Source organism: Mercenaria mercenaria, chromosome 17 (assembly GCF_021730395.1).
Source record: "Mercenaria mercenaria strain notata chromosome 17, MADL_Memer_1, whole genome shotgun sequence".
Lineage (NCBI taxonomy): Eukaryota > Metazoa > Mollusca > Bivalvia > Venerida > Veneridae > Mercenaria > Mercenaria mercenaria.
In genome coordinates, this window is record NC_069377.1 from 59,109,536 (window position 1) to 59,253,714 (window position 144,179).

The 144,179-nt window shown below is 33.5% G+C and overlaps 7 protein-coding genes across 8 annotated transcripts; 4 read left to right on the forward strand and 3 right to left on the reverse strand.

The window, feature by feature from the left end:
• Positions 1–3,663: 3,663 nt before the first annotated feature.
• Positions 3,664–21,859, forward strand: LOC123536929 (putative ammonium transporter sll0108). 2 transcript variants are annotated; one of them, XM_045320437.2, is made up of 15 exons: positions 3,664–3,812; positions 6,683–6,840; positions 8,752–8,871; positions 9,258–9,347; positions 9,682–9,909; positions 10,521–10,609; positions 11,913–12,056; positions 14,912–15,103; positions 15,958–16,020; positions 17,352–17,490; positions 17,880–17,977; positions 19,242–19,368; positions 19,720–19,800; positions 20,491–20,601; positions 21,518–21,859. In XM_045320437.2, the coding sequence occupies exons 2-15, from the start codon at positions 6,717–6,719 to the stop codon at positions 21,703–21,705; spliced, it is 1,794 nt and encodes a 597-aa protein (XP_045176372.2). In that variant the 5' UTR covers positions 3,664–3,812; positions 6,683–6,716; the 3' UTR covers positions 21,706–21,859. The 2 variants fall into 2 exon arrangements, with proteins under 2 accessions (XP_045176372.2, XP_045176371.2); XM_045320436.2 differs by lacking the exon at positions 3,664–3,812 and adding an exon at positions 4,989–5,093.
• An 8,487-nt stretch (positions 21,860–30,346) lies between these two features.
• Positions 30,347–31,742, reverse strand: LOC123537604 (neuronal acetylcholine receptor subunit alpha-2-like). The gene has a single exon (XM_045321427.2). It carries the CDS (start codon positions 31,736–31,738, stop codon positions 30,440–30,442), a length of 1,299 nt encoding a protein of 432 aa, XP_045177362.2. The 5' UTR covers positions 31,739–31,742; the 3' UTR covers positions 30,347–30,439.
• Positions 31,743–38,559: 6,817 nt separating this feature from the next.
• Positions 38,560–39,825, reverse strand: LOC123535683 (neuronal acetylcholine receptor subunit alpha-6-like). Its single transcript, XM_045318429.2, has one exon. It carries the CDS (start codon positions 39,823–39,825, stop codon positions 38,560–38,562), a length of 1,266 nt encoding a protein of 421 aa, XP_045174364.2.
• Positions 39,826–45,282: 5,457 nt separating this feature from the next.
• LOC123535682 (neuronal acetylcholine receptor subunit alpha-6-like) lies at positions 45,283–46,116 on the reverse strand. Its single transcript, XM_045318428.2, has one exon. The coding sequence runs from the start codon at positions 46,114–46,116 to the stop codon at positions 45,283–45,285; it is 834 nt and encodes a 277-aa protein (XP_045174363.2).
• A 1,305-nt stretch (positions 46,117–47,421) lies between these two features.
• Positions 47,422–81,095, forward strand: LOC128550025 (neuronal acetylcholine receptor subunit alpha-6-like). Its single transcript, XM_053527868.1, has 5 exons — positions 47,422–47,593; positions 48,162–48,248; positions 48,531–48,776; positions 78,592–78,755; positions 79,054–81,095. Exons 1-5 carry the CDS (start codon positions 47,422–47,424, stop codon positions 80,164–80,166), a joined length of 1,782 nt encoding a protein of 593 aa, XP_053383843.1. The 3' UTR covers positions 80,167–81,095.
• A 5,607-nt stretch (positions 81,096–86,702) lies between these two features.
• On the forward strand, positions 86,703–88,138 carry LOC123535612 (neuronal acetylcholine receptor subunit alpha-6-like). The gene has a single exon (XM_045318328.2). It carries the CDS (start codon positions 86,709–86,711, stop codon positions 87,801–87,803), a length of 1,095 nt encoding a protein of 364 aa, XP_045174263.2. The 5' UTR covers positions 86,703–86,708; the 3' UTR covers positions 87,804–88,138.
• A 40,538-nt stretch (positions 88,139–128,676) lies between these two features.
• LOC128550113 (kelch-like protein 28) lies at positions 128,677–135,108 on the forward strand. Its single transcript, XM_053528299.1, has 2 exons — positions 128,677–131,504; positions 131,948–135,108. The coding sequence occupies exon 1, from the start codon at positions 128,877–128,879 to the stop codon at positions 129,945–129,947; it is 1,071 nt and encodes a 356-aa protein (XP_053384274.1). The 5' UTR covers positions 128,677–128,876; the 3' UTR covers positions 129,948–131,504; positions 131,948–135,108.
• Positions 135,109–144,179: the final 9,071 nt, after the last annotated feature.

The following is a 144,179-nucleotide window of genomic DNA, read 5'->3' on the forward strand; positions in this document are numbered from 1 at the left end:
ATACTGTTTGAGCCATCATTTCTGTGGCAAAGATTTTTTCTTGATTCGTTTTAATACAAGGCAATACCATTTAATTCGGTGTTTGATAACGAAAAAGGGCATATCTGAGGAAACTAGAGCTATCACTGGAGTGTTAATGTACACCCAATGTGGATGAGGGCTATCACTAGAGTAGTTAATACTCCTGATGTGGATGACGATGCCTGGTAAACAGTTTGTAACGATTTTAAGACTTTGTTCCTAGTCCCAGTATAGATTTCAGCCCCCTATGCCCATAGAAGAATTCTATAAGTCTTGTCTTCCGCCATTATCCCTTCCAGCGCGTATGTCCAGTACTTTGGGAATAAATTTGTTTAAACTAAATATAAGTATTAATACAGACAGTGTGAAAGTGCAAAAACATATACCATTTAAAGATAGCGGATGATCCGAAAGAAAATGGCACCATTGTGATTAAACAACGTAGACATTCCCGCGCATTTCATGGACATTTAACGACGTTGATGAACAAAATATCATTGTTTTAGTTGTTACCCGTTTTATGCTAGAATAGTTTTGTCTGGTGTTCTCACTCTACTGGGCTTGGAAACCAACCAATCGCTCGCAGACGTTAGAAATGAAGAAACACGCATTATCCCTACATTCTTGTATAAGAACTACTTATTTCACTGGATCCGCCCATGTGTTAACGGGAGAAAAATTGTGTGCTAACAAGGCAATTCACGTGCTGTTAATACATATTTTCATTTTTGAAATGTTTTGTCAGAGACGTATATGTATTACTGCTCAAATTATGACAGATGGACATCTGGTATCTGCGTTTTGTTTCTTCCATAATAACCCCTTTTTGTAGTATAAAAGATGCAATCTAATCCATTGTATGTTTTATTGTATCAGTTACCAACCCCAAACACACTACCATCTCCCCTACAGAGTCAACAATGTGCTTAATAGCTTCTCCCGCGGTTTACTCTTTCTCGATAACCGTGAATGTATTCAATCGCGTGTAACTTGTGCGATTGTTTGTTTTTAGGAATCTTAGCAATGATTTTGGGAAGTATCAGTCGGTGTGTGTTACTTAATTTCTCACAGAATTCATTTAAATCTTGAAAGCTTGTCGTACTAATCCGTACACTAAATAAGTGTTCGTACTCTAAATAACTCGAATGTAAAATTTATCATTCTTCAAATTGTGTTCCTGTTTACAGAATTTTTAATAAAAGATGCAAAATTATGGGTAATGTCATGTTTGTGATAATGAGAAATGAAAACAAAATCGTTTGAAAACCCTTGGTAGTGTTGTTGATTTGTAGGCCCCAGTTATGGATATCTAAAACATTTCCAAAAACAACAGAATGGGAACTGAAAATTGTACAGGAATCGTAAGGTCATCACATATGAAAACGTTACATTTAGTCATGTTTTTTTTTGCAAGAATAGCGACAATACACGTTTGTTTTGTGCATTACCGTCTGCAGAAACCCTTCGGATATAAACATTCCCACGGGTTTCTGCAGACGTTAATACACAAGAAAACTTGTATTATCCCTACGTTGTAGACTAAGGCTGTATTTATCGCAATGAAAATTAAACTTAGGCCGTACTTACCAACGTTTTGAGTATGATATTTGGACTTTGGTCTATGACTTATTCTTTAACGATCTGATTGTGAATTTCAGATCGTATTTTTAGTTAGACAGTAATGAAATTTAGACTTTTGTCGTATTCACGAATGCACAAACGTTGAGAGTACGATTGTATTCATAAACGTTCTGGGCATAAATTTCAGACTTACACCATATTCATTCATTAACGTTGTGGGAATGAAATTTACGCTTTGGTGTCCGTCAGTGCGTTCGTTCGTCCGTAACACGTTTGCCCGGAGCATGTCTCCAAAACTGTTAAGGGGATTTTGTTAGAACTATATACAAGTATACAAGAAAAATAAATCTATCAAGCTTACTTTTTTGAATTATCTGTTGTCTGGGGCTACAGTACTTTGAGACTATTCAAGGGATTTTATTAAAACTTCACATAATGACAGAGGTCATTTACGAAAAAGAAAAAAGATCATTTTGAAGTCTAGAATATAACCAAGCAAATTAATAGCAGACTTGGTTTGATTGAGACTGTAACTCTGCCTTTCTTTCTTACTTTTTGAAAGATCTTCTGTTTTCTTGATTTACCTGGAACTCCTTTGTCCGCATCATAACTCCAAAACTACTGGAGGGATTTTGTTAAAATTTTACACAATGACATAAGCCATTTTGGGAGAAAGTACAGTGTTCAAAGAACTATAACTCTACCTTGCTTACGTTTTGAATTATCTCCCTTTCTTTGATTTATTCATAACATTTTGTCATAAGCATAACTCAAAAGCTTTTAAAGAAATGTTGTTCAATTTTCATGTAATGGCAGGACATTTTAAAAGGTGCAATATACAAAAACTATAACAGTACCTCGCTCCTTTTTGAAATATGTCCCTTTATTAAATTTGCTTATCTGCGACATTCTGTGCCTAAAGTGTTGAATGGTTTTTATTCAAATCGGGCACAAAGCGTGACGACATTGAGTGAGAGGAGTCTTTGTTTGTTTGTTTGTTTTGGGTTTAACGCCGTTTTTCAACAGTATTTCAGTCATGTAACGGCGGGCAGTTAACCTAACCAGTGTTCCTGGATTCTGTACCAGTACAAACCTGTTCTCCGCAAGTAACTGCCAACTTCCCCACATGAATTATCAGAGGTGGAGGACTAATGATTTCAGACACAATGTCGTTTATCAAATAGTCACGGAGAACATGCGCCCCGCCCGAGGATCGAACTCGCGACCCCGCGATCCGTAGACCAACGCTCATGAGAGGAGTCATGTACAAGAGCTATAAGGTTTAGGAGTATATCACCAAAACACAGAAATATTTTATAAACGAACAACATCGTTACCAATATTTTACATGACCGTTACATGTTCTGCCGTACTGTCCCGTACTGAAAATATTCTGAAAAAATTGTCCCCCTTTGAAAATGAATGCCATTTGTAAAGAAATAAAAATAAACAATCGCTGAAAAACTGTGTTCCGCCTAGTTATGTGAAATTTCAACTACGCACGCTATTACAAATGCATCAAAACAAACATGTGTAACAGTTCCATGAAAATGGTGAGATTCTAAAAGCGCTTGACTGTCTGGAAGTGGGACCTGTTTAAACAGTTCTTTTTTCGGAATTCAATGCTTATATCAGTATACTGACACTTGTTTTGTAGAGTAATATAAGTAATATACACGCTATCATTACAAAAACAACAAAACAAGTGTCAGTATACTAATATAAACATTGAATTCCGAAAAAAAAGACTGCCTAAATGGGACCCACTTTCGGACAGTCAAACGCCTTCAAAAAGTCACCATTTTCAAAGAACTGTTACACATGTTAGTTTTGATTCATTTGCAATCGCATGCGAGTGTTGAAATTTCACATAATTAAGTGGAACACAGTTTTCAGCAATTGTTTATTTTTATTTCTTTACAAATTACATTCATTTTCAAAGGGGGACAACTTTTTCAGAATATTTTCAGTACGGGACAGTACGGCAGAACATGTAATGGTTAAGTAAAATATTGGTAACAATGTTATTCGTTTATAACATATTTCTGTGTTTTGGTGATATACTCCTAAACCATAAATATATTTTGCTTTTTTTTACTTATCTTCCTTTATTTGTCGGGAACATAGCTCAAAATGTCATAAAAATGTATCTTGTCAAAAGTTTGCACAATGAAAAAGGACACTGAGAGGAAGTACTGTCTGTAAGAATCGTAAGTAAACTTTTCTAACTTTTATAATTATCTTGTGTTTTGGCATATATGGACACGTGATGTGTACTTGCTGCTGTTTGAGTCATTGGCTGTACGTTGTCTGTAGAATGCCCTCGAGTAATGTGATCTTATACATAAGGCTTTGTCCTTTGTATACTTCACGAAATAGGCCCCTGACCATTGTATAAGTCAAATAATATATATTTAATATATTGAGAGAAAATTGCAACAATGTCCACAGAAAACTTAAGAACTTTGTTTTACTGCGCTGGTGAGACCACTAATGGAATACACTACGGTCATCTAGGACCCCTAGGCACAGGAAAATACAGAGAAGCCGGAGATGATGCATAGGAGGTCAGCACGAATGATTTTCTGACTGCAAACGAACCAGCAGCGTAACACCTATGCTCCATGACCGTCAGTGACCTTCACTCATGGAACGGATAGCACAGGCAAAGGTCACGATGATGAACAGGGTTGTCCATCGATTAGTGGATGCGCCAACTACACACTTCTTCCCGTTGACCACAGTCAGAGGTCATGACCAGAAATTCCTGCAGGTGTCTTTTGCCCGGACTCTCAACTACCAGAAACCATTTTTTTTTTCACAGACACTATCAGGTTATGGAACACTCTTCCCAGAAAGTGGTAAGCTGCGTATCTTTTAACAAGTTATGCACCTGAAATTTTTGTTTACATCACGTAAGTGTATGTACGAGTATATGCCAGATGATTGGCGTCTGTACTAAGGAAGAAGAAGAAGAAGAAGAAAATAATAATTAAAGTATTTTCGTGAAACAAATTTCACCTAGGGTCTAACTTTTTCTGACTATTACATCAAGTCTTAGATATATTTCTGTCAGCAGAAACCTAAATTTTTTCAAATACATTTCATGACAATTTTCTGTCAGCAGAAACCATTTAACGGTAAAGAGAATCAACAAAACAAACATTTCTCATGCTATGCATTGATTTTCATCGATATATTTGACCATTCATCATTTTTTCGCATGCTGTTTAGAATTACACTAATTAAACAATTTTCTTAGGGGAAAAGGCCAATACACTTCAGATGAACAGAAGCATCACACCCTATTACATGCAATTCAATGTCATAATCAGATAATTGTTTAAATAATCTCATAATATCCGCGAAAATCCCGTGCATTTATCCAACCAGAAATAACGGTGTATCACATATACTACGGAAAGTGGTTTGATATTTTTACATATTTATGTGAAACGGGCATTAATTCACATTTGTAATTCATGAAAGAGGTATGTTTGTGTTTCTTTTGATAATGAAAATCTCTACAAACTAGCTTTGCGAACAGAATAAGCTTTCAATAGCTAAATACTGTATGACTATATGGTCACCATGATGTGACTGGGTGAATCATGAGTGTCAAGGACAGAACTGTTTAAGGATCGTGTAAATTGATTGGAAAACACCTCTCATGTGATTTTATATTTAAAAAATTATACCTCATAGAATATTAGTTTTCATACTGTATGAACTGAATTGTTTGGAAGAAGTAGAAAATACCTTATACAAAGGTGGTAGACTTGTTTGGGAATATATATTTTGTCTTATATCACATGTACTTCGTTTGTCCGCGTTCTATCTTTTAGAAAATGTCAACTTCTTTCAAATGAACTTCTTCTTTTACTTTGTTTTGGTTGTGTTTAAAACATGCTAGTCTAGGTTCTCCCAGTAACAAATGAGTAACGACTGTAAATTTTATTGAAACAAAGCGTTATTTTGTCATTTCAACAGCTTTTAATACTTTCACATTCGTTTTTCATTTGTTTTGCATTTGATTTAAATAGACATGTTTTGTAATATTTTGAACACTCTTAGTATCTGGAAAAACACGCACGACACACGATAGCTATAGCTAAAATGACAAAGTAATTGTGAAGAAGAAGTTTGATATTTTCTACAACGATGGACTTGTATTGAAAGCCTCTTCGACTTATTCTGGACAGTTTGGTATTTTTTTATGAAAAACAAAGACCTATGAAGCTTAAAAACTTGATCGGCACCGGCGTTGGGGTCTCAGTCGGCGTCGGCGTTGCCTGGTTAATTTTTATGTTTAGGTCAGCTTTTCTTCTAAACTATCAAAACTATTGCTTTAAAACTTGCAACACTTGTTCACCATCATAAGCTGACTGTACAGCAAGAAACATAACTCCACCCGGCTTTTTGCAAGAATTATGGCCCTTTTTGGACTTAGAAAATATTAGATTTTTTAGCTAAGCTTTGCATTTAGGTCAACTTTTCTCCTTAACGGTCAAAGCTATTGCTTTAAAACTTGGAGCATTCATTTGCCATTAAAAGCTGACTCTGCACAGCAAGTACCGTAACTCTACTTTGCGTTTTGCAAGAATTATGGCCTCTTTAACACTTAAAATATAATGGGTAGGACAATATTTCTTTTTATACAGAAACAAAAAAAGAATCAGATAAGCGTCTGCACCCGCAAGGCGGTGCTCTTGTTAACCTTTAAATCAGTGAAAGGTTTCAAATTGTTTTTTAATCGAACAATGTTTCCTGATACTGTTTTCGTAAGATACAAGTCGATGCAATTTTGTATTGCTCCCAACTGATACAAAAAAAAAGTTTTGAAAATATGATAAATAATGAAATTTCCCTATCATATGGTATGCTTATCATATATAGAACATATATAGATCGAGTTTAGTGCCATACCTAATTGTTGAAACGAAAATAACTTTTGAGCTTTTAAGAGTTTGTTTTTCTCATAAAAATTGTATTATTTTAAGTTTCACTCTGCCTTCCGGAAACGTTTAACTTTGTTGAAAATAGAATTTATTGTTTATCAAAACGTACTTTTATTTTGTAGGAAAGTTTAGGCCATAGAAATAACGATATAAATCATGACATCACTGTTTGGACTTCCGAGAGATATTTTGGGCAACCTGACGGACTCGAGGGAGCTGGTGGCAGACGGTGAACGAATGGTGGAGAAGCTAAAGGTTGTCGGTGGAAAAGACTTAGGAGGTAAGTTATTTTCTGATTGAAACCGTGTGTATAATAATGGCGGCTGGTTTAGCTCTTTAGACGGAATGAGGAGAAATAAGTAAGCTCCCTAGAGGAGTTTAAATGTTCTTCGTAAAGGCACCACTGACACATTTTCAAAGTCACCGATCTCCGCATCTGATCTCTGTGGAGCAGATGTCAGTTACCAGCCTATTCAGTAGCCTTGCAGACAAACCGCCGTAAGCATAACATATATACTGTTGATTTTAAATACAAACATGTCGAGTAAAAGTGTATTTATTGAGATATGACTCTTTTCCTTAAGTATATATACAGTATAAGAAATTTAAACAACTCATTTTCAGATCATTCAGATATCCGCGTATGAATTCAGTTTTACATAAAAGTGCATACAAAAAGGACGTAATAAATGAAACCCGATAATAAGTACAAGAATAGACGTAAAACCCTGCTTAACACATTCGGAAAAGTAAACTTTGATCATTTGTTTTAGAACAGTAATTCAGATACGTAACCGTTAGCCTATCCAGTGTTCCTACATGTAGAAAAAAGTGGCATGTTCGCTGCAGGTGACTGCCAACTTCTCCACATGAGTCAGTTGTGGAGAACAAAATGCTTACAAACACAGTGATCGTCAAGGACAACATACGTCTCACTCGTGGATCGAACTCACAATCCCCATATCTGTGCTGTCCTTACTGAGCTAAACGGATGGCCTAAAAGTCAATTTTGAAATTTACTTTTATATTATATATATTATGATTTTATAGAAAATAATTCTCATTTTATGTCTAGATAGGAATAATGCCAACATCGCTGCTACACTTATTCCGGTCGAACTTGTGACATTATCAGTTTCATTTCATGGCAACGCGAAGGGATCTAGAGTCACAGATTTAGACTGTATAGACAAAATGATAAGTTGTCTGTATTTTAAAAGTTTTAAGATACCTAATACCTTTAGTTTATTTTTTATGACTTCTTTAACTTTGAATTAGCGGTTGCTCCTCAATATGAGTTGATGTAAATTATTTTTGATAATAATTCTCTTATAATTCTAAAATTGCATAGGATTGTACTTTAACTGTATATATTACTAAGCTTAGTTGAGCCCGAGGGCCATTATGAAACAAGGCATGTCATTATGGAAGGAAGGCACTCATCATCCGTTTATTTATCTCTTCTCTTCATAATTCTCTTGGTATTTTCATTATTAATTTAATATTTCCACAAACTTATAAGTATCATTTGTATTGTTTTTCGCGTCAACAGTGCCACCATTATTTGAAAATGAATAAAAGAACCGTCAGGGCACTTTCACCCGCCATTATGACGTTGCTACATGACGGGTAAACGTCAGAATGTGCAGACGTTCTGGTTACCCGGGACCATGAGGAATTTTGCGCGATTATGGGTCCGTCAGTGGCGGCCGTAATGACCGTTTTCAATTACTTTTTCTTTATACTATTTATATAAAGTATACTCGTACAATAATGTAGTATGTTATTTAACAAATAATCAAGGCCTTCGAGTGGTTTATCGTCTGATTTACCACGGTTCAGAGTTCAGATGCGTAGGAATTGAACCACGAGGGCGTCATTCTCATCCATCAGAGGTTCGTCAAAATCCGGGGAACCACGGTAGACCTCTGGTATGCGAGAATGCGAGGGCGTTAGCCCGAGTGGTTAAATACTGAAGCATCTGAACAATGAACCGTGGTAAATTAGACGATAAATCACAAGAAGGCCTTGATTATTTTCATTCTGACATGGTCATTGATATATTTTAATAAATATTATGCTGGGCTTCATTTACGCGAGGAGTAATGTATCGGACGTCATGTGGCAATTTGTTAGAATAGTAGGTTACGTATTTGGTTAACAATGACGCGACAAAAATGTTTTATTTCAGAAGAGACAGGGAGAGTTCTAGATATTTTTGGCCAGACTGTCTCGGATTCATCACATGATGCAGTCTTGTTTACCATGGTAACCCAGCTCTATACCATAGTCCCTGTCATTCTTATTGTATGTAAGTACTGTGCTTAGTCATTTATACAGTTGAACCCTGATAATGAGTCTTCCTATTTCTTTTGTAAGCGGTCTTTATTCAATGACAAATCACTGTTTAGGATATATAATTTCTTAGTTAAAATGTAAGATTTTAAAGGGTTTTTTTGTTGTTTTTTTTTCAAACTATTTTTTCTCTTCTTTGCAATATTCAAGCTGTTTGATACGAAAGACCCGTGGTGACATTTCAACTTCATTATTTCACGATTTCTGCTTCATGATTTCACGATTTCCACTTCATGAATTCACGAATAATTGAATAAATGTAACATTTAGAAGTGGTTAATGAAATTGCGTTTTTTTTTTTGGTTTTTTCTTCTTTTTTTTAAATCCATTTTATCATTGCAGTTTGTCAGATTGGATTTGCTATGTTACAAAGTGGAGCTTCAAGAGTAGAAAGTGCTGCTGTACCTTTTATCACTAACATTCTTGTTCTAGGTATGATATGAATTTATAACTGCATTCCTCATAAAATATAATATCAGACTGTTTGAGATGATATATAATTAAACCAGATATGTATACATATCATAAAATATGTGTCAGTGATCTCACTGAAAATATTTCAGTTATGATAAAACTATATATACAGTAAATTTTCCATGCAACGTATATTTGTTAGACAATACACCACTATAATTGAGTTGTAGTTTATCATGACATAATTTAGATATAATCATTTTGTTCTTGACTAATTTATATCGGTAATGCAAGAAATGATTTTGTATTATATAATGTTTACATAGTTTAATTTTTGTTATCTTTTATATAGTTACATCATGCCTGTCATTCTGGGCGGTTGGATACGCACTGGCAAGATCAGATGGACTGACAATGTTAGGCTACCATCAATGGTTTAGCCATGAGTTCGAGCCAAAACTATCTATTGACTGGCTGTTACACTTTAGCCTCGTTCTGACGACCGCCAACATAGCGACATCTGGCGGGCTGGAAAGATGTCCAATCTACGTTAACTGTCTTCTGTCACCTATTATTGCAGGTAACATACCGAATACTAAATTAGATATATATATTATATCAATATGACTAAACCAAAGGTTGACGTGCATAGCTAACCTGGTAATTGACTTTTACTGAAATAGTACACTAGGTCAATCGATTGAAGAAACTAGGTCACTAGGTTACGGATCATCATTCGTGTCTCTAGTAACAACATTAATCGAAGCATTTCTGTATGACTTTGATAAGTATATCATGAAAGTGATCTTTATGTAAGCATTCCGAAAAGCACCGAAAACAGCTGACTGACATAAAGAGTCTGAGTGTCAAATACAATTGTGTTTTAGCAGCATTTTCCTGGAAATTATTTAACATTATACAGGAACGGTACCACGAACCGATAAAATGCAGAAATGATTTAGTTTTATGTAGAAAAGATATAGCACAGACCGATCAAATTCTAAATGAACATTCTTACACTTTTCTTCTTCAGACATTTTATGGACATGCTGTTTGATCAGAACATTTAAGTTTTACGTGCAAGATTTCCGTAGATCTTGAGCACAAGGTGAAATAAAACTGTTGTCTTAAGTTAGTGAGTGGATAGTTTCTTTGGCTTTATATAATAAGAACCTTTGTGCATGATAACAGGGGTGGTTGCCGCATTATCTGATCGTTGGGCGTGGCATCGCGACAGCTGGACAATGGTTTATTCTCCCTTCCAAGGTGTCGCCTATAAGGCAAGTATCATTGAAATGGACTCATCAGTTATTCTAATACGACCCGATTTGATTTCCTATTAAACAAATAAGGCTGAAAAGTATGTGTTATTATGTAACAATTCATTTTAGCTCATCTGATTTAAAAAAAAAATGATGAGTTATTGTCATCACTCGGTCGGTGTCGGCGTTGGCGTTGTCTGTTTAAGTTTTATATTTAGGTCAGCTTTTCTCCTAAACTATCAAAGCTATTGCTTTAAAACTTGCAGCACTTGTTCACCATCAATAGCTGACTCTGTACAGCAAGGAACATAACTCTATCCTGCTTTTTGCAAGAATTATGGCACCTTTTGGACTTAGAAAATATTACATATTTTTTTTGTTAAGTTTTGCGTTTAGGTCAACTTTTCTCCTTAATGGTCAAAGCTATTGCTTTAAAACTTGGAACAGTTATTTGCCATTAAAAGCTGACTGCACAGCAAGTACCGTAACTCTGCATTGTTTGTGCAAGAATTATGGCCCCTTTTCAGATCTCTTGGTTAAATTTCGTGTTTAGGTCAGCTTTTCTCCTAAACTATCAAAGCTATTGCTTTAAAACTTGCAACACTTGTTCACCATCAAAAGTTGACTCTGTACAGGAAGAAACATAATTCCGTCGTGCTTTTAGCAAGAATTATGGCCCTTTTGTATCATAAAAACACAAGGGTAGGACAATATTTCCGGATATGCAGAGACAAAAAAATCAGATGAGCGTCTGCACCCACAAGGCGGTGCTCTTGTTCTGGCGTCACAATTATTACGTCATAGCGTCAAACGGCCTAGTGGCGCGCTAGAAAAGAAACCAATAGAACACGGGCAAATATTTAATGGATGTCGTCAATGATATACATTATAATCCTTGATAACGTGTTAGAATCGAAATAATATATCTCAAACAGTGTTGTTTAGATGCGTATTATTATATCTTTCGCATCTTAACTCCAAACAATGATTTTATTCAACGACAAATCACAGTTTCTTAAATAAAGCATGCATTTGATAATTTAAATGTTGTAATGACAATATTTGTATAGATTTCTTTGGAAGTTTTGAATAGCCATGTTGATTTTCGACAAAAGCTCAAATACGTCATAGTACTTTGAGGGTGTTAATTCAAACTAAGAGCTGAAATGTATTTCTGTAAGTAAATATATGCCTAAATAACTACTTCAGTAACAAGTTTTGCGAACAGTTTTAGACAATAAATTGTTTTATTTTGAAGAAAATTTATTTTGTAGCTTTCCGTAAGGAATTGTTTACACAACGGTCTACCATTAACTTTTAGGACCAGGGTGGTAGTGGTGTGATTCACATGGTTGGTGGTTCATCTGCCTTGGTCCTGTCCTTGCTGCTGGGCCCACGGTACAGTAGGATCAGGGATTCTAGATCTAGAATCTTATTCAACGATTTAGACGGCCACTCACTTCCGGTATGTGTGTTTCTGATTTGACACAAGGCACTATTTAGCCAACACTTGATATCGTGTAACCATAACTAGACTGTGTAGACTATATCATGTATAATAGTTTAAACTTATTGAATAGCTTTCCAGTCAATAGTTCTGACTATTGACCTGCAACCATTCAATAAGTGTTTTATTAAATGAGATCATAAATCAATTTTCACACTTTCCTTCTTATTTTTTTGACTAACTAGTCCATTAAGCATTTGTTGAATATAGATCGGTCATATAATTACAAACTATGGACCGGCGATTTGTTTGAAGAGTCATGTAATAGTGATATTTGCCAAATCTTCAACACCTGCGTAGCAAAGTAATATTCTAGAATCCACATGGCTTTGAAAACGTTAGTTTTATTTACATTCTAAACATTTGCAACTTGTATTTGTAGTTGTAAATGAAGTCCACAGGCAAATACAAACGCCTTCGGTTCGCACAATCCTAGTCTTTACAAATCGGATTGACTGCACTAACATTGGATACAGACATATTAAAGCTCTTCTGCCTTCTTCTGCCGTCAGATATATCGACTGACTGTTTCAGTCTACTAGAAGAGCTAGACTATGTTTTTCATTTATGTTTGATTTGGAATCAAACGGATATGCCAAGTGCCTAAGAGAAAAACGGAAAAATAGACGAGCAGTGATATCTATTTACAAAAACTTTCATCAAAAAGCAAAATGAATCAATTTTGTTAATTCTTTTGGAAATCAAACAATGCGAATATCATATCTGACAGCTGAGTCTTTGTACTGCAGCTTTGAAAACCGATACGTTATTGAGGAAACTTTTTTTAAGTCCCCCGCATGCCCACAAATGCACCATTTATGTTACTGCATTTATCACTCAGCAATCCAAACTAAACTGCATATTCAACAAATAAATAATATTTAATGGATACAATTTCATGTTTTCACTCCGGATATTGATATGAATTCATAATTACCTGGATTGAAATATAATGGACTCTGATGTTGTAGCTGCATGCATTTTATGAAAACATGATCAATTAACTTCTACCTGTGGGAAACTCATTCAAGAAAAGTGGGTTTCATATTTATCAATTCTCTTTCATACTAAGTTACAGTCCACGTATAAAAAAAAACAACAACAGGTATTGGGTTCTGCCAATAAAAATCCAGATAATCAATACATTCTTATGTAAAGTTTTTTTTCTAGGCGACTTTACCTGGGTCTTTACTTAAAACCCCAAAAGTGATTTGCTGTAAAAGTGTTACCATATAAGATTCTTTCACTGGTTGTAGGTGCAGATGGGAATTTCCGGCCTCGAGGGTAACTGTTTAGGTGGTAACGACGCTCTGCCGAGAGCCGGATATTCCCATCTGTAGCTACAGCAAGTGAAAGAATCTTTTTCTTGCATACCATATTCAAGAAATAATAATAAAAATAAAATCAATCGGACGGCTTTCTTTTTAGAACTATTTCTTTTAGCAGCGTATTTAACAAAGCGCGGGAAACCAACGTCCGTAAACAGGAAAGACGTAATGACGTTTCAAATACAAATATCAATGTTTAGTTCCGGTTTTCTTTTATCAGTTGCAGTGTAACATTATGAATTAAGAAATAATTTCTAGTAAAAGAGTGTTTTAACACTATTTATGCACGATGGGCGGTTATACGTCGGGCGTAATAAATTATTTGTACGACGTATTACCGCCCGAGTGTATACATAGTGTTAAAAGACGGTTTTGCTATAGATTATTTCGATTCTAATATGCCCTTAATCTAAAACAGTAGATAAAACATAGAAGCGCTCTTTCTTTGTCGCAACAAAAACTTTGACGTCACCGCACGTTAACGTGACGTCATTCTAGCGTAAGGGTGTTTTAACAGAGACAAGCATATTAGAAGTTTTGATAAAATAACGTTTTTTGAATCGAGAAATATACTACCAGGAACAAAGAGGAACTGTCAAGGTATTGGATTTTTATTCCGTTTTAAGAAATAAGATATAAATTCCTACATAAATCGTCTACACATATGTAGTTCGTAATACGTCATTTACAGCACGAGAGTAACCATACACTCCGGGGTGTAAGATGGATTTTTCCAGCACTGGTAAAAAACGGAAATCTCCGTCTAATATGTAAAAAAAGCATCTATGTTATTTTTGTTATGCCATTTGTTGAGCAGTTCGTGTTGTTGCAAATGATAAAGTGAGGACTTGAATAAATATATGTGCAGCTCTGGTATTTGAAAGAAATACAAAATTCCCGACTGGTCAATTTTATGTTTCAAAAACTCGTTTCAAATGGTACAGTTTGTCGTATGTGTATTCCATAAGTGCTTGTGGTATTTTTCATATCGTTTGCATGTTTAAATCAATTTTCTTGTTAGAGTTATCGCCTGTTGTATTAAAACTGGAAATAGTCGATGCAACAAAATAGCTGGTGTATAACTATGCAGATTTCCATTATTACATTAAAAATGTAAAAGGTTAGATTGGTAAAAGCATTACATTTTACTAAAACAATAGTAAGGCATTTGTAAGACTATTTCCAGTTTTAGTACAACAGGCGATAACTCTTACAAGAAAATGCATTTAAATGCTAAACTTTCAATTTACTTCCATTTTATAATTTTTTTTTGAAACTACAGTTGCTGTACTAAAGAAGCTGCCTTTTAAAATGCATTTTTTATTTTTCTAAAGAAAAATATCAAGTGTTTTATAATGATCTAAATATGAGATTAAACTTGCAAAATTGTTTAAGATAAAATACTTCAAAATCATTTAAAGTTTGAAACCATACTACGTTCTCTTGATAAAAACTAAATACATTAAGATTTTCATTACATTTCAGCTCGAGTTGATAGGATGGTATTTTTGTGTCGTCTGTTTCTTTTGTTGTAACTGTGTTCGTCTGACAACCACGTGCATCACGTGTCACTCCATTAGCAACACTGTGGCACGTGCTGTGGTAAACAGCGTGATATCGGCTGCTTCAGCGTCCCTGAGCACGGTTGTATTCGTATATCTCATGAAGACTTTGATGGTAAGAAATTGTTTGCGTTTAACTCAATGACTAAGATATTCTATTATATTCAAATTTATAGAAGATACCTACAATTATTAACCCTTAGCCTGCTGGCGGCAAAGGATTCTGCCTTTGCGACCAGTGCAGACCAAGATCAGCCTGCACATCCGTGCAGTCTGATCATGGTCTGCACTGTTCGCTATTCAGTCAGTAAATTTTCAGTAAACACCTCTTCAAATGATAAATGGTACTGCCCAAATTAGAAGATGGACCAGTCCATTATAGAAATTTAGCATTGTAAGGGTTAACACAGTTTATGGATATAACACACTCAATAGCTGTTCCTCGTTTTCTATATAAAATTGACATACTTCCAATGGTCGCAGCACACATCAGGGCCCATTTTAAATGTCTGTAACTTATATTTTCTTGAAGAATATTGTCAGTGCTGAATAAAAATCAAAAGAAAGGTATTTGCAAAATAAAGGTTGTTTAAATGCATTTTGTAACATAACAATTAGAATTAATTTTTAGATTAAAGATAATTATTCAAATAATACCGTTAAGGGGAGTGATGGAGTGATTATAAGGTCAGTCACTCAACCCTGAGGTCGTAGGTTTGATTCCCACTGGGACACCTGACCGGTAATTCTAGGAAGCAGAATCGAGTGTGATTCAATTCGAGCTAAAACAGGCTAGTATAAACTAAATAAAACCACATTAACACAACAACCACATTAACCCTTGCGGTAAATGACTTTTTTAAACTTTATACAAACCGTGTTGTCTTTCTGTTTAGCTCTACGGAAATTAAGAAGCTCTTACTTAAGATATCTAAGTAAATGTGACTGAAAATTTCAACGTATTTTTAGGGAAGGAAGCGGTTTCATTACCTCATCTCAAGGCAGCTAGCAAATGGTGCTGTCATTGGAATCGTAAGTTTTCTGCGCTTTTTTTCTTTAAAATTCTTTTGATAGGATTTGCTTAAAAAACAGACGCGAATATCAAAATTTAATCAACATCTTATGTGATTTATAATTGTCTGTCTCGTCTCTTATGAAAAAGAAAAACAAGGGTGGTATTTTGTTATGAAAGTCCGTAATGACACCATTTGAGCCGCACCATGAGAAAATCAACATAGTGCGTTTGCGACCAGCATGGATCCAGACCAGCCTGTGCATCCGCGCAGTCTGGTCAGGATCCATGCTGTTCGCTTCCAAAGCCTATTGCAATTAGAGAAACCGTTAGCGAACATCATGGATTCTGACCGGACTGCGCGGATGCACAGGCTGGTATGGATCCATGCTGGTCGCAAACGCACTATGTTGGTTTTCTCATGGTGCGGCTCATTTATTATGTTGTTGTGCTTAGGCAGTTTTGTCATATGTTCTGGCACCAGACCAGAAAAATGGTACAAAGGGGAAATCCAGGTTTAAACACAAAGCCGTCAAATGGGTGCTATGCATATCGAAAGTTTAGTTGTTTACTGAAAATCGTGCCCAAAGTATCTTTTCCAAAAAATACTTGTTGCAAAGAAATTACATGTGTTTTATGTTTCCGTCATGGTATGTATTCGTCTGGCACAAACTACCCGATTTAGATGACAAGAGATATTCTGACAGGTTTGTCTAGTGTTGGTACATTTATATGTGCACATGCAACGTGAATATGCAGTGTGAAATTTCTAAATTAAATAAAAACAAAAGTATAACTTTGTATAATTCCACATTCAGAATAATTTTATTCAACTTTTCATGTTTTATTGTTTTAGTGTGGATACTTCTCGGCGTGACGAAAGTCACCAGAACAATTTCAATACCCCGGCGTTAGCGTCATGTATAAAGAAGCTTATATCTTAGCTACTACTCGTCATGCATACAGTCGGGTTTTAGACTCACAAAAAATTCACCGAATTTATTTCAGTGTTTTTATGCCCCCGGCATCTACTGATACGGGAGGCATATAGTGATTGTCCTGTCCGTCCGTCCGTTCGTTCGTCCGTCCGTCCGTCCTTCCGTTCGTCCGTCCGTACGAGGTTAATCAAATGGGACCGTTTCGTCTAGCATCAATACCCCTAACTAGAATGACTTGATACTAATGCAGATGTAACCTGTGACCATTCCTCATCTTCAGACATCACCTGACCTCAGTTTGACCTTGACCTTGAACTTGACCTCGTTTTGGACTTAGGTTGCTTTGTATCGCCAAGGATGCCACCGGGGGGCATCAAGCGTTTATTGAACGCAGCTCCTTGTTTTTACTTCAGATTTCAGTTGCTGCCGGATGTGATTCCTATCCGCATTGGGCTGCATTTGTTGTCGGTCTGACGTCGGCTGTCGGTTATGTGGTCTGGTGTCAAGTTTTGTATTTCCTTAGAATAGACGATCCAATAGGTGTGATATCGGGTATGTATAGATCTAATGTCCAAGGAAATTACAGGTAATGGTGAGTCAGGTACGGTATACAGAAAAAGTAATAAATTTCTTCTTTAGATAATCGAGGGGTTCCCAAGAGCCAGATATTTCCATCCGCATCTTCTACCAGTGATATATTTTTTTCTTGTTTATCGTATACTTCGAATAATGAAAGAAATAAAATAAAACAAAATACTCATTCGCAGTAAACGCTGTACACTAATATTTCCAGATACTATATCTAGAGGAGAAAACTTAATACTTGTCTATTGTGCTTCCACCTTGAATTGGTTGTAAAACAGAAGTACATGTATAATTGTTTGTACATGTAATAATATATTTGTATTCTCTCTTTGTATGTTAAAAGTTTTGTTTTTCAGTACATTTAGGTGGAGGATTATGGGGTGTTATATGTGTCACTTTGTTCAGGGAGAAGACTGGTCTAGTATTTGCTGATCAAACATCAGTTGCGGGACTGGTATGTTTTAATGGTTTTCTTTATTTTTTATTTATTCTTTAGGACATAGTAATATGTATATAAGTATAATGCATGATATCTTATCAAATTTAAGCAATTGCAATTAACAGACGTATATCCATAGAAAATCATAAGTGTAAAATTACAAGAGTGAGAAATACTTTAAAGACTACAAAGTGACCAATTCGTACTTCGCTTACAGCGGTTAAAGTGAAGGCATCTATCTATCTGTCCGTCCATCTTTAAAAACAATAATGATAATAAACGTATACAAATTTTATATCACACCATGAGCCTTTGGAAAACCCATTGTAGCACTGTTTTAATTAGCCTTCAAATAAATACATTTAAAAACAATATATCTCGCATTCCACCACTGTCTCTGGTATAAAATTGTATATATTGTAACAGGTAAAGATAAGATCTTGATATTTATGTTATTCGAATTTTGCTGAACAATAATCATCAGACGGAATACTTAATGAGGAAGGCCATTTTTAAGATTAATAAAGCACATTAGGATATTGATTTTAAAGTCAATATCTAGATAACATCAATTAAAATTCATGATCATTGCCAAGTCTCCTACAGTAAACAGTTTTTATAAGTGTTCTTTATAGGATATTTCAACACAGTTAACTTTTACTGTCAGAGTCCTCCCGCTTTTATTTAGGGATTGGGTTGGGCGAGGTTTAAGCGTCATATCGACACAATTTATTCCAGCATTTTTGCAGGTGGAGGAAGACACTAGGTGTCCAACTAGGCACTGTTTCATGCATGTTCCCACCTGGGTAGAACCACTGACTTTCCTTATACAAGCAGGGTGTCTTTCTTACATGAAGATTTCTGCACCCATAGCGATATTTCAAACCCACATGGGTGATTGGCAAGTGATTTCAAAGTCCGACCGGATCTCATTTTGTAACGTTTATGAAGTTTTTTTTTTACCTGTACTTAATGAAGCTTTAGGTCTTTACAATGTTGTTTGCCTGTATTCATGCCTATTTATTAAAATTCCCAGGTTATGGTTAGACTGCCACGGCTGCTTTATGTGCCCTGGCTGTATACTAGTATTTTGTCTGTACCTTTTACAGACAAAAACATCTATATCATGCAGCTGAACATGAACTTTCAACTCTTTCAAAGTTGACTATATACAAATGACACAGATAATATTTAAAGTCCATCATTTCGCACATGGTCTTTTACTTTCTATGAAACAAATTAAAATTACTATAACCGTTTTTGACAATTATTCAACTAGGCTATTGTATGGAACGTCACTATAGCGGTAACCATGGCAACTCTCTCGGCCGTGCTGACGGGTGCTGTGCTGCTGATACCAAGAATATTGGATATGGTGCCAATCCAGCACGGAAAGGAGCTCCAGGGTAGGTAGTGATGGAGATACTACTGACTTGTAAACATCTCACTGAACTTACTGTCATTATCAGAAAAGCTGTTGCCTAGTACCATTACATTGGCTTTAGATCCGTGTTGGACGAGAAATATATGGTTTTGGCCATACTTATGGACTCAAACGAGACCATTGTTATGTTCATAGGTAGACTGACGATCACAATCATGAACTAAGCTATAAATTATAACCAAAAATTAACATGTTGTTGTATGGAGATGACACAAGTTTAATATTTGACTGATGCTCACTAAGACATTAACAGGTCATAATTACTTATAATCAGATTAAATTAAATTTTGAATTTAAACAATTTATGTTTTAGGTGTTGATGTGGCATTTCTCGGACAACAAGCATATCCAAGTGGGAACACTGTTTCACCATTTACAACAGACATTATAGAAGGTAAATAACTCTTAAATAACTAAAGTACTTTTGACTATGTTCAGTTCGTCACCCTCGGGGTTTAGTCTAACAGTGACGAATTATTAATGGTACCATTTCTTATAGTTTAATGATGTTTTCACACACAGGAACGGTAATTTAAGACGTTATCAAGATTGCCTCTTTTTCAACAAAATAACCTACTAGAAAACATACCCAGTATACTGAGAAGTATGTCTGATCCAGTTAATGGCCTTTGTAAAAAATCTATTTTTCTGCTAAACATTTTGCTCAGTGGCGAAGACACGAATTAAAGGTCCAATACTAAGGAAAGTGAACATTTTAATTTCTTTTAAAAAGCACAGAAACTATTTCATTTTATTGGAAAATGAAAGTTGGTATGTAGAAATTCGAAATAAATCGCAGTGTATGTACAATTATTTTTCTATGAAGTATGAAGAAAGTTAAAAAGACCTGGGGGTCATTCTGTCGATTCATTGAAATTTCAACATAAAACACATACATTTCTTTGAGTTCCAAAGACCTTCTGTAAATTTTGACCTGCCAATCTTCATTATTTAGTGTCTTGCAGAAGTCTATGCACTGGCTATGAAAAAAATTGCCAACTCACTTTCCCTTAGTAATGGACCTTTAAAACTTATCTTCAAAGTTTAGAATGTTTATTATCATTGATGTGATTTTGTATTTTAGATCGTGAGGAATTTATAGATTCAAATCCTGCTTCACCGCAGACGACAGTGACGTCACCGTTATCATATACCTTTTCAGGCTTTCGTCCAGACAACCTGCCTGCTATTTATGGTTTAGTATCTTCAATTTTAAGGGGCCTCAATGACGTAGTAGTTAAGAGCCCTGGCTTCAACTCACGTAGCCTTTGCCGATTTCGGTTCGAAACCTGACTTGGGTTTTAGAATTTTTCATGTTAAGAAGCCTTCCATCTGGCTTACGGAAAGTCGGTGTTTCTACCCAGGTAACCATATGTGCCTTACACAATGTCTGGAAGGGTACGTGCCATTTGGGTCTTTCGCCACCACGAAAAGCTATAAAATTGCAATATAGCCTAAATTGTGTTGGTGCGCTCCAACAAAAAGCTATTAAATAAAGTACTTCATAGCGTTCAAAGATTGAGAAGTAAAGTTGGAGGTGTGTTCTGTGAAAATTTGCGATCCATTGTCACTTTATTATATGCATTTTTGTATGCCATTTGAGTAAAACTAACATCTGTCTAAGGTTTGTCCTTCATTGGATTAAACATTGTAATTACTACTTGGTAATATGTGGAATTATGGACACAAAGGTGGGGAACGCTCGAACAGCCTAAATGTTCACTTATTTGAATTGGTAGAATTCCTCTGACGGAGATATTAATCACTCCAGTGATAGTTCAAGTTTCCTCATGCATCGAAATAGTCGAGCGCGCTGTCTCCTCTGACAGCTCTTGTTTTTGTCTGCTTGCATGTAAAATACAAGTCTTACATTTATTCTTTGTAAGTCTTATCATCACTTGCTATTCAATCGCTAAAATAAAGAGTGAAGTAATTTCTCCTAATACTCTTCACAGTCTTATGTATTTGGCCATAGGATGTCTTTCATACAAGGGAGATAGTCCTTCAGCATGTTAAATAGAAACTTTTACGATCATCAAATTCAGTCTGAATGCACGCTCAATGATCAGTCAATAATTATTCATCTATAATGTCTATTTGTGTATTTTCAGACATGAAAAATCCATACGAGAAATTGGAAATTGATTTGAAATCATTGCCTTCCTTTACTCGATCTCCCGGAGATACAGATCGCCGTGTTTGGTTCAGCGGAGAGAGCCTGCGGGACCAGGTGGCCCCTATGACCCCTATCATAGACTATAGCATAGATAGTGATAGATGGGAAGATATTGAATTTTAATGGGATGTTGTTTGACACTATCGGGAGGAAAAAATCCCTTAATAAAGAACATTTATTTTACTTTAAATTTGTATTCAGTAAAATCAGCTGATTTGTACATACATGTGACTTGTATAAACTGTATAGTGTAAATAAACCATTTAAGCCAACATTATGACAATTTATGTTCTTATTGTCAACTTCATGTGCACATATCAGTTCTCCATTCTCTCGAGATCGTGAAATGGATCCCGGGGTTTGGTGATCGAGGTTGGGGCACAGGTGGCAGTAACGTACCTAGGATACAGTATGGGTCCATGGGCCATATGCACTTACATTTATTACAATTATAATGTTTTCTCAGGAAAAAATTGACAAAAAGCCATTTTGAAAAAAATTTTGCTCCTGTGACAATGAGCCATCTACAAGGTAGATATGAACAGTTTCACACGTGCATTGCTAGCAGGTCATTTTTTTTTTCAAAACAATATTTCCTTATCAGTGATTGGCCGCCTTTTCGGCAAAAGATTTATCTTTCAGAAAAACCTTACTTCAAAACCCAGTTCCAAACCGTTTACGCATCACGAGCGACCAACGGCGTACAAAACGATAGTGATTTCTCCACCCGAAAAAATCCCACACATTTCTCGCACCGAAGTCTCCCCCCTAAAACAAATCAAGTGCACCTTGTCAGTAAAAAGTTGCGCTACAAGCAGTCAGAATATGCTAAATGTAAACTAACAAGACTAAAAATAAGGTTCAATTCTACTTTATTACTTACCAGTTGTTATTTATTTGAATTTGGTATATAATCTTCGTGAGCCATCGCTGCTTGTTTATATTCGGGTACTCTTTGGATTTTATCGCTACGTTTGAAATACGTAAACTGTCTCCGCCAATGAAAACGTTCTTTACAACCACCGTTTTGTCAACGGTAATCATGGCAGGCGAAGGTAATTTTCGAAAGCGAAAAAGTTAAATTGCAAATTTGTAAGTAATTACGAAGAGTTAAACCTGATGTTCGGTCTAGTTAGTTTGTATTTGGCCACTTCTGACCGGTTGTAACGTTATTTTTAACTGGGACGGAGTACTTGATGTGTTTTAGGGGGGGGGGGAGACTTCGGTGCGAAAAATGTGTGGGATTTTTTCGGGTGGAGAAATCACTATCGTTTTGTACGCCGTTGGTCGCTCGTGATGCGTAAACGGTTTGGAACTGGGTTTTGAAGTAAGGTTTTTCTGAAAGATTAATCTCTTGCCGAAAAGGCGGCCAATCATTGATAAGGAAATATTGTTTTGAAAAAAAAAATACGGACCTGGTAGCAATGCACGTGTGAAACTGTTCATATCTACCTTGTAAATGGCTCATTGTCACGGGAGCAAATTTTTTTTCAAAATGGCTTTTTGTCATTTTTTTCCTAAGAAAACATTATAATTGTAATAAATTTAAGTGCATATGGCCAATGGACCCATACTGTATCCTAGGTGCATTACTGCCACCTGTGGGTTGGGGCTCTTAATCAAAGAGAAGAAATTTTAAGTCAGGAAATTTGATAAAACAATATGCTATTTGTCCTCTACCTTTCATTTTTATGATGGAGTTGTCGATTAAGACCTAAAGTACTTATACATTATTGAAAACCCTGGTAAATTTAACAGACACATGCTTAAGCCAACAAACAAACAACCTTCGGAACAGTTACTAACAAAGATTTTGACGTCAGAAATTTTGTTTCGAATTTATTTCAAACAGGCTTAATTTTAAGGGACCATACAAGTTTGCTTGGGTTACAGAAAGCATTCCTTGCTGTAAATAATTCACCAACCCAAGGACAGTTGCAGAAAATATTAAAATGTTGCAGTTTTAAATTATTCATTAATTGAAGTTAAAACAAACAACTTATTTATAAGCTTATTTGAAAATTGACATTTACATATATTTGGAAAACAAACATCAGTTATGTAGGTCTATTAAATGATAATTTAAGAATAATGAAGTTTGAAATTACATTGTAGAGACAGTGCCTAATTTTTCAAATTAAAAAGCTTTGAATTGCAGGCATATTTCTTTATTTCTCAAAATTTCTGTCATTGAAATACATCATTGACACACATAGTGTCGTTGCTTTAAAGAAGACCGAAGTTCAAAGAGATCCAATTCAATAAAAAAGCATTGACAAACATTGCAATGGTTCACTTGTCCTTGGGTTGGTGAATTATTTACAGCAAAGAATGCTTTCTGTAACCAAAGCAAACTTGTCCCTTTATTTCTTAAAATAAACATATACATAATATTTTAACAGTAAGTGCATAGTTGTGAGCATTTAATATTTCTATATAAAAGCAAATTCTGTGACATGCATATCAGAATTATCAAAGGGGCATAACATACTGAATATTTTGTATTGGGATGTTCAACAGTGATCTGGATTGCTAAACATTGGGCAAACTATTCGCGAAAAATAAAGTACAGTGGAACAATTCTATTAAAATCAAAGTACGCGAAGAATCTTCGGTACAGTTGCTATACTTAGTAAGGAATTATAAACTCTTTTAAACATATGCAAAGTTTCACCAGTCTTTTATTTTAAAACGTACATCTGTGTACATCAGTAATTTTAATTTCTTTAAAATTAATTATTTTTGCAAAAAATACAGTGTCTTCTTTCGTCTGCATGCATAAATAAAGCACCCCGTTTCTATTGTTGCTCATATTTACACTAATGTTTTTATGCAAGTGTCGTTGCTTTAAAGAGGACGGAAGTTCAAATAGATCAAATTCAATAAAAAAGCATTGACAAACATTGCAACGGTTCACTGTTTTTATTTTCCCTGATGAGATGCAAGGTCATTGCTTACTTTAGTCAATGGCATGACACTAAACGTTGTCAGCGGGTAGCCGACGAATTTGTTTCAAACTGAACTCCAGCTGACCGGTTTCTTTTGCTTATACACATTGAATTATTAATTGTTCTGTATTGAGTATTTGCAAATAAAATTAGCGATAGTACGCAAATGTCTTTAGTAAATAATTGAAATCGAATTCTTAGACCACAACCTAGATTCTAAGACGAATCCTTTGTCTAGCCTTTAGTTGTTCAATGCTAAGGGTTTAAGACACCACTTTGACGTCATTCATTGCAAAAGGTATTTTTAAACAGGTAAGCTCTGTTGAACGAGATGTTAGTCCGCTTTCTTAAAATGTAGTCTATGGAAAAGATATTTGACTTTTTCTGCAATATAAAAGTCTTTTTGCTAATATTGTTTAGTGGCTACGAACTATTTAAATATCTTATAAAAAAAAGAGAAGCACTAATTTGATAACCTTTACTCGGTTTAACAATAAATAAAAGTATCACGTAAATTCCGTTTGTTTGACATGTACTTAAAAGTACATTAATTAATTATTAACCAAGATAATAGCAGACAAGAATAAATTCAGTATTTGAAGCTAATGTACTTTTACAATATACTTGTACGTTGACATTTACAGTGGACACAGTTAATAATCAATATTGTAAAATGATAATATTCACATGGGATGATCTATAATACTGAGTCTTTTATTATCACTTAAAAGCGAAAGAACATACTATAATGAACTTCTGCAATATGCAAGATCTTGACGGTGACGATTACGGTTATGGTGTCTTGTTTAATTAAAGTTGGTAGTCGACGAAAGTCCCCATCTGGAATGGATGAGACAACTTCTTTCCAGCCGAGCCTACGGCAAGTGTCATATTTACCTCCCAAGCATCAAGCCTAGGCCGATACTGCTGGGAACAATATCAAGTATGTTTGTATGTACGTAAACGTATTTATAGTCGCCACCGGTAACCTCTATGGGAGGACTCCTCCAGTGTCAGTAAGAGGATACAGAAGACGCTCCAATTCCAGAAGCTTCCGGGACTCTTATCTAGAACACACTTTGTAGCAAAAATTTGAATAACACACTTATAAGCCTTTTTACAATATGCAAAAGCTGAAAACAATTATTCTGCTTTTTTGTAAATGTAGAGATAATTTCTGGGGAGTCAGCCGGCTCCTGTGATACGTTCGTGTTTTGTTTTCCCCGTTCATTTTACTGATCTGTAAGATATTCCAAATTAATGTTTATCTCATTTTGATTTTTCGTAATTATCTTAATGTCTTACATGTTGTAAATATCATATTGCCTAATTTCGTCTGCATACATAAATAATGCAGGTATATCGTACATTTGCTTTTTATAGGTGCTGGTGTTAGTAAAACGACTGAAAACGGATTTCTCAATTGTTAAATACAAAGTGCTTGAACAATTATATCTCCTAGCACGCGGAGCAGTAGAAATCATTATTGTTCTGTATATACAGTGCAAAGCATACATAACTTGAAAGTTCACTTGGACATTGGAAAAATATTGACAACCATTGAAACATTTACTGTTTTCATATTTCCTGTTGTAAAGTAAGGTCAAGACCTATTTAACTCCGTGACGCCACATCACACGACCAGCATTTAGGCGACGAATTTGTTTTAACATGAATATCCAGCTGACCAATTTCTTTTGTTTACGTATTTTAGATGCCTTGTAACATGAACTGTTCTTTATCAATTATTTGCTAATAAAGGTAGCGTAAATACGTGAAATTCTTGTGTCAATAATTAATTAATTAAATAATTAAATCGAATTATTTGATCTCATCTCTATAGTTCTGCCACGAGGTCAAGCTTACGGCTCTAGTTGGCACACAGTGGATTCGAGAAGATAATGTTGGTATCCTTACTGAGAAATATTCATTAGGAAAACTCCGCCATACACAGAGGTTGAAGATGACTCTCCCCTACCTAGCTAGCGGACGGACTAGCTAAGTTAATTATGATTTTTGTTTCATTTGCTGATTATCATTTGATATCAAAATTGTTGTGACTATTTTTTTCAGCAGTTTAAGGCCAATATGAGTGATCTAATGAAGAAATAAAACGGAAAATAAGAAAATAATATTTGAATTTCTTGCAATGGTCATGTGGGTTTCATGGTCACGTGATAGTTTTGACGGAAATGATTTGTTCGAGGCTGTACGCCTAACGCACTACATTTTGTAGAATATCCATGCATTATGTTTTTAATGTTTCATGTAAAACAGGATAAAAATCAAATACTGTGAGAGCTCTTTTTTCCCCTAATAGTATATTTCTTGATTCAAAAAAGTTATTTCAAGAAAAACATTATACTGCAGTAAATAGGACTGTTTACGCCAAATAGGAAGTGACTACTCAGTAAAGTAGTTCCATGTTATTGATTACAATATTTTTAAAATCTTAACAACAATTTTTTGTAGCTTCAAATACGTTTTTCCATTATCAAAAGTGGGTGGGTTAACTATACCAACATGTAAAAATGAAAGAGATTTGTTAGTGACATTTATGCTTATATAATACCGATATCACCTTGTATTCATAGTAACCTGCAATATCTTAAATCCCTATAACATTAAGTGCGATATTATATGTTTTAAAAAAAGTACTTACTTTCAGAAATGCTTAAACAGTGGGTGAAGAAAATGCCTTATAAAATAAAAACGAGTGCGATGATCTATGCTTTTTCTGCCCTTACTTGTCTTTGAAACTAATGTTAATCTACATAAAGCTCATAGAGTATGAAAAAAGTTTAAACTGTTAAAAAATGATCCTACATCCTTATACGTCTTCACGTCATTTCTATTTACGGACGTCAATTTCTTGCACACCTGACTGGCGTTTTTGATGAGTTTACCCATGCAGGTGTAATGAAGTATTTCGACCCCCATAGAATAATGATCCCCCGGTCATTATTCTATAGAAAAAGTGACCCCCCGGTCATAGTATTATGACCTCCAGATCATAGTACTATGACTCCCCCACGTGAAGTAAACTGAACCTCACGAAGAATATTGACTCCCATAAAAAAACGACCCCTGTCATTTGGTCAAATTTAGTGATAACTCATGTATCTAAGGCTTAATTGCTGCATTTTATGCCCCCACTCGGGGGAGGGGGCATATAGATTTGCCCTTGTCCGTCCGTCCTTCCGTTTGACCATTAGCCCCAGATACCATCACTTGACACAGAAATCAGAGCATTCCGCAACGGGAAAAGGGATTCTATTTCTAGACGCTGTGTCTTGGTGTATACATTTTTTCAGGAAAATAACAATTCACAATACGTTCACAAAACACACCAGTGTCAATAATCCCTGCAATAATTCTTCAGAAGAAAACTGCACAAGAAACTGCTAGCATAGAACTTAGTATTAATAGAAGTTGCAATACTTAGCAGTGGCAGTAAAGTACGGTAGCGGCAACAATAGAAAGTAGTAGTAGTAATAGTAGTAGTAGTAGTAGTAATAGTAGTGGCAATGGTAGTGGCAGTTGCAGTAGCAGCAGAGGAATAAGTGACAGCAACAACAGCAGCAGGAGAAGAAGAGGTAGATGTACAAGACGTATTAGTGGAAGTAGGTAAAGTAGCATCAGTAGTAGCAGTTGTAGTAGTAGTAGTAGTAATAGAAGAAGAAGAAGAAGTACATGTAGTAATAGCAATAGAAGTAGCGGCACCAGTAGTAGTAGTACAATCAAAATGTTAACTATTGGCAATGGAGGATATTAGAGTTGTAGATCTAGTAAAATTGTCCGTTAGGTTTGGTGGGGATCACTTTTTAATAGATATTATCGTCGAAAGTCTTTTTAGGAGCCAGTGTTTTACACGGAAAGGGTAACTTTTTTAAATAGAATAATGTCCGGGAATCGATATTGTATGAGAGTTCGAATGTAGTAATTTCGGCAGTGAGTATTTTACATGGAAGGAGTCACTTTTTCTATAGAATAATAACCGGGGTCGTTATTCTATGAGATTCGAAGGGAGTCATCTTTAGGTAGTCAGTATTTTACTTGGAGGGGTCAGTTTTTCTATAGAATAATGACCGGGGGTCGTTATTCTATAGTGTTTTCAAAGGGAGTCAGTTTTTTATAAGGGGAGTCAATATTTTACAGGAAAGGAGTCACATTTTCTATAGAATAATGACCGGGGGTCGTTATTCTATGGGGGTCGAAATACTTCATTACACCGGCAAAACCCATCTGGCACCCTCAATGCCAGATGATGCTCGTGATGTTAATGGCAACCGACGATTCGTGCAATGATAATATATTATTTATGTAAATGCGATAAAATAATATACCAATCCTAGTTGCTCTCCGTTCCTTATAGTATATTTCTCGATTCAAAATAAGTTTGTTTACTGGAAAAACATAACGTTACGCTACAAACGATAAAACTAAACCATGTGAGGAAGCCATCCAGCTGGCTTACGGAAGGTCGGTGGTTCTACCCAGGTGCCCGCTCGTGATAAAATAATGCACGGAGGGGCACCTGGGGTCTTCCTCCACCACCAAAGCTGGAAAGTCGCCATAATTATGACCTATATTTGTGTCGGTGCGACGTTAACCCCCCCCCCCCCCCAAAAAAAAAAAAACTAAACCGGAACTTTATTGTTATCTGTATCACCTGAATTGTTACCCTCGAGTGTGCTCGAATCGGATATTCCCATCCGCAATCACAACCTGTGAACTATTATCTAATCTTTTATTAGAGGGGTAGCAAAATCGAAAAAATCGATAGGTAAATTCTTTATTTTGCCGTTTTCAGTGGTTTGACTTAATTTTGCAAACCTTTCTAGGAAACGGTACGGAATTTAAAAAGAAGGATACATCCAACAATTTTGTAATGAAGCTATCTGTCACTGCTTTCATCGCCAATGTGAAATCATCTAAATACGTTGGCAACTACTTTATCGTATTTCGCGAATGAGTAAATCTACTTATTTTAATCCCAGCGAACAACTAAACTTTTTTTTTAAATTTGAAATCTATGAATTAACGTCCCAACAAAAAAGCTGATTAGATTAGAAACAAGACGTTTTATGCCAACGGAATTTAATTGTTTAAAAGTTATATTGTAAGAACGGATTATGTTCTTTAGACAACAGGTTTTTCATTTTATCATATGTTACTATATAACTTCTCATGAGAAGCAATAAATTATGTTGTAGTTTACAAGAAAAGTTCCGTGCAGAAAAGGCATGTCAACCATTAACTTCTTAAAATGTAGTCCTATGGAAAAAATAGGCTTTTGGTATATATTTGATAAACACCCTTACCTTTTGATTTGTTCGAATGAAAATTGACAAAATGGCTTGTTAAGAAATACTTACACTGTTGATTTTTAAGCTTTCGTTTCTGTTGATATAGATTGATTTAAAACACTAAGAACATATTACACATTTATTTTTTTAACATGCGCCAATCCTATGCTATTATTTGGAGACACGTTTTGTTGTGTAGAAGTACGTTCTAGGCATATTTACGTTATTAATTAATAAAGAGCAACGCTTTCGTGAATCTTTGATGTTTTAAGTAACATGAACTGAGAAAAAAAGTTTTGCTACATTTCGATGTTGTCGCATTTTTTAAATTTGGACTTGTACCATAGTGAAAGATACAATATACGAGTGCGTGTACATCAGAAACTTGTTTACGAAATTGAAAGTTCTGAAAATTATTAATGGATGATACGTATTTCTATAATAAAGCTTAGTTAATATAAATTATAAATGTAATAATTCAATTCAGTTCAATATTTTTATCTCCGCCAAAAATGATTGCTTCATTTATATTCCCAAACATGCACCATTTAACGTCTTGAAATCCTTACTGTCAATGTAATTATTACGTATGTTCAAAGTTTATTTTCTTGCCCCAGGCACGTTCTGTGTAGCAACCATGATGAAAAACGCCGCCGCCGTGATAAGTAGCCACAGAACGGCAGCTCCACCAAATACAATGTCAATGACTTTGCTAACTTCACGCCACGTTATACGATCTTCGTAAGCCGGCAATGCCCATCTAACTGCATCCACAGTTTCCAACTTTTCCTTTTTGTCTGTCTCCACGTTCTCCAAAGTTCCTTTTTTGTTTTCATCTTCAGCTTTCTTGAGGTTTTCAACTTTTGTACGTCTTGGTAGTCGTTTACATTTTAGTAAACGTACCACGTTCGCCAACCATTCTGGCACGACAAGGTTGTCGTCTCTGTGGTAGAGATTCAGATTAAAAATCGTTACGACCATTATCAGGGAGCTCAGAACAAGATTTGTCAGCAGAAAGTAGCATATTGTCGACATAGGCTGCGATGTTTTCGGCATGTTGTCACCGACAAGTGTTAGAAATACAGCTAATGCAAGCAAAACTGTCATGGCGAAGGAAACACGCTCTCCAGAACTTGCTGGTAAGAAGAAAACGAGCACATTTAAGAGTCCCATAAATAGAATCGGTAAAATAACGTTGACGATTACAAAGGTTGGTCTCCTTCTCAACTCGAGCTTAACAATATAAGTTGGATACTTTCCATCGATGAGACCAGTGTTTGTAGTGGCCTTGTCAAGAGCCCACTCTCCATTTTCTGTGAAGAATCGTCTTGAAACCATTTCTTGGGCGGCATACAAGTACAACTCGCTAACTAAAGACCCCCATGGAATAAATGTTACTTCACAAGTTTGTGTATCAAAAGGGTAATACGTTACGTCTATGTTGCACGTTGTGGTCATCACGTCCCCCGGAGTCCATATGGCCACTCCGTTATAGTAATAGCGAACTGGATACCAATGGTGATCGAAACCAACTGCTTTTGTTGAATCAACGGGATGGGCTATTACCAAATCGGGTTTCCACACTTCTTTCATTGGAAGTCTTGCTGTAAATGTTTGGTTATATGCAAAGGGATTCCATGTCATTCTTGGTTCCTCCCAGAACAACCACAGCATTCCAACGATCGAGAGTTTCCCCATGATCTCATCAAGTTCTCTTATTGACACAAGCTCAAACGTAAGGTTGACAACAACAGGCTTGGATTGGTCAACAGATGGCCTGACGTATTTGTTGTAGCCAGACATCAGTGTATCGTGTAACAGAGATGCGTCATCGATTGTTTGTCCGCCGACAGAAATGACACAGACGAGCAGTAAAACAATCAAATATTCTTTTGCCATCTTGTTATACCTGAAAATACAGATATATACATACACAGACAAGAGAACTCATCAAGTTGTTATCTGTCAGTCGTTCTATAACAGCTATACATATACACATCGAATACTAAGTAGTCTAAAATATTGTTGTATGTAACAATAAGAAACATGGATTTGGAATTTTAATATTTTTCTTTTCTTTACTTTACGTATTTACAAATATATTTTAACTACATAAACTAACACAATTGTTTTCTAACTTAGTATGTGAAATAATCGTAAATATCACAATTCTGAAATATGATAGTTCTTAACACAAACTAAACATAGACAGGGTTAAGAAAATACATACTATTTGTAAATTAAAATCAGCGTTATTTTCCAGTATTATTAATGCCAATTAATATCTAATTAATGTGTTGTTTTTCCTAAATAATAGACAAAAACAACATTACAGATTTTATAGAACGAATATACCATAACGTAATGTGCGGCGAAGCAATAGTAGAGAAAAAAAGGATACAAATAAAAAATAAATTCCAGTCATATATTACTTACATAGCGGCAGCTTCGATCCCACTTTAAGAATGTCTGCGGGTAGAACAAACAAGAGATTTATATACTACGCTGAACTGGTCAATAATCATATGGGTTCAATAAAATTCACTGTGCTTCTTTATTTGCATTCATATGAACAAAAAGGCGACCGATTTTTTTTTCTTCTTTTTACTTCAGATATATCTTGGAGAATGGTTGGTTTTGACAACCGAAATGCAATGCCATGTTTGTTTTCTCATACTTTTTCAAGGATATTTGAAAACTTATTTATGATCTTATTCAAAATGATTGTGAAATATTCTAGATAATTTACACAAGTATTTAAGATAATGTCAAACTGAAATACAAAAAGCGATGCTTAGGAGATATTTTTCTAAAGTTATTGTTTAGAAAAAGGGGAAAACGTTTTGATCTATTTTTTGGCGCTCCTAACCATTTTATATAACGAATTTCCTAATTTTGATTAAAAAGAAAATAGACGATTTATCTGCATAGTATTATGGGTGGACGGATAGCTCAGTGGTTTGCACACTGGCCTTCCAATCCCGAGGTCGGGGTTCGATCCCTGGCAGCTCCTCGGGAATTTTCAGAAACGCTTTTCAGTGTTTCCCACCCAACTAGAGGTGTACTGGTCAGGAACCCAGGCAATCCTTGCGTGTATCAGTGCTATACACTGGGCACGTTAAAGAACCAGGCTGTCTATCCGAAACGAGCTAGGCTAAGTTAGCCGGATAAGCCTGTATCTGATTTCTGATCTCTCTGTCGTGGGGGCTTTGTCTCACTCTGTCCCTCTGGTCAGATCGCTCTGTGTCTGTAAAGCGCCTTGGGCTTATAAATCTGGTATAATTTAATGTACAACGCCAGTGAATATACTATGTGACAAAATTATACAGATGCTTGTTATTTGTTCAACAGTGTTACTTTTTCATGATACATGTATGTTATTACAAGTCCAGTTTCTATAATACTAGCGACGAGGAGAGAGTCTATGAAAAAACCTTATTACCATTTAAACAATAAAAAATACCTTTAGACAAGACACTAAATTAGCAGTAAGTTATATAATCCTTAATATTTAAAAAAAAAATAGGCGTTTGAGCAGCTGCATTTGTAAATAAAAAACTGCTTTACTTTTTTCTGTGTTTAATAAATTCATACATGTGCCCTTACAGGGTTCTGGTGCCGGAAGTCTTTTTTAATGATGTTATAGTTTTATTTGTGTCTCATTCTTCAAATATTTTAAAGTGGCGGCATACTGATAAAATTGTTATGTAATGTGAAATAATTTACAGTTTCAATATTTTTACGTTGTAAATTGTATATGTGTGTTTATAGAATATGTATATTAAAAATCACTTTCAGTATGCGGGGGAGTGAATTGTTTCAACATGAAGATCCTGAACTGTGACCATGCAAGTTGCGTGGCTGATAATCGAGATGTGGCGGGTTTGATCATGACCGTGGCTATTTTTCTTTATAACGATATGTCTGAAGTCATTCAAATTCAATTTCTTCAGCTTGATAAACATGGATAGTTACATTTACTTGCGGATAACAAGTTAGCTATTGACGTGTATGTAACCAAAGACCACATGTTTGGCTAACTAACTATCGTTTATTAACTGAAAGCGAGATAATAAACGCGCAAGTAGGTACGTTCTATGTATAATAAATATGTCTCTGTTAGGGACTACTAATCCACCGAGAATTTTTGACAGTAACGTCATTTTGTCAACAAACTATAAATAAGCATGGTATATCCCCAACGGATGCATACTTATAATAGATAAAAATATGTTCTTATCAACTTAGATATTCCAAGTAAGGTATAGCCCAGTGGATGTGTTGGCTGCTTGTCACGCAGGCGATGCTAGTTCAAAACTGGTGGTAGACGAGGTATATTTATGTATTTTTTAGCAATAATTATAATACAGTTGGAAATTATAGTCCCTACTATACACAACTAGGCCCTGTTATGAAAACATATCCCTGATACAATTTCAGTACATGTTTTATACTCCCAATACAATATCATATCAACTTATTTGAGTTTCTTTCAAATTACAAAACAAATTGTATGACTGCATAAATAATTTTGACATAGAACAATAGTCTAACGGTACAATATCTGTCATCAATACTGAATAAATTTACAGTCTGAGACAAATAGTGTCATATTAAGTTCATAATACATTCTTTTTTATCCAGGTATAGAATTTGCAAACAAATACACAATAAAGAAAATCCCCAGATAATATATCACTGGCTAAATTCCCATACAAATTGATCAAGGTCAAAATGGTATGAAGGTGCTTAACTGACTGGATGTCTTTGGTAAAATGACAGACTTACAAAGTCTGTTGAGATCAAATAATCTGTAATAATATTAATTTCTTCATACTGACGCTGATATTTTCTCAGAAAAAAATATTCTCTCTAGGCTCATCTCAACGTTAGAGACAGAAGCAAGAGATATTGTAAATGTTTTCAGAAAGTGGTATCAGAGAGGATTGATTTTATGGCCAAGTGCATTACATTTAATGACTCTAACGACTGATGCCAGTCTAGTAAAATGACAACACCAGGTGTTTATTGAGTAACAGATAATGATTATATGTGTGTTAACTGTTACAGATGAACGTGTATGTTTCATGCGTGTGTGTACCTTGTACTTCCTATTATTAGTGAATATCTATTTTTCATGCTGGTACTGATAAATGGAGTTACACATATCTTAATTCATGACTTTTCTGCTTTCTTCTTAGAAAGAACATATTTGTTACTGTGTATTTTTGCCTCACGGAGGGTTATAGAAGAAAACCCTACAGATATATCCTTAATTTAATAGTTAGCACAAATAATGATCTCGTGAACGAACATTTCATATATTAGCTACAATCATTATTGAAAGTGTTAACACAGGCGTTTCGAATGAAGTGAATTTGCATGTACGGTGCGGTTAAGGCGAATGTGGGGGAGGTTAACCATACAATGAAGGGTATTCGAAATATTTCATTGCTTGAGAGACAAGCAAAATTTTAATGAACGACCAAAGAAAAATACCAGTATCTTATAGAATTATCAGAAATACAACTGTGCTACACGCGCTCTTCTTTAATTAGATTCTCCATTTCAATTCTTCAGGGATTTTTCCCCACAACAAATAAATTACTTTTTTCTGCGACCTCGAATAACCTGACGTAATTCACTGTATATTCGAGGAAAATGTTTTTCATTCATTACCAAACCTATTTTACTAAAAAAAGAAAAAATATCTAATAACTAATATTTTTGACACATCTTTTCACATGTCTTATTGAGATACATTGTAATTTCTTAGACCAAGCTATATAGTAGAACCATACATTGTAATTAGGGAGTAAAGATTCTGTCATATTTTTTTCAATATTAGATATGGCAAAATTGAGATTTTGGTGTCATTAGGTATGTCTCTATGACTTCTGTATGATGGTGAATTTGTGGCCTTGTAGAACTAACATATAAACAGGCTGAATTTTAGTTCAACATGGTTGTAAGTATTGTAAAGTCATTGACACTCGAATCCCCAAAATTATTAATCAGCTAGAAACGGCATTATGGAAATAAGTCAACGAATAATTGTTCGGAATAAGAAGAATCAACGTTACTTTTAGTTATTTTTTTCAGTAAAGAGAAATTAAGCTGAAATTAAGAGAGTACAGTTCGATAAATCACTCGCATGAATACAATTTGTATTACTAGTGACACATTCGGTCTTCTATTTTTCTGTTCTAGGATGGACTGTTTCTATTCAGCATAATGTTTCATCTTTATTTTTTCATTCAGCTAGTAGACCCGTAATTTCAATCGGCACATTACGTATATCCTATATACGAGTTCGGCATTTTCCGGTAACTACGGAAAGCCATGTGCTCGGTGAGCTACCTTTCACCCGAAGAATGCATATTGCCTAACAAGAACACGTAATATCACGGAAAATTGTCGAGTGTCGCTACAGGTCTACTACATAAATTTTAGTCAAATTATTCACAAAATATTACTGCGTGTCTGACAATATTTGCTTCGTAGCATCAGAAATATGAGATTAAAAGTAATTTGAATAAATGCTATATTGAACTCAATCTGCAAATCAACAGGATGTATGCTCTCCGGCTTTCTGCATAATTATCAAATAGGAAAACAACTTGACGTATCATTAATATGCATAACGTCACCCATTGACTGGGTGCGTCTGTTAATGAGGCGTAAGTACAAAACAACAACAAGTGATTGAAGGAAATTGTGGTGGCATTGGTAGGGGAGAAGGATGCTAAACTTTGCTTTATTGTAAACCTTGTACTTCTACAGAACAATAAACTTGCATGACCCATTTGTATACAATTTCTGATAAGTTCTCATGACTGACTTCACACTCGCTTACAAACGTCATGTCGTAAGTACATGATAGATACCTTCAGACAGTGTTCTGCCAATTGGCCATTGAAATCATTCGCATAGGGACCTTTTTATTTATTGTACGTTTTACGGTTTGTTTTTGCGCTTTATATATGTATACGAATTTAATTATATGTTTATGTGTTGTAGTGACTTTGGAAAATGAGATGTTGTGGGAAAATGAGAAAAACATATCAACGACTTAAATTTATTATGTCGGAATTTCTGCATGACATTTATAAACGTGCACCAATTTTCAGAAATGTATGTCAGATATATCACTTAAGTAAAACTTACTGAATAAAAACATATTGTCGCAATCCGTTTTGAAAATGTCGAAAATGTAAAGAACGCCCAAAGTATGCTTCTTTTGAATTATAATATGTTTAATTTGTTAGGTTTTGTTAGTTTGTTTTGGGTTAAACGCCAATTTTCAACAGTTTTTCAGTTAAGTAAACCTAACCAGTGTTCCTGGATTATGTACCAGTACAAACCTGTTGTCCGCAAGTAACTGCTAACTTCCCCGTATGAATCAGAGGCGAAGGACGAGTGGACTCAGACACAGTGTCTTTTATAAAATCGTCAGGGAAAACATACGCCTCGCAGGAGGATAGAACTCACGACCCCGCGATTAGTAGATATGTATATCTGTGCTCTCCCTGTTGCGCTAAGCGGGCGGACCAATTTGTTAGGATCAACACAGTTTGTTCGTATTTGCTTTAACACATGCAGTTATTTAACTGTCTCTTGAATTTGTTTACTGTAGTAACATGCGAAAATATCTGAAAGAGTACCCTCACGAAGCGGTTGGATAAACAATCACAAAGCACAAGTACCGGCCGATCAACTTGAATGTTAATGGTTCGAGCCCTACTGATATTTCGATCACACCTTCTCATTTGACACTAGTTCTGTGGTTTTTTTCCAAGAAGCGGACTCGAGATTGATTCGAATAAGCTTCAAGCTTTCATCACTATCGGACTAAAATAAATACGTACATATATAGCTTAACTAAAACTAATTCACACAATGCTAATCTGTTGATTATTAAAACACTGGCATTGACTGTTAACTGAGCTACTTTTAAAATGCATGTATTAAGTTAACTTTATTCTTTTTTGATTTGTGTCCAAATTGTTTCTTTTTCTAAGGAAATGCCCGTCTAATCGTTTGACCTATTATGATTTCAATACTTTGTTTAATACTATTTTGCATAGGGGCATGCTTGCTTTAAACTAACTCATAAATCCTAAAAATGTTAAAAGAATCCAACATCATGCAGCCAAAATTGCAATTTTAAAAATCTGATGTCCAAACCAAGAAATTATTTTTTTTTTCTATTTTTATCCTTTTATGTTAATAATAATAAAATAAGTAAACTTTCTCTACGGCAAGCAGTCCAATACACAGCCTTAAAACCAGGTTTAAGTTGTTATATTTGTACGTACGTACTATTTTATACTTTAAAGAGTTAAGGGAGGCAGCGACGCACTAATTATTGCCCACGTCGTAGAATGGTTTGAGCAGGGCAATCTACCTTTAAGTTAGTATCACAAGTTTTCGGAACTCGACTGCCTTTGGCACTGTCAGGTGCCTCATTCATTCTCCCATTGCAAAATTGATAGAATTTTAAAATAACAACGGTGTAAATATATTTTGTGTGGTGAAAACAAGCATACATTATAATTTCTTTTACAAATTTTACGCAGTAGAGAGCGCAAGCTTATTTACGATAAATATAACATACATTCCCAATGCATACATACTGTGCACATTCAATACAATAACGTTTCTTTTTTAATTTCATATATAGTTGTCTGAAATTTAAACCAATGCATTTACATAAATATTCATTTATTTGCTCCAGGAACTCTTTGTGTAGATACCATTATGAAAAATGCCAATGTCGTCATCAACAACCATAATATGGCAGCTCCACCAAATACCATGTCCACGGCTTTGCTAACATCACGCCATGTTATACGTTCCGTATAAGCTGGCAATGCCCATTTAACTGTATCCACATTCTCCAGATGTTCTTTTTTGTTCCCGTCATCATCTTCCTTGAGGTTTTCAACTTTTGTACGTCTGGGTAGTCGATTGCACTTTAATATACGTACCACGTTCTCCAACCATTCTGGCACTACAAGGTTGTCGTCTCTGTGGTACAGATTCAAATTTAAAATCGTTACGATCATTATCAGGGAGCTCAGGACAAGATTTGTCAGCAGAAAGTAGCAAATTGTCGACATAGGCTGCGATGTTTTCGGCATGTTGTCACCGACAAGTGTAAGGAATACGGCAATTGCAAGCAAAACTGTCATGGCGAACGAAACACGCTCTCCGGACTTTGTTGGTAAGAAGAAAACAAGCACATTTAAGAGTCCCATAAAGAGAATTGGTAAAATAACATTGACGATAACAAAAGTTGGTCTCCTTGTCAACTCGAGCTCAACAATGTATGTCGGATATATCCCCTCATGTAGTCCGGTGGTTGTTGTTGCCTTCTCAAGAGCCCATTCCCCATTTTCAGTAAAGTATTTTCTAGAAACCTCTCTTTGAACAACGTGCAGGTTCATTTCTGTAATGACAGATCCCCAAGGAATGAAACTTATCTCACATTTTTGTTTATCGAAAGGGTAATACGTTACGTCTATGTTACACGTTGTTGTCATCACATCACTTGGTGCCCATACGGCCATCCCATTGTACTGATATCTTACCGAATACCAGCTGTGATCGGAACCAACCGCCTTTGTAGAGCCAATGGGGTGGGCTATTACCATATCTGGTTTCCAAACTTCCTGCATAGAAATTCTTGTCATGAAAGTGTTGTTGTAGTCTATGGGATTCCAGTTCATTCTTGGTTCTTCCCAGAACATCCATAGTATTCCAACGATCGATAGTTTTTCCATGATCTCGTCGAGGTCTCTTATTGACACGAGATCAAACGTGAAGTTAACGTCGACATGTTTGAATTGGTCAGTAGATGGTCTGACGTATTTGTTGTAGCCAGACAACAATTTATTGTGTAACAGCGTTACATCATCAATTGTTTGTCCTTCAACAAGAGCGACAACTGTTAGGATAAAACCAGCAAAATATGTACGTGACATGATCTCCTTTTCCTGAAATAAGTAACAAAAATAATGCGATCGTTTAAGTAATGGATGATCTCTGTAACATATACAGTATTGACAATATAGAATAGTCCTGTTCCTGCCATTAAGTTTTCATTTTATTTCGTCTGTTACGTGTGTTGGTATATTTCAAAATGCATTGCATTAAATGCAATTTAATATGCATGACCTGGTCTAAATGTACTAATTCTGTCATATGTGGCCGTTACATCAACGACTGCTGATCCCTTATCTGTGACACATCTACATTGTACGTATATCACACTCGCCCTTTATTCACCCAACACCCACGCCGACATAAAACAAAAACAAAATGGGTCTTAGTCGCTTACCTGAGGCAGATTTTTTTCTAATTAGGTCTTGCTTGTGACAAAGTATTAAATTTAAAAAAGTATTTAAGAAAAAAACTAAAAAAAAGAAAAGATTAAAAAAGCTTTTTAAAGGTATTTATATTTTTAGCTCTAGCGGCCCCTTAAAGGTGCCAAATGCCCTCATTCGAACAAATGTGGGAGAGGATCATATAATGATGCCACGGACCAAGTTTAATGAAGATCCATCACACGGTTCATGATAAGAAGTCGATTAATGGTATTTCTATTTCTAGCTCTAGCGGCCCCTAAAAGGGGCCAAGTGCCCCCTTTTGAACAAATTTGGGAGAGGACCATGTATTGATGCTACAGACCAAGTTTGAGGAAGATCCATCAAGGCGTTCATGAATAGAAGTCGTTTAAAGATTTTTCTATTTTTAGCTCTAACAGCCCCTAAAAGGGGCCAAGTGCCCCAATTTGAACAAATTTGGGAGAGGACTATTTAATGATGCTACAGACCAAGTTTGATGAAAATCCATCAAGTGGTTCATGAGAAGAAATCGTTTAAAGGTATTTCTATTTTTAGCTTTATTTACATGTATAACTTGAGCCCGCACATGTTTGGGATAGTCTTTCGGTTAAAACTGCATTAGAATATAAACATGTAGAAAAATGAAACCGGGTTTATTCAAAACAAGTTTAAACAGTAAAATTTAAGGATATATATATTGTTGCATGTCCGGTGAGATATCTGTCTGAATAAATTTCTGGAGATAAATCACGTTTCAAATTATTCAATGGTATCACTAAACTGAAATGTTAACATTGTTTGACTTCAAGGTGAGATATATTCCATATTTACGAGAAAAAAAAAAACAAACAAAATTTATTTTAAATTCATTCTTATTTACATTGCAATATGCATTTTGCAACACATTTTTATCTCAGTGCGGGGAACAGACGTGCGTAAACGTAAATTACATCAGACATCTTGTGACGTTACAAAGACACATATGACAATTGTTTAAAGTGTCCTTTATGGAAATTCTCGTTAAATGGGGTTATTTGAATCAAGTATTATACTATAAAGAATAAAAAGTGGCTACAATTTTCACCCCGTTTTATGTGAAAAAACTAGAAATTAATACACAATGTACAAGTAGATCACTTACAGGGTGGTTGGTGTCTGATGATTCCCATTATTTCACCGAAAAGCATAAAACAAAATGTTAAATAAAGTATTCATAGTACAGTACGGTACAGCATTACTGTATATACTGTGGTTTCCTCAGATAATTTTTTGGTTTAAAAAAAAGAGAGGTGAAATGTCGTTTACTTAAGATCCCACAGAGACGACTAAAATTGTACTTACATGTCAAACAGATTCCAGTATTCGAAAGTGTAGTGCAGTAACATATAAAGGGTTTTGATGAGTTGATCTAGTCAATGATCACGTGATACCCATTATTTGTAAAAATGCTTAGACTTAACTAGAATCACGTTTGTGCTTTAAGAATATTACATATCACACACTTCTATGTTTGATATTCAAAAGAATAAACAATGAAATGGAAAATATAAGATCAAATGAAACAATGAAAGATCGGTAAATATTGGGCCATATTATTTGAGCCGCGCCATGAGAAAACCAACATAGTGGGTTTGCGACCAGCATGGATCCAGACCAGACTGCGCATGCGCGCAGTCTGGTCTGGATCCATGCTGGTCGCAAACCCACTTTGTTGGTTTTCTCATGGCGCGGCTCATTTTAAATCATTAACATTATGAACTCATTAAATTAAATCAACCTTTGTTCAGTATGATCTTAGATTATTATTGATTACGTTTTATCAGGCAGGTCGGCATCAATTATGGAACTTTTAGCGTATAACTTTTCCTCCTATCGAAGCATAACTCAGCATAACGGTGTCAGATCAATTTGTATTTTGGATGTATTAATAACGTGATATATTAACAAAGCTAGAGCATGGCCCCCTTTACAATTTAGTTGCTGTAGTTATAGCTGTATTATGGTAAATCATAAGATTTTGGGTATTAAATGCCTGTCCCTTTATTTCATTTTATGTTTAAACATAACCAATCATCTGTTAGAACATGTGCTCATTGTAAAATACTTTACGTGATCTTTGACTATGTAACATTTCTGCAAGTATATACTAATCAAATCTACCCACAACAGTATCAAAACATTTTCAAAACATACATCCGGAACTTGAATTAAAGTCTTATTAAAAACATTGCAACTACAGTATATGAAATTTGGATTGTATCAAGGCATCGACCTGAAATTGAGAATTTGTTTCACCGGGCCAGCGATTGATATGCAATGGCCTGAAACAGCTATGAGCACGTATGTCAGCGTAATGGAATAAAAACGGATTTAACAAAACAAAACACCGAGAAATTATTCGATATCCAGCGATAGATATATACATATCAGTGTACAATGCTACAGACGACAACTATATATTTAAGCTGAACATCGAGATCCTGAGACAAAGAAAAGAAGTATAAACACATAGTTTGTCTATACTTTATAAGCGGACCAACTTCTCTCTAAGGTGGCGAATTATTTCGACGGAGGGAGAGTTCCAGCTTACAGACAAACGACAAAATATTCAGTAACATTGGCGAAGTACAGTGACATAATGCTTACACCTTTGTGACAATTGAAAGCTATAGCTGACCATTAAGGAATCAAGGTAGATATATTGACATCTATGGGGTAGGACTCGTATGTTGTTGATTCAAAGAAGCTGCAAACAAACTGACCAGACCAATAGTAAAAGTAGTGTCAGCGTATTGAAAGAAAATATGCTATTAATGTATGCTACTCTGCTATTTGCTTGATCCCTGACATTATTGAAAATCATTGGTATACGGATCATTAAGTCGATGTAGCAATTGTAAAATCATATATGGGATATGTCTCACAAGCACAGCGGTTTAACATTGGACGTTCAAGATAGTTTATCTGCTAGTATAAGACATAGCAATCTTGTGTGGTGATTGACATATAAGGTGTAGAAACATCTTTGAGCCATATATATCCACATCTTGACAAACGGCCTTATTTTCAACTTGAAAGTGCTTAACGTCCTTTCTAAGCATATATACGTATTTTAGACGAAAGTCGTTTCTCAACACAATTGAAACTATTTCTCAAAGTCTTTTGCTTGTGCATTATAGGTGTTCTTAGAAATCTGCGTGCGTCAACAAATAGGTTCAGAATATAAAATATAAAACAATATATAAAGCTATAAAGTAAGATCTGGCTGTCCGTCTTTTAAAGGCGTTCGTGTTACATTCAAAGTAATGTGACGGGAAAAAAATACAAAAAGTATTGTAGTATAGACGAATAACGTATTCATTGAATTACGTTTCTTTAAAATGTGTTAATTAATGCATTCGGAAGAAAAACAAACACAGTTATTAGGAGTATTCCTTGAGGTCGTTACCGTTGAAAGTAGATTAAATACACGTATAGCACAGTTTTTAATGGAGATATTTGTTGTTGTTTGCTTAGACGTATTTTGCTGCATATTGTTCTAAGAACACCCGCTTCGTCAGAAAATATACCTTGTCCGAGTTTACTGAATGAATTATAATTGCTTGTAATATATTTGCTTCTCGTTCAATGTCAATATTTGATTTATACTTGATCACAATGTTCAGGATTATTGAAAAAAATCTGCAGATGATTTCATTATAGCACTTATTGTTTCCAACAGCGAAAGAGCGAAATTATTCGTTCTTCGTCCTAATCTATAACAAATAAACAAATTTTCATTTATATTTCCAATAACAACTTTCTATTTCGAACGGGTTCATTGAGTACCGTACACAAATTCGATAATTGTGACTTGTCTAAAGAAAAAAAACATATAGAAAGTTTTGAAACTCGGTTAAGTTATTGACATTTATAAGCAAGTTTTAGCTATGCAAAACTTCCCGTACTGAATAGAATCTGGAATTTTATTTTCCTTGCTCACGGAATTGTTAATATGTAAATAGTGCTGCTGCCTAACCGAATTATGTAATCAATGCAGTGCTGTCAAAAGAAATGCTATCCAGTTCTTTCTATTGAATATGGTCGGATTTTACTTTCCTTGTTATGGGGCCATAATTTGTATTTTCAGGATGACGGGCGTCGCAGTGTGTAAACTACGGTAACGATTCAGCAGGTAGATTGAAATAGCAAATCCCTATTTCGTGACCAAATGGTACGTCCTTCTCTCCGTAATTTGATAAAGGCATGTATTTCGGTTTGCAGTGGTTAGTCATTAGTTAAATACATAATGCATGGACAGGAAGATAAAATTACCTGTGGTATTTCGGATTTCTTTGGAGTTCTCCATTTTTCGTTAAGTCTGGTCAGTCAAGTTTGTCCATTCAATTCTGTTGTTCTATGTAAGTAGTAGTAAGTGTACATGTCGTCGTTCAGTGAATTTGTTAGACATTTCAATACAAAAAACACCTGACTTAATATAACATATGAAACAGTCGCATGCTAAGTACCCTTATTGTATAAGTATTTTTACCAGTTGAATGTGTGCATTGATAGTGCGGTGTGACCCTTATAAGTTCTTGCGTTCACGGAACTTTGTTTATTTTCTGGAAAGCCTCATTGCAAACGCTATTGACACGTGTAGCTTTGACCTCCGAGTGCATCTGTTAATTTATCTGGAGCAGTGCAAATGCCAAGGTTACTTGCGATGTGACCACTTATTCTGGCGCACGTGTTGAATTTCGGATGGACGTATCGCAAGCGATACTAATGGAAGCGATGTTACTCTTTCTAGTATAAGCATTCATGAGCAATTGTTTCTTACGCATAAATATAATTTTGTTTTACATAAAATCCTAATTATCAACTATCGTAACTAGAAATGTTTATTAAGATCCAGGAAATGTGTGTCTGCGTGGCAAAGTCCTAATCAATCATTTATTTTGGATGTATAGTGCATGTTCTATGAATATAGATTTATGAACAAATGAAAGTTAAACCAAACGTTATCACATTTACATTTATCTACATGCTGCGTTTGTCTAGATCAACAGTTAACAACGTAAATCAATTATTTTCGGATGCGACTACAGTGCGCTAGACTACAAGAATAAAGAAGGCGACGGCCGTAATAAGGTGCCACAAGATCGACACCGCACCAAATACAAAATCCAATGTTTTGCTTATATCACACCACGTTATACGGTCTTTCAAGTACACAGGCAAATCGTCTGGGTCAGCTTCTAGATTTTCTGACTTCATCTTTTTGTTATCGGCTTTTCTATCACGTTCATCAAGGTTTCCAACCTTTGTTCTCTTGGGACGTTGCATGCAATTTAACGTGCGTACGATTGTCGCCAGCCATTGTGGGACTGAAATGTTATCATCTTTGTGATAAATATTGAGATTTACAATCGTCGCAGTCATTATAAGGGAGCTAAGTATAAGATTGTTTAGCAGGAAATAACATAATGCCGATATGGGTTTTGATGTTTTCGGCATGTTGTCACCGACAAGTGTAAGGAATACAGCGAATGCAAGCAAAACTGTCATGGCAAATGAAACACGCTCTCCAGACTTGGCAGGCAGGAAAAACACAAGCACATTTAAAAATCCCATAAACAAAACGGGCAAAATGACGTTGACGACGACAAAAGTCGGCCTCCTTTTCAGTTCAAGCACAACACTGTATGTAGGATATATCCCGTCAAATAGTCCTGTAGCTGTGGTTGCCTTCTGGAGAGCCCATTCCCCATTTTCCGTGAACAACCTCCTAGAAACTTCCTTCTGGGCAACGTGCAAGTTCATTTCGCTTATCATAGAGCCCCATGGAATGAATGTCACATCACATGTTTGCGTATCAAAGGGGTAATAAGTTATGTCTATGTTACACGTTGTCGTCATCACGTCACCTGGAGCCCAGACGGCCATCCCATTGTAATGATAGCGTACAGGATACCAGTTGTGATCAAAACCAATCGCTTTTGTCGAATCGATGGGATGGGCTATCACTTATTCTGGTTTCCAGACCTTTGTACTTGAAAGTCGTGTTGTAAAAGTTGTATTGTATTCTAATAGATTCCATATCATTCTTGGTTCTTCCCAAAACATCCATAATATTCCAACAATCGAAATTTTCTCCATTATCTCGTCTATTTCCCGTAATGAGACGAGTTCAAATGTAAGGTTCACGTCAACAGGCTTTGACTGGTCAACTGCTGGTCTGACGTCTTTGTTGTACTCCAAAAGCAATGCAGTGTGTAACATCGTTATGTCACCAATCGTTTGTCCGTCAGAGAGCGCACCAAGTGTAAGGATTACACCAACAAAATATACTGTCGGCATGTTTTAGAACTGTAAAAGAAATCATAGAAAATGAAATGATTCATTTCACATTACAATTATAGTTATTTACTTCAGTACGAATAAGCTTTTGTTTCGGACCCGTGTATGCATTCTAATATATACTAACTTAAACTTTATTGTCTTTTTAATGTATTTTGTATCTTTATTTCTATCCACATAGCACAATCAGTTCGTCATTAATGTTTTAATCTAGACTATCTTATTCTAAAATAAAGCTTACTCTACTTTAAACTTTGGAAACTGCAGAGCTAACTTTTCGAGGGTTAACATAAAATGTACATATGAAACGCTGTGACACAACAGCTAAGGTAGCGTGGGGCATAGACAAAAAAGTCAAAAATATGGGTGCGCTTTGTACCCTCTTTTTAAATATAGAATAGTATATCAGTAATAGAGGATAAGTTCAGTTGAGCGATTTACATATTTATTTGCAAGAGACATACAAATAAAATCAATACTATACGGTTGTTTACTTAGGATTGGGTTTGGCGGCCAACACTTTCCTCGGACCAATTATTCCCATTTCATTATTGATAATATAATCACACAGTTAATGTGAGGTGTTTTTTTTTCTTCAGAAATTTTGTGAAATGTTTTTGAAAAGCATGATAAAAGGTCTCAGACTGGTGAAAGAAAGTCAGTGCAGCAATTTACGCAAACGGCGGATTTAAAATTACTTTTTACTCGATGGGGTGAAATATTTGATTATCTTTATAAAGCTATATACATTTTCTGTGTTACACAGAAGAAATATAAAACAAATCGTAAAAGCACGTTTTAGACAAATATTTAGAGAAACATAATTTCATAAACGTGTCTCAGTCTAGTAACAATCAGCCTGGCTGGTTTAATCAAGAAATTCAAAGTGCCATGAAAACAAGAGACTCCTTTAAGAAATCCGGGGATTCAACTCAATACAAATCTTGGAGAAATAAGGTTCAACAAATTATAAAATATGCAAAGAAGTCATACTATAGAGATGTTATAAACAACAATGAAAGAAATCCAAAAAAGTTGTGGAATCATTTGAAAGAGTTATCTGGTAAATCAATGAAACATCAAACAAACTACATAAATGATGATAATGGCAATCCTATTACGGATCCTAAAGAGGCAGCTGATGTTTTTAATAACTTTTTTGTTGAAATATATAAGAAAACTCAACACTCTGAAACTCAACACTCTGAATGTCAAAATGACAAGTATAACTTGGAATTCTTAGAAAACCATGTAAAATCAAACAATGTTCATGAATTTAAAATCCCACTGATAACAGAAGAATTTGTAGCAAATCATCTAAAAACTCTTAACCTTAGAAAAGCAACAGGGCTAGATGGAGTAAGTGCTCGATTTCTAAAGTCATCGTACAAAATAATTGCAGCACCATTGAAGACTATAATAAATCTTAGCATTAATACTGGTATTTTCCCAGATCAATTTAAACTAGCTAAAATAACTATAATATTCAAAAAAAGGGTCTAAATCAGAAAAAGAAAACTATTGCCCAATATCAGTTTTGCCTGTATTATCAAAGGTCATTGAACGTCATGTCAGTGACAGTTTGAAAGCCTACCTTGAAATCAATAAGTTTTTATATGAATATCAATCAGGATTTAGAAGTCACCATTCCTGTGAAACAGCCCTTACATCTATAGCTGATAAATGGAAAAATGCAATTAACAATGGACAGCTAGTTGGTACAATATTCTTAGACTTGTCTAAAGCATTCGACCTAGTCAACCATTCGGTACTGCTGCAAAAACTAAAAATATATAACTTTAGTCAAGAATCACTAGATTGTTTTAAATCATATTTAAGTAATAGATTTCAAAAAGTATGTATTTCTGGAAAAATATCTGAATCAAAGCCAATAATGTCTGGTGTCCCTCAAGGCTCTGTGCTCGGCCCTCTGCTTTTTATTTTATATATTAATGATCTGCCCCAACATCTGAAAGACTGTTTCACTGATATTTTTGCAGATGATACAACCTTAACTGTTGTTGGAAACAACAAACAAGAAATCAGTTCTGAATTACAGTCTGTACTCTCTAAAATTGAGGACTGGTGCAAGCATAATTATATGACAGCTAATGTACAAAAAACCAAAGCAATGTTTATCTCATCAAGAGGAACTAATAAAGATACTTTGAACCCATCGCCTCTTACATTCAACAATGAAACTGTCGAATATACAGAATCAGAAAAACTGTTAGGTGTACATGTCAGTAATAACTTAAGCTGGAAAGGTCATATTGATAACACACTAAAGAAATGCAATTCCTTACTTTATCTTTTACAACGAATAAAATGCTACCTAGATATTCCCCAGAGAAAACTTTTCTTTAATGCTTATATTTTACCCCACTTGGATTATTGCTGCACGATTTGGGGTAATTGCAACAGGGATTCAATGGAAAAAATTACAAAATTTCAAAAAAGAGCAGCTTGAATCATCCTTGATAAATGTTTTGATTTTCCATCTGAAGATTTGTTTAAAGAGCTGAACTGGATGAAATTCAACGAACGACTGCATTATAAGAAAGCAATGTTAGTCTTTAAATCAATTAACAATCTTAGTCCATCCTATCTTCAAAGTAAATTTAAATTTGTACATAATCCTTACATTAATTTAAGATCAGAATCAAATAAATGTCTTGAAGTACCTAAACCAAACTTAGAACTGTACAGAAAATCCCTTGAATACTCGGGACCAAAAATCTGGAACACATTACCTCTTGAAGTAAAAAATTCTAACAGTCTTGAGCAGTTCAAAAGATCCTATTTAACAAACTGGAAAATGAACAACATAAAATATGCTTAGAATGTTGTAATCATGCTATTGTCAAATTTGTATTTGAAATCTATTTGTAAATATTGTACATAATTTTGAGGCCCACTTGGAAGATTGGGCATGCCTAATAGTGTTGCCTCAATAAATAAAGTCATTATTATTATTATTATTATTATTATTATTATTATTATAACTATTTTTGTACACTCATTATTTTTACAAAAAAAATTATGTGACAATATAATAGACATCACATTCCTGAGAGTGTGATATGGAAATGATTTTTCATGTCACCCTCAACGGAATGCAAAATTTATTTTATGATATCGAATATGATATCGAAAATATATAGGCCTTAAGGGTCTAAACATTTAATGGAAAAATCCACATAAAGAGTTTAATTATTTATTGAAATAATAAGTCAATCGTAGAATATTTACAGCAATAAAATAAAGATAAATCACTTGTAGCTATTTTTGTCCATTATAGGCTGAAGATCGTACTCCAAACAGGTGGCACGTTTGCTGTAAAATCTTTTTCTTCTTCTTGTTTTTGTTTTTTGGGGATTATCTTAGTTATTATGAGACGAATGCTTGGTGGAAATAAAAATCAATCAGCGCCTAGTCAACTTTGATAGTTGCAGTCTTTAATATCATATCACCAAACGGAAAGCATGGGAAATAATATCACAAGCGTAGAAAACCAAAATAGTGTTGTTATTGCGCGTATGATATTAATTTACTGGTAAATTCATATGCGCTGAAAGCCGAAATAACAATTTTGCGCATGAAACATTTAAATCACTTGGGATGTTTATATATTCATCTTAGCCAAATAAGGAATTGGCATTGAGCATTTATACAAAGAATGATGATATCAGTTATTACTAAACAAAGTCACGTGATAAATGATAAAATATTGTATTAATATACCGAACAAAACAGCTAACATGCCATTAGTTCTTTTGCCAGTAATTTGAAAAATATTGAACTTACAATTTTGAAATTTTGTCTACGCTGAAACAATATGCTGTTGATAAGTTTTTGTAATTTCACAAAAATAATCAAATTATGATATCATATTAATTCCTCATTTTAAGACTTCAACCCATCTTTGAAAAATCACAAAAATACTCTAAAACATATAGAATTTACAAACAAGCGAAAAATGTTGTGGGGGAAGAAAATGACAGCAAAAACATAATAGTGGCGTGTCATGCCCTATCGTAAAAGAGCATTTATCAGGTGTGTGATATTCAAACATTTCCAAGTAAAATATTAAAATCTACACTTGCTTATTTCTATAATTTTTTATATATTCATTTTCTAAAGACGCATCTTTCATGTGTATTTTTGTGACTTTTTAAAAATGGACTTCAATAGTAAAATGAATAAATTAAATAAAATCATATTTTTTGAGTAATTTAATACCATTGAAATTTCGATATGTTGATATTCATAGATCGGTCTAACTGTCCCCTTAATTTAAGCAATGTACTTCCAGTAATTTTTAAACTACTTGAAAAATAGCAAATGGGGTTAGGTCTTTGGATCTGTATAGATTATGTTACAACTGTTATATCACAATATAAAGTTATTATTTGGTCCTATTAAGATATTCGATATGCTTAAATCAAAACCACAATGATTTGCATATAAAAGGTGTTGTACATAATAAGCTCATTTAGTCGTCATGTAAACGAAGAAAATGTAAATTACAACAGGTACAATACTTACGTGCAATACAGATTCCAATATTCAAATGTGTTAGCTGGTAATGGTATAATGTATCAATTATATTTGGCCAATAACCACGTGATATCTATAATTAGTAAAATTACTTAAGACAGAGCAATATGACATTCAAAGGTTTAAAACACATACTCTTTTGTTTATTTAGCCAGAGAATAAATGATACAGTTGAATAATAAAGAACAATTAAGTTTAAGATCAAATTAACCCGAAACAAGCACTTATTGGTAAATGCAATGTCAATACTTGTTAGAAAAGAGCATATAATAATGTTGATATCACCTGTTATGTTTCCGACATGTAGTCACTGACAAGCGACTGTAAGCATATTGAATGAAACATAAAGTTATAACATGAAGAAAATAAAGATATCAGGAGTCCAAAAATCTGATAGGTATAGTGGCTAATTTAGGATATTTATTTATGTCGCGTTGGTGTGTACACCGTTTTTGTAACACTTTTCATTGTGTTATCTTTGCGCGCGTGCCAACATGCCAAAACGAAATCTTTGTTAAAAACGCACACCGTCAACGCGAAACTACGAAACATTTCATTCACTAACACAAAACTTTTAATGATGGCGCGCGCGCATGCGCGAAATATAATATCCGTTCTGTCGCGTTCAATATGCTTCGTTATGTCGCGTTGTTAGTTTCGTTTTTATCGCGTCAGTGCGCACGCCAAAACGACACACTAAACTTTCAACGTTTTGTATGGCGCGTTGGCGCACGCCAGGACAGCATAACGAAATGGTTCACTACTTTGCTAACTGACGATCCTTTTCATCAGATTACCATATTACACGAGTTTGATGATATATGTGTCTAAGTTTAAACGTCTTGGTATGGTAAAACATAAATAGGAATGGGGTCTATCTAATATGGTTTTCATATTTTATCACTTAAACATAGTAACATTCAACTCAAAGTTCATCAAATATCTTCAAAGGATGGTAAAGTTTATAACTGATATGCTAGAAGTTCGGCATCATTATAGTGTTGGAACAAAACAACGTTATGCCTCTGTTTGAAAGATTTTTTAACGAACACTGTAGAAGACGCTGTAAATGATATAAATTCGAGTGTAGAATGTTATTTAAGTTAGTCTAAGAATACTTAAATAAGATACATTTATAAACGTAAAATATTACAAGACAAGTAGTGGCATAAACTACGTATGTTATGAAATAGCCATGTGTTTAAATAAGAATTCTAATATGCTTGTCTCTGTTAAAACACGCTTACGCTAGAATGACGACACGTTAACTTGCGGTGAAGTCAAAGTTTTTGTTGCGATCAAGAAAGAGCGCTACTATATTTTATCTACTGTTTTAGATTAAAGGCATATTAGAATCGAAATAATTTATAGCAAAACCGTGCTTTAACACTATACACTCGGGCGGTAATACGTCGTACAAATAATTTCACTCGGGTTGCGCCCTCGTGAAATTATTACGCCCGACGTATAACCGCCCATCGTGCATAAATAGTGTTAAAACACTCTTTTGCTATAAATTATTTCTTAAAAAAAATCAACTTACAAAATAATTAAACGACATGACGTGTAATCATTTAAAATACTAGCAAAACAAATTTTTAATGAAAAAGAGGACTTCGTAGTCAATCAAGGGAGATAGTGTACCAATCAAAATGTAAGTTTGACAATTTAACATCACTGTAGTATGATTCTAATAGCATATTGTGTAATTTTAAGGAAATATTATCAAATCTAAAGTTGACGTCACATGACGTAGCTTATTAGTAAATCTACATGTATATCTTTTTATAAATGTAAAAACACCAATCAATAAAAAGACTGCCCTGTTGTTATGTCGGACGCAAAAATAACATTTGAGATGCCTAGCATTGATAATATCAACGCAAAAGACATCAAATGATAAAAAATAGAATAAAACATTTACTTATAAAATTAGAAATTCTCAATAGAAGAGAATGAATTTTTAACGTTGATTAACGTTACCATACCACAATTCATCTAGACCAGAGTATACAACCTAAGAAACTGCCCGTCATTGCTTGTCTTTGTGCAAGTTTATGAGTGTTTATAACTGAAAAATAAAATCACCGTACTTTTGGATATTTTGGTCATCCAAAAAAGCGAATGTTATCTTTGCAACGACAGTTGTGTTTAATACAAATTATTCAGGCATAACTAATTGCATAAAACCGTGTTAAATATTCCAATATTTTATGTGAATACAGTATAAGAGCAATGGGTAGATATAACACGGATCAATCAACTAATTAAGGTTCTGCTTGCTGATATAGGAAAGTTGACAATTGATGTATAGAAATATTATAGGTCATACAATTATAATCTTATGAATAATTGAACGAGTAATAACTTACATAAGTGTTCGGTCAATAACTTTCTCATTTGATTATTGGTGATTATTGGTGAAAACATCCGTATAGTTTAATTCGGATTAAAATAATATACAGGGCATTATCTGTGTACTGACATACTACCCTGTACAGGATGCAGACTGAAATCAAAACGGAAACCAATAAACCGTTGTTCACGAACATTGACACATCCATTAATAGAACGAAAAAATTCAATTTACTGCATTTGTTATCTATTCGTATTTTACTATATATGTCATTATACTGCACATAATTTTAAAATTTACGAAAGACTCATGCCGTACATGATATAACCACAATACTGTGCCTTGGATAAATATATTACGTTAGAACATCATTAACACCCTTTGTAAATAATTAAATTAGCTAAAAAGTATCTTAACATAGCTCAAGAAACACCCTGGCAGTAATAAAAGTTATCATAGGAACTCTGTGACATCTTCAGAGTTATCACCTGAATTCCGTAACATTTGAAAAATCGGGCATAAAATTGTTAGAAAATGGTTTATGATTGCAACTTTGCGCTAAAATTATTCTATTAAATGTGGTAAGGATGAAGAATGTGAATACGAAGAATAATATGTATGAATAAGCAAACGATTTGGTTGTTTTACTCAAAATGTCTTTATTTCAAAGAAATGGCGCTGATTATTAGACTAAACAGTTTCTTTCTGACGCATTGCACAAGACATCAGGCAACCTTGATCATCAAACTTTAGTTTTACACCCCATTCTCTCTATTTAAAGATAAATCAATACAACTTTATCCACTGATTCCTTGGCTCGTCATTCAGACATCAGAAGAACTCTGTAAAGTTTTCCAGGAACTCCGTAACAGTTATCAGAAGAAAACATAAGAGGTTTTCAGAAGAACTTCATCCTTCGTGTAACACTTCCTCCCCCGTGAGTACGGGAAAAATGGACAAAACAATCACAGGACGCGAATAAGTACGGATAGGTACGAGGTACTACGTTGAATTACGTTTTACTGTGCCTTGCAACTTGCCCAGCGCACGGACGGGTCTGCGGTAAACTACGTTGATTTATGCTCAAGTACGAGCAGCTTCGGATAACTACGTTCGGCTACGGAGAGGTACGTAACAGCACGGATAACTACGTTTAAGTACGTTTAATTACGGATGAATAAGTTTCAGCCAAGTTGGACTAAAGTCACGCTCAAATGGCTACGGTTCGCTCAAACTTTTGTGCATGTTCAAAAGTTGGAGAAACTTGCAAGTTTAGAATAAGTTTTGACCACGTTTTGGTACGGATTAATACGAATGACTACTCTTAGGTACGGCTCAGGTACGGATCGATACGGATTACTACGTTTCTGTCCGTAGCTAGACGTAGTTATCCGCGCTGTATGTGCGACTGTGGAATAAAGCGCTCTCATTTTAAACCAAAACGCAGTAAAATACGACACTTGGCTGACATCAGACTTTAGGTGTTTAACTATTAAGATCATTAAACAGATTGATTAAATAACAATAGTTTCCGTAATAAGTCGTTTTCGGAAAATTGCACTGTTAATTAATTTATGGCGTGGCAATAAAAGAATATTATATTCGAGCTTTCATAGACTCATCTCTTATGTAAATGTTTAGTCTTCAAAAGCCCAAGCACTGTGTTCTCCAATTGTCACATATTTTCGCGGGTACAGCTAAGATTTTTTCAAACCAAATTATGCATATGTACAAGGTATTGTACTGCTAAAAAAGTAAATGCAAGGATTTTGAAATACTCGTGCAAGTCTCTATAAGAAAGTTAGATTTTAAAGTGTTCAAGTACAAACCTCCCGCGAAAGTATTTTTATTTCATGTTTTTCAGTGAATATCGAAATATTGGAGTATAATACATCTGGTATGTTCACTGTGAAAAATATCAAATAAAATTTGCACTGATAAGAAACTATTAAATGGGTAAATTTAGTCAAAACATGTAATAAAAAGATTATTTTGTTTTAGTTTAATCGTATTTTATTACTTATATATACATGTGGATACAGAAAAAGAACCCTTTGTTTCTGCTGGTTAAACCCTTTGAATACTAGTACAAGGTACCATTTTTTACGTCTTTTTAAAACCTTTTATCTCCCGCACAAAAAGCTGACATATTGAGGCGGTTTAAGAGTTATTGATTGAACATGTAACACTAACCTGTACATTCCATGTAAAACATGGAAACATTACTTAGGAACAATCATTATTGTCGTTAAAAAATAAGCCCAAACCACAAATATATAAAGAGATTAAGTCCTCCAAACCGGTGTACACTTGTTATCCAAACCATTGCATTTATGTTTCTATCACACTCCACGTTTTTGGTCCTTTTGAATCTTGAGAACTTTGCACATGTCACAGTTTATGTATACTTACATTTTAGATTATTATGATGTATATTTACATCCATTATATCGAAAGAGTTTGATTATATTGTCAATAAAAATGAACATTTGGAACCTTTGACACGAAACTGAATAAGTTTCATAAGTTTAGAAAATATAGTTGTGCTAAATACCTTTTAGATCGCCATGCAAGCGTTTGCTGAATACAGTTCGGTAACAAACTTAATAAGACGTAGTAAATATCGTCAAGAACTAACATGATGTTCTATTGATATTTTTATTGTTGTTTTGAGCGACCATATTCGACAAATCAAATCACACGGCTACCGTTGTAGTTACAATACAGTGTATATTACGACGTTTCTTTATTGTTTTTGCAACAGATTCATTATCTGAAGCTTAAGAAGTAAGACCATGTAACATATTCTTTATAACTTAGGTGAAAATGATGTTTTGCTGGTTTCTTCATTTCTGGCTTCGTATCAAATACAATTTCGCACATTGTGTTTTTGTTGTTTTTCCCTGCTGTATTTCATTATCAACCTAGACATCACAGGCCTCTCTGGTGAAGCAAAATGGTTGAGTTAGTTAATGAGTTCGAAAAATGAAGGTTTTTCCATTAACAACAGCCAACTCTTTCTTTTAAACACTTATCTATTCACTGTTGTATCACGTTTTTAAATGAATTCTTTGAATCATTTTTGTTGAGGTTCCGTTGTAAATTGTATAGCACAGTTTTAGAGCCCCACACTCCTCACTCCTACGCATAGAATAACAGCATACACAATTTGGTGAAAATAGCCTAAATTGATATATATCACTCCGGGAGAACTACGTTCCAACGTAAGTCATGTCTCAACGATATCATGTGACATATCTCAACGACTTCTGGTTACCGTATCGCTCAATATAACACGGCTTATATTATTTTCATATATAGCAATTACTTTTATGATATTTACTTATGTCTTGACTTGAACATGTATTCAGATTCTAAAAGTAATCGCATAAATTTATCAAAACATTTAAATCTTAAAAACAGTTGTCTGTTATTTAGAAAATAGAAGCATTTTGCTATTTTCCAGAATAAAACAAATATACTACATTTTTCAACAGCAATACTTACTGACAGTCAATGATCGATTAAAGGCAATGCCAGTTATAATCTTAGAAATATATTACTGCAACTGCTTTATCATAAACAGGCAATATTTATTTAATATGATGTTCCTCATTCTAACCGATGATGTTACTAACTCTAAACGCGACATAGGTAAGCGTTACTGACACTCATCGAAGTCTTGCGGCTAAACATTACTTATATTCGAGTGAAATGTACCAGCAAGTCTGTGACTGAAAATCAGATTTTGTTCAAAGTATGTACATATGTACTAGTATCTTTTTATCCGTTTCTTTTATTATCATTTGACGGTTTCTCCAAGATATCTTACTAGCAATATGTACGGGGTAGCGTGGAGTTAACTTATACTATTGCATGCACACACCTTAATTATTATTAAGTCTGTAAAAAGATTCTTTTGAAGCACAGGACGCAACTAAGAAACCTGAAGTAAGCATGTAATCGTAGGTTATTAGATTTGTATCTAGGTATATGCACGCGTTCTGCAGCGGAAATAGAGAAATATTGCGCGACTTTATGAAGAATGAATGCTTATTTATCGATGCAAATCTAAAAATCTTTTTATAATTACTACGTGTATTATTCATTATATCAATGATAAAAAAAATGTTCTTTAACCCAAGTGGAACTGAAAATGTCCTAGTTAAAGAATTTAAAAACATGACGATATCCATGAAACTGACGTCACAACTGACGAAACGCACCCGAAATAAAACTAAAACGTCAATATTTATAGGTTATTGACTTTGTATGTGGATATAATGCACTTGTTCTGCAGCAGTAATATTGCGCGACTTTAGGAGCAATATTATCCGCGAAAGAACGAGCGCATATATCCACATACACAGTTGATAACGTTTTTATTACATACCTACTATCAAGTAATTACTTTATGTCTAAATTTTCTTTCTGGTACGAAAAACTGGAGAAATACGAGAAGAATTTCTCCGAAAATCTAATAAACAAACCAAGCTGACGTGCATTCATATTTTCCGCAAGTTGAAACGTCAAATAGATGTCGCAACGTGCGCGTGGACGTCATGGACATCACGCGATTCTTTCCATTTAAACGTTTAGAAAACATTACTCTCCGACATGAAAGCGTTGTCCGCAATATGTACAGTTTAATATATGGGAGAGTGGTGCCTTTGAGTAATAATGGCCCTGCCAAGGTGATAATAGCCCGAGGGCTATTATTTTCTTTTATGGCCATTATCACTAAAAGACACCGTTCTACTATCTATTTACCTGTTTATCACTCGTGTACCTATAATCGTGTAAGAAAAGTTTAAAGTGCATTTTTCATTTGTTCAAGCATTTACTGGGGTTTTTCAATTTCTATACCATTTGGATAAGAGGCTACATGTTGTATAAAATCAAATGCCTTGATAGTTGTACTTTCTTACATAAAGCATAATTTTGGGTTGAAAAGAAAATCATTTCATGAAGAATTGCTACGAAGTTAATATACGACTGGGTTGTGCTTTCTTGCCATAATGGCACGTCTAGTGTTATAATCGCCCAAGGGCTTTATTCCGAGGACCATTATGAAACTAGTTGTGCCATTGCGGCTAGAAGGCACAACCAGCCGTTTATTGACTTTTTATAATATACGTTCACTTCATATTTATTTTGGTATTTTCATTTTATATATTTTCCAAACACCTCAAAGAATTATTTGTTTTGCTTTTTTTATCAACAATGCCATCAATATTTGACAACCGATCTGATTCAGCGACCTTTCAATCGCCATAAATAATGTTGCTTCATGACGTCAACATCAAAACGCGCTGACGTTCTGGTTACCCGGGGCCGTTATGGTTATGGCGCCAGAGGCGCACTGCGCCATTATGGATACATAAACAGAAGCCGTAATGACCGTTTTAAACGGCTTTTTGTTACTATTTATAGTAACGTATATACTAAGGAAAAATATTGCACGATCGCAGTCCATTGAAACTCAATTGAAATAATTTTAGATACGTAATAAGAAAAAATAATCCGGACTGGCCTTTCCGTCGACTTTACCAATGCCTGCAAAACCCATCTGGCACCCCATGCGATGGCTCTCGTGCTGGTTATGAAAACTTGTGCTGCTTTGATATTATATGGTATTGTATATGTGAACTCAGACAATATCGTACCTTGAGACCTTCTCTTCGTCCTATTTACATGTAGTATTTTTGTCGGTCTGAAATACGTTATTTTACGGAAAGAACATACCGTTACGCTTTAAACGATAAAACTAAAGTGGAACTTTGTTATTGTGCTTCACTAGAATGTAATGACGTCACTTCGGCTTACGGACGTTCATTTCCCAATCTGTGGGTGCATGCTCTGCCATAAGAATGAGTACTGCAAATGAAGTGTTTCTAATTGCTTTTAAATTTCTGTTGTTATTTGTAAAATACGGCATGCAACAAAAATGATCTGTCAGAATGAAACGCTAATTTTTATACGATATGCAAAAAAAAAATCTTTTATGTGTGTACCAACTCGACAGAAATATCCGTCCTGAGGGCACTTGCGCCTTGTATGGTTACGAGTTATGACGTCTCAGGTTCCTAATACATTTGCACGGCGTAATAATAATTATTATATGCGGACAAAATGAGCAATACGTCTGCACATGGTGTCGAAAACATTTGTTACGAAATAGCTAATTTATGTGGAAAGTTCTTGAAGTAATGCTTTACGATCCTGATTATCTATACAGTACTGATTACCGGCGTACGCATGTACGTACTATCTAATAAGTGTAATTTTCTATAAGTTCAAATGGTAATTATGATGCTGAGACTTTGCAACACTGTATGTGAGACGTTGTCACATAATGTATGTTATCGTTGCGGCCTTGCAACATTTATGTAGCTTACAAATGTGTATTTGTAACTAGTTCGTTGTATCTTGCAAAATGCTGCAAATAGCTAATATATCTTCTACAAATCAAACTTATCTTTTCAGTTAATATGAAAACGTAAAATATATGCTTAATTACACATTATAAGTGAATCAACAAGGTCATTCGAAGCGATACCGTAGCTTCATCGTTGAGGTATGTCACATGATATCGATGAGACTTGACTTACGTTGGAACGTAGTTCTCCTGGAGTGTATATACGGACAGACATAATTAATCAACTAAATGTCACTGCAATCTCAAGTGTGCAATTCTAGATTTTGATACGGTCTCTGTTATCTTACTGCTACCTGTTGTATTCATGAATAAAATGAGAAGAAGAAAAAAACAGTTTTTGCTATTATGTGGAGATGGTGCTCGTTGTTGAAGTTAACCATTTTTTACAGCACCGGAAAAGTAGACCTGATATTAAAGGGACTGTGAACTTCATAGTTTTGCTAAAATGAGCATTCTCTTAAACTGAAGTTTGGTCACATGATAAACATTATAACATGAGTTGTTGTTAACCATTTTAAATTATGTTAAATCAAGAAGAATGTCATTCCTGAGTCGGGAATCAAACCCGGATTGCCTAGGCAATAAAAGCTTTCCAACAATGCCGCAATAGTAGTTAATATTAGGATGGTTTTGAAACAGTATAACCCCACTTGACCTTTTAACCCTTGGTCAGGACTGGTAAATACCGGACAATTTAAAACCCACAGGTTTTAAACCAGCTAAGAAATTTTAAATACATATGATATAGATGAGTTTACAAAATAAAATATATTGTTTGAAAGAAAGAAGATTTACTGATAATATAAACCCCCATTATGTTATAACAAAAAATGGGAGAAAAATGATAAAAGCTACCTGTTCGTCTTGTGGGAAAATGAAAGCAAAATTTGTTAAAAGTACTATCAAAGCAGGTAATTTAGATATTCATAAAGCAATGTTACCTTTATTACCTAAAAAAGGTTTAACACTTCCAGGATATAACTATTGTGGACCAGGAAATCCTTTAGATAACGGACCTCCTGTCAACGAACTGGATGCAGTATGTATGGACCATGACTTTTGCTATGACAGTGGTGTAAAAAAGAGTACATGTGATAAGCAAATGCTTTCCAATTTAAATAACACTAAATCAAAAACATTTGGAGAAAAGATTGCAAAACATTTAGTTGTGAAACCTATAATTAAAACAAAATACAAACTTGGGCTGGGACAAAAGTCAAAAAACGGGAAAAGGGGGTAGAGTATACCCCCGGAATCACATGGAGCGATGAATTAGCAGAAGAATTACACAAACCAATTAAAAGAAAATTTAGGAAACGAAGAGTGATAGTTAATGATATTGATGATACTTGGTCAGCTGATTTAGTTGACATGCAAGCTTTTTCAAAATACAATAAAGGAGTAAAGTACTTGTTAACCGTTATTGATATATTTAGTAAATATGCTTGGGTTATTCCATTAAAGAATAAAACTGGAGAATCTGTTACTGAAGCATTTGAAAAAATAATTTTAGAAGGACGATTACCAGTAAATTTATGGGTAGATGAAGGAAAAGAATTTTATAATAAAAACTTTGAATCATTTTTGAATAAAAATAAGATTAATATGTATCATACATTTAATGAAGGCAAAGCTGTAGTAATTGAAAGATTTAATAGAACTTTAAAAAGAATAATGTGGAAATATTTTACAACAAATAATACTTATACTTATTTAGATAATTTGCAGGATATGGTTGATAAATATAACAAACAAAACATTCTAGTATAAAATGACACCAACCGAAGCTAGTAAAAACTTAAATAAAGGTACTGTTTACTTTAATTTATATGGTGATTTAAAGATACCAAAGAGTAAAGCAAAATTTAAAATTGGTGATCGAGTTCGCTTAAGTAAACTTAAAGACATTTTGAAAAAGGATATACACCAAATTGGACAGAGGAAATATTTATAATTTATAAAATAATAATACAAATCCAGAACATACACTATTAAAGATTTAAATGATGAAATAATTCAAGGTTCATTTATGAACAAGAACTTTTACCTACTACACAAGAAGTTTTTAGAATAGAAAAAGTTATTAGACGAGACTATAAGAAAAAACAAGCTTTAGTAAAATGGAAAGGTTATAGTGAAGAATTTAATAGTTGGGTTCCGTTTAGCGATCTTGAACAAATTTAATTTAGAAAATAAAAAGTTTAATTATATAAATGAGTAATAAAAATCTTATTTCTAATAATAATGGAATAGAAACAATAGATCAATTAATTATTCACTTAACTAAACTAGCTGCTGCTTACAGAAAAAGTTATAAATTTTGTGGGAGAGTAAGTACCGGATTATATATTACAACAGGTGTTTTTGGTTGTTCAGCTGCATTAGCACTTGTTCCAGCTATTCCTGTATTTGTAGCAGTTGCTGGTGCTGTTCCATCAGTAATTACCATATTTACTAACAGACTAAAACTTGACGACAAGAAATTTATTTTAAAAACACATCATCACAAAATAAAACAACTTATAACAAAAGCACGGATTGGAAAAGTAAATAAAGAAGATCCAAATAAAGTTATTCAGGATATTTTTACAATACTATTAGAAATGCAGAAAGAAAAAAAATTATTCAACACCTCTTGAAATGCATATGAAGGAATTTAAACTTAACGGATATAAAAGTAAAAAAGAAGAAGAGTTGTATTAAAGGTTATTAAAGATTATTAAAGATTTATAAAGATTTTTTCTATAAGTATTTATAAAATGAGAAAAATTATATCAGTTGAAGGTAATATTGCATCAGGAAAAAGTACGTTTTTAGATATTATTAAAGAATATAATCCTAATTTAATATAATTCCAGAACCAATTCACGAATGGCAAAATGTTATGGATCCACGTGCAACCGAGGTTCCAGCTTCGCAAGTTATAATTCATATAACCTTTTTGAACTTGCTGCTCAAGAACCTTCCAATATTTATTTCCTTTTCAGCTAACAACTTTAAACAGTCATATAAAAATGTTATCTTCTGCTAAACAGTTTGATGGTGTTTCTGTCCTTGAACGTGTTATTAACTAACAGTAACGTTTCACAAAACAACATCACGACAATGGTGTTATAAATGACCCCGATGTGGGCAGTATACAATCTTTTCTTAACTGATCATATTATAAAACCATACGGAAAAAATCCAATTGATGGATTTGTTTAGTTAAAAACCGACCCAGAAATATGTTTTAAAAGACTTCAAAAAAGAAACAGAACGGAAGAAAACAAAGTTGGTTTAGATTATTTAGAAAAACTACACAAATTACACGAAGAATGGTTAAACAGAATGTTTCAAGAAGGTATTAAAATTTTAACAGTTGATAACAATTTAGAAAAAATGATTTAAAATCTTATTCAAAAGAATATAGATAATATAAACAAATTTCTCAAATCAATATAATTCATTAGGTGTGTTTTTTAAAGATTTTTTTCTATAAGTATATATATATATAGATGATTAATAGAAAGGTAGATAGAATGATTATGCACAAAATTATCTAGCACTTTAGGAGAAATAATGAATCCAGATAAAAATTCATATAAGAAAGTTCTTAAAAGAAGAAATGTTATTAAATCAAAACTTGATCAAATAGTTAGCGATGAATATAAAAACCACGTCATTGATAAATTACAAAATGTTATAGATCCTTATCTTTTAAAAAATAATTTATTTGAATGGAACTGTGGTTGTCTATTAACTGAAGAAGAAAATGCTGAAAGATTATGTGATTGTCCCAAACCAAATAATATTCGAAACAATCCTAAAAAAGTTATTGTAACCGACTGTGATACTAATGAAGAAAAAACATATAAAAGCAATTATGCAGCGTCTAAAGACCTTGGTATTAATTCTGGGTTAATAACAATGTGCTGCAAAGGAGAAAACCGAGTAAAATGTGGAATATCAAAAACTAATGGAAAAAGATATAAATTTAAATATTTTATTTCTTCTTAAAGATAATTTAAAACTTTATTTATTTTATTATTTTTTTTTAATTATTTTTTTAATTATTTTTTTAATCCTTTTTTGCTTAACGAATTTTATTTTCTAAATATAATATATAGATGGAAATCGAGAGATCTACAAAACAATATTATAAGAAATTTGAAATTAAAATTACATATAGACAAGATCCAAAAAATCAATTATATTTAACTATAAACGACTCTTATGAAATACTTAAATCTGAACTTAAAACTTTAAAAGGTATAAAAATAAACGTTGTTTTAAAAATAACTTTTGCAAAAATGGATAAAACTGATACAATATATAAATCAGCTTATTTTCAATCAAAGGCTTTAGAAATTATTAACACAAACGAAATAAAAAAAACTTTACATCAAGCTTTTGATGAAATAATAAATAGAATTGGTAATTGGATTTCTGAAGGAAGCGGCTGGAGAATAGAGTCAGTTGATTCTCATTATATAAATAGATATAAGTATAGTCCTTTGGCTGCTTCAAGTTATTTAGAATTACCAAAACCATTACAACATCCAATGAAAGGATTAATAAATATAAAGAATGATGATAACGAATGTTTTAGATGGTGCCATTTAGCTTACAAATTTCCTGTTAAAGAAATCCCTCATAGAGTTTCAAAATATAAAAAACATATAAACGATCTTGATTATACTGGAATTAAATTTCCTGTTACATTAAATCAAATACCTAAAATAGAAGTTTTAAATGAAATATCATTTAATATATTTGGATATGAAGAAAATAGTATTTATCCATTGTACATATCAAAATATCAATACGAAGAACACTGTGACATGTTGCTAATTACTAATGATAAAATAAATGATAAAATAAATGATGATGACTGTAAGCCCTCAAGAACTGTAGTCCAACATTATGTTTGGATAAAAGACTTTAATAGATTAATGTTTAACAAAACAAAACATGCAAATAAAAAACACTTCTGTAAAAGTTGTCTGCAACATTTTTCTCAAGAAAGAATATTAAATGAACATATTCCAAATTGTTTAGCTATTAATGGTACCCAAGGTGTAAAAATGCCAAAAGAGGGAAGTAAAGTACAATTTAAAAATTATCATAAAGGTTTAGCAGTACCTTTTGTAATTTATGCTGATTTTGAATCAATAACTAAAAAAGTTTTAACTGCTTTACCATCAACTGAATCTTCATTTACTGAACCATATCAAAATCATATAGATTGTGGTTACGGCTATAAAGTTGTTTGTTGTTATGACGATAAATATACTAAACCAACCCAGATTTATAGAGGCCCTAATGCAGTTTATAAGTTTATTGAAAAAATGCTTGAGGAAGAGGAATATTGTAAAGAAATATTTAAAGAACATTTTAACAAAGATTTGAGAATGTCTAAAAAAGATGAAAGTGAATTTAAAAAACAAAAGTTTTGTCATATCTGTGAAAAAGAATATATAGAAGGTGAAGTGCCAGTACGTGATCATTGTCATATAACAGGAAAATTCAGAGGAAGTGCTCACTCAGAATGTAATATTAATTTTAAACTAACACATAAAATTCCTGTTATTTTTCATAATTTAAGAGGTTATGACGGTCATTTTATTAGCAAAAAAAGGGGAAAATTTTTAAAAAAAGAAATTAAGTTTTTCCTAACAATATGGAAAAGATAATGGATTTATGATTTCTAACTTGGTCTTTATTGATTCTTTCCCAAATTTTTTTCTCAATCATTGGATAACTTATAAAAAATATTCCAGAATTTAAATACACTCAACTAAATTTTAAATTTGTGAAAATGTTGAATTATTAAAGACAAAAGGGTTTATCCTATGATTACATGGATTCTTTTAAAAAAATTTAAAGAAACAGAATTCCTTCTAAAAAAGAGTTTTATTAATTTTTAAAATGAAACAAAAATCTGACAAGAATAGAACATCTAAAAATATTTGGAAAAAATTTAAAATTTAAACACGGGGAGAATATCTGATCATTTTTAAAAAACTGAGTTTTACTTTTAGTTGATTTCGAAAATTTAAAAAACTATTTGAGTAAAAAATTTGATCCTTGTCATTTTTTTAGTGTCCTGGTTTAGTTGGGATTCAATTTTAAAAAAATGAGGAAAAAGTTAGATTAATAACTGTATTGATATGTATCTTTTATTAAAAAAAGGGATGAGAGGAGGAATAAGTTATATTTAAAAACAGATACAGTAAAGCAAACAATAAATATATGAAGGATTAAATTCAAAAAAGAAAAAAATACTTTTATGTCCCTCGACCCCAATAACCTTACGGTTGGGCATGTGTAACCTTTTACCCTCTGGAAATTTTAAAATTTTTATATCCGAAAACAATTTAAGAAATTTAAATTTGAAAAAGGTAAAACTAACTTTAAGTTAAATTTGGATCTTGAAATCCAAAAAAATTTTAATAAAACCCCACATGTTTTTCCTTTAGCCCGAAAAAATTAAAATACCAGATCAATGGTTTCGAATTACAGAAAAAATATTAAAAAAATTTGGGAATTTGGAAAATATAATGTTAAAAAACTGTCCAACTTTATGAAAAACAAAATTGTATTCTTAAAAAAAACTTAAACAATATAAAAATTTTAGGGTTAAAAGTAACAAAAATACAAAAAATATTAACTTTTATTCATCTCCTTTGGGTTAAAAAAAAATATATTTTTTAATACTCAAAAAAGATTAAAGAAAAAAATTCATTAAAAAGGGACTTTTTTAAGTTAATGAAAAATTCTGTATTCGGTAAGCGATGGGGAATTTACGCAAGAGGGTTAATATTAAATTAACTATGATGAAATTTTTTATTAAAATCATAGCCAACTTTCATTTGTTAGTTCAACGTTTTTAAAACTCAACCTTTTTGGTATTATAAATTAAAAAAATTTTGTTTTTAAAACAGACCTTGTTATGTTGGAATGTGCATTCTAGTTTTATCAAAATATTTAATGTAATTTTCATTATAATTACTTTAAGAAAAGAAATGAGGGGTAATTGTTAAATTACTTTCACTGCACTGTTCATTAAGTTATAAAATAAAAACCAAAGATGCATATGGGGTTTTTAAAAGGACAAAGATTATTTATAATAGTGATTACGAAGTAATTAAAAATTTTATTTTGTAATAAAAAAAAATAATTGGAAAAATTTTAAAAGATGAAGCTGCGGCTTTCCCATTGTTGATTTGTTGGTTTTAAGAAGTAAAATGTATTTTTATTTTTTAGAAACGAAGTAAATTTTAAAAAATGAAAGGGGAATTTTAAAAAACTTTTTTGTTAAGAAAACAATGTCATAAAAATTAAAAAGATACTTTGTTTAATTCCCCCAAAGTAATCCCCCTTTTAAAGTTATTCGTTCTGAAAAAACAATTTTTCCCAGTTTGTTTTAAATAAAACATCTTTATCAGTTATCGAAAAAAGATATTTTTTGATAAGGGTTTTGAACTTTAGCTTATTCTTAAATTAATTAACTCTTAAAAAAAAACTTAAATTATAGAACCATAAATTTTAAAGTTTATTCATAAGTTTAAAAAATTAATATAAAAAACATCATTTTTTTTAAAATTCTTTTTGCATAATTTAATAGAAATAATTCATTTTTTTATTATTTTTTCTGATACTTGAAGAATTACTTTTTCTTTTTTTTTAGTTGTAATTTAGCTTCCCCTTTTTACAATTTAATTGCTCAACAAGAATAATTAAGATGAATTTTTTTAATTGTTACATTATACCATTTTGAACTAAACCGGACTAGCATTTACGTTTTCCATTGAAATAACCCACCTCGTTCTTGGGATAACTTTTTTTAAAAACAATGGGGGTTTTTTTTTTAATTGCCTTTCTTTTTTTTTTTATTTTTTTTATTTTTCTTTTATATTATTAAATTTCCCTTTATATTAATTATTCCATTTAAAATAAATGTCCTTATTAGTTAAAATAATTTATAATAGTTTGTTCTTTTGTTTACATTATGAATTTTAGTATTTTATACAATAAATCATCAACGGTCTTTATTTTTAACATTTTAATAAAAAATAAACAAAAATATCCCAAAGTGTAGTTTTGTTTTGTATTGAACATTGTTGTATTTTACATTTGGTATATACTGAATTACTTCTTTTTGGTGGAGGAAGCCCAAACGGATCGAAATACAAAGTTTAAAAGTAACAAACCAAATGGTTCCAGGCCAAATAAGCGCCAAATTTTAAAATTTCCCCACACTCGCCCCTTTTTTTAATTTTTAAAAAATTATTTCTATAATACACCCTAAAATTTTTTAAATTTTTTTAATTGTTTTCCCCATTGTTCAATTTAAAAATTTAGAAAAGGTTTGTTTATAAATTTTTTTTTTTTTTTTACTAAGGAATTCGTCTGTAAGGTCCCCTTTTGTAAATCAATCTGTATACCCTGACCATGTCCTTTTCCCACTAAACAAAGATGTAATCAAAGGTACCCCCAAAAATAGCACCCAACATACCAAAAACCCCCGTTTTTTTTGTTTTTGGTTAATTTATCACCCCCGACTATTGTTGCTTTCTTTGATTAGGTGTAAGATATGGTGATATCATTTTTTCTTATCATTACTACCGAATCATACCTTTCCCCAATAACTTACAGACACGTCCCTGGCTAGCCCAGACAAAGCCCCAATCCCTAAGGGGCAATATTTTTGGAGCTATTTTTGTCCCTTTGGGAAAAATTGTTTTTCCTAACAAACCACCCAAAAGCCCTAAAAATCCCCCTTTTTTGCCTTGACTGGACATTTGTTTTTTTTGAAAATTGAAATTTTTAAACCCCTATTATTTGCAAAAGCTTTTTTAATTTGTTTAAATTTTGTGTTTTTGTTAAAATAAAGGGAAGTTTCCACAAATTGTTATGTTTAACAAAAAAGTATGTGGAATTTATTTTTATAAGCTTGTGTAAATTTTTCTTTTGTCCATCTGAAAGGGTTAAATTTTTATATTCAAATAATTTGATTCATTATTTTTAAATTTATATTTTTTTTATTTAAACAAAACAAGTTCATTCCAATAGTTTTATTTCAACTGTTTCCTCATATATACAATTGCGAAATACGATACTTCAGGGGGAAGTGTTTTTAAAATTAATTGTTTGTAATCTGCTTGGATCCCCTGTAGTTATTTCCCCCTTTTTATATTCTAAGTTAAAATGAACAAACCCAAAATAAACTATTAAAGTTTGACTATTTAGAGATTTCCCGGAGTCTTATTTTTTTTTATAATAAAAAAAAAATACTTTTTTTATATTCTTGATATATTTGTATATTTGTTTCTGGAAAAAAAACCCCATTCCAAATTTTCAAGCGACAAAACTCAAAGTCAAGCAAAACTGCTGCTTAACTTTAAATGTACTAATAAATGTGGGTTATGTTTTTGTTATTACTTTTGTCAGGCGTTGTAAAAAAAAAATACATTTTGGGGTTTTTTTACACAGCTGTTATTCAAAAAGTTGTTTTAAAATTGTGGTGCACTTGTTGCATACTTTTCCCCAAAAGGTATGACCATTTGCTTTTTTAAACTTTTCATATAATTAATAAAACCCCCAATTCATTAAAAAATCAAACGTGGAACCCATAGAATTAATTTGTTAAAACCCCCTCCCTGGATCACAGCATTAGCTCTAAAAATTAATTATCATCATCTGTCGTGCAGTTTTATTGAATTGCTTGGGGGTAAAATATTAGTTTCTAAACCTGAAAAAAATGAATAAATTATTTAATGGCTTTTGTGTTTACCTCAGCACCCCCCTTGGATTAATTTCTTTCTAATAGCGAAACCCACTTTTATATCCAGTTTGGCATCCCTTTTTCAGCAACAGCAGTTATCTAAAGAGTAAATTCTTTGTTCCATTTGTTTTGATAATCTTCAGATATTTTCAACCAAACTCTTTACTTTTACTACCTTATATAAAATTAAAATCATAAACAATTTTTCCATTTTGTTTAACCACTAATGATAAATTTTAATGAAGCGCATTATTAATTAAAGCAATTTGATCTCCATACTAATTTTTTACTTTAGCAAGCTTATTTACTTTAAAACTTACTTCAAAATAAGATTAAACAATAAAATATAAACTTTCTATCTTTAATTGTAAAGTGATAACCGTTTTTTTTTTTGTTAACTTATTTCCCAGGACGATTTTAAAGCTGTATCTAATTGAATAGGATTTAAATTCATATCTTTCACAATATTGTTTTGTTCTAAACATGTATTTTTTAATTTTATTTTTTTTTTTTTTTAAATTTAAAAAACTTTATTTTTTATTTTATTTTTATTTTATTTTTTTTTTTTTAAAAAATTAATTTTTAATACGTTTTTTTTGGGCTGGATTCCCGCCCAAAAATTTTCTATTTATTTAATGAATCCTTCCTCCTTACATTTTTCTGTTTTCTTTTCTTGTAATTCCTTGCTTTAAAATTCCAAAACTGTGGAGAGGTTTCTTTTTAAATTTTTCAACAATTTTTTTTTAGTATCCCAGTAAAGCTTCCAAAAGTTTGCTGCAGTGAATTTCCAACTTCTGTTCCAAACCTTTTTTTTTTCCCTTTCAAGTGTGTTTTCCTGCTGTTTCCAAAGCTTTTTTTCCAGCTGTGCTAACTAAAGATGAACTCCGCTTGAAAAAAATTTTCGTTAAAGTGTCAAGATCCTTTTCCCCAGTAGTTTTTCTTTTCCTGTGTAGCTAAAACTAAAAAAATATTCCTTTATTTTTTGTATAATTTTCTTGTACTTATATCAACAAAAATTTAATAAAAGTTTTAAATTAAAAGTTTTAAACTTTTGTTTTAATTAATTTTTTTTTAAAATTAGTGAAAAATTTTTGTTTCAACCTCATTAGAATTAATTTTTTCTCCAAATAATCTGTAATATATTTCAAATTTGAATTTATATAATTTTTAATTTCAGAATATCCAATTTTGTGGTTCTTTGTAAAAGGATAAGTTTGTAAATCGCAGTCTTTAAAACTAGATAAAATCACGAAATTTCCCTAACAAATGAATTATCAATAAAATCACAATGAATGTAAATTGTATCCACAAGTTAGTTATATTTGTGTTTAGTTCCCCATTCGTTTTGTTTACAATTTTTTCTCAATCCCAAGCAATGATAAAATTGACATTCTTTAAAAAAACATAAAAATTTTTGTAATTGAATCAAATCTTAAAACTTTTAAAAAATTCCCAAAAATTATGGAGCAATTTCTGATTTTTTAAATTCAAAAAAAACATTATTATTAATGTTTCCCCAATATAATTATAATTCTGGTAACTGTAAGAAAAATTTTTAAATTAATATCTTTCCATCTTTTTCCCTTATTGTAAACGAATTTTTTTATTGTCTATTCTCATAATATTTTTCCAAGATAGGGCATATGTTAATACTATCCAAACCCAAAAACATAATTTTTTTTTTTTTAAAAATTAAAGAACGTAATCGATTGTAAAATCCTCGGGGTTTTTTATTATCTTTAACTGTTTCAGAATTAATACTTTTTTTGTTCCATTTATATATAATTAAAAACTAAAATTTTAAAACTTTTAAATTTAAAAACAAATTCAAGAAAAATAATTTTTTTTAAAAATTTTTATGTTGTTCTGGGAAGAGTGAATTATTTTTAATAGTTCATCAATTATTCTAAACCTTATTTTTTGTTCTTCATTATTATTTCCGCATCAATTGAACCACAATTTTTCTCCAGGCATTAACCCTTCTTTCGGATTACAGGCAAAAATATAACCCTTTTCCCCATTTACTCTTTTAAAATTTTATAATCTTTTATTGTAGGGAATCTGACTTTTCTGTTAATTTTTAAAATATTTTTCTTGAATGAAATTTAATGCTTTTTATTATTGTTATATTTTTATTATCAATCAATTAAAACATATTACTTTGTGTTAATACTTCTTTTCCCTATTCATCCTTTCAATTAATTTGTTTTGACCCTAAAGTTTATTTAAGTTATAATTAAATTACCATATTTTCCTTTGGTGAAAAATTTATATGGGGTTTGATTCTATTCCTTTTTCCCAAAAAAAAACTCTGATCATTAACATTTTTTTATAAACGTTTACCTATATTTTTAAAATTTTTTTGTTAAATTTTTTCTCGAAACTTTTCTCCCTACAGTCATAGGTTCTCTCGAAAATTCAAATTTTTTTATCTGGTTTTTTTTCTTGTTTATTTTTCTAGAGTACTTTCTTTAATTTTTTGGTAATCTTTTCTTGTTTTTTTCCAATATCTTTACTTTTTTATTTCTAAATCTGATAAAACAGGTAAAATTCCCAAACTGTAAAAATCTTTATCAACATTACATCTAAATTTGCCTCAAATTCTTTTTTCTGATTCTTCAGGAAATTTTGTGTCTTCAAACTCATATTTCATCATCCAAAACCCTATGATCTTTCGCGGTAAAATCGATTGTTCTTGGAATTGCTGTGGTAAACCTGATTTGTTTTTATTCTTTCATTTCATCACCTAGTAAAGCTAATTTTTTGTTTATTCCAGGGAATGTTTTAACGACTTGATAATTGTTCTTTTTTACTTTCATTTTTTCAGTAATTTGGGTTATAAATTTTAGTGTAAATATCCCCCTTTGTAGCTTTTTTTATTTTTTTTTCCATTATTTCTTCTCTAAGTCCTTCTTTTGCCCCATAATTTTTTTTTATTCTTATTTTTATTAAGTTTTGATTGATTTAATAATAAGTAAGATAATGTAAAAAAAATGTAATTTTTTAAAAATGGGAAATTCCAAAAATTTTGATACAAAAAGTGATAAATCCAAAAACTTTAAACAATTTAAGCAATACCTTTTATGCCAGATTCATGTTTTAGAATGTTAATTTGGATCTTTTGGTTTTGGAAAAACAAATACATTAATGCTAACTTTGAAAAACCCCTTATTATTTTTATAAAATTATCTTGTATGCAAAAACCCAGAACAATCTAAATATCAAGATTTAATTAACAACTTAAACCAAATTGCAAAAAAAAATTTTAAAGTAAACCAAAAAGAAATATTGAAAATTCAGCTGATCCCAACCCAAAATTTAAAATTGGGAAAACTTGATCAGAAAAACAAAAAATAGTAATATTTGATGATTTTTTATGTGAAGAAAAAAAATTCAAATGAAAATAAAAATACTTTCTTCAAGGACGACACAAAAACGTTGTGTTATTTATTTAAGTCAGTTTACTATAAAACCCAAAAGATATTCGAATTAACTGTTCACTTATATTTTTTTTGAAGTCCCGGAAAAGAGAAAAAAGTTATTTGTATGAAAAAAATTTAACCCCAACTCTTTTGCTAAGCAACAAAACAAAAATATGATTTCTTTATTTGACAAACCCAAGGGAAATTTTTTGAAAAAACTTTTCTGGTATATAAAAAGTTTTTAAAAATTTTAAAAACAAAAAGGAACCACGATAGTAAAATTAAATTTTTATATTGATTTAAGTGATTATCTACTAAAAAAAATACAAAAAGCTTTGAAAGGACATGAACAATTTTTTCACAGAAAAAGAACTTGTAAACAAAGAAAAAGATTAGATATGGGAGGTAATAAAATAATCAACCTAGGGAAAAGCAGATAAATCCCGATGTAGCTTTAACGATTTTTTTTTAAAAAAAAATTCAAAGAATAGATACTATAAACTTGAAGACATCAAATTAAAAACAGACATTAGAAGAAAATAAAGAAATTTTTAAGAATTAAAAAAATTTTAAAAAGAATTTATTTTTCATAGTTGAATTACAAGGTAAAAATTTAAAGAAATGAAAGCTGTGGTTTATTTTATTAAAGAACTTGAAAAGAAAACTGATTTTACAGAGAAACATAAAAAAATTTTCGAGTTAATTTTAAACATTTTTTTCAACCCAAATTCAAAAATTAAAAGAAATATGTTAACATGAAGAACAAAAAACAAGATTTTAACGAGAAAAAGTTACAAAAAATTTTTCAGTTGAAATCGAAAAGAAATAAATAAACTAAAAACTGAAACTGGGAAAAAAAAACATAAAATTTATTAGAATTATTTTCAAATAACTTGCAGAAATAAAATTTAATTTGGGAAAAGGCAGCTTTTACAAAGAGGTGATATCTGATCGCTTAGAGGATTTTAAAAAAAAAGCCAAATTCTAAATAGATGACTTTAAAAAAAAAAAATTCGAAAATTGGTTAGTATTGTTCAACCTCATAATTAAAGATGCGACTTTTTAATATTTTAAAAAAAAAAACAAAAAGATATGAGCAGCTTAATCTAAAGTTGAAGAACATAAAAATGAAATGGGCTTTGTAGTTGAAAAATCAGTTAAACAAAGGGGAGTTAATTTCTGTAATACTGAAGCAATTAACCAGTTAATACAGCTAGAAAATTTTTAGAAAACAACTTGTAAACATGATTAAAAAATGTTGATGCAAGTCACAATATAAAGTACAAGAGTTAAGTAAACTTAAAGGTTTATTACAAAAAGATATTAAGAATTTAATGATAAATTTAATGATAAATTTTAAAGATAAAATTAAAATAATAATAAATGATTTGATCGTAATTGAAATATCAGCTAAAAAAAAATCAATCCTGCTAATACCCCAATAATTCTGTAATACTAAAAAAATAACCCTAAAGTGGAGAAATTCCACTAATTTAAGAAAATTTCAAAAATAAAAAATTTTTCTTAAAACAAGAAACACAATTAGCTAGAACAAAAAATATGTGACAATCTACTGCTTCGAGTTGCCACAACAAAACGACTTTTGATTTAGCTGAAATAAATTTTTAACTTAAAAAAAAAAGACGGAAAAATTTGAAGAAAGGTAGAGGGGAAGGGGGCAGAAGTGTTTCTCTTTGAAAAAACTATAATAAACTCTTTATATTTCTAAAAATGAAAAAAATATTTTTAAACCCTGTGGTGCCCGGATATATTCAACATATGAAAATAGACCGGTCTGAAAATATTTAAATGCATTTAAAATTAAAACCGGAATTAATTTTAGATTATAAAGATTTTATAAAAAACAAAACCCAAAAATTAAATTATTTGCACAGATTTCTTTTGAGTGGTTGTTTAAGTTAAAAAAACCGGAATGTATATAATGATATTTAAAATTTTATTAACGGGGACCGGCCCCCAGGTGAACCCAAAAAAACCGATTAAAAGCCCAATATCACATTTTTTATTTTGGTGGGGGAATGCGAATATAACAATTCTTGGTATAAAAAATGTATTTGATAAGTAAATATAAAAAGCTGGGACTTTTTCACGATCAGTTAATATCTATGTTAAGAAAAAAATTAAAATTTATCTAAAAAAAGGGACGTGATTGACATTTCCTTTACGATTCAACATCTCAAAAAATTTTGCTTTTGGCGGATGTTACATAAATTCTATAATCATTGAAAAAGGACAGTGATTGATATAATACCTGGGTTAAGTATAATAAAACAATATCAAGCAAAACAAACAATTTTGTGGTTATTATTGTTTATTTTTATAAAATTTACAAAATGGTATAAAATTTTTGATTCATTGTATAAAACATGAGAGTAAACAATGTAAAACTAATGAAAAACTTATAAATTTTTTAATAAAAAAGGGGTTAAAAAAGTACAAAAAAAATAAATTTTTACTATATTTTTACTACTATCCAAAATGACCCCAAAAATTTTTATTCCTACTACTCCAAAAGCGTATATTCAAACCCTGCGTATGAGTTTGGATACTCCACGGTTGAGTGATTTCAAAAAAACTCAAAAAAATATAACATTAAGTCATGCGTTGATTTTGGTATAATTCTATGGTAGTAATTTTCACAACATGAAAGTATTTGATATTCAATCATGCGTATGATATGGCATACTCCTAGGTTGAGTGTTCTAAAAAAACATGAAAAAATTATGAACCAACCCCGCGTATGGTAGGCATACTCCTACGGTTAGTGATTTTAACAAAATGAAAAGTATTATTTTTCAACCTGCTATGGTAAATTCTTTTTTTGAAGTCTTCGAGTAATTTTGTGTTAAACGTTCGTTTTTCTTTTAAAGCTTGGATTTTTTCCGTTGTAATCGTCTGGTAAAAATATCTTTTTAGAATTTTTGAATACCTATAAAAAAAAACAAATAAAAATTAAAAACCCATTCAACAACTTATTCTACCGTAAAATAGTAAATAGAAAAAAAATGGGAAGGGTTAAAATATAATTATTTTTTTAAGCTTGTTAAAAAACCGCCTGTAGCCTAGTGGGGAGCATCCGCTTCAAGTGCGGGGGGTGTGGGTTCAATCCCGGCCGAGTCTACCCAAAAACGTTAAAAATGGGACAAGCAGCTTCCTCACTTGGCGCTCAGCATTATGGGGATAGTGTTGGGACTGGTGGGGTATCATGCCACGTGTCTACGGCGTGATATTCCAGTGAGGCAGCAAAATAAAGTTGGGCATTGTGCTCACTGCTACAAGCAGACACCGTCGTTTATATGACTGGAAAATTATTGAAAAAGACGTTAAACCCGAACACACACATAAGCTTGTTAACAAATAAAAAAATAATAAAATAAAACTTACATTTCAGTTGTTTAAATTCCACTTTTTTCGTTATAATACTTAAAACAGTAAAGAATGTTATGTGTATTGATAAAACTAGTCGTAACCGGCTGATGCAATATTGCGAAATACTATAATGGAAACCCAATATCTGTTTACACTGTAAAGTCAATATCGGCTTTAAACCGGAGGCTAAAACTATTTTGTAAATTGTTTTTCGGTCCGGGTATAACGTTTTTTAAGTTTTTATTAAGGCTTTTTTAAGATATTTTGAAAGTTAAATATGTATTTTCTCAGTACTTTATGGAAGCTAAAAGCTCCCAGGGACTTACGTTCATCAAACCGAAGGTTTTCACAATGAGTTGTCAAAACATGTGGGTTTTAAATTGTCCGGTATTGGTTAGTTTGGACCGAGGGTCAAAAGGTCAAGTGGGGTCAGATGTTTCAAAACCATCCTAATATTAACTACTCGCAATGTCGTCTAATCCTATGACGTAATAATTGTGACCTTAGAAAAATGAATTGTTGAATAATAACAGACAGTTTTCAGCCTTCTTTGTTTAATAGGAAAACAAATCGGGTCATGTTAGAATATGCAAATAGATGAATGGATGCAGTACTGCGTAATTGTGAAAAAGTAAACAACTGCAAAATCATATGATTAGAAACAATGATGCACTTCATTAGTTAACTGTTTACTGAATTATCTAGCATCTTATCCTTACAAGCCAGCTACTATCATGATTAAACGCAGGATGTCACAGGACCATGCATCACATGGTATTTCCCTATGTTAATGAACTGAGATTGACTAAACTGTCAGTCAAAATAGGCATTGCAAATGTGTTGATAATATTTACCAGTTAGAACTGGTTAGAACTGTTAAAAACTATTCGTATATTTTGGTACGTTTCTTGAAGGCAACGCCATTTTGAAAATAACTAAATTATTTTATGGAGCCTAGATCTATACTTCCGTCAATTGACTGACGAATAAGTGTCATATTGTTAGGCCTAAATGTACAAAAATAAAATAAGACAGATATCAGTATTTATGTACTTTGAAGGAATGTCAGTAACATTTACACATATTTTCTCGTTCACAGACATAATGTTTAGTAATTAAAATCTATAAGTATATCCTTTGGAAGCATAGTTCTAATACAACAATAATAGCAGTCACAGTTTGATTGATTAGAGGTAAAGAAAAGTGCAACATCCCTCACATCCCCTAGCATCCGCTTAACCGTAAATATTACATAGATATTGAACAGACTCCATGATCCTTTAACCTTTACCCTGCTACATATCTTAAATGGACATGTCTATCACTCAATTTTGGCAGAACCATTTATTATTCGAAGGGGTGTTCACTGAAATTTTACTGACCGAATAGCGAATAGTGCAGACCATGATCAGCTTGCAAAGACGTACAGGCTGATGTTGGTCTGTACTGGTCGCTAAGGCAATTTATCTCACTAATGGGAGTCTTTGGGGAGCACGTTTCACGTTTTCATTATTTTCTGGAATGGAGTTATTGATTAATACTAAATGTTGATTAATTTCGGTCCCACTAGGAAAAACATTCGAAGTAAAATGTGTTGCATATTCCCCCGGGTTGGACATAAATGTATTTGATGGAGAACAAAAACTTGTTATCTATTTACTTAAAACAAAGCACTCGCCAGTCTCCCTTTAAGTATTCAATTATCTGCAAGGACAAATAAGCTGGACATTAACCTAACGTAAAATAGATATTCTCAACTAAAGTGTAATGTTTGGTGTATCTGTGTGTATGTAAATAAAGTCCAGGGACATTTCAGGGTAGAACCATTTAGAGGTATTTATGTAACATCGTGTCTAAGATGCGTTACTTTTGTTTCATTATGTTGTTGCAATTGCAGACCTTTTTATTTCGGTTTAAAGCTAAGGTGCTTTTACAAACACAAGAACGATATTGTTGTTTTTTTCCGACATACATTTTTGTAAAGTTTTAACATTTGTTTGCAAACAATTTTGAAAAAAAAAATAGCGAACATATATTGAACAGACAGTATTTAATGTTAACGAATAGATGTGCGTTTAACAACAAGCGTGTAGCTTAAGGGAAAATGTAATGGTATATTTTTCAGGCAAAAACGCAATGAATTTGACAACATGTGCATTAGTACTGGCAATAGTTCTGCACGACGGTCAAGGTCAAACTATGGAGGATACTCAAAATATTCTGACCACAATACTGTCTGGATATAGCGCTGATGTGAGACCGGCAAGCAACCAGTCGCTTCCCGTGCAAGTAGGTTTGGTAAAAATATAATTATGTGACGGAGTCACAATAGTTATAAGGGCCAACCGTTTTAATAAAAATCAATCATTTATACACTTATTCTCGAAATGTTTCAGGTAACACAGCGTACAATTATCATGAATAAAGGAATACATGAATCTATTATTTTAAAACATTGGTTTATATAAAAGCCTAAATAACTATGTGAAATACAACTGTTATTTTATCCATTTTAAATGCAATAATTGAATATCTTCTTCGAAAATATATCATGTTACTTTAGTTTCTTACATGTTTTCACCTATAGGTAAATGTGACTATGGAACTGGTAAATATCAAAGAATTCGACGAGGTATCGGAACAAATATCAGTCGTTATTATCATGTACTTAACATGGATGGACAGCCGGCTTACATGGGATCCGCTTGAGTTCAATGGTACAAGTAATGTCAATATACCCGTTACTAAGATCTGGAGGCCAAGTCTTATCCTCAAATCTCCTGTCGGTAAAATAATTCCTGTAGGAGTTGACCAGGACTGGGCAGTCGTGAGATGCTTGTATGATGGAAGAATAATGTGGAATCCAACAGAAACAACCACATCCTCATGCAATATCGATGTCAGCTATTTTCCATTTGATGAACAATTTTGCACTTTAATATTCATACCATGGGGCTACCAAACACATGAAATTTTGCTCAAAAGTCATGAAGAAAAGGTTCGTCAAACATTCTACAGTGAAAACGGAGGATGGACCCTTGTTGACTCACTTGTAATATCCGAGGATGTTCTAGAAGGATATTTCTCTCAATATGCGGTAACATTTCACCTTAAAAGGCGTTCAATTTTCTTTTTGGTTAATGCTGTGGTACCTGTGTTTTTCATCAGTTGCCTGAACGTTCTTGTTTTCCTTCTTCCTGTGGAATGCGGAGAACGTGTGTCATACGCCATTACTGTTTTTCTGGCGATAGATGTATATATGACTATCGTTGTTGAAAATATGCCGAAAAACTCTAAACACATGGCTATAATTTGTTACCTGTTGTTGCTAAATGTTGGACACAGCACTGTCATATGTTTTGAAACTATAATCTGCCTCGTTACTTACTACAGGGAAGGACAAGTCCCAAATTTAATGACAAGAATATTTTTCCGAAAACCTTGTGGCATATACAAATGGCGGAAAATACATACAGAAGGGACAAAGGTCACGAACAAGGTGAAACCTACTGATCACGAGGACAAAAAGGACCACAGTCTTGAGAAACTTGATGTGGATGCTCATCAAGACGAAGAAAAGAATTCGAAGATATCATGGAGAGATGTTAGTTACAAACTGGACAAAATTTTCGGACTTGGAGCTGTAATTTTTCTCATTTCCTTTGTTGTCATTTTCATGATTTTTGTTGCATTTCAGTAGCGTTTGTATATAATATTAATAACATTTGGTGGCTCATTCGGCAAGATTATTGCCTCAATTTAAGCAGTTAATGCTTGTGTATATACTGATATGCGGTTGTGATCGTCCATGCCATGCTACAAAGTGGTCATTCAAATATTGTAAAACTCTTCTGACGTAGAAACTTACACTTATCTAATGGAACTATTGCAAACTTAAGTCTTGCAGGAATTGGAAGGAAAGCAACATGTGGTAAATATATGCTGAAAGTACACTTTAATGAAACCTATGTTTTAAACGTGTTAAATTTCCGAAAATGAGGGCGAGGCCTTAGTATGTAGCATAACTCCCAACACGACCGCAGTTATACAGTAAAGCTATATTTTATTAATTTGTTTGCGTAGAATGAGAACTATATTCTAAAGCATTTTTATTGGCCGAAATATATCTACGTAAATGTTCACAACTAGGTAGCTGTAATAAACTAAGTAGAGATGATCAGAAATACTTGTAAACGTGCTTATCATCACATTTTCACATGAGTATGGTATAGAGTTAATATAACGCAATTGTATTTTGAATTTGAAGCGTACTGCTTTAATTGTGTAAGTGCAATGATACAGATACACTGATGATATCAAATAAAATTATCACGGGAATTCAGATAAACTGTGCATTGAACGACTGACAAGTAGTGAAAAATTCAAGTTGCATATATTTCATAGTTGTATACCATTACGCAGCAATATAACAACTTAATTTCTTGTTTTGAAAATTTCCGGTGCAACGCTGTTATAGCTTAAACACTACAACACTTCAAGTAAAGTTCTTGAACGTGATATGTTGTGCTTAAAACGTATGTTACTTCTCCAATACCTCTATTAAGCATATGTCTTTTAAGCAAATATCTTACACAAATTTTATGACAACTGGCGATTTTTTATGCTTAGATATCAATCTATATGATATTGTATCTGCAGTTTTGCACTACCATTTAATCTGATAAGCGATTTCTACTGTTTAAGAAATCGTCTAAATAAATGCAACAATTTTTAACAAAATCGCATAATTTCGTCTTAGTTATTATCCCCCGCCGATGAAATCGGGTGTGGGGTATTGAAATGGCGTTGTCCGTCCGTGCGTGCGTCCGTCCGCAGCCATTTCTCAGTAACTAGCTGGTAGAATATCATGAAACTTGAAATAAACATGAACCAACATACTGCGATGATGCCCGTCAAGTTTTTTTATTGGTTAATTTCCCTTAGAGTTATTGCCCTTTATTTACTGAAAAATGCCCAAAAATGTCCGTCCGCAGCCATTTCTCAGTAACTAGCTGGTAGAATTTCATGAAATTTGAAATAAAGATTAACCAACATACTTCGCTGATGCCCGTCAAGTTTTTTTATTGGTCAATTTCCCTTAGAGTTATTGCCCTTGATTTAATGAAAAATGCCCCAAAATGTCCATCTGCAGCCATTTTTAAGTAACTATCAGGTAGAATTTCATAAAACTTGAAATAAACATGAACCAGCATACTGCGATGATGCCCGTCAATTTTCTTTTTGGATTCAGTTCCCTTAGAGTTATTGCCCTTCAATTGTTTAACACTCCACAGTTTTGTACATAACAAACCAACCAATTTGTAGAATTTCATTAAACTTCTTCCATTTTTTTCCATGAACATTTATTATAAACATGTGAAGTTGTGTACCCACACCTGGTCACCACCTTGCCTTGGGCACACCCCCCCCCCCTCACAACCCCCACCACCCCCCCCCCCCCCAAAAAAAAAAAAATTATTCCTTTTTATTATCTTTTTTCAAACCTTCCATGAATATTTTATCAATATGCAAAGTTGTACCGTTCCCCCACCTCACTCTCCACTCAGTCATGCCCACCACCCCGATCATGCATCCCGCCTCCCACAATTTTTCTTTTTTCATTTTTAATTTTCCATCAATATTTATAATCAACATGTGAAGTTTTGTACCCTCACCCGGTCTCCCCCGCTGCCACCCCACCCAAGCAATCATTTTCTGTTAAAATGATTTTGACTAATGAAATTATTTGCTTCTTAGTAACATCCTTAACGTTTTGCCGGGTATATTTTTTGCCATTCCTCACCACAAATCCTTTCGGCGGGGGATACCAATTCATTGAATTTTTTGTTCATCTAATTTCAAACCATGGATTTATAAATCATTGATGAGTTTCCTCCCATCGAACATTTTAGCATTTGCGCAACAGAAATTTTTCTCCATTTGAAGAAAGATTTCATTTGCAAAACAGAAAATGTGACAAATGTAGATTATAAACATGGTAATATGTATTGAAAGGTTGGTCGAAAAAATATAAAGTCATCTGACGGAACAGAATTTATATAAATTCTTGAATGCAAATACATTATGAAGTGCCTATCTACGGCCCGGGCCTCTCTACGGGAGGATAGCCAAACATTGCCCCGCCGAATCTCCGCGCCGAACGTCGCCCCGCCGAACGTCGTCTTTTCGCCTTCTGGAATGAGATTAGTATTAATTAAACAGATTAAAAATATAGTTAGGTTTAACAGTGACCGACAGTACGATGGTGATTACGCGATAGCACGCTAGTGATAACGCGACAGTACGATGGTGATAACGCGACAGTACGACAGTACGATAATGAAATTGCGAAATCACAATACTACGATAACGAAAACGCAATAGTATATCGCATTATCATCATCGTACTATCGCATTATGGCGTTTTCGTTATCATAGTATCCCGTTATCATCATCGTGTTGCTGCGTTTTCATTATCGTTGTTTCGTGATTTCGCGTTTTCATCATCGTACTATCGGCTATAGCCTGGGAAGCCAATGATAATATTTGTGCTTTGTCAGAAGAAATCATACATAATATCTATGCATTAAAGATCTCGCTTAATTTGCGCTAATTAGTGTTAATTGGCATTCATCGAGTTACTAATATTATCAATTTGCAGGTAGAAAAACAGTTAGAAATTTTCAGACTGGATTCCCAGGCTATATCGACTATCGCGTTTCAGATCAACACATTCAAAGGCGATAGCTCTAACGGAAGTCCGTACAAAGCAGGGATCATTTCACAGGGTTGTGTTCCATACAAGTAAATCTGATTGATTTATGATATTTATTAATTTCTCGTTGGAACCCGAATGTCAGTTTCCAGGACTGGTGTCATTTGGTGTTATAGACCCGTTGATTGATACCAGGAATTTATAGGTAGGTGCTTATTTAAAAGCTAAATCGACTATTGTTTCCAAGTGTCAATTTCACTGATGCGCATCCTTACTTTATCACATGTTTGGTGTCGCGAGAGTGTAATAAAACCATTTCATGAAAATGATAATACACTGGTATAACTAGGAAATAATACATCTCATTTAGTGATGTGTCGCTGAATAAATCATTGTTTGGAGTTCAAATGCGAAGGAATTATATCACGAGGGCGTAGCCCGAGTGATATAATAATACGCATCTGAACGACAAACAATGACTTTATTCAAGAGCAAATCACTAAATGAGATATATTATTTCGATTCTAACACGTTACCAAGGACTTTAAAGTACATCCTTGAAGGCATTCATTAAATATTTGCTCGTTTTCAATCGGTTTCTTTTCCAGCGCGCCGCTATGCCGTTTGACGCTATGACGTACTTCGTGTGACGTCAGAACAGTGAATTGTTGAATAATAATTCACTGTTTTCAGCCTTCTTTGTTTAATAGGTAAATGAATCGGACCGTGTTAGAATAAAACTTTGACGTCGACGTCGTTTACAGTATAGGAGACGTTGGTCAAATTTACTTGTTTATGATAGTTCAAGAAAGTAGAAATGTTGATGTTTTGACAGGGAAAGCTAACATGTGATAAAACGAATATTACATTTGTGTCTTTCTACATTGAATTTATTAAACATGTTGAATAAAGTTGATAAAATGCTCAGCAGAGCCTCGAATTTTATTATTTTATTCAACTCGTTTAATAAATTCAATATGAAAAAACACTCATGTAATATCCTCTATTTAAAGAGCATTGATGGTAAAATAATGTGTATTTTCAAACCATGCTGATATTGTAACAAAACCCGTTTTATGATCGTCACCTATGCTCATTCTGCACATCTCGCGTAACAACGCAGTATAGATATATTATCATTATGAAAATCTGAGTTTCACAGGAATCATATCCAACTATCTTGACCAGTATACCATGGAAGAATTCGTACTTAACGGCTAGATTATTAAAGCAGTTTACCATTGGTACCCTTGATAAACGCTTTTTAATTTTGAATGGAAACAAAGTAAAAAACAACTTTTTCTCACATGTTTCCGTAACATACAAATTGTTATTAACTAAGTTTCAAAGCCTTTTCAGAAATATAGCAATAATTCTTTTTCGTTTTCATTTTCGTTGCGGACGTCAGTCCCTTTCTGAAAAAGACGCGTAGGGTTTTATGACAATTAAAACTGCATCTCGTTCACAGTACACATTAGTTATGCACATACACAAGGATGTTCCTGTAATTCGTAACATTTATATACAATAAATATTAAAAGTGCTGAAAATTTATGAATGATATACACGACTGAGAAATGAACGGATGTTGTACTGCACAGCTGTAATAAAAAAAAAGAAACATTAATTTTGTAAAATAGTGATTTTAGAAACAATGACGCACTTACTTGGTTAACTGTCAACTGAAAACGTCTAGCATCTTATCCTATTTAAAACAGTTACAAGCCAGCTTCTAACATGACTAAGAACAGGTTGTCACTGTACCATTTCCCAGTGTTAATGAATCGGAATGAAACTGCAAGTCAAAATAAGTAACACAGTTTTTTAAAAAATTTACTTGCAAAATAGAATTGGTAATTTCGATATTTAGGTTTGTTCTTGAAGGTTACACCTTTCTGAAAATTACTAAATTATTCTACGAAGCACTCTCTTTCACGACCGGCTACTATTTGTAAAATTATTTAATCTGCAGAAAAAGCTAATACAATATATACTATTATCAGGATTTATGTGCTTTGAATGAATATCAATCATAGATATAGATATAAAGATATATAGACCGGTATTCTCTTTCCTATCTCATCAATGTTTAAGTCAGATCTCGTGGAGTGTGACAACGTCTACTCAAATGTGTTTTAGAACTCGTTTTAGTAATTCTAGTCGTGTTTGCAATGTAATGAATTCTTTTTTCAGATATTAATTAATACATCGACAACTTATCTCCCGGGATTTTTTGCAACTGTTACAGAACTAATGTGAGTCTATGGAGAGTATTAAACATGGTAAAACTACATTTCAGTTTTATTCTTCATGTTATCTCATATAGATTTATTGATTAATACTAAATTCTGATTAATTTTCGTCCCACTAGGAGCTACATTCAAAATAAATTGTGTTGCATATTCCCACAGGTTTGACACTGATGGAGAACAAAAAACAACTTAAATTAGTTGCTCAAAACAAAGCCATCGTCAATCTCCCTATTAATATTCCATGTGATCGGAAGCATCTGAAAGGACAGAATAACTTAGATATTAATCTAAAGTGAAATAGACATATTTTCGACCATAGTTAATGTTCCGTGTATCTGTGTGTATATAAATAATAACCAGGAGCATTTCAGGGTAGAAAAAATTAGAGGTATTCAGGTAACATCGCGGTTCAAATTTGTTTCATTATATTGTTGTAATTGCATATCTTTATATTGTTGCAATTATAGACAGATTTTATTTTTACTTTAGGTACTTTACAAACACAAGAAAGATATCATTTTTTATTGTTTTGACTTTTTATATAAATTTTCAACATTTGTTGGCAAACAAAGTGAATTAAGAGGAAACATACATGGGATAGACAGTATGTAATGATTATGAATAGGAGCGTCTTGTTGTTTAAGAGTAAATTTAATACTAGTACTACATTTTTTAGAAACAAAACGCAATGTATTTGACAACACGTGCATTACTACTGGCAACAGTTCTGTATGTAGGTCAAGGACAAACTATGGAGGATACTCAAAATATTCTGACCACAATACTGTCTGGATATAGTTCTGACGTGAGACCGGCAAGCAACCAGTCGCATCCTGTACAAGTAGGTTTGGTAAAATATATGTGAATGATTCAATATAGTTATAAGACCCATCCTTTTCATTTGTAATCAATCATTATTTATAGTCAAACTTCGTTCGCTCGAATTCGGATAATTCGATAGACACCCTTCGTTCGAACTCATCGTCAGGTTCTGGCAAAATTCCTATTATAATGTATATTGTTCGATGGCTTGAACTACCTATAACTAGAAAAAAAGTTTGCCTGTCTCTTCGAGTTCTTATTCTCCAAACGTTTGAAATAACAAAGCATACCATCATTATTAAGAAAAGCGATAAATAAATTCTTAAATAAATTAACATAGGTTTAAAGATATAAACATCTAAATGATTAAACATTTTGAGAGTAAAATGGAAAGAGAATATATCATGTTATTTTGATTTATTACCTGTTTTAACATTATAGGTAAATGTTACTATGGAATTGGTAAACATCAAAGAATTCGACGAGGTATCGGAACAGATATCAGTCGTTATTATCTTGTACCTAACATGGATGGACAGTCGGCTTACATGGGATCCGCTTGAGTTCAATGGTACGAAAAATGTCAATATACCCGTTACTATGATCTGGAAGCCGAACCTTATCCTCACATCTCCTGTCGGTAAAGTAATTCCTGTAGGAGGTGACCAGGACTGGGTAGTAGTGAGATGCTTGTATGATGGAAGAATATTGTGGAATCCAGCAGATACGACCACATCCTCGTGCAATATCGATGTAAGCTATTTTCCATTTGATGAACAAACTTGTACTTTAACATTCATACCATGGGGCTACCAAACACATGAAATTTTGCTCACAGGCGTTGAAGATAAGGTTCGTCAAACATTCTATAGCGAAAACGGCGGATGGATCCTAGCTGATTCTCGTGTAATATCCGGTGATGTTTTAGATGGATATTTCTCTCAGTATACGGTTACATTTCACCTTAAAAGACGTTCAGTTTTCTTCTTAGTGAATGCTGTTGTACCAGTTATTTTAATAAGTTTCCTGAACGTTCTTGTGTTCTTTCTTCCGGTGGAAAGTGGAGAGCGTGTGTCATACGCCATTACGGTTTTCCTAGCGTTAGCTGTTTTCATGACCATTGTTAGTGAAAATTTGCCGAAAAATTCTAAACACATGGCTATAATTTGTTACCTGTTGTTGCTAAATGTTGGACACAGCGCGGTCATATGTTTTGAAACTATAATTTGCCTCGTTACTTACTACAGGGAAGGACAAGTTCCAAATTTAGTGACCAGAATTTGTTTTCGAAAACCACGTGGCACATGCAAATGGCGGAAAATACATACAGAAGGGATAAAGGTCACGCATAAGGTGAAACTGGCTGACAACGGGGAAGAAAAAGACACCAGTCGTGAGAAACCCGCTGTGAATACTACTCAAAACGAAGAAAAGAAGATATCATGGCGAGATGTTAGTCACAAACTGGACAAAATTTTCGGACTTGGAGCTGTAGTTTTGCTCATTACCTCTGTTGCAATTTTCATGACTTTTGTTGCATTTCAGTAGCGTTTATGATATCAAGATAATTTGATTCCTCATATGGCAAGATGGTTGCCTCAATTAAACAGTTAATGCCGGTGTGTATACTAATATGCGGTTGTGCTCGTGTATTCTTAATTATTTTTGGAAGCCTTTATTCATATCATGTATCTTCGTACTCAATTAGCAATAACAATTTTCTAACAATATCGTAAACCTCGTATAACTGCAGAAAAGTGGTCATTTTAATGTTATTACTGCCGCTTCAAAATATTAGGAAACGAAGCAAGGCATAACTCCTAACAAGGGCGCAGTTAAACTTTTTTTAATTACTAGTAATTTAATTTGTTTGCGTGGGGAGAGACATATTTTATCTTTTACTGACGAAGGCAGCCCTTAGATACCCATCCGTCCCAAACGCATGAACGCACAACAAACACACACGCGCAAGCGCATACCAACACAAACGCGCATGCACATAAGCACGTCCGCACGAATAAACTATTCAAACTGAACGTCCAGAGAAACCTCAAAAGTGCATTTCTTTGAACGGTTACTAAGATGACAGTAACAAACTCTCATCCAAGTTTCCACCGCATAACTGGAACCTTAATATAGACTCAGGAAGAAGATTAGGTACTTCTTTTGTGACCTTATGCATCAGTACTTACGTGTTTAACACTTAGTGTGAAGATGGACCACATAAACCACAAAAAGCTACAAGACTCAAACATACCAAGGAACCCCTGTTAAGATCTGGCTTTTTGTAAATTATAAAATAACTGTCTGGTTTTACCGACAAGTGACAACAGTATGCATGTATCATTAAGGGATATTTAAAGCACAGCACATGCGCATGCAAATGACTTAATAACAGGGTCGACTGAAGAGTCTACTTTGGAAAATTAGTTCCAATCCCGAAATGTATGTTGGACTAATCTTCTGGTAGTCACTAATCTGTCACAGTAAATGTATCCGACACTAGCTTTTCAAACGATATATGATCCGAAGTTAGCAAAAGGTTCAAACTAGCTAAATTTGCGACTTTTCCTTAAGGTAGTTCCGCACGTTTGATAAACCGAAAGTAATTGCATAAAGTCATTTATACGGATAACGTATAATAAAGCCAGGATTCGGTATACGGAAATGAAAAGGTTTCAGAATAGAATAGAATAGAATAGTGTTTATTTATAGTCAAAGGACCCTTTCGGGCATAAAATACATATATGGTTATCATTATCATGTTATAATGAACATATCACCAATCAATAAATATAGTACATAATGTAAACAGCAATTACCCTGAATAACGTATATCAATCAACCGTATGTATAGAGTACATGAAGGAGTATTATAGTAAATTAGTTTATACAGAATTATTTTAGGTCGATTGTGAAGCAAGTTCTACAACTTACATTAATCACTCTCGACACCTAATTCCTGATGGAATCCATCGCCACGAGGGTATGAGAGAAGAGGCCAGTTTCCCCTTTAATTCCCTTTTGAGCGCCAACAAGGGAGCTACTGGTACCATTTTTCACATCTTTGGTATGACGCGGCCGGGGATCGAACCCACGACCTCCGGCACTCGAAGCGGACGCTCTACCACTAGGCTACCAAGGCGGTTGTATTACAGTAAATTATGAATTAATGGCAACCATTGAGTAAATCTATTAAAACGGCAACGTAACTACCTTTCTAAAAATAGAATATAACATTTAATTAAACGTTTGACACGTTAAATATTACCAAATATTGTCTTAAAATCAGCGTATAATGTTTGGTTCTCTTAAATAATGGGCACATCTCTTAAAACAACAAGCACAAGGACATATATTTGTTTTCACAATGATATAAACCATACGTTTATTTATGTCTGTGAACATTTTTATTGAAAGCAACATTGTAGAAATATGATTATTCGCTAAAATGTTATCAAAATTGTGACTTTCCCAAAGACGCCCATTTGTGAAAATTTGTGTGAGGTCCAAATGTTTTAACCTATTCTAGTAAACAATGGGGGCCATGATTGTCCTAGGTCGCTCACCAGAGTAACACACTATAACAAACATGTTTGACCTAGTGACACAGTTTTGAACCACATGACCCAGTTTCAGATTCATCTGTGTTTTCAAGGAGATAAACATTCTGACCAAGTTTCGTGAAGACTGGAGCAAAACTGTGGCCTCTAGTGTTTTTTCTTCGATTTGGCCTATTGATCTAGTTTTTGATCCAACCGGAACAAATTTTTAACCCGTCAGAAATTTCATGGAGACAAATATTCTGACCAATTTTCATTTGACCTAGTGACCTAGTGTTTGACCCCACATGACCCAGATTATAACTCTCGTCCATGATTTTATAAAAACAAACATTCTGACAAAGTTTTGTGAAGATTGGAGCAAAAAGGTAGCCTCTAGAATGTAAACAAACTTTTCCTTTGATTTTACCAAGTGACCTAGTTTTTGACCCTACATGACGCAGAGTCGAAATAATACAAGACTTCATGATACCATTCTGACCAAGTTTTATGAAGATTGAATCAAAAATGTGGCCCCTAGAGTGTAAACAAGCTTTTTCTTTGATTTGACCTGGTGACCTACTTTTTGACCCCATGTGACCCTGATAAAAACACATCCGAGCTTTCATGGGGACATTCTGACCAAGTTTCATGCATATCAGATGAAAAATGCAGCCACTATTACCTACACATAGTTTTTCTTTGATTTGACCAGGTGACCTAGTTTCTGACCCCAGATGACCCATATTCGAACTTGACCTAGATTTCATGAAGAAGATCATTCTGCTTAAATTTCATGAGTATCCATTGAAAAATGCAGCCCCTATTACCTACACAGTTTTTCTTTGATTTGACCGGGTGACCTAGTTTTTGATCAAAGATGACCCAGATTCTAATTTTACCTAGATTTCATCAAGATAATCATTCCGACTAATTCTCATGAGTTTCAAACTTAAAATGTGGTCTCTAGAGCGTTAACAAGATTTTCCTTTGATCTGGACTAGTGACCTAGTTTCTAAACCCACATAACCAAGATTCAAACTTGACCTAGAAGTCATCAAGACAAACATTTTGACCAATTCTTATGAGTTTCAAACTTAAAATGTGGCCTCTAGAGTGTTAACAAGATTTTCCTTTGATCTGGCCTAGTGACCTAGTTGTTGACTCCACATAACCCAGTTTCAAGTTTTGCCTAGAGGTCATCTAGATAAACATTCTGACCAAGTTTCATGAAGATAGGGTCATAAATGGGGCCTCTAGAGTGTTAAAAAGATTTTCTTTTGATCTGGCCTACTGACCTACTTTCTGACCCCACATGACCCAGTTTCGAACTTGACCTAGAGATCATCAAGACAAATATTCTGACTAAGTTTCATAATGATTGGTTCATAACTGTGGCCTCTAGAGTGTTAACAAGGCAAATGTTGACGCACGACAGACGACGCACGACGGACGACGGGGGACGCCGGACAATGACAGGTCACAATAGCTCACAAGACCCTGTCTTTTTTATTTGCCGTATTATAAAAGTATTCTATGAAGTTATTAAAAACCAGAGCTTAATCAAATTCTACATTCTAGAAAACAATTTCATCCAAACGTGTAGAACAACCTTAAGAACGAAAAGTGAATATTTGTGAACATTTTGTGCTGATTATATTCACCTGTACCTGTATCCTGAATTACTAAAACAACTTGTCACAATAATGAAATTGCGTTGGCATTTAATCTATGTGAAGTCTATCAAGTGTTATCCATCGTACACTTAGCTATGGTTACAATGTTGACAAAGTGACAAGTATTTCCTGTAATATCTTATTATTATCGAGTAAACTCTAACTGTTTTCATTAAAAGTGAATTTGCTGATATGTTTGGCAGACTAACTAAATGTGCTTAATGTTTTATTGTTCAACAAAAAAGTGGATTACGTACGGTCAAATTACCAGGAAATGGAAGATAAACCATTAACTTCGGTACAAAGGAAAGGACATTTATAACTTTAAACAAATGTAAGTAAAACCAAAATTTGAATATTTGAAAAACGAAGATCCAGTGCTGTAAATGTAGAATTATATATAAATGGTGCGAAAATTGAGCAGGTTGACAGCTTTACTTATTTAGGAGGTCTGTCTAAGATCGAGGTCAGAAATTAGAAGTTAGACTTAGAAGTCTTAGAAACAAACATCGTTCTTATGAACCTTGGCCTTGTATGAATATATTTAATTGTTTTATGTCAAGGATAAGAAAAGACTACACAACTTAGCAAAATATAGTAAAGATGCTTTTAATTTAAGAAATAATACCCTTGAAAATATTACTGTTTCTTGACATTTGCATTTAAATGTCATGTAAATTACTTGATTTATATGTTGATTTATTTATGTACGTCTGTCTTTGCCATTCATGTTTTGTTTGTATATGACCAAAGACATGTACTGTGATGATTGTCAATAAATTTGAAACTTGAAACTATAACATAAAGGGAGAATTGTCATATTTAGAAAATATTCAGTTAAAAATAATGACAATGATTTGTAAACAATGCACCCGCACCCAAAAACCTTCAATAAAATTTACTTTTCTTGCATACCAGACGGGGATTTCCGGTATTTTTACCGGTGCTGCAAAATCCATCTTACACCCCGGGGTGTAAGTTGACTCTCGTGCTGTAAATTATGACGTACCGTTTGGGTCAAAAGTCTGAAATCGCTCGAGCGATACCATAATACACGGTTAGCGTGTAAATTTACACGCTTACCGTGTAAATTTACACGCTTACCGTGTATTTCAATCGGTAGATCTATAAAAGTACACGCTCACCGTGTATTTTTACGCGTTTACCGGGTAAAATATACGCTTAGCGTACAAATCTATACGCTGGGCGCGTATCGCTCGCTTGAGTTACACTTTTAAATAAATTAGCCAATCAAAATACAGGTTACAAAGGAAGATATTTATAAAGTTTATGATTGAATTATTACTTTTAAGGAAACATACATAATATTTTCATTATATTACGAATTGTTTTGCCACTGTAAAGATGATTTCAGTCAAGTAATTTATTCTACAGTATATATGCTTTGATTAAAGACATGTATATTTTTATTATATCTTACCTGAAAAGCCTGCTTTATTCTTATTTTCGTCAGAAAAGAACAAGCATTTCCAGTCTAATTCCACACATCATACACAAATAAAACTTGTACTTTGCATTTTAAAATGCCATTTGTTATCATATATCTATTTTTTCTACAACCTCAAATAATATATATATAAATAATAAAAGTATTTATTTTTCTCCGACTTGAATAACATGTACATAATTGGGGAGGGGTGGGGGGAATCGAGCGGCTCCATGTCACTGAAGTTGCTGTTTTAAGTGATCTACCGGAAATCATTACGTAACTGTTATGCAAAATGACATGATAAAACATGTCACCTAAGTTATCAAGATCCTTTCGAGGTTCCCTAATTAGAGCGGATCATAAAATTTACTAAAGCATATAAGATGGCTTTGATATGATACAATTTAATGCCTTCGGTCATCCATGCCACTATATATGAACGAACACGGATTAATATATCACGTGGCGGAGCTGTCTTGTGAAACGAAAATAAAAATTTCACAGGATATCTAGTATTCTAAAATCTGTAAGAATATATTTGGAAATTTAATGGACATTTATTTTTAAAACGATGAACGTGTAGTAACAAAAAATGTAAATTCGTTAGATATGAATCAAGGACTTAAACTACTACTGATGGGAAATACCTAATATCTGGAACAACTGATACGTATTAGACCTTCCTGCTAATATAAATCTATAATTTTCTATTTTTTAATTTACATATATACTCTTTATTTCCACTTTTCAGTGATTATAACATATATAACAACTATTTACATGTACATGAGAAAACATGAAACAAATTTAGTATAAACAAGGAATACATAATTATCAAACATGTGTGAATAGAGTTCATTATTATAGTATGTTTCGATATTAACACAGCAAAATCATATACATATATTAGGATTCAGTGGCATACATTTAACACATATATTCAAAAAGATATAATTTTAAGTGTATTTCTTTTCATAAATCACCAAATAGATAGAGCAAATATCACTTAGACTACTAATAAAGCAAGTTGTTACGACTTTTTACAATTCAATGGAATTTGAAACTCGCGTTTAAATAAGCTATATTGAACGATCACTTCGTATACTTAAAATGGTCGTTTTTTCGCCCTCTTGTATTAAGGTATCTTGCCGAAACGAAATACAAGATATCTAAATGGAGAAAAAAAAACAAAAACAAAAAAAAAAAAAAAAAAAAAATGATAAAGCTGAATTCCGCAAAAAATAGAACAAGATTTTAAGTCTAGAACACTCTTCCCTGCTGCTACACGCCCCCCCCCCCCCCCACTCTCTCTCTTAAATCTGACCGCTGCCATTTCATATTTTCAAATAAAAACTTTCAATTCGAAGAATCAATAGAAATGATAACAATTTTAAGATGATTACTATTTTTGAATACGGAATGAATTCATCCTCACTTTAGTATAAGTCATTTAGTGGATACAATATGAAAGGCTGGACTTAATTGAATACATGTATTTCATTTTCAACTTTTTAATTATATTACAAGTATCATGCAAGCTTATTGCGGCAGGTTGTAAGTTCTGCGAGGTCGAGCAAGGAAATAAGACAAATACTTTGGTATAAATAATTGATCTTTAAATGTTCCATATATAATTATTTTCCATTTAGGTAATACAAATTTTAGCCATTTCGGCTATGAAATAATATTCTCCATTTCGTTGTATTTATTATCCATTTTAGTAATAAGTTTGTTTGTTACATGTACTTGTGGCCCGACCTATTTGTTTATTTTCTTGGCTGTACATGTACATTTTTTATGTTTGTTAGTATAAATGTAAACATAATAAATAAAATATGATTTAACTCGGGGGAAAAAAAAAAACTAAACGCATAATATACATTTTCTAGGCTTCGCGCGGCCGGTTGCCGGCTACCCAGAAATCCATTTCGTGAATGAAGTTATTCTCTATTTCGTTTTAGTTATAAATTATTATTCATTTCAGTAATAACTTTGTTAGTTACAGGTACGCATGATAAATATTACAGGATGTTCGCGCGGCCGGTCGTCGGCTACCCAGAAATAAATATTATCCATTTCGTCAATGAAATTATTCTCCATTTCGTTGTAGTTATAAATTATTATCAATTTTATTTAAGTTTGTTAGAAACAGTTACGCATCAAATAAATAACCGGGACTTCGCGTAGCCAGTCGTTGGCTACCCAGGAATAAATATTATCCATTTCGCCAATGAAATAATTCTCCATTTGTTTTTAGTTGTAAATTATTTCCCATTTAATAATATACACTCGTTTAAGAAACTACTGCTGTATGCATTCTTTTCATATTGATACAGAAGACGACCATACTACTGGTCCGCAGTGAATGCAGTCATTTTGCAGTTCTAAACTAAATTTTGATTGGTCTATTCGCTCGAATTCTAAATTAGGAATCGGGTCAACGAAAATACACGTTGAGCGTGTAAATTTACACGGTAAGCGTGTAAATTTACGCGCTTAGCGTGTATTTTGTACGCTAACCGTGTAAAAAAACACGCTTAACGTATAAATTTACACGGTGAGCGTGTAAATTTACACGCTTACCGTGTATTATGGTACCGCTCGAGCGATTTCAGACTTTTGACCCAAATGGTACGTCATAGTAAATGACGTATTACGGACTAATATATGTAGCAGATTTATGTAGTAATTTATATTTTATTTAAAAAAAACGGAATAAAATTCCGATACCTTGACAGTTCCTCCTCGTTCCTGATGGTATAGTTCTCGATTCAAAACACGTTATTTTATCAAAACGGACGTTGGTTTCCCGCGATTTGTTTAAATACGCTGCTATAAGAAATAGTTCTAAAAAGAAAGCCGTTCGATTGATTTAATTTTTATTATTATTTCTTGAAATCGGTATGCAAGAAAAAGATTCTGTCACTGGTTATAGGTGCAGATGGGAATATTCGGCTCTCGGCTAACTGTTTAGGCGGTAACTCGGCAGGAGCCTCGTTACCGCCAAAACAGTTACCCTTGAGGCCGGAAATTCCCATCTGCACCTACAACCAGTGAAAGAATCTTATAGTCTTAAGAGTTATCAGAATGTTGCCTAAGAACAGGATTGGTGCCACAGCACTAAAATAATTTGTGAAATATCATGCAAAACATGTTATCTGTATAACAATCTCCACCACATAGTATGTTTGCTTAGAAATCCGTCAGTTTATTTCAGCAAAACATTACGCTCACTTTAATGTTCACAACGTATCACTGTACCTCCCCCGTCTTAACTTTAGATCCTGAATTCAAGGTTACAAAACTTGAGTTTGGTAACCGGTCTTAAATTTCAAGCACAGTTTATATATACGCTAACCTCAGATTAAGTTTATACACGTTAGCTCAGCGATAAGGAGCATTATTCAACGGATGCTAATATACTTCTGTTTTCAATATGGCAAATGCTACACAAGCTCGAAACAATATGCTTCCATAACGCTAACCTCAGTTTAAGTTTTTTACACGATAACTCAGTAATGAAGATCATAGTCCAACGGATGCTAATATATATTGGTATCCGTTGGACAATGCTCTTCATTGCTGAGCCTTCGTGTAAAATCTTAAACTGAGGTTAGCATTATGGGAGCATAATTATCGCTTCGAGCTTGTGTAGCCTTTGTCATATTGAAAACACAGAATATTATTTCAAAATCAGGCTAGCAGTTTCTGACCAGATTTTTAAAGTTAAGGAAAAGTGAACACGCCCCTTGGCAGCCATGTTCATTGATGAATCTGAATAATTTGAACAACCTTCGTAAAGGGTCACCAGAGGAACATTTGTGTAAAACTAGAGCTATCACTGAAGGTGAGGAATGTACCCCCCTCGCACGCACTGGCACTGTACATTGCAATTTGATGCACACAAGATTGAATAATTATGTGGACTGTATGTATATAGACTGTATGACAGGAACAAAAATCAAAGTCCCATAACTCTGCAGAATATTTGCTAAAAGAACCTAACATGCACCATGCACAAGTAAGGTTGGTACTGATCATTAAATTGTGTACAATGGTTCGGGAGATAAGGCGCGCAGAAGACTGCATATGCAGACTGTATGTATATAGTATAGTAACAAAAAACAAAGTCCCATAATTCTGCAGAATATATATCTAAAAGAACGTCACATGCACCATGCACAAGTAGGATTGGTTCTGATCACTTCTGTGAAGTTTCATTAAATTGTGTACATGGGTTCAGGAGATTTAGCGCGCACAAGATTGCATATGCAGACTCTATGTATAAAATATAGTACTAGTAACAAAAACAAAGTCCCGTAACTCTGCAATTTATTTTCTGAAAGAACCTAACATGCACCATGCACAACTACTGTTTTTTTTGCTGATCACTTGTGTGAAGTTTCATTAAATTGTGTCAAGGGGATGAGGAGAGTTTGCATAATTATGTGGACTGTATGAATATAGACTCTATGTATATAGTATAGTAACAAAAATCGAAGTCGCATAACTCTGCGGAATATTTTTCTGAAAGAACCTAACATACACCATGCACAAGTAAGGTTGGTACTGATCACTTATGTAAAGTTTTATTAAATTGTGTGCAATGATTTGGGAGATTAAGCGCGTACAAGATTGCATATGCAGACTGTATGTATATAGTATAGTAACAAAAAAAAAATCTCATAACTCTGCAGAATATGTATCTAAAAGAATGTAGCATGCATCATGCACAACAAGAGTTGGTACTGGTCACTTGTGTGAAGTTTCATTAAATTGAGTGCAAGGGTTCAGGAGATTAGGCGCGCACAAGATGCATATGCAGACTGTATGTATACATAATATTAACAAAAAACAAAGTACCATAACTGTGTAGAATTTTTTTCTGAAAGAACCTAACATGCACCGAGCATAACTAGGGTTACTACTGATCACTTGTGTGAAGTTTCATTAAATTGTGTGCATTGGTTCAGGAGATTTAGCGCGCACAAGATTGCATATGCAGACTCTGTGTATATACATTTTTATACAAAAACAAAGTCCCATAACTCTGCAATTTATTTTCTGAAAGAACCTAACATGGACCATGCACAACTACTGTTATTACTTATCACTTGTGTGAAGTTTCATTAAATTGTGTCAAGGGGATGAGGAGAGTTTGCATAATTATGTGGACTGTATGAACATAGACTCTATGTATATAGCATAGGAACAAAAATCAAATTCCCATAACTCTGCAGAATATTTTTCTGAAAGAACCTAACATGCACCATGCACAAGTAAGGTTGGTACTGATCACTTATGTAAAGTTTCATTAAATTGTGTGCACAAGATTGCATATGCAGACTCTATGTATATAATATAGTAACAAAAACAAAGTCCCGTAACTCTGCAATTTATTTTCTGAAAGAACCTAACATGCACCATGCACAACTACTGTTGTTACTGATCCCTTGTGTAAAGTTTCATTAATTTTTTTAATTTTCCCATATACACATGACCATTCCCCCTGCAACGGTTTGAACCATCCAGGCCAAATTTCATCAACTTCCACCACACCGTTTCAGACATGCGCGGATCCAGCCAATTTTCTCAGGGGCTGGGGGTCCGACCGAACCCTTACTATGACAAACAGGGGGTCCGGGGTCTTGAAATTCAGCGCTTCATCTCCTGCATTTTAGGGGCATTTAAGAACACCCTTTCCACTGCAATTTTATATACAATATACCCCTTATTTTCACATTTTTATGAGCTCACCTGTTAAATTTGGGGAAAATGATTTTTGTTTCAATGAGATAATTAACATATATATAAATTACGTTGGGTTCGTATGTAGCACCAGCCAGATACACTTTAAATGCGGTCCTAATGTTGCCTTTTCGAAAAACCATTTTCTTTCCTTTTTGCGCGCATGTCAGAGTAGATGTCCTTTGAAGGAAGAAGAAAGAGTGGAAGGACGAACGGACGCTGGATGGTGAGTGATCACAATAGCTCACTCCGAGCACGTTGTTTAAATGGACTTCGTTTGCCGATGATAGCACATTCGGAGAATTATTATTTTGCTGATAATACTTTAAGACTTATAATTGCTTTATGCATACATCAGGGATCAGACTTTTAAGACAGGCATTATCTTTTAGCATTATAAAACAAACATAGAAAAGGTCTCACACGGCAATACAGCCCCCCCCCCCCCCCCCCCACCACCACCACCACCACACACACACCCAACGGGAAGCGAACCCGTGGCCATGAAAAAAAACAACGAACACACAAACCATTACGTGCCTTAGACCACTCGGTCACAGGATAACACAATTTTTTACATGATATTACATCTGTTTTAACTATAAATGATGCCGTCTGTGTCCCGGCTCTGTTGATGAATTTGACTACGTAAAACCAAGCTCGGGTCTATTCGGGTTCAAAATCCTGAAGTAAGCATGCTGGCAAGCTTTAATCGTTATTGCATTGAGGTCAGAGGTTTTAACTGAAACGAGGAAAGAAACTGTAGGGCACCTCGTAAGATTCAATGAGACGTAAGATGGTTGGATAATAAGGTAGTGTTTACAATCATAAAATTTGTGTCAAAAACAAGCAACACATTTTTTTTCTGTGAAATTTAGAATATTTTACAATTGTCTGGCTGAATGCATGACCTTTTCATTGTCTCTTTAGAATAGTAGGTGGCATTGAGCATTTTGCCTCTAAATGCCATTCAACAGAGAGGATTTGTTTGAAGACAGCATTATAAGAATTGGATAGGATAAGACTAAAATTGCCATTTTCTTGTGTCTGAAATCTGTCTTACTAAAAGAATCACATTTTGATGGTCATCGTTCAATTTGGAGTATGTGACAGTGTCATTTCTTATAATGGAAGCCTATGGAAAAAACATTAGCAGTGCCTGACCTTTAGATTAAATGAGAATTTTCAAAACATAATTCATGATCGATATCTGTGCTCAGTTTGTTTTGAAAGGCTACAGGATTTTGGCTGACATTTGCCTAGGGCGTAGGTGAGGATGGGACTGGCCCCAAAATACCAATGTTTGGTAACTGAACTTCGAAAATATGTAATAATATCTGGTACCCCACGTCAAACTCTTTGTATGCTAGACCTTTAAAAGTGCCAATATAGAAATCTTCTGCAAGAGAATATGACGAAAAATAGATTATGTTTCCTTGGAATTTCATCACCTGAAGGCCTGTTTTCTTATCTATAGGTAAAATCAAATTTTTTTTTTTTATTTAACGTCACACCAACACATGATAGGTCATATGGCGACTTTCCAGCTTTAATGGTGGAGGAAGACCCATGGTGCCCCTCCGTGCATTATATCATCACGAGCGGGCACCTGGGTAGAACCACTGACCTTCCGTAAGCTAGCTGGATGGCTTCCTCACATGAAGAATTCAACGCCCCGAGTGAGGCTCGAACCCACATCGATGAGGGGCAAGTGATTTCAAGTCAGCGACCTTAACCACTCGGCCACAGAGGCCCCTAGGTAAAATCAAAGGTATGCTGCAGCTAATGGAGACACTGAAGAAGAACTGATTGTCAAAAACTACATATTATGGATTAGCTCAATGAGCAAGGATGATTTTCACAATAAGCTTTTTAAGACCTCGAAGGCGGGCATATTAAAATCGCACTGTCCGTCCATCTGTGAGTGCATAAGTGTTCCCAATAATTAGATGACGTGTCATGTCATGCGCAAGACCCAGACCCCTAGCTTGAAAGGTCAAGGTCACACTTAGAAGTCAAAGGTAAACATGGTCTGTTTCTTTTCTGGTCCATAACTCTGCTATTTATCAAGGGATTTGAAAATCATCTGACACATGTTAATCATATTGAGGTGTGTTGCGCTGATGACCCGTGTCTCTCAGGTCAAGGTCAAGGTCACAAAATGATCCATACCTAAACTATTCTGAAATATTTTGCGCAGGCAACTGTAGCATTCTTGGGCTCGCTTCAGGCGCATTTGTCACTAATAGTGACAGTTCTTGTTTTCTTTTTGTAATGTCGCACCGAAACAATTATAGGTCATAAGGCGACTTTCCGCCTTTAATGGTGGAGGAAGACCCCAGGTGCCCCTCCGTGCCGTATTTCATCACGGGTGGGAACCTTAGTAGAACCACCAGTCTTCCGCAAGCCAGCTGGATGGCTTCTTCCCGAGTAAGGCTCGAACCGACATCGCTGAGGGGCACGTTGTTCAAAGTCAGCGACCTAACCACTCAGCCACGGAGGTCCCATTCACAGTCAGGGTATTTAAGTACTTTTCAATCAGTTGTTTGCAATAAAAGTTATACATTTGTCAAGTGAGTTTTAAAAACACTTAAATTGTACGACCCTTGACTGTATTTCTAATACTAGTACTACTTATTTAAATATATGCAACACATTTTATTTTTGTATAATTTAAAAGTTCATAAAAGCCGTTTGTAATCGGTGACATGTTTGACATTGAAAACAAATGCAAGTATTAAATCTTTCCAAAGTACATTTAAAGTACACAAAATTTAATTTCAACCCCTCATCCTCGCAATATACCTCTGATATTCTGCAGTTTCTGTATGAACAAATAACAGAAAAAAGCTTCATATTTGATTCGGTATTTAAGTCTTCAGCATAAATCACTCTCTACCTCTCTCTTGCTAAGTATAACAAGCAAGCAATCTCGCAATCTCCTGGAACAAAAGTAATTTTCCTAATTCAGATGCATCTTACACTCACGGTAAGAAAACAGTTCCAACTACATCATTCATCAGTTTTGTACATGCTTTCAATCTCAATTCAGACATCTTTTACAGTAACGTCTGGCATGTTTGCCAAAAACACTGCAGTAATTCGGACTTTGTCTCCGACGATGTACCCTTTTCTTTGCATCAAGTAATTCAGACATCTCCACAAATTTAGAGAATCCCCAAGCAGACTCAGCATCTGTAAATTTATGGTCTATCCTAAAACTCATGTCCTTTGAAAGTGAATTTTTCAGACTCAGTCGACCCTTAACTTGGCAGGACCAATTTGATACATTTTCCGGTGGCTTCACTTTTAGAAAAGCACCAAACTGATTTTGGTTATTTACAGGATGGTACTTGACAAATGCAGAAAATTTAAAATTCCAAAAGTCTACATCAGTACTAGAGTCTACCACCAGGCAGTTTCTCGATTGCTTACTATACACATCATTTGATACAAAATCTATAACTGCACCTTTTGCATCAGTAAAATTCTCAAATTCAGTTTCTCCAACTGCTTCATTTCTGCTCTCTAGAATATAACGTTTCACAAGTTCCAGTTGTTGTCGTATAACTAACCGTTTCATAACTTCGGACATTGTGTCTTTGCAAACTGGGTCGATTTTTGCTTCAGCAATTTCTACAGGCTATTTTCCCTCAATTTTATCTACACAGACGTCTTTAACTTCTTTCATATGATAGCGCTCTGAGACAGCCAGACACTTCAGAAGACCGTGCAAAGTAGTGGTTTTTTTTGCTAACAAACTTTTTTAAGAACTTCTCAGTTTTCTTTCAGTTCGTTCACTTGATATTCATCAGCAAGCGGTAGCACATTGAAAATGTTATCCATTGTAATGCTTCGTTTTGGGCCTGGATAGACACATCTCAAAAATTCAAGAAAACTTTCATATTCCTTTCCTGGTAATTCCAAGGGGGGTATTCGATCTACTCCTTACCACCGAAACAAAATGGCGGCCAAAACTGAAAATGTGAGTTTTTCTTACTTTTTTTCTTTTTCAAGGATATCTAGACAATAACACATGTCTATCAACCTCCTCCACTGTTTTCTCTATCAACCGCTACCTTTCACTTTGGAAACAAAGCTGTAATTTGTCTGGAATGCTGGTCATGAGATTCGAATCGATGGAAAATCCTCCGTTAAACACGGGATAAGGAATAGTGCGATTAGCAAAAATGGTCTTTTTTCCTAATATACCGCAGGTTATAAGCTATTTTTCTGATTGGAAGGAATATTTCCACATACTTATCTAATACTGTTCATTTTGTGCAGATCACAGTTCGTATTTTCAAAAAAACACAATTTTTGTCCGATGGTAAGGAACAGTGTGCGAAAATCAGAGGATAAGGTGCAGTGCAATTTTTTCAAACGGATTTTACAGTTTTCTTTCATCGTTTCTGAGATAACCAGTTTACATTTCTCTACCATGTAATAATTGAAGGGGTCGGATTGAGGAGTAGAACAGTAACATAATCCCCGAATGAACATATTACCAGACAAGATATGTCAGTAGGTAAGCACACTTGACTTTTTCAGTGATTGTCGATTAAACAAACTGTTGTTCTCTGTTCTACGTGGTGTCTTATATCACTTTTGACCTAGATATTTGGCCAATCAAACATTTTATAGGAAACTTATATTTGGCCATTCAAATATAAATAGGTCGGGAGCAAATGTAACCGAATTTTCCATTGGTTAAATATACAAAGCAACCAATTTCCTCTTCAGAAGATATATATACTACAAAAGTTTGATTTCTACTTCAGAAGCTTTTCACGAAATATAAACAACAACGATTCTTCTGGAAATTACAAATCGGTTAGGTCTCTTGGTAGACTTTATGATTATTCATGACGGCCAAGAACCGTTGCTTTTTATTTCACAATCTCATTTGCATATTTAAAGTGAAACTCTGATCATCTTACTGTAATTCGTGTAGTATAATACTAGTAGCAATTTTCAGTTGCTGTGCATTTCCATGTGTAAAATGAATGATATTTCCGCAAAGTATCTGGTTGTCGTGCTTTTGAAATATATAAACCAGGCATTCTGGACAGGACAATGCTCTATTCTGTATGCTAAAACATACGATAATCCAATCTCACTTGAAAGACTTCCAAGTAGGATGTCTCGTTATCAGCCTGCATGAAAAAAGTGAAAAATGTAAACATTTTCATAAACATGGCTATAAATATGGGGACTGGGATTCAGTCTTCATTTAAAAATGCAAAAGGAATTATTCACCCAAAATCACTAGTGAGGCGCATGTGTTTGTTACTGTTTACTATCTTATTCACAAATCAATAGAAGAGTAATTCGTCTCCATGTCATATAGCACTAAGCTTGTTTGATTTTTATACCGAATCTTTGACTGTTACCTTTGTCTGTTAGTACTTTATGAAGCTTCAAACTACCGTAAACAATACATACGCTACTGTCGCCAGCTCATTTTTATGTTTAATGAACGTTCTTGTAGTTAAATTCATCAGTAGTCAATGAAATCACATATTTTTATGAAGTAACATAGGAAGTTATTTTATAATCAAACATAGATACAAATTTTTCCTGACTCCTTTGGTATCAGTCATCATTTAAAATAATGCCAAAGAATATGATAATGTTTTTGCCGTTTCTGGGTGGAATAAACATTCACACATGTCTGTTTGTAAATTATATAACTATTATGCTTGCTCATTCATGCTGTTAATTCGGGTTACATTTTATACCATATCAGCGTGGAAAACCTTACCTAAAAGCGTATATAACAGATTGATACATCCGTTACCGTATTGTAGAAATATCAAATTTAATTTAATTCATTTTTTAATGCTCTTAAAGACGAAGTTCATTGTCATATCTGATAGCTGATTACCCTTTAGGCAACAAATATCTATCAATGAATATTCTTTATGAGCATCAAAGAAGGAAATGATACATACGTGATCGATACATACGTTACTGAAATATTTAAAACTAACTCCTACGTCAGCATACATCAACAGTGACGCAGGGTTTCATGTTTACAAGCTTTTTAGGTCGCCAACTTTTAATTTTGATAACCTTATATCACGTACACATTGTAAACAAATTCAGTTTTGAGAATTGTATGCTATAGATATGATAAGAGAATAATATCACATCGTAATAAATTTTCATATCTAATATTTTTTAAATATAGAATATGTTTATTATTTTCAAATAAAATCATTACATGTATATTAATGTATATAAAAGTAAAGATACAGTGTTTACGAGTGATACATACGTATCCAATAGTAAACGTATGTATAATTTCAAATAAAAAACATTTCTTTTTTGGTGGCATTTCGTAATGTAGTAATACAATTATTTGAATATCATGCTCGGAATATAATTACAGGATATGAATAGATAGGAAAGTATTTTCGTATTATGTTCAAACCGGGTGCCATTATTTATCCCCAAAGTTGATTTGACAATGTAATTCAAGTTCCATTTGATCTGTAATTCATTTACATCAATACTAATGCTTCGATTCAGTCGTACAGGATGGATTTTATATCCTTTCGTAGAATTTTGACGATTACATAACGCATATTCTTACTTTTGTACAGCAGGAGGTTACATGCCAGTGTAATTGTGCAGTAACGTATGTATTTGCTTTGAAAAAAAGCTATTTGTTGTCGCGATATTGATTCTTCTTTTCTGCAATTCACATGATATGCATAACTGCCTTGATAGTGATTAAACATCTTAAAACATTTCCTTTATTATAGTTTTGGACCAATATACTAGAAATTTAGGACGTACATAAATTTCAGGGCAGTATCATAGATGACTGAATTCAAATGAGAATACACTATTGCCCATAAACAGTAATACAAAATTTAATGTGATCGAAACATATTCAAAGGGCATATAAAAGATTTTATTAAATTAACGAAAAGTGGTATCGGTAAATACATTGTATATGCATAATTTACTTAACTGGTACATACGTTACCTTGAGCATACTCATCGATTTTGTGTTATGTATGATGAAAATATGATAGAATGTTCTCAAAGTTGTTAGAATGACTGTAAATATTCCAGGACTTTTCCTTCAGACAAAACTATTGTTTGTATTACGTTTAAATTACATAGAAAAAAAGAAAAAACCTGCTTTAGTTCACTCTGAATGTTTAAATAAAATTGATTTCAATTCATCTTGTTAGTTTGATATATGAAGCCGGAAAAATAAATGCAGTTTGTATAATGAGTATGTAGCTAAAATGCTGGTATATTTTCAGCTATTCTACTAAACATACCGACACAGTCAACCGCGCAACTGTTCCCGAAAACAGTTTGTTTTTTAAACACTGGTGTAGTTACGTATGTATTTTGAAAACCCTCAAGGAAAAAGTGGTGATGTTTTTTAATGTATCATAACTTTCTTCAGAGAAAATTTTCATGGTTGTTTTTTGTTTTTGTGTGTTTAATCTAGGTATGTTTTATTTTGGAAATGAAAACACCTCACTTGTATACCTCAAAATTATTTTTTTTCAGACTTTTTACGACCTATATACGCCTTATTAGTAATTTTTGGGTGAATTACTTCCCCAAAAAAGCTTTTAAAATGTTTGAATTATTATATACCATTAGGAGAAATTTTTTTAGAATCTGGAAAATAAGGTGTAGTCCTTTTCATAAAAAGATGTCAGCAGTAGTGTTTTCAAATCATAATAGTAAGATTTAGATTCGTTTATTTATAAAGCTTATGGAACTAGATGTGTTGATAAACGTATTTTATGATACTGCTTTCACCCCTGAAATTAACATGTATGCTTTAACACATAGTGGGAACTCCAAAAACATTAGAAGCATAAGCACCACTTGTCAAAACACAAATGTAAAAGCACATAGCGTAAACCCTCCTATACCAAAAGAAATTTACAGAGCAAGGGATACTATATTAAATACTTGCTAAACTTTTGGCTTTCAGTACATCACGTGTCTGATAGACAGGCGGATACCTTTTAAATCTCACTACATTGAGCAAGAGATAGTTATAAATGATACCAAAATATTATTTTAACAGAATTTTACTTGATTATCTCTGAAAAGAGCGAAGGAAAAAGTCGCTTGAAGAATTGTGAACTGCACCTTATCCTCTTATTTTCGTACACTGTTCCTTACCATCAGACAAAAAACTGTGTAATTTAAAATTACGACTTTTAATCGGCTCCAGACTAACCATGAAGGAAATATATATTGATATTTTACTTCTAATAAAAAAATAGCTCACAGCTGTTTGAATAATTAGGAAAAAAGACCATTTTTGCTAATCGCACTATTCCTTATCCCGTGTTTAACGGAGGATTTTCCATCGATTCAAATCCCATGACCAGCATTCCAGACAAATTACAGCACTGTTTCCGAAGTTAAAGGTACTGATATATAGAGAAAACAGTGGAGCAGGTTGATAGCCATGTGTAATGGTCTAGAAATCCTTCAAAAAGATAAAAAGTAAGAAAAACTCACATTTTCAGTTTTGGCCGCCATTTTGTTTCGGGGGTAAAGAGTAGATCGAATACCCCCCTTGAATTCTACTTCCGGCTTGTCTTTTTCACTGAATGGATGTGAAAACATCGCTTCAAACACTGGCGATATATATGCTAATACATTTTTCGCCACATGTAACTCTTTTCCTTCAACAAGGAGAACCACATCCTCTTTCCAGGTCTTTCTTGAAAAGTCCGGAACACACATTGTTCTTTCATTTTCCATTTTATCTATATTAGAGCAAATGGCAACATTTCTTCAAAGGGAGGTAACTACTATCAGTTAAATATTTGATTTGTTTACATTTTAACAGGTGCGCGTCACAACACAAAAGATAAGAAATATCCTTTTGATATTGATGTAGCAAAGTCAATTTTCACACTTTATTTAAATTGATGAAATAATTCACTCATTATATTTCTGTTTATGTCGTATATCATTACTCCGCATTCCGTTGTATCATGTTTGTACTCTGTGTTGCGGTGTATTGTATTGTACTCCGTGTTTGTATTATCAAGTCCAGTCATGTGTCCACCCGTGCATATGAACTTGTTTTGCAAGACAGGAGACGTTTTCATTGGTCAGTTATGCTTTTGCACAAATAACAACTTTTGGCGCGAACTAACATTTGCACGGCCCTCTATACATCATTCTTGAGAATCATTTGCTAGTGAACACAAGTTCCTTTAGAACTACCTTTGTACTTTGGTAAAACGTCCTTACCTTTGGACACCTTACTCTTTAGCTTCTAAGTGTACCTTTGCTAGACGTTTCTGGTAAGCTATTTTATTTAGCATTTGTTCTTTTAGAATTAAGTAATAACCTGATAACCGAGAGAGATGTATTTTGTGAAATCTGTATTTTTCACGTCTGCTATTATGTTGCATTGTAATTCGTATTGTTTCATGTTTCTGATTTTACTGTTTCATGTTTTTAGGTTTTTCTTCATGTACTATACTGGTACTGTCCTACAAATACATAGAAGAAACGTTTACATGGTTGTGTTCACCATATAATACCCAAACTACCACTACTACATTGAACAAGAAATATCTTTAAAAATGGTGGTCGGCGAATGGTAATAAGGAAAGAAGTTTATGAATTTTTCATCTAACATTCATCTTTCATCTAACATTTTTCAAATTGCAAAACTAAACGACACACTTTAACAATTTATATGGTTCTGTTTTAATTTTTCGCAAAGGTTTCGTAGGGTTGCAATTTTGTTTCGTTTATCCTTAGACGAATAATTACAGCAGTAGTTTGATGGAGATTCATGAAGCGGTTCATGAGAAGAGGTCATTAAACGTGTTTATATTTTTAGCTAAATTGGTCCCTATCCCCATTTATAACAAAATAGCAGGAGACCTTACGATATTGTTACACATCGAGTTTGATAAAAATCCATTACATTTTAGTGGTTAATGGGAAGAAAGGCATATCTACATTTAGCTATAGTGGTCCCTAATAGGGCCCAAGTTCCTATATAAATAAATTTGGAAGAGGACCTTATAATGATGCTCCAGACCAAGTATGACAAAGATCCACCAAGCTGTTCATGAGACGCTGTATAAAGGCATTTCTAGTTTTAGCTCTAGCAGCCCCTACAAGGGGTCAAATGTCCCAGCTGAACAAAGTTGGCTGCGGGCCTAATAAAGATGCTACAAATCAAGTTTGATTATAATACATGAGAAAAAATCAATTAAAGGATTTTTTATTTATTATTTTTATTTATTTCTAAAATAGGCCAACTGATCCCGCTTTAACAAATAGCATATTCGCTATTCATGAATCTTTAGACAATGACGTCACACCTAATTATTTCAATATTTCTGTTGCATAAGCAAAGTTTGACCGTAGTCATATCACATAGATAAACTGTATGCAGCGTACCTTCATTTCAGTGTAATGAGATTCAGTCATTATATAGCATATATATAATAAAACAGATTTCAACTGAGTTCAATATTTGCATGCCATACTAAAGAAAAATATTCATATATAATAAATCAGTTAAATAATTTATAACAAATATATCAAAGCAAACAAGTACTCATTTTAATATGCAATCTGAATAAGTCACAAAAGCAAGAAACCTTTTCATATACAGACGACAATTGTAACAAGGAAAATCTTTTAAAAAGCACTTCTCTACATAAAAGACTCTTATCACACCCTTATCCATGTGATACGCAGACCGTATTCAGCTCTTTCTTAATTTGATATATGTTGGTATTTGAACAGGTTTTGTTTTTATCATATTTATTAAACTTACTTATCATTTTGAGATATATCAATATTCTTGCTAAATATACTGAGCCAAAGTTAGCTTTAAAACTGTGAACAGCGTCATTTAGGATAAACGCTTTGTCTACATTTCACTCAGCGTAGCACAATCAACAGAGTGAAAGAAAATGACACTCTCGTCCAATCAGGCAGAGTGTTGCATAAATCTTCCATTTTGATAAATTATCTATAATGCATTATCAAGTAGTTTGATTTGCAAACTGAAGTCACGTGGCATAGGTAACGTAAACGAATTTAGACGGCGTCGCCGAAAAATATCTAATTCTAATTCATCGAAATCTAAGATCAGCATCATCTACAACGATAGTATCAAGGCCTAAAATCACTATTAATATTTGTTGAATTAAGAAAAATACCTGATCTCTCGCAAAAATATACCATACGCAGAAATCAACAAGGGTCAATCAAACAATATACTTGTATTCCAATAAATATTTTAGGGACAGGAGCTTGACCAGTGACAATTAATTACAAGATACCGCGAAGATTTCACAAACAATTCTTCCAACGTGTGTAGATCTGATAAGTGATTGTAAAACAAACTGTTCCGATTTATTTTACAATAAATTAATCAGCAGCATGGAATATAATTAATAATTATTTGGTTTTCTTCAGTACGTTAAATTATTTACGGTTCGGAAGAAAATGTAAACAAACGAGTGAACGCTGATATCTGTGAACCATTTAGATTCAAGCTATTTAACATTTAAACGTTGTGCGACATTGATATTGTCAACCCGAGGACAGAATGTCACCCGAGGCGATATGATATTTATTTTATTATACCGAACAAAATTAAGTAAATAAAAAAGTTAAAAATGTTTAAACAGTAAGATTTTATTATGTATACATATATACGCTTTGTTCTATGTACACGACTTCGCATGTAAATGTGTGTCTCGCCTTTACAAGGCTGATGCCCATATGGACCAAGTTCTTTAATTAATCTTGAACTCTTGAAATCTTGAAGCAGTTATTTGCCCTTATATGACATCCAAAAAAAAAAGTTGAAAATGTTTTGATAGTCAAAATATCTCTTTCTCGGGTAATGGGATTTTATCATTGTAGACAAATGTAAAGTATAACAAATATATATAAACATGTCGTCGATACATAATCTTCTATAGGATTTCAGTTTGAATGAAACTTGGTTTTAGAAAGTGGCTTTCATATGTAAGATCAAGTTTTATAGGTAATTTTCGTACCCCACTCGAAGCAACCGCTAAGCGATAACTTGTTGAAATCTATTTCAAGACCTCTGATTATTACAGCCTTGTGTTGTTCTTTAAATCCCTTGTTACTGTCTACACAGTAGTTTGTCTGCATTGTGTAATCATGATCAGATAATCAACATAGTTGATAGTATAGATTTGCGTTTCAGATTCAGTATGATAAGACTGACGATGGTTTCAATGAAAATTAACTTACAGTATGTTAGTCAGTGTTCAAACCTTTGACAAATACATGTATTAGTGTGCCACAGGGTATAAAAACTGCTTCGTTTTCTTCTTGCCGAAAGTTGCCATCTTGAATCTTGTGTGATAATACATTGTTTAAGACTGCAAAACTTTAATTGTCACCTTTAGCATCATTCTGTGTTAAAAACTGCAACTGTCAGCCTGTGCATGTATCATAGAGCCGGTGGCAAGATGAACTGAATTTTGATGCAGAATATATTTAGTAATACACTGATTTATTATATACCTACATAAATTCTGTAAAAATATCGGTTTGTATTTCACAACTGAATATGAACAGCAGAAAAAATCCGTATTTTACCTTTTAAATTCCGTATTGTACCTTCTGTATTGTATGCTGCCGGACTACATTCATAAATATGCATGACCTAACACTGTGTGAGTTCTATAAATAGCGCACATAAAAACTTCACTGAGTTACATTTTAATATCGATAAACATTAAAGATTTCGTTGAATAACAAAACAACAAGCAAAAAGCTAGAGGTATATAATAAAAGGGTCATTATAACAGAAGCCAGATCTGGGATTTGGTATTCGGCTCTCGTGAATTTTGCAAGGTCTGAGATCTGATCTGCCAAAAATCCACTCGAGCCGAATACGGCATCCCAAATCGAGCTACTGTTATAATAAGCTATTATATTATTAAACCTTTATCTGTTAAGATTACTCCATCTTTATTAATTATCTACCGTTTGATATATTTTCTATTATTATTCAAATAATGCCTCGTACAGAAACCTAGCATCTGTTTTACGAAAACTTCGGAATTTCTGAATTATATCGTGCACAAGTTCATTAACCATAGACTAATAAGAAACTAATTCAAAGCTGATTATATTTAAAATGCAATACACTGTAAATCCACATAATTTATATTATGCATGGATGTATACTATTGTGCTGACATAAAATGTAGATTATTACATAATAGCTCAAATTTTAAATGTTTTGCTGTTGGCACTGGTTTCTGTGTTGTCTGCTCTCTGAGAGACTCTGTGAATTGTATCGTCATCTTCTGATTATGTACAGCACTCACTCTGGAGCTTGTGGCACATTTGGCGGCTGTACAAGGGTGGTATGGTGCTTGAAAAGTAAGTATTATTGAAATAGTTTCCATACAGAAACTACTTTCTTTTCACTTGACCTTGAATGAAATGTATTAATTAAGTTTGAACTTAATTTAATGTTTTATATTTAGAAGACAACTTTAGAGATTACAAATAATGATTATAACTGAGGTTGTTTTTGTCATGTGTTAAATTATCTTATTGATTTATTTTTAGTGATATAATTCATATTGTACCCTTTTTAACCCTTTATCACCATCTTCACAGGTTGATGACAGTGAAACTAATGACCATGTTTTACATCAGTGGAGAGCAAACCATGATAGGAAACTGTTATTTCAAAAAGACAACATTGTTTTCCGTCTTAAAGGGTTAATATTTAAAGAATAAGATATTTTATGATATATATCTTTATTGTAAAGTCAGTAATACAGTATTACTGATACTTCTGTGACAATGGCGTTATTAAGAATAGTCATTCCAATGTTGTGAATGAACCCGCCAATGACTGTAATGCTTCATTATTTTTTCCAACGGGAAGACAATTGATTTTGTCCTGGTAGTCTGTTACAGTATTGTCCGCACTACTTACATGAAATTCAACCAAACTTTGCAAGCATGTCGGCATTTTAGGAGTTTAAGACCTTTAACTACAGTAACAATTAGAATTAACTCCCTTGGATTTTATGCGTAGTTTTAAGACCTTGATATTGGAGATCAAGTCCGTCTCGTATGTCTGACAAATACATGTTTTATATTAAATTAATTTGAAACATTTTAGTTTTGCCCATCTCCAATTCATATGATTTTGGAACTGCTCTCTATTGCTTAATAGATTTATTCTTTCGATGTGAGGACACATGCTATCTCTTGCCTAGTACTTGAAAAAGTGTGGGACAAATGAGATAAAGCCTGCAAATATTTGTTTTTATAATCTTTGTCTTTAGTCAATATTACAGTTGAACATCTCAACACATGTCTAGTACAAAACTTGTTATTTGTCATAAAATAGAAATATCAACAAAATATGTAACAGAGGAGTGACTATATTGTCTTGATAATAATACTCACTAATATTTCCCTGTCTATTTTAGTCAACAGTAGACTGAACATTATATGTAATACATAATTCTAACTTATGTGACCACCTTCATAGTGACAAAAAATGTTGAAGTTTACTTATGTGCTAAAATGTATATTTTAGCCTGCGTAGAGATGAGTTACCAAGGGAACAACATCAAGTTCGAAAAAGGTCTTGCCAGTCTCTTCAAATATTCATAGGACCGGAAAGGCGAACCTGGGAGGAGTACCACTGATTGATATGCAATATTATACCTTTTCATACCGGATGATTTATCAGAAAGAAATCCATTTCAAATGGGAATCCGAAATTGTTAGGAACTCTTTTGTGAAATAGCAGAAGTCATGAATTACCAACACAAACATTTGAATGTGAAATATGTTTAATGCGAACACAAATGCTTACAAAGTGGATCTTTACGTAAATTCCAAATTCTGCTCAAAAAATGAAATACATAAGATGTCAAAATGTTGCCAGTTAATTTTTTTTATTATTTTTTGTTTTAAACGAGACTGAAGAATTAATATCCGGTATATTTTTGGGATGTGCAGTATTAACGGAATCATGTGTACCAGTATATTTTCAGATATCAATTATTATTCTACATAGTTATGAAATTTCAAATGTTATTTCAAGAAAAATGTTCAGTGCATAATTGTTCTTGAAAAAACAATTATTGGCAGAGTTTACTTCATTTCTGTCAAATAATGTTGACGCAGAGCGAAATCTCTTTTGTGCTTCTAAGATCGAGATGGCCAGTGACAATAAGATAAAACTCAGTAGACAGTCTAAGGCTCCCACGTTTAAATGAGCCCGTGTATTGGTAAATGTTAATAAAACTTCTATACTCGGTTGGACAAAATAATCAGCGGTTAAACCATTGTTGTGGTGGGAGGAGCCGGAGTTCCCCTCGAGAGATATAGTTTTCGTATAAAAACAACCAAAATGAGATTCCTGAGCGTGTGAAAGGGGCCTTAAACGACGCTTCCTATGCATTACCATTGTATTGTTTTAATGTGCTAGTGTTGCCGGAGGGATAGTCCACCGAGAATTTTTAAAGCACGAAAATGTTGAATTCTGTAAAACGAAATATAAATGTGAGGATGACACGTGGGTCCTCCACCTAGGCTATTTATAACATCCCACATAAACATAAATGGTGAATTCTGTGCATGGATTAGGGGTCTTAGATAAATATTTTCGGCAATAAAAGGTTGTTTTTTTTCTCTTTAAAGGTGAGGGGTTTCGAGAGTCCACCACAGCAATCTTTGAAACACATCGTAAAAGAATGGTAAAATGTAGGCGTGGGCTTACTCGAATAATTTTCCAAAAACTAAACTCTCCGTCGTTAGATTAAAATTTTTATTTTGATGTATACATGCGAGCGGTATTTTTGAGGTCCTCCCCTGACAACGCATGGAAATGGTGGGTTCGGTGTGTTTAGATAGGTAAGAAATATCATTTACTCAGAAATGAAGCTTCCTCCGCAATAAGGTATACAATGTCATGTATCTTATTATTTATCTACATATATAAATGCGAATGATTTTCTCTAAATATTTATCGCAGATTTTGGCTTTTTTCTTCATTTGTATACGACGTATTATGAGAACACCTGCGGAGGGCGGGCGGCTCCAAAAGTTGTTCGCTATTTAAATTGAGCAGTTCTTGTCCAATGTTCACCAGACTTGGTCAGAATGTTAACATCCCGGACAAGTTCGTTAATCAGCTGGATCAGTTTTGACAACGTCCGCTCTTTAACTTGAGCAGTTCTTATCCAATATCCATTCTTCCTGCATTACGGACGTATTCTGTGACAATTTCGCACTCTTGTTTGATTCTGTGAAAATTTACAAGCATGTTTCACTAAGTAAACTTAAGACAAAATCAAAACTATATTTTAAAAGTCAAAAGGTCAAGGTCGGATGAGCGGTTTAGTTCCATCATGACTCTCTTTGAAATAATATTGTTTATTCGTCACAAAATATTCTTTTTGTAAATCATGAGATTATTATTAATACCATTTTGCGTTGGATGTGTACATATCCAACTCATTTTGGTACAACATTTTTGTAAACTTCCAAATTGCGTTGAGTGTAATGCATTTCGGTAGTGACTATCAAAACTCGGCCGAATTTTGGCAGCGACTACCAAAATGCGTAGCTACCATTTTGAGGTGCAACAAACCATCAAAATCTTTCTTTGTTCATAAAACATAACGAAACAAGTGTTTTCAGTCTGTTAACGGTATTAGATGTTTCAGCTACCATTTCTGCGCACTTGTTTGTTAACGATCAACTATACTATGTGGTAATGCTATAAACAACAAAGCTGCACAAAATTTGAGATAAATGTTACCAAACTTACTTGAATTTGTGAGTTCTTTCACTTTAATTTGAGAAAATAATGCCTTAATGATTGTTATAGAAAGACAAAAAGCCACCCAGTTCAATGACCGAAGAAAATAATTGAAGGCAGAATGAATGGTATCGATTTATGTTAGCATTTACAAAATGTGGGAGCCTTCCTAGACACATCTGAAAAATACCGCGGTGCATATCAAAATATGATATACCGTGGTAAGAATGTCATGATCAATATCAAACTCTAATGAATTTGATAAATTGATAATCACTTGCTGTGTTCGGAATTGAAGAGTTTGAAAAATTTTTGGTTAGAATAATTTTAATTTTTAGTGATATTTTTTTTTTTAATTCAATACTGTAGTTATGCTCAAATATTTGTTGGAGAATAATTTGTCACATAAATTTATGATCGGAAGACATATAAGGACTCGACATTAAATGACGGTAAGTTTTTAATCCTGACTAAAGGTCTAAGGTTAACTATGAAAAATAAACTGCCCATGTTTGTTCTCCATAACCTGTGGTCGGAGTTCAGTGAAACTTCACTTGATTTATTATTAATTATGATGGCAAACTGTGCATTTTTTTTTTAAATTTTCTTGACACATTGTAAGACTTTTTGCCGGAATTATATTTTTACTAGAATCAGTTTTGGAAACTGCACAAAAGGTACGGCAATGTAGCCTTTTTGTGAATGTTGCTGTCACTTCCTTGTTAAACTTTTCTTGAAAGTAGGCACTAATATTCTCTGAATTATGTCCTGTTTTTACTTAGGAATTCCAGTAAAATGTTTGGTGCATTTCCGCTCTGTTTTTGTTGTAACTCGATGCCTTTTATTCAAACTTGAATACTTATTTCAGACCATCACCTTAATCATACATCACAAGGTCTATAATGCTGGCACCAATATGTAATGAATTGCGTTCCCTTATTACTTAAAGTTACAGGTTTAATACACTTTCACTCTGTCTCTGGTATTGCCTAATTGATTTGATTAATTGTTTAATATCATCTGCTGAATCATATGACAACTGACTATCAATCCAGTGGTGGTTCTTAACTGTGTCCTTAAATATGCCCTTTTTCACTTTTAAGTTTTGAAATAGCCAAACATGCTGCTTTCCAGACAGCTCTTGTTTCATATTATTTGATGACTTGTTACATTCAAGTAAAACGGTTGCCCATTTTATTCTAGTGTATGTTGTTTTATTCACTTACTTATCGTTTTGTTACAAGGCTTGAATAGTCGATCGTTCCTGTCCCCGAACAGCTTTTGTTACAGATGACATGCATCTACTAAATGCAATTTGTTTTTGACTGAACGGTAAATGTACTTGATAAAAAAATATTTTGATTAAATCATATTTAATGTGTTTTCTTTCCTACACAATCTGAATGTCAAATTATTATGACTTGCTTAGAGGGATGACAATATCATAAAATAAGCATTCCTGATGATTCCTGATGAGTCGGAAGACTACTACATTTTGCACTCATTAAAAATTATTTACCTGCAATAGATCTACACTGACTTCATGGTAGACAAGCTTACTATCTGTCGCTGAGTGGCTGCTTTTAATTTCTGACATTTGCAGCCACCGTTACAGTTTGACCGTCACAATATGAAACAAACTGTATACGTCAGATTAGTTCCACTAAATATAAAATGCAACTGTTTGTGTCGGATTAGTTCGACTAAGTAACTTCATGGTAATCTAAATGCACAGAATCGAAAACAATTAAATGCTTACCGCTTTACGGTTCCTTTTCTCGAAGGCACCATAGGTTGCCCTTTTTCTCTTTGCTGGACCGAGACAGCTGTAAACAACCAAAAATCAAGTTGAACGTCTTTACAACGTCGGAGAAAGACGTCATAACAACGTTAGAACAATGTGATGTGGGACCTTAATCCAAAATTATAGGAGACATGTACTGACCATATGCGATCATCTTTTGAAGTTTGACAGGCCCAGGCATTTCTATTTTTTTTGCACAAATCGGTTTCAGTCACAAGGACAATGTAACCTTGACATTTGGTATATACTGGTCCCCAAAACAATAGGGATCACCAAATGAGCAAATGTAATCAGCATTTAAGACTACAGGCCCAGACTTTCTTCAGTTAATGAGCGAAAGCCGATTTCAGCCTGAAAATCACTGGGATATTGATCTATGACATTCTGACCTTCAAAATAATAGGGGTAATCATTTCTCCACAGACAATTGTCCGATGAAGTTTGGCTACCTTAGGCCTATAACCCTTCTCCATTTATTGAGGGGAAACAGCTTTCAGTCTTTATGAAGTTTGCTTTTTTCAGTTATTGAGCGGAAACCGTTTTAAGTCTGACATATAATATTGATCGACCGTTGACCTCTGAAACAAAAATGGTTATATGCCCAAGCCTTTTTGATATATTAAGCGGAAACCGTTTTCTGTCTGGTGGTCACTTGAAACAATATTGCGTAGAAAAATAGTTCCTTTTTTTTAGCACAATGAACTGATTCAACAAATAATTCCTCAAAAAATTCTTTATCAATCAGGCACCTGTAACTTATTTAATCGCATTATATACATTACCATCTGATAAACGCGTATAGGCGTATGGTTCAAGTGTAAATCCTAATATATACATATAGTGTAGCCTAAATGGCGAATGTGTTTTATTTTAAGAGCATTTATACTATATCTACTTACAAGATATATACTAACAAGCATTAAACTTAGTTACAAACCTGTGCAGGAATCTTTTTGTAAGTCAGTATAGTTTATTATTCAAAATGATACATTCGCCTGTGCGATGACTCCACCCAATTTCTATACTTTCGGAAATAGACTAAACTTTCAGAAGCAAAACATACCGCATGAATGTAATTATCTTGTTTTCAATTAATGTATCTATATTTACAATAATAACAATTAAGTAACTGTATGGATGTAAACGATGTTTTATAAACAACCAAAATGTTTTTTCGGTAAAAATTTGTGTCTTTTTCTTTTTCTTTTTAAATTTTCTCTTTTATTTTGCGGGGGAGGAGCTAGGTTTATTTTTGCAAACATTTTTTTTTTTTTATAAACTCATTTGTTTATTTGGCCTTTTAACGCTAATTTGACCGGCCAGCATCCCGGTTACAAACTTTTTTCTGTATATGAAAATGTGACTTTCAGTCAGGATAAGGACTGGTGTACAAACCAGCAAAACGAATCGCCGAAAAAAAACCCAACTTTTTCCTTGCTTAGACTTGAACACTAATTCGGGTATGGATAATTATGAGCTCTACAGCGCGAGTAAGACAGACAGGCGAAGGCGGGTACAAACAATAATAAGCAAACACTACACGTTTTTACCCTTTTCAACGCGCCAAAATTCAAATAATAAATGGAGTATACATGAAAGAATATTTGAAAGCATCTAAATGCATTTTACATATAATGGGAAATCACGTTCTTAGAAATCTTTGAAAGCATTCCATCATTGACTTATCAAGTTTAAAATAAAATATTATATATGTCACAAAGTTAATATCAACTCAGTTCAACTCAAATAGTTTATTGCATTAAACATACAATTATATGCTTATAGCAAAAACATATATATATAAGCTGAAGACATGGATTTACAAGGAGTATAAACTACACAGTAATGATGAAATATAGAATAGAACAGAACAGAACATTATTTATTAACGTATACAATACATGTATCTTGTTAATACAACATGAAATTATACATATAATACAATACACGTGATAGGCAAAATGACTTTTAAGTATATGCAGAGAATGAACAGATCTGATTTTAACCATCAGTATATGTTACAGGAATATTACAACGATATCACAATAGAAACAATATCAATCTTGTTATACTAGTATACAAAAATTAATGCTAATAAATAATATGCATTTACGCATTCAAGAAGTATAGGTGGTTTAATACTTGGTGATCAACTGAATGGCAGTATATGTTATATAATAATTAATGTCACAAACAAACACACAAGCATTTCCAAGACATGAGTTTAAATTCCTTGCAATAATTCATTTCTCTTGCTATTAGCTAATGTTATATACTTAAACAAATTAACTAGAATAGATTTATTATTTGATTGTAGCAATTCTAAGAATTTATACATACTTGTATGAATATAGAAATAACGTTTGCTGAATTTTTTACGTAATTTTTTATAAACTCTGCATTTAAGAACAAAATGAAATTCATCTTCAATCTCATTAAGATCACATAACTGACAAATTCGTTCATGTCTTTCTAACCTGTCTCTGCCGTACCTGGCAGACTCTGTACGTAACTTATATGCAGATATACGTAGTTTCGTTAAACAACTTCGTGATGTTTTACATAATAATATATTCAAATAATTTTCAATACAAAAATTTGTTTTAACATGTGAATATAAAGTGTTTAAAACATTATTTGCAGCAAAGTCAGCGCACCATTGTTGCCTCAAACAATCTATAATTCTTTGTTTAAAAATGGGTACAAATGTTTTGGCTTCAAATTGACTTGGTAAATTCCAAACATCAGAAAAACCATGCTCGTTAAGAAGGCATTTCACATGGTATGCCCAATGTTTTACACCATTATGATTTCACTGTTCTAAAGCATTTTGGTAAATACCTTTTAAAATAACATTATCTGTATTTAATAACTTAAACCAATACTTAATAATATGGACATATCTTTTTTATATACAGGGGATAACGCCCAAGCTCACCATATGTTGCAGCGTTACATGCACTCTGTTTCACGCCAAGTATGGTTTTACAAAATTTAAGATAAACTCTTTCAAGATCTTTAGACTTTGAGAAACCCCATACCGGACATGCATAATTTAAAATAGAACCCACAAACTGTTGAAGCGATATGAATGGAGTTATATCATATTTGTTAATATTATTCATTAAAACATTCATGGCCTTTAAAGATTTGCCAACGATACACTGATTGTTAAGAACAAATGAACCAGTATAATTAAAAACAACCCCTAAATAATTAAAATCATTTACAACTTCTAATGGTTCATTATCATAATACCACTTCTCATATAATTTGATGGGTCCCCTCTTACGAAATACAACAACTTTTGTTTTAGAAGTATTAACTTCAAGCCCCCAGTAACAGCAATATTCATGTAAATTATTTAGACTGTTTTGTAAGTCTTGTTGAGTTTTACCAATTATGACCATGTCATCAGCAAATAACAAAAGAATTATGCTCAAATCATACAATGAAAGTCCGCTGTCTTGCTTACCTTGTAAAAATAATTCAAAGTCTTCTACAAATAAAGCAAAAAATGCCGGGGAATTGTTTTGCCCCTGTCTTAAACCTATCGATATACCAAAAAATTCAGAAAGTGCATTACAATGTTTGACACATAATTTAACCACAGAATACATAGCTTTAAAAGAGCTAAGTATTTTACCATCTAGACCCATATTGAATAACTTTAACCATAATGCATTTCTATAGACTGAATCAAAGGCCTTTTTCAGGTCCACAAAGGCACAATATAATCTTAAGTTTCTAGAGTACAATATATCATTAACTAGATTATGTAAGACGAAAATGGCATCTATCGTACTACAGTCTTTACGAAAACCAAACTGTGCGTCTGACAAAAAGTTGTTTTCTTCAATCCATTTATCTACTCTAGATGTCAAAATACTTGTATAAATTTTACCTAAATTGCTCAGTAAAGTTATTCCCCTATAATTATTTGGATCCTTACGGTCCCCTTTCTTATGTAGGGGCACTATAAAACCTTGAGACCATATGTCGGGAAAATAACCAGCATCAAATACTTTATTAAACATATCGGTAATATGACCAACAAGGATATCCAAAGATTCAATAAAATATTCATTTAATGGGTTATCACTAGGACACGAAGCTTTGTTTCTATTTAAACTTCTAATTGCTTTCCTAACTTCTATTGGCGTTATTGGTACATTCAGTTCTTTAAATGTTGGGTTATCAATATTTAAATTACTCTCCTCATTAAAAGATTCTACGTCATCAATAACTGTGGTTCGCATGTCATTAAACATATCTGATAAGTACTTTCTTTTTGAAATCATCTAATGGAATATCACTCCCAATTGTTGACCCTTTATCTTTTTGAAATGTTTCCAGAAATCCCTAGTTTTTGATTTACGTAGATTTTTCAGCTCCTGAGACTGTTTCCGTATGTAAGAATGCTTTGTTTTGCGCACAATAGTTTTATACACATTTTTAAGGTCCAATTTGTTAAGTTTCATTTCGACATTTTCTAGTCTACCGTCTATTTTCTTAAGATATATTAAAATATTATAGGTTAGACTGAATTCATACGACTGAATTGACAACATGTTCATTCTCTACATAAGTTTGCAAAATATAAATATTTCGATAAACCTTTAACAACTGTTTTAGAATCTGACATTAACAAATTGGTAAATTTCTGTAATGTAGGCCAAGTATAATAGTTGTGTTTCAAATGTTTTTTTCTTAAATCCTTGTACTTATTACATGTAAGCAAAAAGTGATATTAATTTTCTATTTGTCCAAAATTGCAGTTTTTACAAATTCTTTCATTCCTTGGCATACCTGTATATCTACCCTTTTCAGTAGCCAAGTCATGAGACGACGTTCGAAATCTTGTTAAAGCAATTCTGAATCTTTTATCTTTTATAAAATCTAGATATTTTTCAAACTCAAAATTATATTTCAAAGTACTGTATGTTTCTAAGCGTCACGAGTTGTTAATAGATCCATACCAGCTTTGATAAAACATATCAAGTATTCTTTGATTTATAATATTATAGTTAATCAGCACAAAGAAGGATAAAATACACACCAAAGAAGTATTTATTTTTATAACTCTTTGATCAGCATATTAAATTGATTTTGCCAAATATACGACAAACTGCACTCATCGAGTATAAGTTTGATTTGAAATGCCCAGTTGCATTTACTATATGTATTATTTTGGTCGACATCAGTTTTTAACATCTTATAAGTTTTGAACAGTATTGAGTTTTCTTTAGATGTTAGTAACTTAACCTAGTATTTAATCATGATAAGTTTTCTATTTATACTCATCGGAACTCTACCAAGTTCTCCGTAGAGCGCACTTAAATTCGACGTCCGGTCCTGAATGATTACCCCAGATTTCTGCGGCATAATTTAACGTAGAAGCAACCAGTGAATCAAATAGTTTAGACTTCTGTGATATTGGTAGATTTAGCTGGTTACATACTACAAAAAGATTGTGTAATGAATACGAACCGTGTTGGGCAATTCTTTTTTGTGTACGATTCCAATTACCGTTTTTATATAAATATACGCCTAAGTATTTAAATGCGTCTACAAATTCGATGCGACTGTTATACCAAGAGAAATCAAAATGAGTATGTCGACCCTTTTCAAAGATCATTACCTTGGTCTTGTTTATATTAAGACGTAGACCCCATAGGTTACTATATTCTTCTATGTCATTCAACATAGACTGTAAAGATTTTGGGTCGTGTGCAAATACAACTGCGTCATCGGCAAATAATAGTAGAAATAACTGTAAGTCATCAATGTTCAAAATACCATCGATATTTGTATTAACGTTATTAACTATATCGTTTAAAAAAAAAAGATATAAAATGCTACTGGCCGGATGGCCTTGTTTTACCCCCATGGTCGAGTTTATAAAGTCTGAGTTTGTTGATTTGTAACGTTTAAACGACTTAACTGATAAATACTTTGATTTAATTGCTAGAATAAACTTTGTGCTTACGTGTTACAAGAAGTTTTGAGTATATTTTTGATATAATATTATTTAAAGTGATTCCTCGGAAATTCTTAGCTTCCGGAGCACCCCCTATAAATATTGGAATAATTATACTTTCGCTCCAACTTTCTGGGAATGAACCGTCGGTAAATATTTTATTGTATAGTTTAACAAGAAGTGATGTTTAAACACTCCCGCTATTAAATGGTCGGTCCCTGGGCTTTTCGAATTATTCTGAGCAAATACTGCATTTTTTACTTCTCTTTCCGAGAAGTCTTTGTCTAGATCGTTATCAGAAACATGTACATCAGATAATGTCATATTATCACCAATATTACGATCGTTTGGTGCGTCAGAGCTATACAAATTATGAAAATGTGTAAATAAAGAATCAACTGTAACATTTTGTGAATCTTTAGAAACAGCTTTATATTGCGATTTCACACTTTTCCAAAAACGTTTTGGTTGCGATTTCGCTAGATTTGCTATACGCTCGCCGTCTTTACGTTGAAATATACGCTTATGCCTTTTCTTTAATTTCATGTATTGTCTTTTAGCATTTAAAAATGCCGTTTTGTTTTCAAGTGACCTATTTCTTAAAAATGAATTTCTAGATTTATTAAAATTTTTACGTGCCAGGAAGCAATCCTGATTAAACCATTTCTTTTTACTATCATTATTTAAACCAACAGTTGGTTTATCGATGAACGTGTTTTTCCAAATACGCTGAATGCATTATCTTGCATAAATAAAGTAAAAGACCGCACCGTATCATCGACCGTATTGTTATTCAAATCTCAAGTATTAAACTATTGTCAAGTAGTTTCGATCGAATTGTATTAATGCTCGTATCATCCCACGCGATAAATAGTTCCTGGGCGGTACTCTCGCCACGTGATACATTCGGTGTGCTTCTACGCGTACGTTCTATGCAAAAATGAAGTGCGCAATCATCTGAAAATTCGGTAATTGGCAAAATTTCAAATTGCTGTACGAGTACAAAGTCTGTTTGATTTAATAAAAGATAATCTACAACACTTTGACCATTTACATTAAAAAATGTGAAATCATATATAATATCATAAAGTAGCTTTGTCAAAACAAATACGACACGTACCCTCACAAACAATAAAGTAATATTTATACGTCATATATCATTCTAAACCTGCAGCATATGCAGTAACAAAGGTGTTTCAGCTACTTTTTTACCTGATTACCGGACGCTCTTTAATAACATTCATGACGACGTAGCAAAAGAAACTTTAGAATAACCTCTCTGGAACATGGTATTTCTTGCTAAACATAGAAAAAAACATGTAAAAAGAAGTTATTTTTCATGTTTGTACCTACTTTTTGTGAACCTTTTACGTTTGGTATCCGGTTTCAACTCTAAACAAGGCAGAGATGATCAGAATTACTTGTAAGTGTGCCGATCAACACACTTTTTTCAAATGATTAAAATATATAGGGTTAATCAGGGTCTTTCATTTTGAGTGACCCTGTGTTAATATAACTGTAACTGTTGTATGTTAATTTTCAAGCGTACTGTTCTGATTGTGTAAGTGTAATGATACGGACAAGTAATTGATTTAGTGATATCACGCAAATTCAGGTAAATGGCGATTTGCAGGTAAATGCGCATGGTGCATCGAACGACTGACAGGTGTTGGAAAATAAAATTGCACATATGTTTTATAGTTGTATGTCAAATACACGGCAAGACACTTAATATCTTGACCTGAAAGTTTCCGTAACAATACTGCTATAGCTTATAAGTACAACACAACTTTAACGAAAGGGACGTGAACGTGATATAAAGTGCTTAGAATGCTTGTCTTTCAAGGCTTTAGCAACGAATAATCGAGAAAAAACTTTTCTGTAGTAATACCATTTAGTCTGATAAATTATTTTTCACTATGTTAGTCATACAAGCTCGAGAACAAAATATGTTTTTGTTTTAATATATATATATATATATATATATATATATATATATATATATATATATATATATATATATATATATTATGTCCTTTAAATGTGGTCTATACTGTAATCTCTTTGGACTTAAAAAAATGTGTACTGGTATTGTGCATTTTGTTAAAAATGGTTAAGTTCTTTTGGTGGTACCTCTAACTATACTTAGTAGTGGAGTTGATAATAATTTCACATTTAATAAGCTCTCATGTGATACTTGCTTTTTTTATAACCGTCCCTTTTATTTGTCTTGTCTCTTAGCATTTTGTTTGTGCAATTGATGTTGTAATCTTAATGTATTAGATGCCTAATAGTAATGTTTACAAAGTGGTATTTGCTTGGTATATTCTTAAAGGTGACCGTGTTTCGCACTGTTTTGCAAGTTTTAAACAACTTTTATCGTGCATTTTACAATTTAGTAGTATGATCATGCAGACTATTAGGCCTATATTGTGGTATTATTTTAAACTACAAACTAATGAAATTATTTTACTTACAACTCTTATATATTTGTTGCTAATTGTTTGTACTTGTTTTCAGAAGTGGGTTAAAAAAGCCAAGCCAGAGCTTATGTTGTAACTTCTATTGTTATATGTCTTGCCGACTTAAAATAAAACTTATCTAATTTCTTTTCATGAATATCTTATATCTTATCGTCTACATAAAAAAGTAATTTACAATAAAATCAAGTGATTTTTGCCAAGTGTTAATAAATCTTATTTAACACTATATGTATATGTTTTAAATTCACCAGCGCATAGGCGTAGGAGCGGGGGGTGGGGGGCAGCGGGGGCCAGGCCAAACTCTAGTTTGCCCCCCCCCCCCCCACCCCCCAATATTTTGGAAAAGAGATATAACTTGCAGTCTAATATAACATTTACTCAGCATCATATAATTCTTTTTAACCTGATTTCTGATTTGCATTGGGCCTTCCCTTATATTCTGACTAGTCTCTTTCCGTAGTGTGAGTACTGATCGAAATCTGTACGCGCCACGCCAAGGATTGTTTGATTACACTTTTAAATTATAAAAATAATATATCATTGAGCGCAATCACTATAGTTCTGGTTTGAGCGTCTGCAAAATCTATGTAGGCCAAAATTAAGCCTGTTTACGCATGTATAAACGTTATGTATTTTTTTGTTTTTTATTGTCCATTCAAGGGAAATGATTTTTCCACAACTTTATATCACAATTAGACAAATGGAGCGCTAATTGATTGTATGTCCAGGGCTTCAACAGAAGAATGTAAAAAAATGGCACACTTAATTAGAACAATACATAATATGACTGATTAAGACAGTTCAGTGCCTAGTCCCCAGATAGCAGACATGCATTGGCCCAACGTTGGGCCAACGGCAGACTCTTCGTTGGCCCAACGAAGATTTCCGACGTTGGCCCAACGCCATTTTGCTAATTGGCGCAACGTTGGCCCAACGGTTGGTACACCGTTGGCCCAACGACTGGTATCCTACACTCATCGTTGGCCCTCCATTGGGCCAACAACTGATATCCTACACTCGTCGTTGGCCCTCCATTGGGCCAACAGCATTTTTTCGTCTATCACGGTTGGTCCAACGTTGGCCAACTCTGTTTCTTTGTTGGCCAAGATGGATGCCAACGCTATCCCAACGATTACGAAATTGAAAAAAGACTAAAACTAGCATTGTTTAATACATGTTTTATTTTCAAATAGTTGTGGTTTTGTTAACAATTAACAAAAAGAAATCTAACATTTATTTAAAGTTTGTTTGCAATTTTCCTGAAGAAATATAACAGAATATTTCATCACTACAACATGTAAAATATTGATTCCAGTCTTTTATAAATCTAAATATTTTTCTAATTCAGTCACTAATTAAATCTACTAAAGTGAATTACTGTCTGTATATTAACTCATTATAATCCAAGTTCTGTTTGTTTGTTTTCTTTTCTCACTGAAGTTGCAGCTTTTTATATTTTTATTTTTTCCTGTGCACCACAGTGCTAGGCACTCCATTATACTCCCTTGAACATCACCCTGTAAAAACAAAAATCATAATGTTGATTAAACCATCTACGTCAAATTGATAACAATAACTAAAGAAATGCACATAAATATCTGGACATAAACTTGCGTAAAATGTATGAAATTAATTTGTGTCTGTATTTAACCGAGAAAAATATGTTAGAATTAACAAGAAAATGAGTTATTTTATTTACAGAATTTAATACTCAACACAAGTGCCATCCGCCAGCTTTAAATATAAGTATTTAACATATGTTCAAGTCATATGGATATAACATGCATACATGATATAAAAAGAAATTCTGTATAAGATTCCATAACTTTATCAAAAAATATTTAAAAAAAACTTCTACTTACAGTTTATAACTGGAAGACCGGGTTTTTGTTAAATTAGACCTATCACATGTATAATATTTCCTTTACTTCACATGTGTATAAAGCCAGAAATCTGGCCTAGAGAGAAAAATTAACCACATTTCTGGGATTTCTTACATAACTCGGGTTAACGAGAGTTCATGTTCTGGAATATTCAACAGATTTATTGTAAACATTTTATGATTGTATAAAATTTGATATTTGTTACAGAGTTAGAAGGGTTTTCTTCAATACCTTTTTCACAATTTTTTCAAGTAGTAGATTTGAAATAGTTCAAAATATCATTACGGCTGCAGGTAAGTTTTTAGTTTAATTAGCCCAAATTTACTGATTACAATTGGCGCAGAAAAGTGTTTAATAATTAATTAAATATTGCATGTTACAGTTACACAACCTGTGTATACCTTGGGGGTTTGTGATAAACATGACCTGTAAAATATACAATTATTATATCATTACTTCTAATGGACCAACGTTGGCCCAACGTTGGGCCAACGATTTTTCTCTGTATAATCTTTCCCTGAAAATCAATATCGGGCCAATGCAGAGAAATCTTTGACTGAAATTTAAAGTTGGTTCAACGTTGGCCCAACAGCTGTATTTACAATACTTATTAATCATATTGTTGGGCCAACAACGATTATCCTTTGACGGTTTTCCGTCGTTGGCCCAATGACTTCATGTTTACAGGGTCGTATGTGTATCATCAGAATCACTCAATGATTGCTAAAACACAGAGGCTAGAGGGGGCCTATGGCCCATTTGGCCCCTGTACAAGGCTTTGAGGCTTTGTCATGAATAATGCACCGGAGATACCTTGCCCCCCCCCCCCCCCCCCTCTCCCCCTCCACTCGCCGCCGGTCGAAAATGTTTGCACCCCCCCCCTCCCCCAAAGTTAAACTCGCTCCTACGCCCATGCAGCGCCTACACAAAATCTTCATTATCATGAGGAAGTGTAACGATAGTATTAAGTCTAAATCATTAATGGATTTCCTCCCTTTTGGGATTTGTACTATTGGAAAGTTGTCTCCCTTTGAAAAAATTCCGTCATTTGCACATTAGAGATTATGTGAACAACTTCAACAAGGGTGTGATTAAGTTTATAAACATATGATTTAATAAGAATTATACATTTAAACTTAAAGTTGGCGTTGGTATGTAAACACATGTCACGGAATGGATCTTATTTCTTGAATGTAACTACAACAACAACTGATTTAGATTTGTAACATGGAAAATATTCAAAACGAAAGTGAGCTAACTAATGACAGTAATGTCCCGGATTTTTCTGGAAAGACGTGGAAAGAGGATGTGGTTCTTCTTGTTGAAGGAAAAGAGTTATATGCCGCGAAAAACGTCTTGGCATATATTTCGCCAGTGTTTGAAGCAATGTTTTCACACCCATTCAGTGAAAAAGACAAATCGAAAGTAGAACTACCAGGAAAAAAGTATGAAACTTTTCTGGAATTTATGAGATGTATCTACCCAGGTTCTGAGAGAAGTATAACAGAGGAGAATGTTTTTCAGGTACTACCACTTGCTGATGAATATCAAGTCAAAACATTGATGACAAAATGTGAAATATTCTTGCGTCAGTTTATTGGTAAAAAAACAACGTCTACACAAGATATTCTGAAATGTTTAGCTGTTTCAGAGCGATATCATATGGCGGAAATTAAGGATATTTGTGTAGATAAAATTGAGAGAATGAAGTCGTTAGAAATTGTTGAAGCAGAAATTGAACCAATATGCAAAGACACAATGTTCGAAGTTATGAAAAGGTTTGTCACAAGGGAACATTTAGAGCTTGTGAAACATTATATTCTAAATGGCATAAATGAAGCTGTTGGAGAAACCGAGTTTGAGGGTTTTACCGATGCAAAGGGTGCAGTGATAGATTTTGTATCAAAAGATGTATCAAAAAGGCAAACAAGCAGCACCGGAGTGATTCATTCAAGTCCTGTTGTAGACTTCTGGAATTTCAAATTTCGTGCATTTGTCAAGTACGAGCGTGAAAATAACAAAACAAAATTTGGGATTTTTTTAGAAGTGGATCCACCAGATAATGTATCAGAATCATGGTCTGTTAAAGTTAAGGGTCGGCTTATTTTGAGAAATTCGCGTTCAGAAGACCTGAGTAGACAAATTGATCATACATTTACAGAGGACGAGTCTGACTGGGGATGGCGTAGTTTTGCAGAATTGTCTGAAGTACTTGATCCAAGTAAAGGTTATATCGTCGGAGATAAAGTACGGATTGCTGCAGTTTTTTTGGCAAGCAAGCCTGAGGCAAATGACTAAATTGTCATATAAATATATACAGTCAAAAATTACTAGAAAAATACCACTTTTTTGCATTAGAAGTGTTTTAAGGGAAATTTGAATTCATGTATTGAGAGAATGAAAGTGTTCATGTGTTTACCAGTATTTCTGTTTATTCAAACAAGAATATTTGTGCATTTTACTGGTATGAGGGGTGTTCAAAAAATAATCCAGGAAAGTACTCTAATGTCTTTATTTCTTGTCCTGTTTTGCTATTTTAGATTTGAAAATATGATTGATCAGAACATATTAAATGTGAATGATTAATGACAGATTTCAGAACATACACATTATTGAATCTTGTCTATCAGTCAGGGGTGTAACTGTTTCAAGTTATCACAGTTTATAACCCATTTGAGTTATTGCTTATACTTTCATAACTTGTTTCAGTTATCATAAAATATTACAAAGACCTCGTGTGCCAATTCCTCATTTTGAATGAGACTAATGCAATTATTTCCTCAATCCTTGAACTTCTATCTTTCCAGCTATGCAGTCAAATTTTTTTACGCAAGGCTGATAAGGATTTACGCAAAAGTTGTAAAGCTATAATAAAACTCTTAACATCCCATTTTGCTTATCAGGTCATGATCAGACTAAAAGAGAATTGGATTAACCACAGCTTGCTACTAATTTCACTTTAAAGGTCACTTTGAGAGAACAGCAAAAAGACTTTTTTTGAATAACTTACTGGGGTTAACTATATTTTATAACTAATACAGGTTATAAAATGCTTGAATTGTGTTGAAAAAGTAACTGCTGACTGTCTATGACAATGTACATACATCTGAAGCAGCCCATTGTCATCATGAGACTGTCATATCACACACAATTAATAAATAAACTCAGGATTACAAGTGGTTTTTAATTTTAGTCTTTCTTGTCATTAAATGCATTTCCTACATCTTCCTTTGAACAAATAGATACTGTTCATATGATATAACTATCATATTGATGAAATGGGACATATTGCACTGTGATGTACCAATCTGTATCAGAGAACTTTTTAATTTTCAAAACCTGACTAGACGTTATTGTCTTTTGATTTCTGGACAGCAAATAGTTGGCAATATTCTGCTGACAACTTTTAAACCTCCCATAGCATTCATAAAATTTAATGTTGTTTTTAGTTTGTGATCGCACTTCGTCCGTCCGTCCACAATTTCTTGTGAACATGATAGAGACCACATTTTGCAAGCAATTTTAATCAAACTTGCACAAAACTTGCATGTGCATAATATCTCTGTTCCTTTCAAAATCGGGCCAGATCCCATCATGGGTTGCAAAGTAATGGCCCCTTAAAGGGCCAAAATTTGCTATGTTTGGCTTGTGAACACGATCAATGTTGGGCGGTTAAAACCGGCCCCGGTTTTAACAATCGGTTTAAAATGGCCTCGGTCAATACTCCCTGAAGTGGTCAATACTGGTCGATTGGACAGTACTGGTCAATTAGTCAATACTGACTGTTAAGATATTTTGCAGAGGTTATGAACAATTAAATAATGACTGTTTTAGAGCATTTGGTGCTTGATTAAAGTGACATAATGCGCATCTTACTGTACATAGTGTGTTTTCGGTGAATGTTTTATAAAGGCAATTTTCGGTGACTGTACATTTAAATGTGTTAAATTAATGATAATGCCGCATAAGTATTTGGAGTTGATGTTTTAGAAATAAAGAAATCGGACTAATAAAATAATAGTTCTTTTCTTTAATCTTCTACGCAAAGATCTCCCTTACCTAAAGGTAGAGATTTCTGAAGTTGAAGGGAAGCAACTCCTGCGTGCTGTTTTACTTTTCTTAAAAGGACTGCCCCAGTCAAAATAAGAAAAGTCATATTTGGAAAGTTATTATTTCTTACTGGTAACAGGAAGAGTTTGGTATATTGGGTTAAAAGCTATAATTTCATCCACCCTTTTTACACACACATCTATTTCAGCTGCATTTTTACTTGAAAATGCGTATACTTCCACTTTAAGGTGAATGCAGACATTATTATTTAGTTAAAGCAACCAAATCAATACTCCCAAGTTGGTCAGAAATGGTCGATTGGTCAGTACTGATTGGTACTGGTCAGTAAACATTTTCTGTTAGATTAGATTACAAAGACATATTAGTTTTCTACAGAAATGTCACAATAAGTGGAAAAACTGCTAATTTAACTGAACTTCATTTGTAGAAAGTATATACATATCATAAACTGTAGCAGTAAGTGTTTGATTCACAAGTGATAAATATAATTATTTTTACTGGTATATATAATTTAATGAAAAACTGCTGTGGACACTGGAACCTTTCATGGAAGTGGTTAAATTGTGTTTTGACAGCAATTGTCACATTGATTAATTGACACCTTGTCTTACAATATACAATAGATTATATGTTGCAGGCCTGTCTGTCTAGTCACTAATTAGCTGTTTAAAAAAATAAGTTATGCAGTCAAGGTATTATTACCACTATATGTATAAATCAGGGATATATTGCCTAGGACCAAAATTTGAATTGACTAGTACTGTCCATTTCAGTGAGTGTAATTTATAGTAATAAATTTTTTAATTAATTTAAAATAAAGGCTACTGTAAGAAGATAAAAGCACAATAGAGAAAACATTCTGCAATCCACTATAATCAAACTTGCACACAATTTGTATTGGTATAATATCTTGGTTCCTTTTGAAACTGGCCAGATCCCATCATGGACTCCAGAGGTATGGCTCCATAAAGGGCCAAAATTTGCTAGTTTTGCTTTTTCAGCCATATATAGACTTCATTTTACGGTTTGATTTGATACAAATTTGCAAAATATCTTTAACAACAATAAATCTTGGATTCCATGGTTAATCTGTCAGATCCAATCATAGGTTCTGGAGTTTTGGCCCCTGATTGACCCCTGAAAGAGCCAAAATTTGGTAATTTTTATCTTGTGAACACGATAGAAGTGACATTTTATATTTGATTTAACCACACTTACACGCAACTTAAGTCACAATAAGATCTCTGTTCCTTTCGAAAACTGGCTAGATTCCTTCATGTGTTCTAAAGTTACTGCCCCTGAAAGCAGCAAAATTTTTATTTTGGCCTGTTCAGCCATATAGAGGCTTCATTTATGCTTTGGTTTGATACAGACTTGTACAGAATGATTATCATGATGATCTCTAGGCCTGGATCGAAACTGGGTCATGTCAGGTCAAAAACCAGGTCATCGAGTCAAATCAAAGGAAAAGCTTGTTAACAACCTAGAGGCCACATTTATGATCCTATCTTCATGAAACTTGGTCAGAATGTTTATCTGGATGATTTCTAGGCCAAGTTAGAAATTGGGTCATATCGGGTCAGAAACTAGGTCATAAGGACAAATCAAAGGGAAAGCTTGTTAACACTCTTGTTCATCTGATGTGCATGAAACTTGGTCAGAATGTTTGTCTGCATGAAATATGGAAAGAATTTTTATCTGGGTCATGTGGGGTCAAAAACTAGGTCACTAGGTCAAATCAAAGAATAAGCTTGTTTACACCCTAGGTGGCACATTTTGGATTCTATCTTCATAAAATTTGGTCAGAATGTTTGTTGTCATGAAGTCTTGGACGATTTCGAATCTGGGTCAGGCTGGGAAAAAATTGGTAACTAGGTCAAATCAAAGAGAATGCTTGTTTACACTCAAGAGGCTGCGTGTTTTGGTCCAATCTTAATGAAAATTGGTCAGAATATTAATTTTTTCTCCATGAAATCATTAGGTAGAACATGTTTACACTGTTATGGTGTGTTACACAGGTGAGACCTAGGGCCATCTTGGCCCTCTTATCATAAAGGCACTAACTCTTAAGTCTTCTGCAGCATAGCATTTGTCTTTTTCTTTGATTTCTTTGATTTAAAACACAAGATGTTACCTCATATCTCCATTCAACACTGATGTTCAAGTGATGGCAAAGAAAATACGCCTGCCAAACATTTTAGTGATGTCACATAATTATATAATCCAACGTTATTAGCCAAATGCTTACATTTTATGTTAATATTCACCCTAATTAAGAAAAGTTAATTTGAAAAATAGGTAAATGGCAAGTAATGTTTTAGCAAGTGCAAAAATAGAAAAAGACATACACTGGGCTGGATGATGTCACATGACATTGCCATGGGGACTAGTATTTACTTAATAGTCCAGGGAAAGTATGATTTTGACATAATATTATGAACTTCAGTATTTCCTCATCTGAGTTATATGACAGTTTCACTGATTTTTTTATCATATATGTAGAAATGATAGCACTTCACGGGTATTTATTGAACACCCCTCGTATACAAAACATGAAAAGCCATTGATTCACTGAATGTACTTTTGAGAAAAAATTAGTAACCTGTTCAGGGCTTTTTTCCATAGAAAACTATCTCCTGTAAAAAATGGCAGTTTCAAAACAAAAAGTTTCTTTTTCCTAATTCCAAATGCCTGTTAATATATAGAGGGTTTTTGCTATATTGCTATAGTTTTGCTACTTTTGTATATCATAGTTACTATATGTATCTAGGTTAATGAAATATGAATGAATAATTATTGCAATATCATCCCACTTTTGCAAAACATTATTAAAATAAGATACCTCTGTATGTATCAAAGTTACATTTTTTTACCAATTTAGAATATTTCAATTTTCCCAATTTCACTGGTGTTGTAGGTAATCCCAAAATGATGGAAAAAGGCCTGGTGATTTATGTCAGTCTCCATCGACCTTCCCCAGAATATGTTCATTATAAATCTGAAATGGTATGATGTTTAACCTAATACAGAAAAATACTTTGCTATTAAAAAGGAAATGTTTTTGTCTAGAAATTATCTTTTATTCTAGTTCTTAACTGTATATTTACGCAGTCATAAGCCAAGTTTCTTGTGAATTAACATTATGAATGATTTGAAAACTATAAAATTACTACATGTATTCTTGGAATAGTTTACTTCTATACTTTGAAACAGAAATATTGCAACTTTTTCATATATTTTGCAGTATCCTTTGGGAGACGTGCAAGTCACATAAAATCTCATTATATCTTTTTGTCATATAAATTGCCAGTGTCTTACGATAGAATGATATAACTTCATTGTATTTATTATAAATCTGTTTATTAATAAAACAAAGTTTGATAAAAAAGATACGGTTCAGTTGTTAAATAATGTAACCATTAACTCATTGCTGTTTTCACTTTATCAGTATTCAATAAAATCAGTAAAACCTAGATTTTATAAGCATAATCCAGGTCTTTTTGCAAACCGTGTTTAAGAACTGTGATCTTTTCAATAAATAGATAAATACTTTCACGAAAGTAGATCAAGTTAAAAGTGAAATTAAGCAAATAAGTAAGTAAGCAAAGGCATATTTTAAAAATGGCTCGACTCGAGATATACATCATTATTTCATCAGCTCCTCTGATTTGAGGAATCATATAATCACCCTGTGTCCATTGCTCAGTGGCGCATGAAGTTTGCTTTTAAGCTCGACTATACAAAGTATGTGGAGAGCTATCCTACTCACCCCCGCGTTTGGCGTCGGTGTCTTTCTGCACTTCGGTTGAAGTTTTTTTTTACACTTTCTCTTTTTTCTCCTTATCTCTGTAATTATTTGATAGACTTGCTTTAAACTTAATATAGTTATTCCTCATCATCACCCACATCATATGGCATAAGGGCCATAACTCTCACACCAATATTTCATGAATTATCCCCCCTTTTTACTTAGAATTTCAGGTTAAAGTTTTGATGTACTTACACTCTATCTCAGTTATTATGCCCCTCTTCAAAGAAGGAGGGGTATATTGTTTTGTAGATGTCGGTTGGTCGGTTTGTCTGTCGGTCAGTATGTAGACCAATCCATTTCCGGATGATAACTCAAGAAAGCTTGGGCCTAGGATCATGAAAGTTGATAGGGAGGTTGGTCATCACCAGCAGATGACCCTATTGATTTTGAGATCAGTATGTCAAAGGTCAAGGTCACAGTGACCCGGAACACTTAAACGGTTTCCGGATGATAACTCAAGAACGCTTGGGCCTAGGATCATGAAAGTTGATAGGGAGGTTGGTCATGACAGGGTTCCCACGGTCAGGGAAATACATACTTTTTTCAAGGTCAGGGAAAAGTCAGGGAATTTTGTAATTGGTCAGGGAAATTTGGAAATTGGGCAAAAGTCAGGGAAATTTGGAATTACAGGTCGAGGATTTAGGAATCAATTTGTAAAAAGCAGAAAGAATGTAATAAAAGGCTATGGCAGTTTCTTAAAATTTAGTTTAAACCTAGCACTTTTGCCAATATTTTAGTTAGCACTATAAAATTATTCTGTATTTCATATCCAAATATTATAGTCTATCTAGAAGTCTGTTTAACAAAACTACAGAAAAATTAAGACTGTAGAACTTAATTTTGTTAAGCAAGCTTATATCCCTTCTGTTTGCTTCGAACAATGTCATGTTTTACAAATGCTATGAAATGTGTAGTCCTGCATTATTGAAAAGTTATTACATCGTAAAATGTACTGACATAAAAGCAATAACAGTTACTGTCAGTTATGCTTGCATGGAAATTTTAGCTCATCTGATTTTTTGAGAAAAAAAAGATAAGTTATTGTCATCACTTGACCTGCATCATTGTTGGCGTCAGCGTTGCCTGGTTAAGTTTTATGTTTAGGTTTGCTTTTCTCCTAAACTATCAAAGCTATTGTGTTAAAACTTGCAACACTTGTTCACCATCAATAGCAAGAAACATAACTCCATCCTGCTTTTTGCAGGAATTATGGCCCCTTTTGGACTTAAAGAATATCAGATTTCTTAGTTATGTTTTGTTTTAGGTCAGCTTTTCTCCTTAACGGTCAAAGCTATTGCTTTAAAACTTGGAGCATTTATTCACCATTAAAAGCTGACTCTGCACAGCAAGTACCATAACTCTACCTTTTCAGGTTTTTGGACTTAAAAAATCATGGGTAGGATATTTCTAATATACAGAGACAAAAAAATCAGACGAGTGTCAGCACTCGAAAGATGATGCTCTTGTTAATCATATTAAATGATGATATGTTTACATGTTGCAGCTGCAGCAGTTTAGTTAATTTCAGGTTTTATTTTTGGTGAAAGTATTATTTATTCTATATACACTAAGTTCAGAAATTTTTAACTTTCAAAAATAAACTGGCATGTCTAATTGATTTCATGTCTGATCTTATATTATTATTTTTACAGTGCAAACTGAACTACACAGTAATATAAAACAAAACAAATAACTTCTAAATATATTGCAGCATAAATGACTGTGTTATTAAGTCTGCAAGGGGCCTACCATTTAAGTGAAAAAAATGCTATTTTCTATAAAAATCATGTATGAATAAAGGGCAATTTTTCACAGAAGTTATACATTCGTTTGAAATTATCCAGTAGTAAAACCCAAAACATGGTCAAAGGTAGTCTTTCAGCGAATAATATGGACTTTATTGCCTGTTACATCTCACTACAATACTTTAGTGGTTTGTTTAACTGGAACAAACTTTATTTACACCATTGTTATCATTATAACAAGAAAGGTGATAAAATTTAGCTGATATGGAGGATTGAGGCCAATATTTATGAATCTATGCCCAGCTAAACTTCTGTGAACATGGAGCGTTTTGGTCAGGGAAAATTGGACTTTGGTCAGGGAAAAGTCAGTGAAAAGTCAGGGAATTTTATATTCTCTGCTTTGTGGGAACCCTAGACTAGCAGATGACCCCTATTGATTTTGAGGTCAGTAGGTCAAAGATGAAGGTCACGGTGACCCGGAACAGTTAAATGGTTTCCGGAGGATAACTCAAGAATGCTTGGGCCTAGGATCATGAAAGTTGATAGGGAGGTTGGTCATTGCCAGCAGATGACCCCTATTGATTTTGAAATCAGTAGGTCAAAGGTCAAGGTCACAGTGACCAAGAACAGTAAAACTGTTTCCAGACGATTACTGGAAAATGCTTGGGCCTAGGATCACGAAACATGATAGGGACTTTGGTAATGACCAGTAGATGTCCCTTATAGATTTTGAGTTGAGCAGGCCAAAGGTCAAGGTCACATTATCCAATAACAGTTAAATCCTTTCCGGACGTTAACTTGAGAACGCTTCAGCCTAGGATCACAAAACTTAATAGGGAGGTTGATCATGACCAGCAGATGATCCCTGTTAACCTTGAGGTCAGTATGTCAAAGGTCAAGGTCACATTGAACCAGAATAGTAGAATCTTTGTTTACAGTGAGCAAATAATTTCTGTTTCTTGTGCAATTTCTGAATGCATCAAGGGGGGCATTTCGTGTTCTACGAGCTCTTGTTCCTAAGTGAATTTGATTCAAACTGAAAATAGTTATTTAACATCATCACTGACATCATATGACAGAAGGGCCATAACGCTTGCACCAATATTTCATGAATTATCCCCACTTTTAACTTAGAATTTCAGGTTAAAGTTTTAATGCACTTTCACTATATCTCACTTATTACCAAATGGATTTGATTCAGACTTAAAATAGTTGTTCAACATCATCACTCACATCATATGACACAAGGGCCATAACTCTTGCACTAATATTTTATGAATTATCCCCGCTTTTTACTTAGAATATAGGTTATAAGTTTTTGATTACATTAACACTCTATCTCCGTTATTACTATGGATTTTTTGTGATTAAAACTTATGTTGTTATCACCCAATCAAATGACACCAGAATGCGTAACTCTCGCACCATTTTTAGCTCCACTATTTCAGTGAATAGGGGCTATTTGCGCGGCCCCGGTGTCGGCGTCGGCGTGACTTTCTTGGTTTATTTTTTTCGGAACCTTTGTTTTTCTGTCATATCTTCTTACTGTTGCTTTATCTTTATGTAACTTAACATAAACATTGTCACGTATACAACTAAAGTATGTGTAGGGGCTGAGCCATTATATCAAGCATTCCAAGGTCAGGGTCACCAAAGGTGTTATGCTTAAGAGTTATTTTTAAGGTTAAAGTTTTTCGGAACCTTTGTTTTTCTGTCATTTCTTTGTTACTATTGCTATATCTTACTGTATCTTTACTTAAACCATTGGTCCAGCATGCATAACAACGTATGTAAGGGGCTGGGCCCCTTATATCCCAAGGTCAAGGTCCCCCCACACAGTTGTGTTTTATACTTAGGTTATTTTTACAGGTTAGTTTTTCGGCAACCTTTGTTTGCTCTCCTGAGCAATTCAGGTGAGTATATGTGATCGCTCGATGTCCGGGTCTGTCGTCCGTTGTCTGTGGTTGTCAACATTTTGCTTGTGTATGCGATAGAGGCTGTATTTTTCAGATGGACCTTCATGAAAATGTGTCAGAATGATTACCTTGATGAATTCTTAGGTTATAGTCAAAATGGGTCATCTGGGGTCAAATGCTAGGCCTCTAGGTCTAAATCAAGAATAACATTTTTTGTATGCGATAGAGGCTGTATTTTTCAATTGATCTTCATGAATATTTGTCAGAATGATTATCTTTATGAAATCTAGGCCAGCTTCGAAAATGGGTCATCTGGGGTCAAAAACTAGGTCACAATGTCAAATCAAAGAAAATCCTTGTGTATGCGATAGAAGCTGTATTTTTCAATTGAACTTCATGAATTTTTAATCAGAATGATTGCCTTATTGAAATCTAGGTCAAGTTCAAATATGGGTCATCTTGGATCAAAAACTAGGTCACTATGTCATATCAAACAAAAAGTTTGTGTATGCAATAAGGACTGCATTTTACACAGAATCTTCATGAAATTTGATCAGAATGTTTGTCTGGATAAAATCTAGGTCAAGTTTGAATGTGGTTCATCTGGGGTCAAAAACTAGGTTACATGGTCAAATCAAAGAATACCTTGTGTACGCAAGAGGGGCTGCATTTTACACCGAATATTCATAAAATTTGGTCAGAATAATAGCCTTGATGAAATCTAGGCCAAGGTCAAATAAGGGTCATCTGGGGTCAAAAACTAGGTCGCTTGTTCAAAATCAAGAAAAACTTGTATTGGTATGCAATAGAGACTGTATTTTGCAACTGTTCTACATGAAATTTTGTCAGGAGGATAAGCCTTGATTAAATCTAGGCCAAGTTCGAAAAGGGTCATCTGGGGTCAAAAAACTAGGTCACTAGTCATATCAAGCAAAACTATGTATGCAATATGGGGCTGATTTACACTGATTTTCATAAAATTTCGTCAGAATGGTTTCCTTTGATGAAATCTAGGTCAAGGTCGAATATGGGTCATCTGGGGTCAAAAACTAGGTCACTAGGTCAAATCAAAGAAAAACCTTGTGTGTACGATAGAGGCTGTATTTTTCAATTGATCTTCAAGGAATTTGGTCAGAATGATAGCCTTGATGAAATCTAGGTCAAGTTTGATAATATGGGTCTTCTGTGGTCAAAAACTAGGTGACTAGGTCAAATCAGAGAAAATACTTGTTAACAATCAAGATTTTTGCTCCAATTTTAATGAAAATTGGTCAGAATATTTGTTTCCATGAAATCACTAGGTCAAACATGTTTACACTGTTATGATGTGTTTCTCAGGTGAGCGACCTAGGGCCATCTTGGCCCTCTTGTTTTTCTGTCATATCTTTGTAACTATTGCTTATATCTTACTGTAAGTTCGCGTAAACATTTACAGCACACAAAGAATGTGAAGGGGCTGGGCCCATTATACCCAACGTAAGGTCCAAAGTTGTTTATACTTGGAATTATTTCATGTTATATTTTTTCGTAAAGCTTGGTTATAGACAATATCTTTTTTGGTGTGGGGCCGGGGCCCCCCCAGCTACTTTAAAAGATAATGACTTGAAATAAAAACATCATTGCATGTGCGGTTACAAACCCCATAACTCTAAATTGTATTTTTGACAGTATTATGCCCCTTTTGTAATTAGTTTTTTTGAAAATCGCTTTCGGATTATAACTAATGCGATTAAGGATAAAGTTCTTGAAATTAAATGTATCTTTATCATCATCATCTGCATGTCTGGCAACCAATCCCACTATCTTATTGTATTTTTGACAAATTCTGCCCTTTATACTTAAATTTTTTAACAAACTTCGTTTTGTGGACATAAACTTTGGTACTATATTAAGATAAAGGACTTGAAACTCAAAACATATCTTTTACCATATCATCTGCATGTTGGTTACAAGCCCAAGAACTCTATTTGTGTTCTTGACAGAATTATGGCCCCTTGGTGTATCTTCTTTTAGTAGAGGTCTCTTATTGTACATCATTCATTTTACTTTCAAATCCCGGAATAGTGGAGCGCGGTGTCTGACCGGAAGTCTTGTTCATTAATTATGCCCCCTTTTACTTAGAAATTTAATGGTTAATTTCTGATGCATTTTCACCATATCTTCAGTTATTTCGAAATGGATTTTGATTCAAAAACTTGAAGTAGTTAGTCCATATCATCACCATATCATATGACACAATGTGAATAACTCTTGCACCAATAGTTTATGAATTATGCCCCCCTTTTTGTTTAGAATTATAGTTATATAGTGTTTTGATACACTTTATCTTACCTCTCTTATTACTTGATATTTCTGACACAGACTCAAGCTGTTTTGCAATATCTTCATCCACCAATGCAGTCATTAAACACTCCATTGACAGCTCCAGTTTCCTCAGATGTGCTCAGTTTCACTATCCCGCACCGAAATAGTCGAGCGCGCTGTGTCCTGTGACAGCTCTTGTTTGTATTTTTTTTATACATTTAATTTTAAAATGATTGGAATGTGAATGTTCCCAGAGGAGTCATATAAAATTACAAGTGCTGTCTTTTTTTAGCTCATCTGATTTTTTTAGAAAAATAATGATGATTTATTGTCATCACTTGATCAGTAGCTGACTCTGTACATAAAAGAAGAAACATAACTCCATCCTGCTTTTTGCAAGAATTATAGCCCTTTTGGACTTAGAAAATACCCCCCCCCCCCCCCCCCCCCCCGATTTCATGGTAAGTTTTTTGTTTAGGTCAACTTTTCTCCTAAACTATAAAAGGTATTGCTTAAAACTTGCAACACTTGTTCCACCTCAGTAGCTGACTCTGTCAGCAAGAAAACATAACTGTATCTGCTTTTTGAGCCACCATCATCAGGGTGGTGGGTATTCAAAATCAGTCTGTTTCCGTTGTCCATCGTCCTTCGTCCGTTAACAATTTCTCGTTATCACATCTCAGAAAACTACTGGGGGATTTTGACCAAACTTTGTCAGAATGATGATTGATACCCACGTTTGTGTCCCCCCCCCCCCCACGAAAATCAGATGTTCAACCAATTTTTGAGGGAGTTATGGCCCTTTGTTTATTTTTATAATTTACATAGAAATATATAGGGAAAAACTGGAAAATCTTCTTGCCCAAAAAAACCACAGGCCTACGGCTTTGATATTTGGTATGTTGATATTTCTAGTGTCCTCTACCAAGACTGTTCAAATTTTTTCTTGGGTTAAAATATGGCCCGTCCCGGGGGTCACATGTTTATTTAGCAATATATAGGGAAAAAACTTTGAATCTTCTTGTCCAAAACCACAGGCGGAGGGCTTTGATATTTTATATGTGAACTTCATCTAGGTATTCCTGTACTAAGATTGTTTCACAATTATTCTCCTGGGGGCAAATACGGCCCGGCGCTGGGGGACACATTGTTTTACATTGACTTATATAGGGATAAAACTTTGAAATTTTCTTGCCAACCACTGATATTGGAATGTAGCATCATCTAGTGGTTCTCTACCAAGTTTATTCTAATTATCCCCCTAGGTTCAAATGTGGCCCCGGCCCGGGGGGGGGGGGGGGTCACATGGTTTATATAGACTTGTATAGGGAAAAACTTTAAAAATATTCTTGTCCCTAACCTACAACATTCAAATTTGGACGACATGTTTAGCTTTGTGTGGCTAGATGAACCTTGACATGAGTTGACCTTGATCTTGCATACTTTTGTGTATCAAAATGAACTTTGACCTTGATCTTGACCTAGTGACCTACTTTAACATTTCTTTAGCTACAGCCTTCAAATTTGGACCACATGCATAGGTTTGTGTACTGAAATAAACTTTGACCTTTTTGAAGGTACAGGCTTCAAATTTGGACCACATGCACAGTTTTGTGTTTAGAAAAGAAATTTAACCTTGATTTTGACCTAGTGACCTCCTTTTACATTTCTCAAGCTACAACCTTCAGATTTGGACCACTTGCATAGTTCTGTGTTCTGAATTGAAATTTGACCTTGTTTTTTTACCTAGTACCTTTTTTCACATTTCTCAAGCTACAGCCTTCAGATTTGAAGCACATGTTTAGTTTTGTGTACTGAAATGAACTTTGACCTTGAAATTGATCAAGTGAACTACTTCCACATTTCTCAAGCTACAACTTTCAAATTTGGACCACAGCTGGTCACATGCACAGTTTTGTGTTACCAAAATGAAACTTTGACTTGATTTTTGACCTTGAGCTAGTCTTGAAAAAATTTTGAACATTCAAAAATGGGTCAATGGTGGGCGCCAAGATCACTCTGTGATCTCTTGTTGCAAGAATTATGGCCCCATTTGGACATAGAAATCAGATTTCTTGGTTAAGTTTTGTGTTAAGGTCAGCTTTTCTCCTAAACTATCAAAGCTATTGCTTTAAAACTTGCAACACTTGTTCACCATCAAATGCTAACTCTGTACGGGAAAAACATAACTTCATCCTGCTTTTTGCAAGAATTATGGCCCCTGTTGGACTTAGAAAATCATATTTCGTGGTTAAGTTTTGTGTTTAGATCAGCTTTTCTCCTAAACTATCAAAGTTATTGCTTTAAAACTTGCAACACTAATTTTCCATATGAAGCTGACTCTGTACAGCAAGAAACATAACTCCATCCTACTTTTTACAAGAATTATGGCCCTTTTTGGACTTAAAAATATCAGATTTCTTGGTTAAGTTTTGCGTTTAGGTCAACTTTTCTCCTTAACGGTCAAAGCTTTTGCTTTAAAACTTGGAGCAGTTATTCGCCATTCAAAGCTGACTCAGTACAGCAAGTACGGTTACTCTACATTGCTTTTTTGCAAGAAATATGGACTTAGAAAATCATGGGTATGACAATATTTCTATTATACAGAGACAAAAAAAACAGATGAGCATCTGCACCCGCGAAGCAGTGCTCTTGTTTCTTCTCGCGCCTTGTGTGTTTGAGA

Coding starts and splice junctions, on each gene's coding strand:
- LOC123535612 (XM_045318328.2), top strand. CDS start 86,709: ATGGAATTGGTAAACATCAAAGAATTCGACGAGGTATCGGAACAGATA.
- LOC123535683 (XM_045318429.2), bottom strand. CDS start 39,825: ATGTCACGTACATATTTTGCTGGTTTTATCCTAACAGTTGTCGCTCTT.
- LOC123535682 (XM_045318428.2), bottom strand. CDS start 46,116: ATGGCCGTCTGGGCTCCAGGTGACGTGATGACGACAACGTGTAACATA.
- LOC123536929 (XM_045320437.2), top strand. CDS start 6,717: ATGACATCACTGTTTGGACTTCCGAGAGATATTTTGGGCAACCTGACG. Junction 12,057..14,911: donor TAGACGGCCACTCACTTCCG/GTATGTGTGTTT, acceptor ATTACATTTCAG/CTCGAGTTGATAGGATGGTA. Junction 17,491..17,879: donor TCCAATAGGTGTGATATCGG/GTATGTATAGAT, acceptor TTTGTTTTTCAG/TACATTTAGGTGGAGGATTA.
- LOC128550025 (XM_053527868.1), top strand. CDS start 47,422: ATGAAAACAAGAGACTCCTTTAAGAAATCCGGGGATTCAACTCAATAC. Junction 48,777..78,591: donor ACTGTTAGGTGTACATGTCA/GTAATAACTTAA, acceptor TATATTTTTCAG/GCAAAAACGCAATGAATTTG. Junction 78,756..79,053: donor ACCAGTCGCTTCCCGTGCAA/GTAGGTTTGGTA, acceptor TTTCACCTATAG/GTAAATGTGACTATGGAACT.
- LOC128550113 (XM_053528299.1), top strand. CDS start 128,877: ATGGAAAATATTCAAAACGAAAGTGAGCTAACTAATGACAGTAATGTC.
- LOC123537604 (XM_045321427.2), bottom strand. CDS start 31,738: ATGGCAAAAGAATATTTGATTGTTTTACTGCTCGTCTGTGTCATTTCT.